The sequence below is a fragment of the Castor canadensis genome, chromosome 10 (assembly GCF_047511655.1).
Source record: "Castor canadensis chromosome 10, mCasCan1.hap1v2, whole genome shotgun sequence".
NCBI lineage: Eukaryota > Metazoa > Chordata > Mammalia > Rodentia > Castoridae > Castor > Castor canadensis.
In genome coordinates this window covers 134,985,634-135,129,812 of record NC_133395.1, presented here as the reverse complement: position 1 = coordinate 135,129,812, position 144,179 = coordinate 134,985,634, and the positions used below count along the sequence as shown (strand labels likewise).

General features: G+C 38.5%; 2 protein-coding genes and 1 long non-coding RNA gene across 6 annotated transcripts; 1 reads left to right on the top strand and 2 right to left on the bottom strand.

Moving 5' to 3' along the window:
- Positions 1-35,880: 35,880 nt before the first annotated feature.
- Positions 35,881-99,764, bottom strand: LOC141411535 (uncharacterized). 2 transcript variants are annotated; one of them, XR_012436359.1, is made up of 6 exons: positions 99,620-99,764; positions 90,279-90,424; positions 87,548-87,662; positions 65,257-65,484; positions 42,765-42,840; positions 35,881-36,009 (listed from the first exon to the last, which is right to left on the bottom strand). It is a non-coding gene; the product is annotated as an uncharacterized lncRNA (long non-coding RNA). The 2 variants fall into 2 exon arrangements; XR_012436360.1 differs by lacking the exons at positions 35,881-36,009; positions 42,765-42,840; positions 65,257-65,484 and adding an exon at positions 73,547-77,303.
- A 107-nt stretch (positions 99,765-99,871) lies between these two features.
- Crbn (cereblon) lies at positions 99,872-125,448 on the top strand. The gene is made up of 11 exons (XM_020186513.2): positions 99,872-99,963; positions 104,200-104,309; positions 104,915-105,117; positions 106,522-106,671; positions 111,004-111,163; positions 119,612-119,674; positions 120,862-120,946; positions 122,046-122,161; positions 122,742-122,806; positions 123,425-123,556; positions 124,334-125,448. The coding sequence occupies exons 1-11, from the start codon at positions 99,897-99,899 to the stop codon at positions 124,512-124,514; spliced, it is 1,332 nt and encodes a 443-aa protein (XP_020042102.1). The 5' UTR covers positions 99,872-99,896; the 3' UTR covers positions 124,515-125,448.
- Positions 122,795-140,051, bottom strand: Trnt1 (tRNA nucleotidyl transferase 1). 3 transcript variants are annotated; one of them, XM_074044278.1, is made up of 8 exons: positions 139,923-140,051; positions 138,858-139,035; positions 134,429-134,622; positions 130,594-130,732; positions 128,903-129,029; positions 127,990-128,183; positions 127,119-127,372; positions 122,795-126,950 (listed from the first exon to the last, which is right to left on the bottom strand). In XM_074044278.1, exons 2-8 carry the CDS (start codon positions 139,006-139,008, stop codon positions 126,702-126,704), a joined length of 1,308 nt encoding a protein of 435 aa, XP_073900379.1. In that variant the 5' UTR covers positions 139,009-139,035; positions 139,923-140,051; the 3' UTR covers positions 122,795-126,701. The 3 variants fall into 3 exon arrangements, with proteins under 3 accessions (XP_073900379.1, XP_073900380.1, XP_020042103.1); XM_074044279.1 differs by lacking the exon at positions 139,923-140,051 and adding an exon at positions 139,741-139,763; XM_020186514.2 differs by lacking the exon at positions 139,923-140,051 and adding an exon at positions 139,124-139,712.
- Positions 140,052-144,179: the final 4,128 nt, after the last annotated feature.

The following is a 144,179-nucleotide window of genomic DNA, read 5'->3' as shown; positions in this document are numbered from 1 at the left end:
TGTTTTGGTAAAAGATCTTTGGCAGTCTTTGTTAAAAGACTTCTGTAAAACAGTTGGTGAGAGTTGTTAGATTTTGATTTTCCAAGCTTGTTCGAATTATTCATTAGAAGAACGAATTGAAAATTGACAATGTAGTTTCAGAAGCCCAAGTTAGATAGTGCCTATAAACTGACAGTCACCATTGGCCCCAAACAAGGCAATGAAGTTCCATTTTTAGACTAGTCAGCGCCTCTACCTTCTGTGTCTTAAAACCTCAACAATGGAAAAGCTTAGCTGTTCCCTCCCTAGCCCCTGAGGTCAAAAATTGCTCTCAGTAAAATTCTAATGCCTACAGAATTGTAAATATGAAGGTTAAAGAACTTTCATATTTATTGTGCAATAAAAGATATTGTGGGTTTTGAAGGACAAGTACTTGTGAGTTGATCAAAGAAAAATCTTAGGGGATGGGGCCATTCTGAGCTTGAAGCCACCTACAGTGCTGAAGTTATCATTTATCTACTGCACACAAACTTAGCATGGCTTGAAAACAATCAAGAAAAGAACAGTATTGACTGACATGTGGAAATCATATGAAATTCAGATTTAGCATTCACAAATAAAGTTTTATTAGAACATAGCCATGCACACTCATTTATGTAGTATGAATGGCTGCTTTAGCACTACAAAGGCCCATGGAGCCTAAAATATTTACTTTCTGGCCCTTTAGGAAACAATTTGCTGAGGTCTGGGTCAATGTCTTAAAACAGTGTCCTGAGGATTCTGATGGTTCAACCGAGCTCACCTCAGAGCAGGGAATAGGAGGCACTGTGCCAAAGAGCAGGCCCCATGGAAGATATGCTGTCTTCTACCAGAATGGCTCTGTTTACCTGTTTTATACTTTCAAAATATAAGATTGGATTTATAAAAGTTTACATCCAGTGTGCCATGCAGAGAGTTCTTAAATCATAAAAGTATTTGAAATCTTTTTTCCTAGCACTTTCCTGTGCTTTCTGGGAAATAAAGATCTGCTACCATTATTTCTCCACAAAAGTAGGGGTTCCTGTGAAAGGTCAGCTGTGGGACTTGTCCAGCCCAATGTAGTTCTGGAGATTCACTTTCTTCTCATCTTCACTTCTTCCTATGTCTATTTGTTTTCCTCCTTTCTTTTCACACAACATATGCTCTTGCTTCTTCTCAAACAAAGCTTACATGTGGCTTTGCCTTGACTTAACATCCTTGTATCTTCTCTGCTATTTCACAAATTGCAACTGTTTCTCCTACGATCGATATGGTGCAAGGTTTGAGTTTTGTAGTCAGACTACTTAGACTTAAATCCTGGTGCTTCTTCTTAACTTCTCAATATTTCACTTTCTTCTTGAACGAAATGGCCATAATAGTTGTACCTACCTTATGAGTTTGTTGTGATAATTAAATATATATAAGTATGTATGAAAAAATTATATATGGAGAGTAAAAACATAATATATAGTATTAGGTAATATATAGTATTAATTGTACATATTTATATTTATTGTTAGAAAAATGCCTGACATATAGCAAACATGATATTTGTATCTGATTGATTCATTTAAATCATGGGCAGACTCCTGTTCAACCAAAAAGGTTTATTTAGGGATAGTCTTTTTTTTTTTTTTTTTTTTTGCAGTAATGGGGCTTGATCTCAGGGCCTTGTACTTGCTAGATAGGTGTTCTACCACTTGAGCCAATTTGCCAGCCTTAGGGATAATCTCTTGTCAGTTATCACTCCTGTGTCTTATCAGCAGTGACTAGGCATTTTGCTAAAGGCCCCATTCCTTTTCCCCTTCCTGCATCTACTTGCTATATATATATATATATATATATATATATATATATATATATAATTTTGCATTACCTTTCTATATATATAAGTGTCTTCCCATGTCTTGATCCTGAGTTTGGTATGTGACTCACTTTGGCCAAATTGGCAGACACAATACAGACAGAAGTTTGGCAAGTTTATACACAGTTGACTTTAACTTAGTCCCTTGCCATCACCACAGAAGGTCATGTCCAAGGTGACTGTTGATTTCCAGAGGAGGATGAAAAACATATGGAATAGAATATTCCCTGGCCAATCCTAGCCTCCACGAGCCAAACCCCAGTCAACCTACAGATCAGTGAGAACCACCATGAGTGTTCTGTATGCCATTGGTTTTGAGTGGCTTTTTTACACAGAAGAAATCATTTTAGGAAGAAAGATATTTGTTTAAACCCAATAACATATCAGCTTATTTAATTAAAAGAATATTCTTTCAAACTAGGTTACTCATAGTTCCTAACTTGAAAATTTCAATGTGTTTTCTCCTCCTATTTGTTCTCCTGATGATAACATCTTTTTTTTTTTTTTTGGTGGTACTGGGTTTGAACTCAGAAACTTTGGCTTGCTACCACTTAATCCATTCTACCAGCCCTGTTTTTTATTGAGTATTTTTGCAATAGGGTCTTGCGAACTATTTGCACAGGCTCACTTCCAACTGTGATCCTCCTGATCTCTGCCTCCTGAGAGCTAGGATTACAGGCCTGGTAACAATTTTTTAATGACTTTTTTCCTGAAAACTCCATTTCTAAAGGGCTGAAACAAGATGCTTTACTTTGACACTGCAAATTCTCTCCTGCTGTCACAGGGCACTGCAGTTGGTTTGCCTAACTGAGGAAGGTGAAACCTATTTCCTTATGTCCCGTGGGATTTCAGTTGAAGATAGGATAAAAGAAATAAGAGCAAGATAGTATACATTGGCAGTGAAGATTTTTAGCCTTTGATCCAGAATATTCATTTTCTAAATAGGTTAAGTAATTTGAGATCAGGATTCTATGTAGGACGCACTTTATCATGTCTTAATCCTGGGCTCTGTGTGTGACTTCTTTAGCCAGTGGAAAGTTAGCAAACAATGCAGAAGAGCATGGGAACAAATGCCTATTGACCATTGTCTGTGCTTACACTCTACGTCTTAAGGTTGCCCATGAATTTTATTGCCCAGGTCTTTGAAGAGACAGTTTTGAACACTAGTTAACTCCCTTGGTTAAAATCTTGATTTTACCATTTATTAGCAGTATGCTTTGGTTTACATGTGCTTTGTCCCCTAAGGTTCATGTGCTTTAAGCTTAGTCGCCAGTGTGGCAGTGTTGATTGAGGTGACAGAACTTTTAAGTGATGGATTTTAATGGAAAGTAGTTAGGTCATGAGTGCTTCACCTTCACGAGTGGATTAATGTTGGTCTCTTGGAGTGAAATACTTCTTGAAAGAGTGGATTGTCATAAAGGGAGACAACTCTATGTGATGCCTTTTCTGCACATAGCCATTTTCCTTTCCTTTCCTCTTTCATGTTGTGATGCAACCTTGGGGGCTCTTGCCTGTGTACCAGTGCTGTGCTCTTTGGATCTTCCAACCACTAGAGTCATAAGCCAAACAAACTTTTTTAATAAAGTTCCCAGCCTAAACACTAAATGAACTAAGACACCAGGAAACTTCTGGCAAGTTACTTAGTTCTCTGTCTTCTCATTAAGTTGTGATTAATATTAAATTGGTTAAATGATGTGGAGTGCTCAAAGAAGTGCTAAAACATGCTAAGAACTCTATAAATGTCTGTTGCTGTTACCCCTATTGCTACAGCTGTTGCTCCTGCTTTTGTGACAAAATCCTGTGTTTTGCTTTTTCCTCTGGGAAACCACTTTTTTTCCCTTTAGTTTAGATCATATACCAACTCTACTACCTCAGCTTTTGCCATTACCTGGCTACAGTGATAGATTGAGCTTTGAACATGTGACTCAGTCTATCCAATGAGGTGCAATCTTTAGAATTGTTTTTTGGGGTACTGGGAACTGAACCCAAAGCCTTGTGCATGGTAGACTGTAGCCTTCTGCCTCTGAGCTATATCCCCAGCCCATAATCTTTGATTTTATGGTTGTATGAAAGACACATGCTTTCACTTCCACTGAATAGCACCTCATAAGGAAGTTGGCTAAGGGAGAAGCCCATTACAAAATGCAAAGTCAAGAGGTCAACAGTAGGTCCTAATGAAAAGTTTTAAACTATAGATTAAACCCTTCTTGAAACCAGTTATTTGTGTGTGTGTGTGTGTGTGCACGTGTGTGTTTGTATGCTTAAACTAGTTCAAACTGGATTTAACAGAAAGAGAACTCGCATACCTTCTGTTTGTATGGAATGTTTTGTTGCAACTTTAGTTCCCTTTTTGAAAATTTTAATGGAGAGTCAGGCTATTTCAGATCAAACATGAATGAGAAAACATTAATTAATTTTAAAAATGGTGATCTCTTTCAATTTGAACAGCCAGGAATTGTTATCATAGAGGTTGTTAGCTTTCATTTTGTGGAGAGTTGGGGGTGTGGGAGCTTATAGTAGAAATTACCACCTTGCTCTTCTGTCCTGAGTTAGGCATTAAACCAAGTTGAATCTCGGCATTTATAGAATATAAAAAACACAAAATAAAGGGAAGCAGCTTTGGCTCCCCCTCCATGAGATTTATTCTAACATTTTGCAACTCTATGAAATAGATAATGGAAGTCCCTTTGTCACAATAACTCAATTTAAATGCATTGTCAGATTAATAGAGTCAGTTATCCACTTTGCTCAGGGACTGTAAGAGGCAAAGTTTGAAATCATCCCTTTTCGTAAACACCCAAAAGGATTAAAAAGGCTTTTTAAGCACAGAAAGTTGTGAAGCAGACAAATTTTGCCTCAAGTGAGCAAGCCCTCACTTCTTCCTGTGCATGAATTATTTGTCCTTATGCTTCCTCCTCCACTTCCCTCATTTCTATTAGCTTTTCTAGTAATGGTCCCATCTTCCTGGCACCAAGGGTATGCACATAGTTCAGACTGGCCAATCACAGTCCCTCCCTAGCACAGCCCCAGTAATTGGTCTAGGTTGTAGGCATATGAAACAAAGTGAGCCAATTGCAATCCACTGGCAGGACTTTTTTTAAGCTAAGGGGGAAGATCTTTTGCTTCTGTGGTAACAGACCTATTAGGACATGAGTCCAGCACTGCCTGAAGCTGATTGGCAATCAGCATTCGTAAACAGTACTGCTGTGACAGGGAAAACTCAAAATGTAGAGAAGCAGTCTTGGCAGCATTCAAAGCCTTGGTTCTGATAATTCCTGGAGCCAGCTCTGGTTATCCTTCCCATGATTTGTTAGGCAAGAAAATAAAAAATGCCTTCCTTTTTTTGAGAAAGAGTTTGTTGTATGAGCTTTGACAAGCAATCATCTTGGGAGACAAGCATTCCCATCCTTAATGACAAGGAAATAGATGAACAAACAAAATCAGTTACTTTTTTCAATGCTTCTTCCAGCTCCCAAGGAATGCAATCTTTAAAGGGCCCACACTTCCAAGAGCTTTACCTCCAGGATCTTAGGAAATTTTCATGATGATGATCCTAGAAAGATACCCCTTATATCTCTGGTAGGGCAAGAAAGCAGGAATTATAGCAAATTTTTCCCGGAGCCTTCTCCATATCAAACACCTACTATCCAAACTTTGTCATAGTCTAATGCAGTAAAGGAGACAATACTTCAGGTATTCTCCAGTGTCTTCCTAACAGGGGGAAAAAAAAAGCACTCAATGGAGGTCAGGAATTTAAGGATTGGGTATAATATAGCCCCAAATGAAAGGAGGAAAAAGCTATACCACTGAACAAACAGTTCTGAAGGTCACAACCTCAAGACTCAAGACTCTTAATTCAGAACAGCATAGAATGTTCCCCTTTTCCTACCCTTAGCATCTCACCAATAAGGCCTCAGTATAATAACAGTGGATAACAGCTAAAAGAGCTACAAAACACAGACTCTTATCAGAGAAGAGTACTTGGGAGAGCCCAAACTCTAGAGGGGAGACAAAAACAAGGACACTAGAGAAATTTTAAGCTTCTGGCACCTGCAACTATAGTAAACATGAAGCATAGTCCAACTCCTAGCTACATGACCATAAATCCTAAAGACCTGTTTACCTCAAATTCCATTACCTGACACATGTCCTGATTTCAATAAAAAGTTACACAGCATGCCAAAGCAAGAGCAAAGGCAATCTGAAGAAACAAAGCAATCGTTAGGAACAGGTTCAGACATAATATAGATGTACAAGTTAGCACACAGGCATTTACAATTATTCTGATTGATAGGATATGGGATCCAATGGAAAAAGTAGACAACAAAAAAAAAAAACAGATGAGAAAAGTAGTTGGAAATTCAAAGAAACAACCAAAAGAAAATGCTAGAAATAAAAGCACTTTAACAGAAATGAGGAATGGATTCAGTTGAGCTTCTCAGTGGACTAGCCACAGTCCGGGAAAGAATCTGTGAGCTTGAAGTTAGGTCAACAGAAACTTTCCCAGATGAACAGCAAAGAGAAAAAAGAAAAGCGTGTGTGTGTTGGGGGAGGGAGCGGAACTCTGGGACAATTTCAAAAGGTAATTGTCATACTTGTGAGTGGGATGCCAGGGGAAGAGAGAATGGAGAGGGAGAAATATTTGAATAATGGCTAAGAATTTCTCCAAATTAATGAAAGACACAAAACCGCAGATTCACAAAGATGAGAAAATGCCAAACAGAATAAACACCAAAACCTATACCAGGTATAAGGATAATAATTACAGCCTGGTTCTCATCAAGAATCATGCAAGAAAGAGCATGGAGTGAAACATGTAAAGTAGTGAGAGGAGAGGAAAAAAGAGAAACTCCACCAATGTAGAATTTTACATCCAGTAAAATAACTGCTTCAAAAATCAAAGTGACATAAAGACAAACAAAAACAGAGAATTTGCCACCAGCACAACTTCCTACCAGAAATATTAAAAGAAGTTTTTTACTCGTAAGGAAAAGGTTGTGCCCCAAATATGTATCTTCATAAAGAAAAGAAATGCTCCAGAAAAGGAATAAAGACAAAATAAAATCTCTCTATCTCTGAACTCAGGGTCTCAAGCTTGCAAGGCAAGTGCTCTACCACTTGAGTCACTCTTTCAACCCTTCTTTTTTTCCTTTAATTGATCAAAAATGCAACTTTTAAAAGGAAGTGATAGTAATTTAAATTAGAATTACTGTATGATTTTCTGGTTGGAACACTAAAGGAAATAAAATCAGTACCTTGTGAAGGTACCTGCACTTCCATGTTCATTGCAGCATAATTGAAAGTAGCCAAGACACAGAAACAACCTAGATAGCTATCAATAGACCAAAGTACATTATAAACTGCAGGACAGTAAGAATGCTTCACAAGAAGTATAACATATTTGCTAAGAAAAAAGTGAGATTCAATGGAGTCATAAATTGCTCAAAATTAGAGAAGATAGAAAGAGAAGAGGCAAGAGGAACAGAACAAATACAATGCATAGAAAAATGCTGGAAATTATATCAATAATAACTTTAAATGTGAACAGCCTAAATATACCAAATGAAAGCTGAAAGTTTCCAAAGTGGATTAGAAAACAAAAACAAAACAGGACCTATGTTTGTTGTCTATAAGAAATCCATTTTGACTATGAAGACTTCACTGACTTAAAAGTAAAGAGACAGAGCTATACCATGCTAACACTGATTAAAAGAAAGTTGAAATAGCTATATTGATTTCAAACAAAGCAGAGTTCAGAGCAAGGAAGATTGTTAGGGACAAGAAAGGATATCATATGAAGTTTAAGGTGTCAATTCTCCAAGACAATATAACAATCCTTATTAGGTATATAGCTAAAAAGAGTCTGTCAAGCTAAGTATGGTTGTTCACATCTATAATCTTGGCACTCAGGAGGCTGAGGCAGGAGGTTTGCAAGTTCAAGGTCAACCTAGACTACATAGTAAATCTGCCTCAAATTTTTTTTAAATGTCTGTCAAAATATGTGAGAAAAAAACTGGTAGAACTGAAAGAAGAATCTATTATTGTACAGTTGGAGACTTCAATACCTCTCTGTCAGTAATAAACAGATCAAATAAGCAGAAAATCAGTACATATAAGTATAGAATATGCCACTTAACAATAGTCAAATACACATTCTGGAGCATAAAATATACCTGAACAAACGTATACAATTCATAGAAAGCATGTTTTCAGACCACAATAGAATTAAATTAGAAATGAGTAACAGAAGCATACCTGAAAAATTCCCAAAATATCTTCTTTTTTTTTATTGTTCAAATGTCAGACTGTTTTCTTTTTTTTTTTTTTTAATTATTCATATGTGCATACAAGGCTTGGTTTATTTCTACCCCCTGCCCCCACCCCCTCCCTTACCACCCACTCCGCCCCCTCCCGCTCCCTCCCTCAATACCCAGCAGAAACTATTTTCCCTTATCTCTAATTTTGTTGTAGAGAGAGTATAAGCAATAATAGGAAGGAACAAGGGGTTTTGCTGGTTGAGATAAGGATAGCTATACAGGGCATTGACTCACATTGATTTCCTGTGCGTGGGTGTTACCTTCTAGGTTAATTCTTTTTGATCTAACCTTTTCTCTAGTTCCTGGTCCCCTTTTCCTATTGGCCTCAGTTGCTTTTAAGGTATCTGCTTTAGTTTCTCTGCATTGAGGGCAACAAATGCTAGCTAGTTTTTTAGGCGTCTTACCTATCCTCACCCCTCCCTTGTGTGCTCTCGCTTTTATCATGTGCTCATAGTCCAATCCCCTTGTTGTGTTTGCCCTTGATCTAATGTCCACATATGAGGGAGAACATACGATTTTTGGTCTTTTGAGCCAGGCTAACCTCACTCAGAATGATGTTCTCCAATTCCATCCATTTACCAGCGAATGATAACATTTCGTTCTTCTTCATGGCTGCATAAAATTCCATTGTGTATAGATACCACATTTTCTTAATCCATTCGTCAGTGCTGGGGCATCTTGGCTGTTTCCATAACTTGGCTATTGTGAATAGTGCCGCAATAAACATGGATGTGCAGGTGCCTCTGGAGTAACAGTCTTTTGGGTATATCACCAAGAGTGGTATTGCTGGATCAAATGGTAGATCGATGTCCAGCTTTTTAAGTAGCCTCCAAATTTTTTTCCAGAGTGGTTGTACTAGTCTACATTCCCACCAACAGTGTAAGAGGGTTCCTTTTTCCCCGCATCCTCGCCAACATCTGTTGTTGGTGGTGTTGCTGATGATGGCTATTCTAACAGGGGTGAGGTGGAATCTTAGTGTGGTTTTAATTTGCATTTCCTTTATTGCTAGAGATGGTGAGCATTTTTTCATGTGTTTTCTGGCCATTTGAATTTCTTCTTTTGAGAAAGTTCTGTTTAGTTCACCTGCCCATTTCTTTATTGGTTCATTAGTTTTAGGAGAATTTAGTTTTTTAAGTTCCCTGTATATTCTGGTTATCAGTCCTTTGTCTGATGTATAGTTGGCAAATATTTTCTCCCACTCTGTGGGTGTTCTCTTCAGTTTAGAGACCATTTCTTTTGATGAACAGAAGCTTTTTAGTTTTATGAGGTCCCATTTATCTATGCTATCTCTTAGTTGCTGTGCTGCTGGGGTTTCATTGAGAAAGTTCTTGCCTATACCTACTAACTCCAGAGTATTTCCTACTCTTTCTTGTATCAGTTTAAGAGTTTGGGGTCTGATATTAAGATCCTTGATCCATTTTGAGTTAATCTTGGTATAGGGTGATATACATGGATCTAGTTTCAGTTTTTTGCAGACTGCTAACCAGTTTTCCCAGCAGTTTTTGTTGAAGAGGCTGCTATTTCTCCATCATATATTTTTAGCTCCTTTGTCAAAGATAAGTTGCTTATAGTTGTGTGGCTTCATATCTGGATCCTCTATTCTGTTCCACTGGTCTTCATGTCTGTTTTTGTGCCAGTACCATGCTGTTTTTATTATTATTGCTTTGTAATATAGTTTGAAGTCAGGTATTGTGATACCTCCTGCATTGTTCTTTTGACTGAGTATTGCCTTGGCTATTCGTGGCCTCTTATGTTTCCATATAAATTTAACAGTAGATTTTTCAATCTCTTTGATGAATGTCATTGGAATTTTGATGGGAATTGCATTAAACATGTAGATTACTTTTGGGAGTATAGACATTTTTACTATGTTGATTCTACCAATCCATGAGCATGGGAGATCTCTCCACTTTCTATAGTCTTCCTCAATCTCTTTCTTCAGAAGTGTATAGTTTTCCTTGTAGAGGTCTTTCACATCTTTTGTTAGGTTTACACCTAGGTATTTGATTTTTTTTGAGGCTATTGTAAATGGAATTGTTTTCATACATTCTTTTTCCGTTTGCTCATTGTTAGTGTATAGAAATGCTAATGATTTTTCTATGTTGATTTTATATCCTGCTACCTTGCTATAGCTATTGATGATGTCTAGAAGCTTCTGAGTAGAGTTTTTTGGGTCTTTAAGGTATAGGATCATGTCATCTGCAAATAGGGATATTTTGACAGTTTCTTTACCTATTTGTATTCCTTTTATTCCTTCTTCTTGCCTAATTGCTCTGGCTAGGAATTCCAGTACTATGTTGAATAGGAGTGGAGATAGTGGGCATCCTTGTCTGGTTCCTGATTTTAGAGGGAATGGTTTTAATTTTTCTCCGTTAAGTATAATGCTGGCTGTAGGTTTGTCATATATAGCTTTTATAATGTTGAGGAACTTTCCTTCTATTCCTAGTTTTCTTAGAGTTTTTATCATGAAATGATGTTGGATCTTATCAAAGGCTTTTTCTGCATCTATTGAGATGATCAAGTGGTTTTTGTCTTTGCTTCTGTTAATGTGGTTTATTACGTTTATTGATTTTCGTATGTTGAACCACCCCTGCATCCCTGGGATGAAGCCTACCTGGTCGTGGTGAATAATCTTTTTGATGTGTTGCTGAATTCGATTTGCCATTATTTTGTTGAGGATTTTTGCATCAATGTTCATTAAGGAGATTGGCCTATAGTTCTCCTTTTTGGAGGTGTCTTTGCCTGGTTTGGGGATAAGTGTAATACTGGCTTCATAAAATGTGTTTGGCAGTTTTCCTTCCCTTTCTATTTCATGGAACAGTTTAAGGAGGGTTGGTATCAGTTCTTCTTTAAAGGTCTGATAGAATTCAGCAGAGAATCCATCAGGTCCTGGACTTTTCTTTTTGGGGAGACTCTTGATTGCTGCTTCAATTTCATTTTGTGTTATAGGTCTATTCAGGTGATTAATTTCCTCTTGGTTCAGTTTTGGATGATCATATGTATCTAGAAATCTGTCCATTTCTTTGAGATTTTCAAATTTATTTGAATATAGGTTCTCAAAGTAGTCTCTGATGATTTCCTGGACTTCCATGGTGTTTGTTGTTATCTCCCCTTTTGCATTCCTGATTCTACTAATTTGGGTTTTTTTTCTCCTCATTTTAGTCAGGTTTGCCAGGGGTCTATCGATCTTGTTTATTTTTTCAAAGAACCAACTTTTTGTTTCATTAATTCTTTGTATGGTTTTTTTGGTTTCTATTTCGTTGATTTCAGCTCTTATTTTTATTATTTCTCTCCTTCTATTTGTTTTGGGATTTGCTTGTTCTTGTTTTTCTAGGAGTTTGAGATGTATCATTAGGTCATTGATTTGGGATCTTTCAATCTTTTTAATATATGCACTCATGGCTATAAACTTTCCTCTCAAGTCTGCCTTAGCTGTGTCCCATAGGTTCTGGTAGGTTGTGTTTTCATTTTCATTGACTTCTAGAAACTTTTTAATTTCCTCTTTTATTGCATCGATGATCCATTCTTTATTAAGTAATGAGTTATTTAGTTTCCAGCTGTTTGCATGTTTTTTGTCTTTACTTTTGTTGTTGAGTTCTACTTTTACTGCATTGTGGTCAGATAGTATGCACGGTATTATTTCTATTTTCTTATATTTGCTGAGGCTTGCTTTGTGCCCTAGGATATGATCTATTTTGGAGAAGGTTCCATGGGCTGCTGAGAAGAATGTATATTGTGTAGAGGTTGGATGAAATGTTCTGTAGACATCTACTAGGTCCACTTGATCTATTGCATATTTTAGATCTTGGATTTCTTTATTGAGTTTTTGTTTGGATGACCTATCTATTGATGATAATGGAGTGTTAAAGTCTCCCACAACCACTGTGTTGGCGTTTATATATGCTTTTAGGTCTTTCAGGGTATGTTTGATGAAATTGGGTGCGTTGACATTGGGTGCGTACAGATTGATGATTATTATTTCCTTTTGGTCTATTTCCCCTTTTATTAGTATGGAATGTCCTTCTTTATCTCGTTTGATCAATGTAGGTTTGAAGTCTACTTTGTCAGAGATAAGTATTGCTACTCCTGCCTGTTTTCGGGGGCCATTGGCTTGGTAAATCTTCTTCCAGCCTTTCATCCTAAGCATATGCTTATTTCTGTCGGTGAGATGAGTCTCCTGTAAGCAACAAATTGTTGGATCTTCTTTTTTAATCCATTTTGTCAAACGGTGTCTTTTGATGGGTGAATTAAGTCCATTAACATTAAGTGTTAGTACTGATAGGTATGTGGTGATTCCTGCCATTTAGTTATCTTAGTTGTTTGAAGGTTTGATTGTGTGTACCTAACTTGATGTTACTCTCTACTGTCTTGCTTTTTCTTATCCTGTGGTTTGGTGCTGCCTGCCTTTTCATGGTTAAGTTGGGTGTCACTTTCTGTGTGCAGGATCCCTTGCAGAATCTTTTGTAATGGTGGCTTTGTGGTCACATATTGTTTTAGTTTCTGCTTATCATGGAAGACTTTTATTGCTCCATCTATTTTGAATGATAGCTTTGCTGGGTAGAGTATCCTGGGGTTGAAGTTATTTTCATTCAGTGCCCGGAAGATCTCACCCCACGCTCTTCTTGCTTTTAATGTTTCTGTTGAGAAGTCTGCTGTGATTTTGATGGGTTTACCTTTGTATGTTACTTGTTTTTTCTCTCTTGCAGCCTTCAATATTCTTTCCTTAGTTTCTGAACTTGTTGTTTTAATGATGATATGTCGTGGAGTAGTTCTATTTTGATCTGGTCTGTTTGGTGTCCTGGAGGCCTCTTGCATTTGTATGGGAATATCTTTCTCTAGATTTGGGAAATTTTCCGTTATTATTTTGTTGAATATATTACGCATTCCCTTCGCTTGCACCTCTTCTCCTTCTTCGATGCCCATGATTCTCAAGTTTGGTCTTTTGATGGAGTCAGTGAGTTCTTGCATTTTCTTTTCACAGGTCTTGAGTTGTTTAATTAGTAGTTCTTCAGTTTTTCCTTTAATTACCATTTCATCTTCAAGTTCTGAGATTCTGTCTTCTGTTTGTTCTATTCTGCTGGATTGGCCTTCCGTTTTGTTTTGCAGTTCTGTTTCATTCTTTTTTCTGAGGTTTTCCATATCCTGGCTGTTTTCTTCTTTATTGTTGTCTATTTTTGTCCTGAGTTCATTTATCCATTTATTCATTGTGTTCTCTCTTTCACTTTGGTGTTTATACAGTGCTTCTATGGTTTCCTTTATTTCTTCTTTTGCTTTTTCAAATTCTCTATTTTTATTGTCTTGGAATTTCTTGAGTGTCTCCTGTACATTTTGGTTGACCCTATCCAGTATCATCTCTATAAAATTCTCATTGAGTACTTGTAGTATGTCTTCTTTTAAATTATTCTTGTAGGCTTCATTGGGTCCTTTGGCATAGTTTATCTTCATTTTGTTGGAGTCTGGCTCTGAGTTTCTGTTCTCTTCATTCCCCTCTGGTTCCTGTACTAATTTTTTGCTGTGGGGAAACTGGTTTCCTTGTTTTTTCTGTCTTCCTGTCATTGTCCTTGGTGTTGTTACTGTCCCTGTACTGTGTGTAATTAGGTATTTTCTAGCTTGTAATAATAACAATGGTAATATTGAGAATGGAAGAGTGAGCTGAGATGGAAAGCAAGAAGTTAAAGAAAAGGGGAAAACAAATATACAGACAAGAGGGAGAAAGCAGAACAAGGTATCAGACAAGAGAGTTTCAAAGGTATAAACAGGGAGTGTTAGTGTACTAATCGACAGTAAGCTGAACAGACAATAGAGTGACAGAGAGAGGACTGAAAATCAAAGATAAAAAAAATAAAAAATAAGTATATGAAAGTAATATCTATTTATAAAAATGAATTAAAATAAAATGGAAAATAGAAAATTAAAAAAAACAAAAAAAACCCAAAAAACCAAAAAACTTCCAAGTTTATATGCAATGCAATTTCAGTCTTAATAATTTGGATGTCCGTCTCAATCTCCAGTCCTGGAGTTGGTGCCTCAGATGTTGTTCTGTAGTTGTCTCATCAAAGGGGATGCATAAAGTAGAACAAAACTACACTCACACACACACAGAAGAAAAAAAAAAAAAAGCCCCACCAAGTGTCCCCAGTTCAAATGCAATACAGTTTCAGTAAGTTTTTCGGCTTGCAGGTGTAATTCGGTTGTTCTCTCATCAAAGGTAGGGAGAAAAAGAAAAAAAAAGCGTCTGGAGGCAGTTCTGAGAGTGGTATCTGCAACTGTGGCTCGCCTGCCTGCTGCTCTCAGCCTGTAGCTGGCGGCGTTATTTATGCAGATCTCTGGGGTGAGCTAGCGCTCACCTGGTCCCACAGGCTTTGTTTGCTCAGAGTTCTCCTGTGTGGGGGAGGTGGGCCTCTGCTACAGGCTTTTCCCTTTCCAAGCACTGGGAAAGGCGACACTGCCCCGCGTTGTCAGGCCTGCGTGTTTATTTACAGTTCACGTGGGAAGTGGGTCTTCCCTCCTCTCACAAGCTTCCCCGCTCCTGGTTGCTGGGCGCGCCCCGCTCCCGCCAGAGCCTCTCCGGCCCGCCCGGCTCGTTTATTTACAGTCCCGGGAAGGATTCCCTTCCCCCAATCTTCAGAGCTCAGGGCGCCCCACCCTCTTTCCAGCGTGTCTTAACTGTTCTTATTGCTTAGTACTCAGTTTCTCTTTTTTTCCCGGGTGGAGGTCAGTCTGTCCAGGGGGCTATGCTGCTCTGGCCCAGGCTTGTCTGTGGGGGAACCGCGGTACCGCGAAGCTCACCTGGTCCGCGTCTTCCCAAGCCGTATGGGCGCCGGCCCCTGGCAGCCCCGGGGGCCTCCTCGGTTCTCCGTTTAACGTGAAGTGGAGATTCTCTGCGCCGGCTGGAGGTGTGGAGGAGTCAAAGTTATGCCTTTTCTCGGTGATTATGCCTGCAAAGTGTGTCTCCAGCGTCTCTCCAAGATTTCACTATAGGAGGGTCGCTTTCTGCTTCCTACCTCTAGCCGCCATCTTGGAATCCCCCCCAAAATATCTTAAAATTAAGCAATGCTTTTCTAAAAAACATGTAGGTTAAAGGGATGCAACTTATCATATTTATTAAATGCAGCACAGCAATGGTTAAAGGGAAATTTATAACATTAAGTGCATATATATATATATGTTAGAAAAAAAAGAAAGATCTATAATCAATAACCTAAGCTTCCACCTTATGGAACTAGAAAAAGAAGAGCAATTTATGCTTCAAATAAGCAGAAGAAAGGACATAGTAAAAAATTAGAGAGGAAATCAATATAATAAAATATAAAATTTTTCAAAAGCTGATTTTTTGAAACTTTCCTGAGATAGTTCAGATTGCATGTTGTTACTTATAACCAAAAATTTTTATTAAGCTGTTCATATTTATCTCCAGATTCCAGACTTTCTCTTTCCTACCTACTCCTTTCTGCCCTCTATAGAGGAAATTTTTCTGATAAATGGGTTCATACTAAGGCATCAATGAGGTAAGTGAATCATCTCAAGGCTACTGTGAATTTCTCTGTACTCAGGTGCTCAGTAAATATTAGTTTAAAGGATAAATGAATCACTTACATTTAAACAGGAAGCACTGAATGAATCACATTGTCTTCAGTGCTAGAAATTTGGAACTACACAGTCTATAGGGGAAGAGGTATATTACAGGTGTCCTTAGATTCAGATTATGTTCATCAGATCACCTCCTGAGACCAGGTGTCCTCCAAAGGTAGATTTCCACACTCATCTGCATGACTATCTTTACTGTTTCTCCCTATGAAATTTAATGTTATCTATGGTTAGCAAATGGTAATATACTTCCCAACTAAACCTGTTCAAGTCCAGGGTTTTATGTTTGAAAGAAATCAGGGCATGGTTAGCTTTGACCCAAATGGAGTTAGAAAAAAACTAGCTCTACCTCATAACCACAGAGAGCGCAATCATTCTGATTATCACAAGGCCCATTCAAATTCTGAAGGTTAGCTCAGAATATCCCAATGGTTGTTTTTCACTTATTCTGCTTAACGGTATGACCTTGCTCTGGGCATCATATTTTTTTTTCTGTTGTTTATTTACTTTGATATGAAAATGGTAAGTCAACTGTTCCCTTTTAGAAATAGCTTACAGTAGTTCTTTTTATAGTCAAATCAACTTAGAAAATTGGCTATCAAACCCAGGGCCAATCTGTTTTGCTTAAATAGTAATCATAGAGAATCTAGTAGTGTTAATTAGCAAAATTTGCATCAATATAAGAGGCCCAAAAATAATTTCCATGGAAATAGTTCATTTCCTTAGCTTTTTGCTCACTCTATAAGCAAATAATTTTAGTTTCTTTGACAAAGTTCTTTGAAAATTAAATTAGATATAAGAAATTATTTCCCATTATATGGACTGCTAATTGCTAAATGTGTTAGTAAGTAAATGTACATAGTTTTTAAAAACCTGAAATACTATATTGTCAAAATTACATTACAATAAAAATAAATTCACATGCTTTATTATTACACAATTTGGTAAGTATATAAAATTGCAAGAAATCCCATTTGCAGTCTGTAATAGCAGTAGCTGCCTTTTATTAGCTAACTTCTATGTGCAAGGCACTATATTAATGCTTATTTATTTAGAGTAGCTTAATTCTCGTGGCAATGCTATAAAAGATAAGTATTATTGTTTCAATTTAACAGATATGTAAATAAGTTTTGAGATATTAAGTTCCTTGCCTAATATAATAAGCTGAGATCAAATCCAGGTATGTCTTACTCCAAAAGACATACTGTTCAAAATATAATGCTTCTATAAGAACTTCGTAAAAAATGCTTCTTTTGGTTTTGTTTGTAATATGGGGTTTGGGGAGACTGGGGATTGAACCCAGGGCCTTATGCATGGTTAGGCAAGCATTCTACCACTGAGTTACATCCCAGCCCTTGAGCAAATGCTTTTTAAACACCTAATAATAAGTGTCGAGCCCCTGTGTTGATGCTGGAGGTACAGCAGTCAGTGACACAGAGATGTTGTTCCAGTGCTTCCATCCTAGTACAGATAATTTCTTTTTTTCACTAAGTAGGCAATTTAGGAGACTGTAGCAACCACAAGCTCTCAGAACTAGGGGGAGAAAGGAGAGATTTTGCTCACATTCCACCACTCTTCCCTGCTCTCTGGATGCAAGTTATTTGTAGGTGGCACAGAAATTTGGGACAGATAATATGAAAAAGGGCAAAGGAGATGAAAACTCCATTTCCATCTGGTAGCAACAAATGGGAAGACCAAGCAACTAAACTACAGCCTCTCTTTGGCTGTTCTCAGCCTGTTACCAGGGTACTATGGGTTCTGACATTAACATAGTATCTGTGAATTGACAAGTCATGCCTTTGTAGTACAGGACAGTTTGTATTATGAAACCTTAGAATGGATTTGAGGACTCTCAGTCTCTGCAAAACGGAAATGTTCTACCACCAAATTGGAATAATTGCTGGGGTTTTGCAATTTCCAGAAAATATAACTTAATGGATAAAATTTTCAGCTTTTCTTTGCCAAAATTTTTCAGCTTTTTTGCACCTGCTACTGCTTGTCTGCTAGAGAGTGCTGGCTGATAACAAATGAATAAGAACAAGTAAACGTTAATGCAAACAGCCAATCACTCTTAATTCAACAGCATGATTTTTTTATGGATGTATGTTTGTGGTTATGATTTTATATTGTGGCATAGAGAAGAGCCACATTTTCTGTTTAAAATTGTTACAGAATTAAATGTATCAATATTTCATGATGCTCTGTGAAGACTATTACTTCCAAATGTTCTATGATTATGAGCTCTTTTTAAAAGATCAGAAAGTATTGTTTTTGTGGATTATATGTGAGGTGTGGAAACCATGTCCTTTTGCATTTATACTTTGGTAACTTTGCTTGTTAACTTGTTCATTTCTGTGACCAAATACCTGAGAGGAACAACTTAAAAGAGGAAAGACTTTTTCTGGATCATGGTGGGAAAGGTGGGGCAGAGCAGAGCAGCTCACATCATAGTAGCCAGGAAGGAGAGAGGAGAGAGGGACAGAGGGAGGCAGAGGGATGGAGGGACAAGAGAGAGACAGAGAATTATTTCTGGACATAGCTTCTTGCACTACAGCATGGAGAGAAAGAAGTACCAAGCCAAGACTCAGCTATCTGATTTCTTCACACTGACCAATTACTTTCTTCCCTCCCAGAGGAAATTACACAATGGTAAGTCAAGTCATAGCTTCCAACTTGAATTTAGCCTTTAGGCTAAGTGAGGGAGGTCACTTCCTCTAAAAATACTCTGAAAAACACGACCAGTGACCCCCTAATTACTTAGTGCAGTGTGCTTGCCAGTCTTACGTTTTTTTTTTAATCTTGCTAGATCACTTTGAACTACTTCCTTTATTAAAACTGTCTCCTCCCTTCACTTCCAACACAGCATGGTCCCTAGTATTTCTCTACTTCCAGGACCACTAGTTTTGCTGCTGCCTCCTCTTCTTGCTTTTGCTTTTAAGGCACTGACATTAACTCCCATTCTCTTCTCACTTCTGCACTCCTGGTGTACTCTTGTCCAGTTCAGGAATTCACTGACCTCTCTCTGTATACTAATGGCCCAAAAGTCACATCAGCAGCTGAGATTCTGCCTTTGAGCTACAAGACAATTTCTCCATTTACCCACTAGAGATCTCTAGCTGAATGTCCCACAGGTTCCCCCAAAGTGACTATCCAAAACGGAACCTATTCAGTAGCTTACCTACCTTCTCTGGAATTCCTCTTCATCCTGCACTCTTGATGATGATGATAACAATGTTGATGGTGATATTAATGAAGATGAAAAACATAAGAAAAAGCAAATAACTGTAAAGACAGGAAGTTCTGAGTATATTAGTTGTGTTGAATCATTTTGTTCTTATATCGATTCTATGAGAGACGTACTATGCTCACCCTCATTTTACAGATAAGAAAGTGGAGGCAAGGAGAGATTGAGAAACTTATCCAAAGTTACATAGTTAGTGGTGCCAGTGTCATGATTCCAATCTAAGGATCTCAATTCCATCTTGCATACTACTTCTATTTCAAAAGATAGCACCATTACCTATCTATTCATCTGAAAATGAGTCTAGATGTTTCTCTCTTCCCCAATGTCTGATCAGCCACCTTATAGTCTTAGCAGGAAGGGTTATGAAGAAGGGAGAGATAAGTCTTTCTATTTAATTGGAGTCCTGGAACATGGTAATATATGGAAAGGATTTTAAATTCTTCAGAATTTTCAGGAACTCTTATATCCCATTCTGAGATTTCAAGTTCTATGTCTGAATATTTAAAAACTTTTATTCTGCATAAATATAACCGGTATGGGAAAAAATGACATGAGACTGGTACTTTAGTAAAGAGTGGAATTCAGAACCTGCATTTATGCAGTGTACTTTGCACCTTTCATTCCAAGGAACAAAGAGTACAGAATTGCAATATAGACAACTTTGACTTATCTTGGTCCATGCATAATGGATTCCAGGGGAACCTGTTTCAAGACAAACTCTCCTCTGAATGAAGAATGTGAATAGCACCTAGTATCCCTCATAGTTTTTAAAATTGAACACTGAGAGTGTGTCATGCATGGATTTTTGCTAAGTAAATGTTACAGATACGGAGACAGAAGGGAGTTTGAGACAGTCTTTTGGTGGGGAATATTTGATAAAGTTTTTCCCAACATTTGAAGAACAAAAGCCAATAAGACCATTCTCTCTCATGACATGAGCTATTTATTTGTTGCTGTGTGTCAGTAGCTCATACCTGTAATCCTAGCTACTTGGGAGGCAGAGATCATGAGGATCACAGTTCAAGGCTAGCCCAGGCAAATAGTTCACTAGACCCTAGATGCCATCTGGAAAACATCCAAAACAAAAAAGAATTGGTGGAGTGACTCAAGGAGTAGAGTGCTTGCCTAGTAAATATGAGACCCTGAGTTCAAACCCCAGTGCTGCCAAAAAAGAAATATTTGTTAAGTAAAGACACTGTGATAGGCACAGCAGTAGTTGCTAAAAACACAGCAGTAATGAGGTAGATATGAACCTTCTCCTCAAAGAGCTAGTTAATGAGTTAAAGCTGATTAAAAAATAATAATTTATAAAAATGACTCAGACAAATCAAATTGTTCAAATAATTATAAATTTTAAAAAAACATGAAGAAAAAAATAGGTCTGATCTAAAGCACAACTCATAGATTCTCACTAAAAGTAATCAAGGAAGACATCTTTGAGGAAGTGACACATGAACTGAGCCTGGAAGATTGATGAACTGACTCTTCTCTACATCCACTCACCTTACCTCCTACTCCAGTAAGGGGAGGAAGTGCTTGCCTGCCCTCTGTTCTTTTTCCTCCAGTGTTCATCTTCCTGACTCCATTTACCACACAGAACTCATTTTTAAGCAACAGATAAAGTCATTCCAAAACCGGTGGCCAACTTTTGTTTATCAATGGCCCTTGCCATTGCTACTGAAGAGAGAGGACTCACTTAAAAAATAGGCAAGTAATCTGAGTAGACATTTCCTAAAGAAATAAACAAATAGCCACCAAGTACATGAAAAGGTATATAACCTCATTAGCCATGAGGGAGATACACATCGAACCACAGTGAGATGACAATTGACACTCTCTAAGATGGCTGTGATCAAAGTAACAGATAATAAATACTGGCAAGAATGGGGGGAGGGGCTGAGATCTGGAAGCCTTGTATCCTTCAGGTAGAAGTAGAAACTGGCAGAGCCATTTGGAAAACTGTATAACAATTCCTCAAAAAGTTATATAACCCAGCATTTCTTTTGGGGGAAGTTGGGAGGAGTGTTTGAACTCAGGGCCTTGCTCCTACTCCACAAGCACTTCACCACTTAAGCCACACCTCCAGTCCTTGTTACCTTATGCTATTTTTCAGATAAAATCTTGATTCCCTCTCCCTGCCCCATGGCTGACCTAGGACTATGATCCTCCTGCCTATGCCTCCTGTGTAGCTGGAATTATAGCTATAAACTACCATGCCTGGCTTGTTTGTTGAGATGGTCTCACTAACATTTTTGCCCAGGCTGGCTTTGAACCTTGATCCTCCTGATCTCTGCCTCTGGAGTAGCTGGGATTACAGGTATGTGCCACCACACCAGGCCATGATTCAACATTTCCATTCCTAAGTATATACCCGAGAGTAATTATATTTATAATTAACTTTACAGATTGATGCTTATAGTAGCATCATGCCTAATAGCAAAAAAGTGGAAATAACCCAGATGTCCACCCATTAATGAATGGATAAAGAAAATGTGGTATATCCATTCAAGAGAATATTATTCTGCCATGAAAAGAAATGAAGTGCTAAGATCTAAAAAGAATGAACCTTGAAAAACATGGTGCTAAGTCAAAAAAGCCCATCACAAAAGATCATTTATTGTATGATTCTATTTATATAAAATTTCAAGATAGGAAAACCTATAAGGACCAGAAGCAAATAATTCATTTCATGTGGCCAAAGCAAGGGAATACTGGAGAACAACAGTTACAGACTCAAAGTTTCTTTTGAGAGTGTAAATCTGCTCTAAAATTGACCATAGTAATGACTGTACCACTCTGTAAATACACTAACACCATAGAATTATATATACAGTTGAATTACAAAGTATGTGAAATGTGTCTCATGAACTGTTGTTAAAAAAAATAGAAGTGAAGTGAAATGGAGACTGGAAATGGAGGGCAAGGTTCAAGGGTTGAGACAACTCTTTCTGCCTGTGTCCAGGAACTGGTTGCTATACACACACACTTGGGTCTGTTATGGTAGTGACTGGATAGCGGCATCCTTGCTTTAACTTTTTTTGGCAGCACTGGGGTTTGAACTCAGGGCCTCATGCTTGGCTAGGCAGGTGCTCTTACTGCTGAGCCACTCCACCAGCCTTTACTTTAACATTTAAATATCATTTCCACGCACATTTAGAAAAAAATGGCCTCTTGTCTGACTTTAACATGGTTTTTATCAATATCATTTTTTAAAATGCCATAAGTAATAGTCTTGTACATACTAGAAGCAGAGATCTAACATGGAGAATGACCAGAAATGGCCAAGACAGAATGAGTTATGAACATTTTTAATTGATTCCTTCAATGAAGTTGCATTTTTTACGACTGCACTCATCAGAATTCTTCATTTCAAGTGACAGAAACTCACATCAAAGCAACTGCAGCAAGAAATGGAAGGAGTGGAAGGTATTTATTTATATACCTTGGAGGACAAGGCAGATTTCAACCCTGGCTGCAGAATCTCAGTGCATGAAGGTTCTATGACTCTCCATGGCTGGGCTCTGCTTTCCTCTGACCCTCACCTATCCCCTCCTATCCCAGGGAGACTCTTTCCATGTGGTCAGAAAGATGGCCCCTGACAGGTCTGCATGTTCACATCTTATGAACCAAAAGCAAGAGCAAGCTGTTTAACTAGTTTGGTAAAGTCTGTAGATAGACTGTGATCTCACTTTGGCCATATGCTTGTCCCTGGAGGAAAAAAATACTAAAACTGATCCATGCCAGGTATAGGAGAGAGAGTGTTTTGATTGACAGTTTCACAAAGACTACATATATTATTAGAGATGTTTTTCACAGGAAAGGAGTTGAGAACAACCAGAAAGGAGTTGGGAATATATGCTGGGCAGACAAAAACACAGCTCAGTATCTGCTTTCAAACTGGGCTCTGGGGGAGAGCCAAGCAGGACCTCCCTCCGAGAAGGCTGACTAACCTGGACTCCAGTATTATCTACCTGGGACCTGCCTACTTGGATTGCCTACATGGCTCTTTGACAGTTTCCACTATGTTTCCTTCTCTGTCTTCTTTTTTCCTTCTAGAATCATTTTTCATGACAGGAGAATGACAGACATTTGATGAACTGCGAACACAAATGGGGAACATCATCCACACTGCTGTTCAAGAACAACTAAATTAGGTATCACAACACACTCCATCAAATATTTAAAATGGTGCAATCAAATGAGAGGTTTATTGTTCCAAAAGCACTAATGATGCATCTATACTTGTTGCAAATTGTTGTTTTATGCAAAGAGTTTGTAACACCAGCTGCTATGTTGTACAAATTACTCTTTTTTTTTATCATTGACCCAGGTATTTCAATTAAAGATTCATTCTACTATAAACTCCAATGGCTCGCCACCTGCCAAGTTGGCTGGCCAAGCCTTGGAAAATACATATCAGAAAAATTGCTTGAACTGGATTTCTTTTGGTTCCCCAAATGCTGTCAATCTGATTAAAGAGAGAAGTTCTTTGAATTTTCTCCAAGATCCAGATGTGCAGGAAAATGGCAAGTATTTATGTAGGTCAGACAGATCTCAATATCTACATCTTATCAGTTAAATGAAGAGGTGGTTCTTTTTTTCTAAAAAAAGCAAACTCAGTCTCTTTATCACTAACTGTAAAACAGTACTAGCCTGGTTGGTATTAGAATCAAAGAAAACAGTCACACCATAGATATGTTCTAGACAGAGTTGCATAGTAAATGTCTTCTGAGAGCCCAGTGCTTCACCCTGTGCTCACCAAGAGGCTGTCTATGATTTAGTTTAGTAAGTGAAGGGTCATTGTGAAGTGTCCAACTATCTTCAAGCCTTAGTGATTTTGGAAGAAATGAGGCAACAAGAATACTCATCTCCATCATGGAGAACCTCTTACTGATATTAGCAAAGACAACTTGAATAGTTGAGGATGCTACAAATGCAGGGATTTGCTTTCTTTCCTACCAGAGGAAGGGTGACCTCAAAGACATCCAGTAATGTGATGACCCACAAATGTACTCTAGCAGAGGAAAGCAGAGGTGCCCTGAGGCCTTTGTGACTAATTTGGAGGAAAATGGTAGGTTCACCAGGGGAGACACCATCTCATATTACCTGTGAGGCTAACCCACCAGAGTAGAAAGTGGTGCTTCCCTTGTGAAACCTCAAACCTTGACCTCTAAAGAGTCTTGGTGACAATATAATCCATCAGCTCCTAAGGGTGAGTGATTTGGACAATGTATGCACACTGTAGATGAGAACCTTCCATCTATATAGTACTATAGAGTTATATAATATTTCTATATCACAGTCTTACTTAATTCTGCAATGTCCTGCACAGCTGAGTTGCCATCTCCATTTTACAAGTAAAACTAAATCCCCTGAGATTAAAAAAAAATGAGCCAACTTAAAAACAAAACCAAGATTGGCACCATTGTTATATATTCCAAGTCATCTGTCCTTTCCATTCTTGTACAGCCATTTATCTCAGATTCTCCCTCAATGTATCCTTTCCTCCCTTGTCTAGTTTTTATCAACTCCTGCAGTTGCCCTCCATTGCCTCTTTCTTAAAGTACTGCATTGGTCACCCTGCCTCTAGTGTTTTCCCCTTCTTCCTTCCCACAATAACCATTTATCTTTCAAAAATTCAAGTCCAATTATGGCATCTCCTCCTTATAAGCCATTACTCTTACCTTTAGGGTTCAGTCTAAACTCCTTCAAGATCTAGACCTTGTGAATTTCTCTTACCTCAGCCCCTGTACCAGTCTTTACTCCAGCCATGTAGTGCCACTGTCAGTCCATCCCCATTCACTGTCACCTCCAGGGCTTTTGCATGTGTTGTCTGTTATCTCTTATTGAGATTTTCATCTTCTACCACCCACTTTCTGAAAATCCCCGCACCTTCTCTGGGCCTTGACTTTTGGTATCCACTCATCATTGACGTATTGCTTATTCTTTATCTTACTGTAGATGTCTTCCTTAATCTTCTTCAACCTTCCTCTTCTCTTATCTCATTGTACACTATTGTTATGTTTTCATAGCCCATTGAACTTGCATTTTTTTTATCAAGTAAAGCTTAGTTTCTATAACATACAAACACAAACATATTGATGACTACTATAATTTTCTTTTTGGCTCAACCAATGGACTACTGAACCTGAACAGGGCAATCATTCAATGAGCAACCTTCCACTTGGGGAGTTAGGAACCCAGGTTCCTTGCGTCTTATGGCTCTGAATTTTCAACGCATGCTTTCAAAGTCACAGCAGAGGAGAAAGAGTGGGGAAACTAGACCCATTTCTTAGTTAGTTTGACAGTGGCGTACATCATTTATATTCCATCGGTAAGAACTAGTCATGAAGACACACTGATACAAGACGTGTTGGGAAATATTCCCAGTTGTGCAGCTGCTTCCTAGCAACAATGCTACTCTATGGGAAGAGAGGATATATCCTTAGTTAACTGGACATTTCTACCACCCCTTTAAGCCTTCCCTGGTAGCTTAGAGGTAGGGGTTGTATACCAACCTCTAGCTCCCAAACTGTATTTATAAAATTATGAATTATACATATTTGTCAATGTAGACTGACTAGTAGCTTTAATATTTTGTGAGTTATGGACAGACAGTATGTCAACTAAATATAAAGTTCTATACCTTTTTTATTTCAGAAAAATGTAAATCCGTTAAATATTACTGACAATTCGATGTTAGTAAACAAGATAGATAAACTCACTACTTGTTCTCAGAGAAAATGAGGCTTTAAACCCCAATACCACCAAAAAAATGAGAGAGAGTAAGGCAAGGTCCTGAAACTAGGCAAGCCCATTTATAGAATCTGTAGGGCAATTTTCAAACTCCAAGTTAAGAACTATGATATAGGGAGTCCTACCAATTCAGTACAAATTATTTACACCTTCGGTTGGTTGCTGGTTTGTTTGTACATTTTTATATAATGTATTTTTATTTAAAATTATTTTAAGTAATACATAAAAAACATAAAAATTTTACATTGATGGGGTACCATATTGTGTTATGATTCATATATCCATTGTATAATGTTTAAATCAGGTTAAGCATCTCTGTATTCTCAAACATCACTTCATTGTGGTGAAAACATTCAAAATTCTTTCTCTTAGCCTTTTGAAATACACGGCACATTATTGGTATCCATATACACCCTACTGTGCACTACCATACCAGAACTTCCTGCTCCTATTTGACTGTAATGTAGAACCCATGCACCAACATCTCCTGATTTGGACACACTTTTGATTCCTGGGAAGTGCTACATAAAAGTGGTTACCTTGCTGTCCTGATTAGGTAGTTCCTCTTTCATGATTAGGTAGTCCCTCTTCCATGCTTCTACTGGACTCCCTACATTCCTGTATCAGTGTCCACTGTGTTTAGAAGTCGGTCTCCTAACTATCCTGATGAACCATTCCCTAGCACCTCAAAATGCCATGCATATCTTGAATGGAATGAACAGGATCAGCTGAGCATCCATACTCAACCACACATGTCTGGAGATAAATCAGAAAAATGTTTACCCTGGAGACCCAGCATGGCCCTGGAGTGACTGAGGGACAGGCATATACCAGAGTGACTAATTCCCAGTCAAGAAGGAAGGCAGCCTCCATCTGGAAAACAGATGGAATCCTCCCTGTTACTATGAAACATAATTAAATCTCAGTATCTGCCAAAACAGATAGCTGACGTTGATTTTGTAGGTTTTTTCCCTCCTTAAAGAAAAAGCCATTTGTTTATGAACTAAAACTTCATGATAAATTTTCTCCACATTGTGATTATAACACCTAATTTCCTAATTAAACATGCTAATTGTGAGTAGTTACCTCACATAACTACGAAGCACAGAAGTATAATTATGTCATAAAAAAGCATTTATGAAACTTTTGTGGGAAAGAGAGCTGGCTGAGGAGATGGCTGCTGAGTGAGAATGAGCCAGGCACTACCCAGGGACCCACTGTGTCTGATTTGCCACTGGGTAACAATTATAACTTGGCTCCAGGCTTGATTTTTCTCAATTTTTAAATCTGAAAAAAGCTCCAGTAACTGAGGGTGTGGTGACAAAGCCACTGAGTGTTAGAGAAGAAAGAGGAACCTCCTTATAGACCAAAGGGATTCTGCTCACTTCCAGTTGAGAGTGGAGCAAGCAAAAGCTTCCAGATGGGGCATCATTGCTGGAAAACTGTTCCCAGAACCCACAACTTTCCCATCATCATCCACCCACTGAAAGTGACTCTTGGAGACTCCATTTTCTGGATTTGTTATAAAACAATCATAGGCAAGGAGCAGGTCAGATATAGAAGACTTGTAGAATAGACTTACATAATAAAAGAATTATGAGGAAAAATAGGGGGTGAATTTGATTGAACTACATTATATATATGGAAATAGCGTAATAAAACACACTAAATACTGTTGAAAAGAAGGGAGAGGAGGGGAGCTGTGAAAGAGTAATAGAGGGGTGAGCTTAAGTTTGATCAAAGTACACTATATGCGCATATAGAAATACCACAATGAAAGTATTTTCTACAATTAATTTTCACTAATTTAAAAAAGATATGAGGGAAAAGGAATAAGGATAGTGATAGAAAAACCATTTTTCCCAGACTTTGGAATTTGGTGATTTGTGTAGAAAGTAGTTAGAAATACAGGTAGAATCTTTGGCGATATGTTGCTGAAAAGTATAGAGAGGGCTCTTTAATGTTTTTTTCAAGATGTGCAAGTAAAGATGGGGATTTCTGTTTTTGGTGGCAGGAGTGTGCATTGTAGAATGCAACTTTGCATAGATCTGGGACTGCATGAGGTCCATGTATAAATCTGAGCTATACCCCTGTGTACACACTGATCTTACTATATCCATTCCCACAGAGAACATCTTTTGTTTCCTGATTTTTTCTCTCCATATATAACCTACTCAACTTCAGCAAATGTATGCATACACAGAGACAAATATATAAATCTGTGTGTACAGATTTAACGTCTAGCTTCTTTTTTCCAAAACTCATCCTTATTGTCCTCATAATATAATCACAATAATTCACATCTCCATGTTCTTTAAGCCCTTAGACTTAATTATATCCCCTTCTTGTCTTTTATTCCCTCAACTCACCATCATCAAATCTATTAAGTGGGTTTTTTTCCTCATCAGTAGACTGAAGTTCAAGGGAAGTAAAAACCTAAGCTGAGGCATATAAAAGAAATGGATAGAAAGGTTGAACCTATGTCATGTGAACTGTAATGTACCATAATTACATTCCCATTATTTCCTGTAAGATACTATGCCATCTTCTCATCAAGTTGTACATTTAGAATATTATCCAGGAGCACAAAACTACCAGTTAGATTCATTTTGCCATTTCGTGTTGTATACATAATTAAAGCTATAGCCCAGGACCCATCAATTAAGTTGTACCACACAGAATGGCAGTGGAATTCATGATGGGGTGGGACAGAAACACACTGACAGTACCTTGTCAAGTTTCCACTCCTGGTCACCTCATTCATGTGAAGCAAGAGATCAGCTAAACCTGATATTTCCCCTGCAGACGGGTGTGATAGCATGGTCTCATTTATTTATGCAGGGAACTCAAAGGCATTGTGATATATTTTTCCAGCATAAAATACAGCAAAAATTTGCCCAACCTTCACCTAACCAGCAGCACCCAAGATAACAAAAATAAACAAAACCACCAGTCTATTAGGGCTTTGTTGGTGGTACACTCACCAGAAACAATTTCTTGAGAGAAAAATAGATTTATGTCTGGAAAATTCATTTCATTTTGCATGGCAGAAAGAAAGATTTTGAAATGAAGGTTATGCAGTATAGAAGAAAAAAATACTCATGATAAGACAATTCTTAGCTTATAACAGGAGATCCACAAAGATTACTTAAGTGAGTATTTTTTAAAGCAATGTCCCTGTTAGTTGACAGTGGTTTATATTTTCTCACAAACTTACATAATTCTATATGTTTCATGAAAAGGGAGGGAGGTTTTCTTTAGAGACCACAATGTAGAAAACTGTCCTGGGTTTTCATTCTTAAATTCACTTTTAAAACCTTTTTATTTTAAGGGCCTGGGGATATAGCATAGTGATAGAACACTTGCTTAGGAGTTTTAAGGTCCTGAGTCTAATCCCCAGTGCCACAAAAACAAAAAACAAGCTAAAATACTATTACTTTGAAATAATTTTATACTTAGATAAGCATCTAAAAATAGAGTTCCCAGCCAGGAGTTGGTGACTTGCACCTATAATTCTGCCTACTTGGGAGGCTGAGATCAGTAGGATCATGATTCTAGCCCAGCCTGGGCAAAAATTTTGTGAGTCCTCATCTCATTGAGTGTGGTACCTCATGCCTGTCATCCTCACCACAAGTGGGAACACTAAAATAGGAGAATCATGGTTCAGGCTGGCCTGGGCAAAAAGTGAGATCCTGTCTCCAAAATAACCAGGGCAAAAAGGGCTGGAGGTATAGCTCAAGCACATGCCTAACAAGTGCAAAGCCCTGAGTTCAAACCCCAATGCTATAAAAAAAAAAAAGAATTCCTACCTGCCCTTCACCCAGCTTCCTCTTACATTCACACACCTTATATAACCATAGAACAATGATCAAACTTGAAAAATTAACCTTCTACACTACTGTTAAGTAAAGTGCAGAATTCATTTATTCATATTTCACTAATTTTCTACTAATGTTCTTTTCATTTTCCAGAATTCAATCTAAGACCCAACTTGCATTCAGTTGTCCTATCTCTTTAACCTCCTCTAATCTGTGACAATTTCTTCTTTCCTTGTCTTCATGACTTGGACACTTTTGAAGAGCAGAGTAGTCTCCCCCTTATGTGAGAGGGGTACACTTCAAGATGTTCCATGGATGCCTGACACCACAGATAGTACTGAACCCCAGTTATACCATGTTTTGTTTTACACATACATAGCTGTGATAAAGGTTAATTTACAAATTAGGCACAGTAAGAGGTGAACAATAATACTTAATAATAAAATAATTATAGCAATATACTATCATAATAGTTATTTAAAACTCTGGGGGGGACAGGGGCCAAATAATGTATACACATGTAAGTAAATGTGAAAACGATGCAGTTTTTAAAAAAGTAAAAATCAGACCAAACCTAAAAAAAAAAAAAAATCTCGAGTTGTTGAGCAGGGGGCATGGCTCAAGAGGTAGGATGCCTGCCTGAAACGTCTGAGTTGTTTATTTATGGAATTTCTATTTAATATTTTTAGATACCAGTCTAGTCAACCATGAACAACTGAAACCACAGAAAGCTAAACCACAGATAAAGTGGGAACTACTGTAGTGGTCAGTTGTTGTATAAGTCCCTCAATTGCCAGGCATGATGGTTCACACCAGCAATCCCAGCTACTTGGGAAGCAGAGGTAGGAAGATCATGGTCCAAGGCTTCCCCTGGCAAAAGCATGAGGCCATAATGAAAAGCAAAGTGAAAGCAAATGGACTGGGGCATGGCTTAAGTGGTTAGAGCACTTGCTTAGCAAGCAGGAGGCCCTGAGTTCCATTCCCAGTATGACAAAAAGAGAAAAAAAATCCATCCTCAATTTGTATTTGTCTGATGTTTTCTAGCTCTTGAAGAGCTACATTATAGGAAAGGAGGCAACTGAGGCCAATAGGAAAAGGGGAACAGGAACTAGAAAAAAAGTTAGATCAAAAAGAATTAACCTAGAAGGTAACACCCACGCACAGGAAATCAATGTGAGTCAATGCCCTGTATAGCTATCCTTATCTCAACCAGCAAAAACCCTTGTTCCTTCCTGTTATTGCTTATACTCTCTCTACAACAAAATTAGAAATAAGGGCAAAATAGTTTCTGCTGGGTATTGGGGGGGGGAGAGGGAGGGGGCGGAGTGGGTGGTAAGGGAGGGGGTGGGGGCAGGGGGGAGAAATGAACCAAGCCTTGTATGCACATATGAATAATAAAAGAAAAAAAAAAGGAAAGGAGGCCATGAAAGCAACATGTCCTTCTTGTGTGTGTGACTAGGGGTGCGTGTTATCTACTGAAGAGGTTAAACTCGATTACTTATTTGCGGTGCTATCTGCCAGGATTCTCCACCATAAAGTCACTATTTTCCCTTGGTAGTTGCTGACTATTTGGGAAGGGTCATTTGAAATTATGCAAATAGTGTGTCTACTTAAGCTAGGGGTTTTTAGTGCCAACAATCTGTAATATGTGTTCTAATGATAATTTTCTCTTTCATTCCTTTTACGTTTGTTCATTGGAGTTCTTCTATAAAGAAGAGTTGTCACTTCTCCACTTATTTGTTTAGTTATTTGTTTCTATCAGTGTGGGCTGATGGTATTTACTGTGCTCTTTGGGTTATAATGTAGAATTATATACTATTGTTATTTATTTATTTTTGCTTGAACTGGCCTAACTTTATCATTCAGAGCCCTTTACATGCTCTCATGCTATTTCAATGTGCCCTTATGCTTTTTGCTTTATTTAGGGCTTTGAATATCTCCTTATTACCTGCTCCAGGTTCATCCTCTATTTTCTCTGCTCTGGCCCTGGAATTGGTCAATTTGCCAAAGAGCTCTTGGTTGTCACTCTTGGATAACAGTGTCTAGAAGAGCACCAAGAAAGTGCCACAAATTTGTCATTTTTAGCATTGTCCTTGCCAAGTCAGTGATTCAGCACTTCTCCCATCCAACCACCCATACCCCCTGCAAAACAAAAGCACAGGCTTCTAGCCCTAAACATCAGCAACACATTGATGTATCATCCTATTTACCAAGAGTAAGATTTTTTAAAATCACAATGATAGTGGCATGGATGATAACCAGTCAGGTTGGATGTCAGTCTTAACCCTACTTTAGGACCCTTAGCACCCCTGCTGTGATAGGCACTAACAAACCATTGCTATTAGGTCAAGAGGAGATGCTGGGACAGTGCAAGAGTAAGGGGTCCATGGAAGAGGTTCAGCACCTTGGGCCATGGTGCATGCACTCAAGACAGTCAGGGCAGCAGACACTTCCAACTGGTGGAGATGACTGAGTTTTAAGCATTGGTAGGGTCATTCATGTCCCCCGCACATATATGCACCCAGTAGCTGAATGTCAGCCTTGCTCTTGCTTCTTTATAGCACCCATCCCTGCATACTGAGTGCTAAACCTTGTTAGTGACACTAAACTTGTGTCATTTTGACCATCCCACTGAAAGCCGGGACTCTGAATCAGCTTAAATGACATTTGAATCCCATTTCTCCCACACAAACTCTGTAATCCTAATTGAGTTATTTCATCTTCCTGAGCCTCAGTTTCCTCAGAAAGGATGATGACAGCAGCCATCTCATCACAAGGGAGATACAATCCATACAGAGCTCTCAGTGTAGTGGCCAGCATGTAGCAAATGCCTGCAAACATGAGAACTATTAATGTCACTGCTGCTACTGTAGATAATCAGAAGACTTATAATAAATGTTAGCTGTTGTTTGATCTATCATTGAGATTTTTCTAACTTCCATAAAACTTGCAAACATTTACAGAATTCAATATATCCCTACAAAAGGGAGGGATTCTGGTATTTTGTCAAAGTGACGATCTAACAATGAGATGGAGAGTCCTACTTCCAGTTATTAATTATCCAGCATATTTCCCATAACTAATCAACTTTGCATGGAGTGAGAAGATAATGAAATTTTGCTCTGCTTTGTCTTTAGGAAGCAGGAACAGTAATTACATAGGAGAAATTCGATCTCTGTTGGCATGATTAGGGAGATTATTAATTAATTTTAAGGCTGTAAATACCCTGGGCATCATTTTAAGGTTTGCACCACCTGTGATTATACTCACAGAAACCTGAGAACAAAAGTAATCACAATGAGAGTTTAGTTTCATAAACTTGCTTTACACAAAAGAAAATCTAAGCCCAGCAAAATCAAGTGACTCTCCCAAGGTCACATGCCTCAGGACCTCTATCCTTTCTCTCAGTCACAAAATATCATCTTGTCAATAATTAGTATGCACTGCTTAAAGGTGAAAATTTTGTCTGAATGATTCTAGCTTTTAGCCAATGTCTGTCTGGGCTGTATCACAGACTCTAGCTGGTGGCATCCTGACAGGCAAACTAAGAAAGGCCAGAGTGATAACAATATCCATTCAGTTTCCAGCAATGTTAACTCATTTCATTGTCACCTCAGCCCTGTGGTCACCTTATTGTGTTATGAGGAAGCCTAAGCTTTGAGATCTGGATTAGGAATGACTGAGTACTTTAGGGTACTCAGGAAGACTCTATGAAAGGGTAGCATTCAAGCCAGGACATGAAGAATAAGCAGGACATTACCAATTGGACCAGAGCAAAAAAGGTCTACCCCATTGCAGGTAATAACAATACCATGAGCAAAAACAAGGGGTATCGTAAGGTGTCCAGTAACAAACTCTCTGTACTGCCTTGACTTACTATATTAAGCATTACATAGGAGCTACTCTCAAGAGCTGCCTCAAGCTCTGCTACTACTGAACCTAACTGGAGGCTACTGGAGATGCAGAAAGGACAAAGGATAGACAATAAATATGCATAAAGCTGGGGTCAGGTGTGCTGGGTGCTCGGATGGAGATGCACAACAGCCTCATTACTTCTTTTCTCTATTATGCTCTTCTTTTACTTTGCTTCTTTTCTTCTCTATTCTTTAAGGCCTTACTTCTTTACTATTCTTTAAAACCTTGCTTCTTTTCTATTCTTTAAAGACTCTTTCCTTAGACTCGCTCTGTCCCATGTTTCCTTTAATCTCTCTTAAAGTCTTGGCCCTCAGACTTGCACTGTCCCATGTTCTCTCTTAAAGTCTCAGTGCTCAGTCTTGCAGACAAACAACAGCCAGCAGCAGCAGCAGCAGCAGTGTCATTCTCACAAGCCTCCAGGGCAGTAGCCTCCACCCCTCGCAAGCAGCCAACCAATCCATCCATTCTCCAATCCATCAAAACCCAACCAAATTCCATCAGTCCTTCAATCAATTCCATTCCAATCCCCAACCCCCATGCTTCTTTAGTCCTTTATATCCGGTGGTGAACAAGGAGGTGGAACAACAGTTCTTGGGGAGGAGCATGACACTGTAACAAGAGAAACCGACATTCCTACTTCTCTGAATGTAAACAACTTAGGAAAAGCAGCTGTGCTGCATTTTGCCCTCTTCTGCAGCTAGGGCCATGCCAAACTCAGCCTGCCAATTATTTGACACAGCTGTGCTTGTGTCAAGTTCTCACAGGCTTTTCATAATCTGCTCTCCACAAGGTACCAACTGATAGAGATAGTTTTACTGGTCATGGAATTCCAAGGGCTTAATATATGGGTGATTTAATGAGCAAGGATTGTGTACATTTTTTGGTGACAACTTTAACTAATAAGCAGAAGGGGAATTTGAATTTTATCTTCTAGTGACCATAAAATGATATCATGGTACTACAATGATTAACACACTCATTAAAAAACAGTTTAGTTAAATTTAAGAAAACCTAGACACATGAAGACATAGTGTCTTCATCAGCAGCTCAGGTCCAGATAAAATGAGTCTTCTAAATTGACTTTGATGCTTTGAAATAAAATCCTTGGAGCACCAATTACAGCAGTCTTTGAAAAGCAATTATTATCAGCCTCTTGCCTTCCTCCAAGAATTCTAATTTAATTATATCTCCTGTGTTTAAAATGTAGCACTGTATTATGAGCTACAGCAGTGGAAAAAGGTGTCTATGTTCATGAAAAAAAGATGATTTTTTTAAAATATCAAAGGTAATTAGTTTTGGACATTCTGTTTTCAAGAGAGACATGGGATTATGAACTCATTAATTTCAAGTGGTCATTGCTAGAAAGTGATTTGAATCTTCAGTGTGGGGGGAATTGCGCCCCTTGATACAGTGGATGTAGGAGGAAGAGACAGAGCTTGCTGTCTTTGGCATCAACCTTCTTTGGACTGCCTGGTGCTTCCCAGGGACTTAATTCAGTCCAGCATCCTTGCTGAATCAAGTTACAGATTTGTTTTATTTATTGTGCATATTTAACAATCACATTTGGCTTCAATGCCTGCTGATGAAATGGCCATTCACACAACTGGTGAATCCCTTTTCACATTCATAAAGCTGGGGAACAAAAATGGGCGTGGGCTTCCCTAGCAGGAAGCCAAGTGTGTTGGCTTTTTATAGAAAAGGCTTTTCCCATCATCCTTTCAGTCCATTGCTTATCTGGTGACTCTAAAATTACCCCTGTCTCTAAATGTGCCATCTTCCTGGATGGTAGTGACAATTCATTGCCTTTCCTGGGTGGAAAGCGTCATTTTGATTGTACGATTATTTTCACAGACAAGGAGATCCAGACTGACAGTTGTTAAGAGGATCCCTCATGGTCACCAAGATGTTAGGCAGAACTGGGACTAGACTCAAGGTCACCTGCCTTCCAATTCCCCAGAGGCAGGGAAAATTCCATTGCAAGGGAGCTTTTGAAATCAGCAGTTGACACTGACTTGTAGAATCAGGTCAATCTCCACCTCCACACACTTTTTTTTGTTGGATTTTTTTTTTTTTTTTTGCAAGCTTGGTTAGTCACTGTGTTCAAAGGCCCCATCAACAGCATTTCAAATCCTTCCTGTGACAATTCCTTTAAGAAAAATGTTAATTGCACATTTCTGGCCTCTTCTCTTTACCTACTAGATCAAACTGTATCATACACACTAAAGTTTAAAAATATTGTTCTTCCCCAGTAACTCTGAGTCTGGGTGAAGGGGAGTAAAGAACATAGAAGCGCCATTAAGAATCTTTTTTGAATCACACAAACCTAGCACTGCTCACACAAGGAAAGAAGTGCTATCAAGCATATCCTTAAAAAGAATATCCCCAATATGAAAACCATTGCTCTAAAGAGTACCAGAAACAAACCAGATGCATGTTTGTAATCCCAGCATTGAGGAGGCGGATGCAGGTGGATCACAAGTTTAATGGCATCCCGGGCTACAGAATGACAACCTGTCTCAAGAAAACAAAACAGAAAAGATAAATCAGGTTAAATATTCTGCAAGTAGAACAAGTATGTGCTTATTTTTAGTTTCTTATGCTAAAAGATACAGATCTAATACAGTAATTACAGTGATCACAACCAAGAAAAGAGTAAATCAATATAATAAAGATAGATGAGGAGTATTAAAAACAAAATTTTACCAAAAACTGAGATAAAAGAAACTTACTATGACAGAGCACATAGCAATTTCTGGACTTCCTGACAGCCAATGCAAAAAGGGAAATGCAGGATGCTACACTGCTCTGATGATTAAAAGCTGTACAAAGATTATTCCTAAGTGTAAAATTCACAGAGATTTTAATGAGAATTTATACATCATACAAGACTGGATCTATATCCTTGTAGCATTTGAAAAAATTAAGAGCGATTGCTTGCCTGGTTATCCTAGCATGTGTCAATTTCATAGGTCAAAGCAGGTAGGATTCTGACCCCTGCATATCCCTTGATCTCATTTCATTGCACACCACAAGAAAACAAGAGAAGCAGAGACAGAAAAGGATCTTGGAGGGAAAATACAGCCTACCTAAATTTGCCTGTGTCGTGTAGATAAGAATTCTCCAAGGGAAGCAGTTGCCAGGCATAATGAATTTGGCAGTCGCCACCTCAGCCTCAACATTAATGATTCCTGTGGGGATCCAACCTGGGAAGCTTTGCATGAGGTGAACTGCAACTCACCAATGTCACAACCCTAAGGACACAGCCTTAAAGAGGCAGGCATCCAACCAATCATACCTTTTGGAAAATGCTGGGAGAATTCTACATGAAGTTAATGCTGCACCCTTTAAGTTTCCTCCTCAACTGTGTCAGCATGAGGGACTGGAGTGAGGCTCAAGTGATAGAGCACTTGCCTAGCATGCACAGACCCTGGGCTCAATCCCCAGCACTGCCAAAAAAAATGTGTCAATACAAAAACAGCTTTCATTTTAACAGTCTTCTGGAGCTGCTCTTCCATTTGACTGAAAATAGTGTGACTTATATGGTGTCAGAATATTTCTTAGAACATTTCTTGAGGCTATAAAGCAAAACTTACCTCCTGGTCAGTAACTCTACAGGGACTATAAAGATAATTTTTTTGTTAAAGAGAAAAAAGTTATTAAAAGCAAAACCACATGCCTCAGCCCACAGGTCTATCTGACATCTTTTGAATGGTAAACAGGAACTCTGAAAAAAAAAATAAGATTGTCCTCTAAAAGAAGGGGCTCTCTGAAGTCATGCAAGTACAATATTTCAGTAATGCTTTTTTGACCAAGATGATTAGGTCTTATGTAATTTCATTTTTCCATAATGAATTGCTAGGTATATTTAGATTTTGTGTTTAAGCCCTGGGACTGTCACACAAACAGATATCATCAGGCATCAATATATCATTCCCAGGGAGGAGGCAGCCTCAGAGGCAGCAGGCAATTTTGTTTGTGCTACCAAGTGTTCTGGAAAGAGAAATGTCACTCCCTCACCAAGGGGATTTCACCCTGGACCGTGATTCATAGTGCTAATTGCTCCTGTGGCTAATCCTCAGGCCAGGCTTGAAATCATCCAATTCCAGGGGGAACTCCTAGGAAATTATTCTGCTTTTGCACATTTGACACTCAAAGAATAAAAATTGTAAGTGTCCATGCCTTTTCTCTTTCTTTTTTGCTTTGTGGTGATAGGGATTGAACAGAGTCTTGTGCATGCTAGGCAAGTACTCTGGTACTGACCTACATCCCCAGTCTGTGCCTTTCCTTTCTTCATTGACCTTCAGAAAGACGTTACTCCTCTGCTATTCCATCTTAGCCAGAGAAGACTGAGGTTCAATGTCATTCTTAACTAGAAACACTGAAGATTTTCCATTAGAAATTCACAACTGAAAGCAAGTGCTGAACTCTGCCACTTCACTCAAGTTTGGACTGAACAAAGAATTGGATGATTAAATCCAAAGTGTTATCAGAACCTTTGGGGACCTGATGGAAGATGGAGTCTATGGAACACGGAAGACTGAAGCGTTATACTAGTCTGCCCCTATCACCTGCACCAGGGCCCCTGTTCATTTAGCACTTGCACTGGTACCACCCCCTAGCTTAGTGGCACGGTTCAGTTCCCACCCACAAGCTGTGACATGGTGTTGGATCATAATAGAAATATGTGCATGGGGCCAGCTTCATCAATTTCAAAGGCCAAAATAGAATGAAAACCAAGCCCTCTTATACAAAAATGATTAAGAATTTCAAGATGGTGAAGGCAGAGAATTAAACTGAATTCTGGGCATATCTCAGTGTGGGGCACTGTGTGTGGCTGTGAAGCCAGGCCTATCAATTTGCAGGTGGTCCCCAAGACTGAGAGAGTGCTGAGCAGTGTTAGCACCGTGGGACCAGTGCTTTTCTCATGACCGCATAGACTCTCGGGATGGAAGAGAGCTGGGGGTCAGCGCATCCTCACAACCAGCCCTCTTTGACTGTACTCCTTCATCATGTTCTGCCCCACGGGATTCTCATTTGTCGTCAGGGATGCAGCCTCTGTTTTAGATAGGCCTCTGTCGTCTTAGTTCTATGAGGCTTCTCTTTTGCTGGGTCAAATATCACTGCTGATTTCAACTGCTCAGTCTGTAAAATAATTTTAAGTCCCTTTGTTGGGAAATGAGTATTCACCTCTATTTCTCTTCTATTGTGCTCAGAACTGAAACCTACAAATAACCCAGGAAGGAAAGATCAGCTGATTTCCTCTCCACTGGCTAAATTAGAATTTACACCCACCCCTATTAAAATACAACTTCAATCTCATTCAGGGACTTAGTCAAAACAGAAGAAAAATCTATGTTTTGGATAAACCAATGACACTTCAATTGGAAGAAATCATTGTTGGTTCTCTGTGGAAAAGGCTGTTTCTAGTGATTTCCAAATGAGTAAGTATCTGAGGTTTTCTACCATGCCAGGTAGAACAGATGTTTACTGGATGTTTGTGAACAGTAAGCATCAAAAGCATATTATATCCAAATGTAAGATTACATTTTGGGATAAGTCTCCCAAAGCTACTCAGAACCTGTTCTCACAAATGATATGGAAGTCCAAGTCTTTTGTGTCAGGGAAGGTACCAGAACGAAGTGGTCACCAGGCCAAGTGGGAAGGGAAGGCTGAAAGCCCATCACATTACCCAGGTGTGGTTGAGTGATGGTCATCAATACAGCATTACTGAGCAAAATTACATCAGGAAGACCAAATGAAACAATCCTTTAAATAGGAAGAAATTGTTTTCAGGTGCAAACAAGCATGAAATAGAATTCTGCTAATGAGTTTCCATCACTAGCTAAATACACAATCAAATTATTTGGGCAGTGAGAAATCAATTCTTCATCATAAGTCTGAGGATGTGTATTGACCATCTTGGTATGTATCTAACCTGGTCTGTAATGAATAAATGTTTCACTTTTATCAAGAGCATGCCATCATTAGCACATAGGTAATGAAAAATCAAAACTGGGTGAAAGTTCTGAGCTAATGAAGACCCAAAATAGCTAAAAAGTTTTCTTTCAAGAATTTTCATAAATATAGGAAATATTTAAAGGCAAAAGTTAAATAAATTGTTTTCATCAAAATGCTGAGATAATTAGACATCTGTGTGTCTATAAAAATGGAATGCAAAATGGATGAAGGGCCAAATATAAAATCTTTAACTTTGAAATTGCTTGGAGAAAACAAAAAAAATGTGACTTTGGGTTAGGCAAGGATTTGTTAGGACACAAAAAAATCATAAAAAAAAAAGTGATAAAGCACTCTATCAAAACTGAAGTATTCTCTTCAAGGACACTGTTAAGAAAATGAAAACAATGGACTGGAGGTGTGGCTCAAGCAGAAAATCTCCTGCTTTGCAATCACAAAGCCCTGAGTTCAAACCCCAGTCCCACCAAAAAAAAAAAAGAAAAGAAAGAAAGAAAAATATGAAAACAAGCTGGGTGTGGTGGGTCACGCCTGTAATCCTAGCTACTTGGGAAGCTGAGATAGGGAGGATCATGGTTAGAGGCCAGCAGGGGAATGGGATTGTGGGGAGAGTTCACAAGCCTCTCATCTCAACCAATAAAAAAAGCTAGGTATGATGATATGCACCTGACATCCAGTTATGCAGGAAGCATAAACAGGAGGACTGAGGTCCAGGCTGGCCTGGGTATGAATATGAGATGCTATTTGAGAAATAACTAAGGCACAAAGGGCTGGATACATGGCTCAAGTGGCAGAGAAAGTGCAAGGTCCTGAGTTCAAACCCTAGTAGTGAAAAAAAAAAGAGAGACAGAGAGAGAAAGAAAAGAAAATGAAAACAAAAGTCATAGTTTTGGAGAATTTCTTTACAAAATGCGTATCTAATAAAGAACTGTCATAAAGAATATAAAAAGACCTCTCAAATTCTGTAAGGAAAAAAACCCAATTTTTAAAATGGGTGATAGATTGGAACAAACACTTCAAACACCAAAGAACTTACAAGATGACAAGCAAATGTACATAAAGGTGCTGAACATCTTGTCATTAGGAAAATGCAAATTAAAACCATAATGAAGTACTATCATCACACAACCATTAGAATGACTTAATTTTTTGATTGAATCTTTTATGTTCATGTCCCTCAGAGATATCCACATCATAAATATGTCATATTACATAGCAAGAGGAAAATGACATTGACAAAGGGAATAAATTTGCTAGTTATTGGACTTTAAAAAATGGAGAGTATCCTGGATTACATAAGCAGCCAGTGTAGACCAGAAGAATTATTTAAATTAGGAAGAGGGAGGTAGAAGAATCAATGTCAAAGTGATGCTGTATAAAAAAGATTCAACTGTTCACCACTGGCTTTGAAGGCAGAGAGGGCCATGGGCCAGGAAATGTAGACACTAAAGAACTGGAAAGGCAAGGAAACAGATTCTTCCCAGGAGCCCCAAGGAAGAATGTACCTGCTGACACCTTCATGTTGGACAGATGAGACCCATTTTGGCTTTCTGACCTCCAGAGCTAAAGATAATAAATTTAAGCCACTCCGATTGTGATCATTTTTATAAAACCACAGAAAACTAGCACACAGGCTTACAGGAACTCTCATTTTCTGAAATCATTGTGAAGGGGTACAGCTACTTCAGTAAACAAATGCAGCAGGGTCTAACAAAGTTAAAAACACATCCACCATACCACCTAGGTATTTGTTATTTGTGGGTCTGTTGTGAGGTTTATATAGAGAGACATAGTCCTATTCCTTTTATTATTGATGTTCTTTAAAGCAAAAACTAGAGTTTGAATTCAGAGCCTTTTGCTAGGCAGGTGCTCCACCAATTGAGCCACGCACCCCACTGTGGGTTTTTTGGTTTGTTTGTTTTGGTGCTGGTGATTGAGACCTACACATGCTAAGTACATGCTGTACCACTGAGGTACACTCCAAGCCCGCACCCCATTCCTAAATATTTGAACATACATTTTTGCAACTTTTTTTCACAACCCAATAACTACTGGAATACTACTCAGCTAAGAAGGACTGAACTACTGGTATGGAACATGGATGACTCTGAAGAGAAAGGAAGTGAAGAAGCCAGTGCAAAGTATCTGTGCTGTATCACTCCATTTGCATGATTATGGGGACAGAGAACATATCAGTAGCTGCCGGGGCTGGGGAACATGAGGAGACTGAATGCAAAGGGGCAAGGAGGAACCATTTGGAGTGATGGAACTGTATCTTGATTGGGATGGCAGTCACGTGGTTGTATGGGGAAGAGTTCAGCACAAAGGGTGAACCTTGCTGTGTATAAATTTTATTTCAGTAAGCTTGACAATTAATGGATAGACAGGTAGACACAGAGGTACACATGAATACAATTCACCACAAAGTACTGGTGAATCTGGGATGGCAATCAGAGAAAACTCCACCTATGGCTGCTGTTGTCTCACAAAAGTCACTTTTTAGAAAAAAGAATGTTAAAATTAGGCATTTGAAAGATTTATCCCATTGATTATCAAGTTACTTTTAGGTGTCCAAGTCCTTTGCACAAATGTAATAATATTAAGCAGATGTTGTGCCAGGCATTGTTGCAAGCTCTCTGAATTCCTTCTGTTGTCCCCAGGGCATCCCTATGACTACAGTAAATAACACAAATAATCACCATCATTAATATATCATTAATAATAACAATAAGTTTGCCAGTATGGAAATAGGCCTATATAAATGTACACAGCTGGAGTGGTGAAATAGATACAGTGTTCATTTGATTCTAAAGCACATTCTTGTAGTCATTACATTTCACAGTCTCTGTTCTGCAAAATCCCTGTGTGATATCCTTTTAAACAAACAGGTGGGGGACTGCTGTGGCTTTGGATGTGTGTACTTGGGGCTATTTAGTGCAGTGGGGGCCTGAATCCTGTTGGTGTTTCCTCAATATCTGCATAATTTGAACACTAATGATCTGGTCTAATGATCACAAAGGGAAGAATTAAAAACCCAGAGAGGTCCAGTGATTTGCTACAGGACATACAGCAGCAGGTGAGGCATGTGTTTTGACTCCTGGTTAAGTATTCCTTATTTAATGCCAAATATCAGTACAAAACCTCATTTTATACTTTTATTTCAAGTGTTTGCTTAACCCACCTAAGACAAAGTTCAGTAGAAAGTTATTAAATTGATTTCCTCTGTGCCACATTTTACCATTTTTAAGATAACAATCATATTTAAGGAAGAATCTGAGTGTGATGGCACATACCTGTAATCCCAGCACTCTGGAGGCAAAGGCAGAAGTCCATAGTTTTTGCGCCTAGCCTGGGTTACTTAGCAAGATCCTGTTCAAAAACAAGCACAAGAACAAACAAAATGCAGCAACAGTGACCCCCAAAGATACTGTTTGTAGAAAAATTTTGAAAATAAAAATACGTAACAACCAAAGTCATCCAAGATACTTTGTTGACTAGCTGTTGACAAAATCTGGGTTTTGACTAACTCATGCTTATCTGACTTTTTTTTTCATTTTTATTAGGATATATTTGTTGTACAGGGGGGTTCGTTTTGACAATTCCAAATACCTTACATTGTACATTGGTTAGAACCCCTCCCCTTTTACCCCCTGCCACCCCACTTAAAGCAACTGCAAGAGGTTTCATTGTTCTATTTCATATATGAAACCCACCAACCATATTTCCTTCCCTTCATCTCCTCCATTCACCCTTCCCCTCCCACACTGTACCTATTTTACACTCCTGTCTTTTGTTATTAATTCCAAAGTCTTTGCTGCATGCTTTACAACCCAAATAACACCAAGTTGGGTTTTATAAGGGATACATGCATTTACTTTGTGTTCCATGGGCAACACTTCCTTGCACTCCACACTCTTTCCCTGATGCTAACTCTTCTGTTCCCTGCACCCTCACTGTATTGGAGCCCCATGTGTATGCCATGTCCACTGAGTACCGTGCCACAGACCCAGATAGAAACAAAGACCTGACTGATCTTCCTCCAAATAAATCATGGGAAAATACAATAGCAATGATACAGCAAGGCAGTCCAATTAAGAGTCAGTACAATAAAGTGCTAAAGTATGAGGTGTGTGAATTTTACTGTATATAGTCTCACACTAGACAAGAGCAAATGCATTTCTACATTACCTCATTACAGAGAACAGGGGGAATGACTGGTGGCTTTAAATAGCTTTCAATAGAAGGTGGGTGCAATCTGGTCTCAGTTCATTAATTATGAGTCTGATTGTGTGTATATTTTGAGAGCTAGTCTGGGTCAGAATGTCCATTGAGCACTGACTGTAAGGTGGGAGTATACTCACTTCATTCATCCAATGGATTATTGACTGGCTACTATATGCTAGATAATGTACCCAATGCTTTACATCCATTGCTCACTGGCTCCTATGTATAACATTCTTGAGTGTCAATCATTGTTATTCTGATTTTTTGCCCTTTTAACTTTTTTGTTTGTTTTGGTGGTCCTGGGGGTTGAACTCAGGACCTTGCACTTGCTAGGCAGGCACTCTGCCGCTTGAGCCATGCTACCAACCCTTTTTGCTTTGGTTATTTTTAAGATAGGGTCTTGCTTTATGCTCTGGCAGTCTGGACCATGACCTTCCAGACTGACCACGTATGCTTTACAGGTAGGTGGGATAACAGGCACTTGCCACCACAACTGGTTGAAATGGGGGGGGGTCTCATGAATTTTTTTGTCCCATTTAGCCTGGTACCACTTCCTCCTGAATTCTGCCTATAAAGTAGCTAGGATTACAGGTGTGAGCTACTGCTCCCAGCCTCTTTTTAACTCTTCATTTTAATTTGTTATTCTGATTTGATATATACTAAAGAGATTAAATTGCACAAGCTCACACATCTATTAAGATCTAGTAGAATCTGAATTTAAGCAGAGAAATGTCTGATTCTGTATCACAGGCTTATTTCTGTAGATCACACTATCATTGGAGGTGATGGCAGCCTGGCACAATCAAAGTGAGCTGACCCAGAATATCTCCTTTGCCCACCCAAACTTGAACATATCTGCTCCTTAAAGACCATCTCATATGTATAGTTTAACTGGGTGAAAGCATTAGTGATTTATTAATATCCAAAAAATAGGAAAATCAGAAAGAACTTCAAGATCCAACTCCCTTATTTTGCAAACTCATTCTTTAGTCAATACGTGTTTACTGAGAATGTGTTCCATGCTGTGCAATGCTGAGGATACTAAAATCACTGTGCCATAAGGTGATTGTGCTACATTTGGAGTGGATGACAAGAATTCTGATCACTGGAGCCCTGGCTGCATGCAGGTTCCATGGTAGGGAGTTTAATGGGACCCAATGCATAGGCACTCCATGTACATTTGAGAGCTCCAGGAAGAAATGATGTTATTTTTAAGCCCTGGAAAAGATGCAAAAGAAATGGTAGATAGCAACTCAAGAGGGTTGAGGTGGGAAGTGAAGGACTTGAATGAAATATCTTCAACCAATACTGTTTGAATCTAGCTTCTCCCTCTCCCCAGTTCAATGGAGGAGGCCTTACACCTATGCATATGGAACTCCAGGCAAAAGATGTAAGAGTCGGTTCAGACTGAAAGCCAGGTTAGAAGGATAAAATACACAAGCACCTTTTGGTGAACAACTACTGTGGATTGTGCTGTTTGGCCTGCATTGGCACAGGAATTCAAACGAATAGACAAATGGGCCAGGACCTACAATTGGCTCTTTTAGATGATTCAATCCATTTATCCCCCATAAACTTCTTGTGGTAACAGAACCCACCTCCTTAACACATGAATAAGCAGTTGACCAGAGCTTTGTCAGTCAGAACCGTAGTCACAGCTATTGTCCAAATATTGTCTGAAGCAGAACCAAGTGGAGTAATTCTATGACTTTGATAAACAGATATTGGAAAAGAGACATTTTCTTACCACTGAGGATGCTAACCTGGGAAGAGGTGACTCTGGGTTGTCAATAGCTATCTTCTACGCCTGTACAGAGAGCCTCTCTGACACATGAATCCAAGCAAAGATTAGCCGACATGCAAGATAGAGTCCTGGCAGCACTGGCTTCCTCTTCCAGTACAGGAAACTCAGGTTTCTACGGTTCTTTCAATTTTGTGAGGAACTCCAGTGTCCCTCCCAGATGGATGTGAGAAGACATCTCATCTTTTTTTGTCAGCTAGTTTGTTTTACACCACGTTCACCTGAGTAATAATTGGCAATTATAATAATTATAACTGATAATTGCAGGAGCCTTGTCAAATACCAATTAAAAACACAAAAGAAGTTCAATTAGCCAGTATACATATGAAAAGTTCTGCTATCCTAATAATTAAAGAAATGGAAGTAAAACAGCAATAACATTAGGACTCTAACAGCATAAAGAGCAAAAGGCATAGTGATGGCCAGGTCTGGTTAAGGAACCAAAAATGAATTCATTCGTGCTTTTGGTGGGAGTATACTTAGAAGTCACCTGACTATATAAAAATGTAATATGTGTGTTTGCTTTAATCTAGCAATTCCTTCTTTAGCAATGCCATTAAAAATTAATAATGTATAAGCTTGCAAAGATATATGTACAAGAATGTTTATGTCAGACTTTATAAGAATAAAACATTGAAATAAACCCAAATGTCCTTATCTAGAAAGTTGAGGGTTTTTTCTTTTTTTTATAATTTATACTCTTTTTTAAAAACATTTTTTGTTAGTATATGATAGTTATACAGGGGGTTTTGTTGTGACATTTCCTTATATACACGGGTTCATTCCTTCCATTATTTTCCCTCCTACCATACCCTTCTTAAAATAACTTAAACAGTTTTCAAAGTTCTGTATCCATACATGTATAGAAAGTACCTTAACCATATTCACCCTCCTTTACCCTCCTCCTTTACCCTCCCCTTCCCACTACTGCCCTCTCCTTAACATGACTTGTTTTTATATTCCTGTGGAAAGTTGACTTTTTAAATGATGGTGTGATGACTATGGTGAATCCTTATGTGGTGACACAGGAAAATGTCTAAATATGTTTTCTATAACAAAACATGGTGTAGACTTACAAGTATAGTATGGTAAAAATAAATAAAAATATTTAAGATATATGTATTTCTATGTGTGCATGAAAGAACCTGAAGTTGAGTTGTCTCATGGGAAACCAGAAATGAAGAATATTTTATTTCTTCTGAATCCTGTAACTATTCCACAGGATTTTTCTAATAAGTAAATTTAAAAATATGTTCCAATTTTCATAAGGAATAATATAGACTGAATGCTTGTTTTCCCCAAAAGTCATACGTTGAAGCCCGAGCCTGCAATATGATGGCATTAAAAGATGAAATTTTGGGGGTGGTAAATAGGATTAGATGAGGTCATGACAATGGAGCCCTCCTGAACAGGGTTCATGTCCTTGTAGGAGCCCCATGAGAGAGTGCTTCCTCTGTCTGGCAAGAAGACAACATCTTTGAACCAGTGAGTGGGCCCTCATTAGACACACACTTTACCAGTGCTTTCCAGCATTCAGAACTGTAAAAAATAAAATTACTTTTGTAAGTTACCCAGTCTATGATAATTTGTTATGGCTGCCTGAGAGTATTAAAACAGGAGGAAGAATGTAAAAAAAGAATTAGACCTATAGCCTTGGAAATCATTGCATTGCAGAAGTGTGCCAACCTAGGCTTTGGATAAGCCTTCCTTAAGTGGGGAATGGCTACAGATTGATGGGCAAGATGTGAAAGGAACTGTCAAATTTTCATATGCTCTAAAACATTGGCACCAACATAGAGGTGGGATAGATCTCCACATCTTTTCCTACTTCTGGGCCAAGCCCACCGATACTAGAAGTAGATCCAGGGCTGGATGCATAGCTCAAGTAGTAGAGTACCTGCCTAGCAAGTACAAGCCCTGAGTTCAAACTCCAGTACAGAAGAAGGAGGAGGAGGAGAAGCAGAAGGAGGATGAGAAGGAGAAGAAGAAGGAGATGGAGAAGGAAGAAGAAGGAAGAAGAAGAAGGAGGAGCAGTAGAAGTAGTAAATCCATCTGTCTAACCAGGGACATGACTCTAACTTTGGGATTTTATGGACTGCCAGAGTTTTTAGATTGAATCATTCAAAATTGCCACCATGGACCACTTTGACGTACAGAAATAGCAAATGTATATTTCATCATAATACACTCTGTCTAGTGCAGAAATTCACTTTTTAGGCTACATATATGAGATTGCATCTTCAGCAGCTCATTAATTGAGGAGTAGGTTATGTTCACTCTGACAGTATTTATCCTCCCAAGTATGGATGATGCAAGAGGTGTGACTGCACTATTTGCACTGTGTTCTCTTTCTACTGTTATTTCAAAATCTTCAGTAGAAACTTGGTGGAGTGCACTGCACTATCCGTGGGTCTGTCTTCTCTGATCCTCTACACACCTGCTACCTTTCTTGCAGTGCTTATCTCTCACACTTACCAAAAGAAGTTCTGGGCATATCATGTTGTTTTCACTTCAAAAAACTATTAAACCCAAGAAAAAGCATAAAAATCAAAATGTGGTGTCTCTGTGAAGCCAAAGCGTACATTTTCAGGACATGGAAGCAGGCTAAATCAAAATCACTGATGCTTTTTAGGAGGCCTAAGTTATAAATTTGCAAGACAGCAAAGATAATTAAGAATAATGCTAAAAAGCAGAATCAACATACACCCTATAAAGAAGATAATAAGATTTATCAACTGGACCTATTTTAAGGCAGTTTTGAAGTTGGGACTGTTTGAAAAGCACCAAAGCATATGATTAGATGCAGTATTCAACTTCATGTGCAGGAAAAGCAATCAGCATGGAGCAATTCACTTTCCTAGGCTCTAATGCAAGGAATGAGGAGCATTTTATTAAATATAAAATTAAATTTAGATTTATGGTCACTGTTGAACCACTAAATGTAAACTGACATTATCATATCATGCTTTTTTAATTCTTTGCTTTAGATGCTTTATTAAATAAGCAAAAAGTAGACTGGAAAAAAGTTTAGTGCCAATTTCCAAATAATTTTTACATTTTCTCCTGATTATTTCAATCTATACACTTGTATTCCTTGTGCTGGCATCACAGAGAGAGCACTGCAGGTATAGAACAGTCCACTATGGTATAGAGGAGGCCCAGGAAGAAAGACCTTTTCTCATATTGAAATACTGTTTATAAATGGACCAAGTTGTTAACATTTAAAAAATATTTTCATGACTGATGATTTGAGAAGCCACAGAATTTGTGCAGAGAAAGGAGTTCTGCATGTTTGTTTCTTAAGGGGTGGTGTCTAAAGGTAAGATGCATTGAGTCACAAATGGGCAAGCAAAAGGACAGATATAAGAGTTTTTCAAGAGCAGTTGATATTCCCAAATACTGGGGTATATTATAGGACTTATCTTTTTTTTCCAAGAGATGCTTTTCACTCTTGAGTGGGATCACTCTGGTGAAGAGACTCAACTTAGAGGAGGTAAGCAGTAGAGTAGAAATGGAACCAGTGCAAGACTGAACTAATCAGGAGGGAAGGTCCAGAGTTTTACCACTTGACAGGAATAACAACAGTAGCTAAAAAGAAACTGAAATGTGATTAGATTATAGGTGAAGAACTACCTGAAGAACCAGGAGACAGTGATGTGCCTACTTAGAGAATCCACAGTTGGGGGAGTTTCCTTTCCAGAATCTTCTGCCATCCTCAGCTCAGAACTGACAGAAATCCCCAGGCAATGCATTTTCACCACTGAATCAAGGCAGGCCCACCTGCATGTCTCCGATTGAGTCATAAATCCCCAATTCCCGGATACAAATATAAAATAGTACAGGGCACCAATGCTGCTTCTCTGCCCACTTTTCAGATTTCTTGTTCCATCTGACTCTGCTGTGCTGCTTGCCTTACACCACCATGACTGCACCATCAAGGCTCTAATGCCTTCGCTCCCTAACCTGGAGGATCTACAGATCCCCTTTGTTAGTTGAAGTCATTCCCATTTCAAAGTCATCTTGTCCTTTTGCCTCTTTATAGCCTGTCAAGGAAGCTGTGAGGTCTTCCTGTGGTTCAGGAGGTAAGAAAGGAACTCCCTTTCTGGAAGTTTGGAATAAGAAGAGCACAGGGAAGAAGAACGGAGATTGGTGTTTTAGCTTGACCATCTGCTAATATAATTAGCATTAAGTAGAAAAGGAATTTCCAGTCCCTTCCCCCAGCTCCAGTTCAGGAGGCCCTGGTATACCCCAGTGATCCCCCAAGTACATATCCACAATGCAACACATGTGTCCTCCAGTGCACATATAATCCATGATACATTGGCCAAATTTTAATAATATAAATATATACTTAGCTATATGAGGGCTAGAACTATTATATTACATCAAATTCATGAATTTGTGGATTGTTTAGGATGAAATTTAGGTAAAAGCAGTGAGTTTATTAAAAGAATAATAGTCTAGGAGGTGAAGGCACATAGAAAAGTAACAAAGAGCTGCACAAAAGACTAGAGGTTAAGTCACTTCATACCAGAGGGTTTAGTAAACAGAGGTGAAACAACTGTGGTAGCTGGCCTGGATGGTTTTATCAGAAAGTTTGTGTCCAACTGGGACTTCTATTCCATATACTGCTCAAGAGACCAACATGATACCAGGTTGAAGCAACCTCTGTAATGGCTGGAGCCAGTACCAGAATCCAGATAAAGATAAACTGAAGTTGTGTTTTAAATTTTGGACCCAGGTCCCAACTCCAGTTCTCCTGGGACTCTTCTACCCAGAAGAAACTGGGTAGTTTCTTCTTTAGCCCTCAAAAGGGTTGATGACTCTCCCTACCAGAATCATGATAGTCTTGTCCCACCTTCTGGGGACAACCCCACTAATTGCTTCTAGAAAACACTACAAGGTGGGGAAAGAACTTTGTTTAGTAGCTGAAATTTGAGTTGCACCACCCACCCCCAAGGGGAATCAAGGTAATTTGGGGGTCCTAAGCAACATAGAGTCTGTGGAGGAAGGGTTCTCTTCATCAGTATCTGTAATAAAAAGTTAACATTTAGAGTGATACGTCAAGAGAGGCCTTGTGGGGTGATATATGTAAATAGTAGTGGGTAAGTACTGACAATGACACTCAGAAATTCTACCTGCTTTCTCTCAGGTTCTGCTGTGACAACTGCTTGAGGTTTGTGGTAGGTGAATAAGGAGATATTGAATAATAGAAAGTATCTATATAGTTACTGTATGCATTTCTTATGACTACTTTAACATATTAATACAGCCTTGGTGAATGACAATAATAGAATCACAGTCTCCCATAATTGTGGGTGCCAGAAGTCCAAAATCAACATGTCAGTAGGGCCACATCCCCTCTAGAGTGACTCGGTGGGTGGGGAGAGGCACGAATTCATTTCTTGCCTCTTTCAGCTTCTTCTCATTACTTTCTCTTTCAGTGTCTTTTCTTCTTCTGTGTCTCTCTGTCTTGTTCCATTCTCCTCTTCTGCCTGTGTCTTATAAGGATACTTGTGACTAGATTTAAGGCACCCATCCAGATTATCTGAGGTAACTGTCCACATCTAGATTATTGACATTCTTAATAACATTTTCAGAGATCTTTCTTTCAAACAAGGAAACGGTGGCTCACACCTGTAATCCTAGTTACTCTGCAGAGATCAGGAGGACTGAGGATTGAAGCCAGCTTGGGCAAACAGTTCTTGAGATCCTTTCATGAAAATACACAACACAAAAAAGTGTTGGCAGAATGGCTCAAAAGCTAGAGACCCTGCCTAGCAAGCATGAGGCCCTGAGTGCAAACCCCAGAACCACCAAAAAAAAAAAAAAAAGGTAACAGTCACAGATTCTGGGTTGTTAGGCTTCTATAAGAAAAGAAAGCCAAGATTATATGACAGAGAGAGGAATGGAGGGAAAGAGAGAGAGATTTAGATTGGTTAAGGAATTAGCATTGCAGTGGAGTTCAAGCAGATAGAGACCTTACAACTCAAGTCCAAAGGCAATGTGCTGACAGAATTCTTGGTTAGAGGAACTCAAGTCTTTGTTCTATGAAGACCTTCAATGGATTGAATGATGCCCACCTACAATATGGAGGGTAATCTGCTTTACTCAAAACCCACCTATTTAAATGTTAATGTTATTCAAAAAGAACCTTCACAGAAACATCTAGAATAATGCTTGATCAAATATCTGGGCAGCCAAACTGACACACAAAATTAACTATCACATTGGGCTTAGATATGGATATATTTTGGGAAGACATTATCAGCCTATTACAGTAAGTAATGAATTCTAGACACCATTCTAAGCTTTTCTATACATTACCTCATTTAATATCCAAATATTTTGGGGATAGAATTACTATTATTATCCCCACTTTACAAATGAGGACATTGAAATGGAGAAGATAAGGAATATAACTAAGTCACATAGTTGATAAGTGTTGGAGCTAGGATTTAGACCAGGCAATCTGTCTTAATCCAATTAAACTTGGAATAAAGATTTATATTTATAGTAAATCTTCATCTTTATTATCTCATGGGCCTTTAAATTACATTCAGCATTTGATATTACTGCCTAGATACATTTTTACTTGCTAATTCATAATATGAGAGTGATAACTATTGTAAGGGTGGGGTAGTCTCTCTAGTAATTTCTCCTTTCTCCTCTTCTTTCTCTTCCTCCTACTTGCAATGATTACCTTACACTTTGTTTGACTTTTTATACCTACCTCAGATTGTGAATTCTGTCTTCATTTGACATTTGATATACATTCACTTGGAACCTGTTTCAAGCCAGGCTCTGTTCTAAGTGTCAGGGGAGAGGTCTATTTCAAAGCTCTATTTCAAAAGCTCACAGTTTCCTCCTGAACCCATATGTTCCACCATTATCTTCTCCTGAGCAGATTCTGGAAATCAACTTAGAGCATCTAAGAGGAAGTGTGTCCTCTAACTTCCAGGGGTTGCTGGAAGGGGCACATGAAATACTTTTAATACACATTGATTTGGGGAGAAGATAGCCAGGGTGTTAAAGCAGATATAATCATCCAGGCTTTCCCTTATCTCAAAAGCTGGAAATGGCCAAGAAATCCAGCACAACACAACAATGAGCTAGATGCAAATAAAAGCCTGGGGAAAGCTGAAGTAGTTTTATATTGCTGTTCTCTCCCAGGCTCTCAGCAGAGCAAAGAGTGTTTCCATCCTCTTAAACCTAAGTATTTTAAAACCGAGTTTTCATGTCTATTTCCCTTTTCCTAAAGACTTCACACTGCTCTCTTAAAGGATTCAGATTTGAATAGCTAAGTATTTTTGTGTTTTCTATTATGATTAAAGTTTAACAAGAATCCTTTTTTATCACAATAGTACTTCAGTTCTTTAAGTACATTTGTACATTGCTTTGACTCATTCTCCAACAGCCGTGTTGGACAGACACAGCCGAAATGTTGGATGAAGAAGCTCAGAGTTGGAGGAATTAAGTTCCCAAAGACATGTGTGGTGAGTTAGGACTTTTCCTTTTAGTGTTTAGATGTCCGTGTGTGGAATAAGCTGAGTATGTAGCACTTGAAAATTCATAGTATTCCACTTTCTTATGGCCTGTGTGAGAAGACATCTCTGTTTTAGAAAAATAAAAATTTCTGTGGTCCCTTATATATCTTGATGATCTAAATGATTTTCAAATAATAATTTTAATTCCTCAAATAAAATAAGGTTATTTAAAATGACCTAATAAGTTACATGCAAAAATGCAAGTCCTCTATAAAATCTCAGTCCATTATATCCTACTATAATACTATGAGGAAAAGTTCATATTAGGTTGTTTTGTTGCTGTGCTTATTTTATATAGTATATCTCTGTTGGCAGATACTAAGCTCTTTGGATAAAACTGCCACAACCGGAACTGATCTCTTGGCTTATTTTTAAGTCCTAGTTGCACATATATAAAATGTGCCCATTTTGCTGGAGAAAGTGTGAATACATATCAGGTATTTGTTAGACTGAAAGAGGCGCAAAATGGATAGATGTGAAGGCAGCTCAACACTGGCATTGGGTTTATTGTGGAGAAGTGATCCTGCAGAGGAGGACCCCAGTAAGAGAGCTGGAGCCCCCAACCACTTACAGACTTGAAGTATTTATAGGAGGTGAGTGGAGAAGTCCCAGAAAGGTCATTGGGTGGGAAAATTCTCAATGGCCCTCTGGCCCTCCAGAGATCATGGCTTAAGGGTGGGTCATTTCTTATAGGCCAGATGGGGAGTTTCTAGTAAATAGCTAAAGGTGGATGTTTATTTTTTCTTTAGGGCTGAGTGGAGAGTTTCCAGTAAGTGACCTTTCAGTGAGGGGTGGAGGGTCAGGGGTGGGGGGAGGGTGTCCAGTGCTAACATGACTGCCCTTTTGTTCACCCTAACAGTATTTTACTTTTGTTTTGTTTATGCTTAAAGTTTTCTAAATCAGGTTTTACCTGAGTTTTTGGAGCATAGTTTACCATACAAAATACCCCACACGGAGGTTCCCACATAGGTATATTGTTTATACTTACATCATTCCTATGGTGTTGAACCACTGTGCCAATCAATCATAAGCTCAATGGCCTTAGACAAGTTACATAACCTCTGTAAGAATTATCTTTATTATACAGAGACAGGAAATATATAACAAAGACTACCTTATGGAATTGTTTTTCTGTTTTGGGTCTTTTGTTTATCTTATTTGTTTGTTTGTTTGCTTGTTTGCTTTTTTTTTTCAGTACTAGGGATTAAAACCAGGGTCTTGTGCATGCTAAGCAAACACTTTACCACTTGAGCCATCATGTGCTTGTTTAAAAGAATAAATGATATAATCCCTGGAAAAAAGTAGTTATGATAGCCTGAGAATAGGTAGCACTCAGTATATATTATGTATTGCTGTTATTCACAAGATAACCTCATTTACCTACAGTGGCTTAGACAGCTAGATAAAGAAGAATTGAAGAGAGGACAAGGGGAAAAAATAAGAAATCCTATGTATTACTTTCTTTCTGCTACTATAAAAATTATTATCAATTTAGTAGCTTAAAGCAATGTAAGTTTATTATCTTATAGTTATGGAGATCAGAAATTAGTTCTGTTGGTCTAATAGCAAGGTGTCTGTAGGGCTGTACCTCCCTCTGGAAGCTCTAAGGGTAAATTCATTTCCATGCTTTTCCTTCTTTCCAGAATGACTCCTTCTTCCATCTTTAAAGCTAGCAGTAAATGAATGATCAAATCTTAAATGGTATTGCCCTGATATTCCTCTTCTGTAGTCAAATATTCTTCTGCTTCCCTCATAGAAGGACTCTGTGATTACATTGATCTCATCTAGATATGCAGAACAGCTTCAGGATTGTTAATTTCATCACCTTTGCAAAGTCCCTTTTGCCATGTAAAGCAATATACTCACAGGTTATGAGTATTAGAATGAGGACAGCCTTGGTGGTGGGGCCATTATTCAGAGCACCACAGTTTATGCAAAATATATACAATAGTAACTATATATTAATGTAAGTTCATGGGCTGTATCTTTTGGAGAATTCCTACTCATAGCCTTTTAAAAAATCTTTACATTATTGCAGTAAACTTAGAAACTCCCTTTTTTCTAGTAGTCTTCTGCCAATCAGAAATAGACAATCATGGATGGGGATGTGACTCAAGTGATCAAGTACTAGCCTTCCAAGAGTGAGGCCCTGAATTCAGTTTCCAGTGTTGTAAAAAATAAAAGTAAAGACATAAAATAGCCAAACCTTATATGCTAGTGAAAGGCCTAGACATTAGGACATCCCTTCTGTACACATTCCATTGGCCAGAACTCAGTCACATGCTTGGCCCCTCCCCAACTGAAAGGAGATTGAGAAATATCAACTGATGCACAAGGTGTGTGTGGGGATGGGGAACAGTTTCATAAACTCATAGCAGTATCTGTCACATTCTCTATCTATTGTAATAATCCTGTTAGAAAGGAAGCAGAGGAGCCTTGTTGGAGGGGATAGAAGGCACTAAATGGGTATAGAGAGGCAACTAAGATAACCTTCCACTTTTTAGTTTACTGAAGACCCATAGGAAAAAGAGCAAGGCCTAGAGAAGACCTTAGCATATGACATCAATGACTTAGTGTGGCTTGGTTTGCAGAGCCTTGGATTCTGAGCCGGAACATTTCCTAGAACTCTGACTACTACACATTGTCCCAGGCTACAATATGAGACCAGTGAAGAGACCCATACTCAGTGTGGGTATACTGGGAATGTAATGTCCAGAAGGTAGCAAATTTATCCTTGCAAAAGTAAAAGGAATGATAGCAATAGTATTTAAGTGAAGGAGAATAGTTTCCCTTTTTGTTTGGCATAGCTAATTACAATTGTCTCCTGGTACCTATGTGGGATTGGTTCTAAGTTTCCCTGTGGATACCAAAGATCTATGGTATCATGGGGGCTCAAGTCCTCCATATAAAATTGAATAGTATTTGCATGTTAAACTATGCATAACCCCTGTATATTTTAAATCATCTCTAGATTACTTATACATAATACAATGTGAATTCCATGGAAATAGTTATTATGCTGTAATACTAAGGAAATGATAATAAGGAAAAAGAAAGTTCTATGAATGTTAAGTACAAACACATTTTTTTCCATCCATAGGTGGTCAGATTAATGGATACAGAACCCAGGGATACAAGGGCCAATTTTACTAGATATTGAAAGCAAAAAGAAATTAGAAGAGTGAAAATTTGCCTCAAAACACAGACTGAGTTCAATGAGCCCTTAGAGAGGCTTATAAAGTCAAGGTGAGTTTTCTAGTACATCTCTTTCTTGTCACAAAACCTCTCTCTTACTTCTAGAGGCAATAATTTTCTTCCCATTCTTTTGCAATTTGTTTTAGATAGGATTTGGGTATCAGGTTGCCTTTTCTCTGGGTTTGGAGAATAGAAAAACTAAGCTTGAATGCAAAATTGCCTCTGAGTTACTTGGAGTATCTTGGTAAAATAAAACAAATTGGTAAGGAAAGGCACAAACCAGGCAATCCTAAAGAAAATAAAAACTTCAGGCTAGGTTATGAATTTTAAGCCTTGCATAGCCTTTGCAGCATGTTGGAATTTTAAACATCTTCATTTGCCATAGTTTCAAAATAACTGTGAAAATATGTACTAGCCACAGGTCCAGTGGTAGGAGAAATTACGGTACCTTATTGAAATCACAGAGTAGGTTTAATGAAGTTTGTGCACCTAGAGGGTGTTTGTTTCTCTTTTCTAAAACATGTTTATTTGGCTTTCAAGGAGCTTTGAGATTTTAAGAGTTAGAACCTGTCTCAACCTAAGAATAAATCAGTACTGAATGAAATGATTGGTTATACAAATAAAAACCTCTTCCAGCCCCAGACCTGCAGCTTTCAGTTTGAAAGGTGCACATTTGAATTAAAAGAACCACCTATTGTCAAAGTAAGTTGAGTAGATAGGATTTCTAGCTGAGAAACTTTAGGTAAGTCATGCCCTGGAATTAAAAAAAAAAAAAAAACATAAACATCTTTTCGTGGGGTAGCACTGCACTCAGGAGGCAGAGGCAAGTTCAAGTTCATCCTCTACTGCATTGTGAATTTTTCAAAGCCAGCCTGGGATAGTTAGCAAGACTCTGTCTCTACACCCACTTCCAAAATCATTTTTATGCAAAATAGGAGATTGTGAAAGACAAATTAAATATTAGATATGAAATTAAATAGTATAGTCTTCCCTCTGTATCCACCAGCACTTAAGGGTGACTGGTACCAGGGCTTGGTTCCTGGAATACGTCCACGCAGTATAGCTAAATCCACAGACGCACAAGTCAGTGACATCGTATTTGCATATCACCATGTATATTCTCCTACGTGGCTTGGTCAGACCCAGAATAAAATCGTCTGAGTAGAGAACAAAGAAACTTACATTTATTGGGGGGCTAATTAAGATTGCAAAACAGGAAAATAAAGATTCAACAGTCTTGAAAATGCCCTAAGTTTTAGAATTGGTGGCTGTATTGTGCTTCTCTGTGGGGGTGGGGTAGGGGAGTGATTCCATAACTTGTTAGTCAGGAATTATGATTGGTGCTGTCAAAAGTTAAAATGTTTTGTAAGAAAGGATTGCGTGCAGTCTCAGTCCCAGGATGATTGAGGGGAAGGAGTCTGGCACAGAAGGTCAGCAGAAGTCAACAAGCAATGTTACAGATACACAGTTTGGCCCAGTCTAAAGGTCAGCTCCACTGAGCTGTAGTTATGTCTGAGACCTAATGTAACAGAGATGTCTCAACTCTATTTTAGGTGCCCCAAACCAATGGCACTCCATTTTGACTTTCTTCCTTGACAGGTTGTTACCTGTCTATTATTTATAGTACACATGTAAATAGTTGTTGTGTTGTATTGTTAGTGAATAATAACAAGGAAAAAGTCTGTGCATGGTGAGTACAGATTTAGTACTGCTCCACTACCTTTTCTTACCTCTATCTTTTGTATAACACAGGACGACCTCTTAAGCTGGCATTAGCATGTCTTTAACACTTCTTATGCTCTTAGTCTTTCTAGTTTTACAGAGAGCAGTCCTCAGGCTATGCTGAGATTTCTGTACCTTTCAGCTAGTATTTAAAACTGTTTTCACCAGCAGTATGCTTATATTTTAATTACCTTTCAGTTCAGACCTAGCTTCCATCCATGAATGAGAGTAGTACAAAGGTTTTCTTCTTAAATAAATTTATCCCCATTAAAAAAGGAAATAGTTTTAAAGAATATTAAGTAAAAAAAAAAGTAGTATCGTGGCTTATAAAGTATCCCAATTCTTAAAAGTTGGGGCTGGAGATACAGCTCAGTGGTAGAGCCCTTGCCTAGCATGGGTGAAATATTGGGTTGGTTCCCTAGTACCTTGAAAAAAATTCTTAAAATTAGTTCTCAGTTATGAGCAAATAATTAAACATGGTAATAGAATGACCAAAATTTGAGAATTCCTCCACTAAAATACAATTAAGGAGTTCTAATAAAAGTCACTGAAAATGGGTGAGAACTGCTCTCAAGTAACAATCTGATTCCCTCTATGAGGCCAGGTTTGTACTCCTGGGGACACTCAGCAGTGGCTTGACATAGATTGGTTGTCACAATTTTTCTGCAGCCTGGGAGCCTGGGGTTCTGCTTACTGGAAACTAGTGGAATAGCTCAGGGATGTCACTCAATATACTACAGTACAACGGAGGACACAACAAAGAATTGTCCAGTTCATCCTGTCTGAAGGCCAAGTCCCTGTCTGATAAACTTTCCACATCATTGTTGGCAATTCTTGATAGGTGATATGCCCTTTGTTTGCAATCTCCTGCTTGTTTTAAGCAAATAATTAGACTATAAAGTAACTTCTAGTTTAACTTATAATTCAGAGAGTCTCAGAGGAGAGCTTGAGTATACTTCTTCCCTGTTATTACCAAGTGACCGTTTTTAATTGTTTCAGCTTTAAAATGAACCTCATATGAGTGAGTTTGATCCATGGATTTCAATTTACCTCTTTAGGCTCTTTTATTGCAAATTTTCCTACGATTTTTACCTTTTAGCTTACTTCATCTTTCTATTTGTACTTTGCATTTTACTTTAGAAGTTCTTTCTATAATGAAAAGTAATTGGCCACATGCAATTAAACAGGTGTGATGTCAATATTCTGGTCTTGATTCTTACAAATAGAAAACACACAGCAGCTTGGTCTGAAAACTGGTCCATACCTGAAAATTTGATTTTCATTCTAATTACATGAGTTCATTTTCTGGTCGTTCTCTTTCCCAACCATAGGATTTGATCAGGCCTATGAAAAAGGGAAAATGCTGTAATTGAACACAAAGCTCTTGATGCAAGAATCTTGTAGTCAGATGGCTAACAATTAAGAGAAAAATAGATGGAAATGATTATAAGATAAATGCCTCCTACAAGAAAGATTTAAATACCAAAGATGAGGAGAGGCTCTTGGGAAAACTGATGAAGACTTCAGACACTTTTGCAGAAGTACGCTTCTTGATTATCACACTGTGATAGTCACAACCGAAATAAAAGGATATTGTATCCTCTACCATTCAAATTAGTTAGAAGAAAATTATGCTTGCCCCAAATCAATCACTGCTTGATTCATGCTGTGCACATTCTAACATTTTATGCACAGTTGCCAACTTTGTCAACTTTGGGATAAAATTTTGTAATTTTGTCTCATTTTTCTAGATTTAGCTCCAATCAAACACTTCACTACTTGCCATGAATTTTTGGCCCCCATTTTAATCTTTCTTTTGGAAGGCAGCAAACTTACAAATGATGGACTCTCAAAAATAGCCTCACAGACTCAGAGACTTTTCTCTGTTGGGTGGCACCTCTTGGGTTGAATATTTGTCGATTCTGTACTTCAACAATGCACGATCCTATAATCTTGGCTCGAAACATAGAATTTCATAAAACATATGAAAAAGAGAGAAAACTGATCTTAAATGAACACAAAGCCATTGACATAAGAATCTCATAGAGTCAGTTGGCTAACATTCAAGAGAAAAAAAAGAAAATAATTAGGATAAATCATGATCTTTTTCTAGTACAACCATCATCACCTAAATAGGACAACCATCACTTCCAGTAATACAATGTCATAAAATACTAGAGGCAAAAGAATGTTCAGAAGCTATGAAGTTTACCACCCTTTTCCAAATAAGGAAATTAAGGCACAATGAAATTGTTATCTATCCCAAGGTTGCAAACAAAACTATACAAAGCACTTCAGAAGGAGTATGGCATCACAGTATGGGTTATGATAATTAAAACTATTTCTAGACAAGAAGGTGATTCTTTTGAAGACTTTTTGATGGTGCCTCTGAATCTGAAATCATTTCTCCGTAAAAGAACAGTAACTATTTTTGCCCATACTTTTTTTGCAAACTGGGGTTTGACCTATACCTCAAGCCACTCCACCAGCCCTATTTTGTGATGACTTTTTTTGAGATAGGTGCTCATAAACTACTTGCCTGGGCTGGCCTTGAACCGCAATCCTCCTGATCTCTGCCTCCTGAGTAGCTAGAATTACAGGTGTGAGCCACCAGCTCCTGGCTTATTTTTACCCATTTATCTTCATGTTTTTAAGGAAAGCATGAAAGAACAAATTCCTTACTACCACTTCCTCTAGAGTTATCATTCTCTGCTCATACTACAAATCTGTTCCAACTCAGTATTTATTTTCATTTTCTCTTTCACTTACTATAATCTGTAGTAGATCAGTGTGTAATTAATTCAAATTACCAACATATCATTATAATAATCTTTTTAACTACCCTAAAGTAGTTCTGATTTGACAAGTTCCCACTGTCTGATATAGAAACCACATGAATTAATCTGTTTTCCTTGCGCTCTGTGGGTGATTAAAAAATATTGTGTTCTCACAGTTGTTCTCCTCTGTACTTCCACACCATTCAAAATTCCTCCCTACCTACCCCAACTTCTCAAATTGGTGATCTGTGAGTCAGAAATGGACTACCACCTGTTTTCTCTCAAAAACCTATGTACTTTTTGAAAAATTTGAATTAGTGACAACTCAAAAGTTGGATTGTTTACATATAAATTCAGGTTTCTATCTTCTCTTAGGGAAAAAAAAATAGGTAGCTCTTACAGTATTGCTTTTACATCTGTACCAGTAAACTAAAGTTTAGTAACAACTGAACACTTTTTACCAAGCACCCACTCTGTGGTTTGTCCCAGTTCCATCAAGCCCTGTTATTCCCTGAAAAGATGAAATATCAATTGCTATTTCATAAGTGTGCTAGTCTTTGTTTTGTGTGTGTGTGTGTGCTAGTCTTTATCTTACAGCAGAGTTAAGGTGAAATAATTCTTGTATCCATGTCCCTAGAGAAACTGTGAAAATGAAAAAGACAGATAAGGCTACATGTCTCAGAGAGCAGCTTCTTATGCTCATTTGACCCAAGACACCCATGGGCACTTGAGTTGACAAACCTTAACATAGACTATGTTGCCCCAACAATATTTAGTGTTTGTATTATTCAAGGTTCTCTCAAGAAGCAGAAAATAGAGAAGTAGATACACATTCATTGGGAAGTGTGGAGATTTGTTATAAATCATCAGCTCCTGTGATAATGAAGGCTAAGAACTCCCAAGATCTGCCATCTGCAAATCAGTGGTATCATTCCAATCTGACTGCACAGGCCTGAGGTCTGTAGAACTAATGGCAGAAGTTCAAGTCTGGTTTTGAATGGCCTGTACTGAGTGCAGGAGAAGGCTGATGTCCCAACTCCAGCAGTCAGGCAGAGAGGAAAGATAGGTCCTTCTTTCCTCTATTTTTTTTGTTGTTGTTCTGTTTAAGCCCCCAAATGATGATATGATGTCCACACGCATTGGGAAGGTCAACTGCTCTCCTCAGTCTACCAATTCAAATGCTAATCTCTTCCAGAAACACTCTCACAAATATACTTAGAAATAACATCTGTGTAGGCATCTCATAGATGCCTAGACAAGTTGTCACACAAAATTAACCATCACAGTGTTCTTGTGGGGGAGACAAAAATATGAATTGATACATTAATGCATAAGAAAAATGTGTTTGCTCTTCATAGACTGAAGTAATATGTTGGCAGGGATACTGCACCAATATTTGGAATTTAGCAGGCTCAGGGTCCTGGACTCAATTCCCATCCCCATCCTCCCCTACCATGCACACACATGTGCACACAGGGATTATCCTGTATATGTTCACTTTCAATTTCCTTCTCTCCTCCTTTTATGTGCTCACCATGAGCATCACGATGAACTGTCAAGAAATTCTAAACTGATTTAAGCTTAAATAGAAACATTTGCCTGTTTTATCTCGATAAGAGGAGACTAATGCTTTTTTTCCTCTTCTGAAGTAAATCTGTAGAATGTGTGAATCTGCTGATAAGAGGTCCTAATTCCCTAAAGAACATTCATTTAACATTCTACCTTCAGGGCTACCCTGAGGATCTGAAGGGTCAAGTTCCTAATCCAGGCTCTATTAAGATATTTAAAAAATAATTTTTTATTATTCATTTATTCACATGTGCATACATTGTTTAGGTCATTTCTCCACCTGCCCTCCCCCTCTGCCCCCACCCTCTGTCCCCTTCCCGCCTTGCTTCCAGGCAAGTCCTGTTCTGCCTTTATCTCTAATTTTGTTGAAGAAAAGAGACAAGCCTAATAAGGAAGACAAAGTGTTTTTGCTAGTTGAGTTGAGGATAGCTATACAGAAATATTCCTAGCATTGCTTTTGTGTACACGTGTTATGACTCATGTTGGTTCATCTCTAATTGATCTTTACCCTGGTTACTGATCCCCTTCTCAGGATAACCTCTGTCGCTTTAAGGTTTCCTCTGGAGTAGGGACATCAAACGCTGTCATGTTTTGGGTTTTCTACCTATTCCTATATCTCCCGTATGTGCTCTCCCCTTGTCATGTGATCCAAGTCCAACCACATTGCTGCATTTGCCCTAGATCTAAAGTCCGCATATAGTAGGATATTTTTAAATACAGCCAATAATCACGAGAACAACAGCCGTACCAAGGGAGTTAAAAGCACTTTCGCATGTTTGTATCTGACCTTCATCTATTAACCTCAAAGAAAGGTAATGAAACTTGTTCTCAAGAGAGATGATATTATCTACTTCAGGATAAATCTATTTAATGAATAAGTAATAAGTAAAATTTTAAAGAAAATGAAATTCCTGGGGAGTCTTAGGAAAAAATTAAACATCTCAATTTGGGAATATGTTTACCATGTAGCTATGAAAATGATAATCAGCCCACAATTTCTGAGCCAGGACATTTCTTCATTACTAAATAATGCAATAGGAACAATATAAGTCCCTACCATGGATATCTGCAATGACTGACACGGATTTTCTAGAATCTTGTTGTAACACTCTTGTCACATTATCAATGGTAAGGAAGACACAGGCAGGAGGGGTGGAATAGAAAAAAAAACAGAATGATCTTCATCTTGAATGATCTGTGATACCATGAAAGGTATAGGAGAAAGTTACCTCTGGTGAGGGAGTTTAATTTACATGTGTGCACACCTGTTTATACTCAGTTAGAACAAGGATTCAATGAAAGAGCACATTTATGTCTTACTTAAACCCTACAGGATGCCCCATCCCCATCCCCAATCATTAGTTACTCAGCAAATATGAAAATCTTCTGGAATCAAGACCCAATCATCTATTTTAAACAGATTTCCTACTGTTCCCTTCAGGACATAGTAAAACCAAGAACTTAAGGGTCTGGGATCAACTTTTACCACTAACTCCTAGTTGCGGGTTTCTGGGTAAGATTATGTAATTTATTTTAGCCTAAGTCTCTCTGTCTGTAAAAGAAAGATTACTCATCATAGACTTAAACAAAGATTAAATGGATCTTGTCTGTTAGGTGCTTAGCTCCATGCTTGACACAGTCAGAAATGTTAGCGATTATAAGGTTAATTTAGCTGCTCTCTGTTTCTTGACATTGCCCAACTTCAGGCTCTTATATCTATTAACCCCTCTTCCCAAAGGTGCTTCCTTCCCTGTCTCCTCAAGTCCAAGTCAATCTCTCATAGGTCTCTCCACAAGCTTCCCAGCTCCTCTGAAGATCCTAGTTTACCTCTCCTGCCTAGTCCTTATTTCCCTGAAGGGCAGACACGCAGAAGCTGAGCATAAGCTCCATAAAGACAGGAAGATAAGAACAGGAAGATAGGAACTAGAGAAAAGGTGAGATCAAAAAAAAAGAATTAACCTAGAAGGTAACACCCACGCACAGGAAATCAATGTGAGTCAATGCCCTGTATAGCTATCCTTATCTCAACCAGCAAAACCCTTGTTCCTTCCTATTATTGCTTATACTCTCTCTACAACAAAATTAGAAATAAGGGCAAAATAGTTTCTGCTGGGTATTGAGGGGGGGAGAGGGAGGCGGCGGAGTGGGTGGTAAGGGAGGGGGTGGGGGCAGGGGGGAGAAATGAACCAAGCCTTGTATGCACATATGAATAAAAAAAAAAGAAATGCATACAAAAGCAGCTGCCTAGAGAAGGCTGAGGAAGGAAGGACATGTGGCGTGGGAGGGAATGGGAAGCAGACTGGAGGTGTGTGCGTATGATTTTCCCTTCCACCATCATGCTGCCAGCCAATAAATGGCTCCTGTGCTCTTCAGTGGAATCTCTGCTAGAATAAAGCCACTCTGTGTAAACAGTATCCCTGTGTGGTCATCAGAGAATGTGCAGCCGGCTCTCTGTGTGAGAAAATATATAATAGACTCTCTGATGAGATTGCCACTTCACCCCCCCTTGCTATTTTTGTGAATCATTCTGATGAAATCTAAGAATATATTAAAAGTAAGACCATTGGAATTTTAGCATTAGAGGGGATGGAGGGATAATTCTTTCTGAGGCTCATGGACTCTAAAATGAGAACCTCCCCCCAACCACCACCACCACTGGCCTGCAGCCAGCCTGTCTTGGAGCCCACAGAAATAATTCTTACTGTGATTCTTGCTCATAATTCTGGCTCTTTCTTAACCTCTACTGTACAGTCACTGTGTCTGTTATCTCTAAAGAATAGATTTGGGGGGTTGCTGTCTATTTTCAGCCATCTTGTTAGAATTCAATAATCCTCTTCTAGGGGTGTCTCTGCTTGAGATTTTCATTACTTGATACATAAACCAGCTGGAGAGGTCTCCTCACAGAAGATTGAGGATGAGCATTCATTGCCAGGAACACCAAGTATCATACCTGGATTGTCCTTCCTAGAGAGCTGTAGTCGTTGTCCTTTTTCTGTTGCTCTAGCAAATTACTTAAGAATAGATAATTTACGAAAAAGCAAGGTTCATTTAGATATTGGTTCTGGAGGCAGGAAAGTTCAAGATCAAGTGGCTCTGTCCGGCAAGAGCATCATGCTGGAGCATCCAATGAAGGTGGCTTCATCTGAGGAGAATGCATGTGACAGTGATGAGCAGGTATCTGCAAGAGAGAAGTAGGGGATAGGAGCTGACCTGCTTTATAAAAGCCTTCTCTTATGATAGTTAATCCACTTCCCCTACAACTAACATAGTCTCCCAAGAAAGACCAAAGTTTACTACAGCAATACTCTACTGGCAACCAAATTTCAACTGAGTTTTGGTGGGGACAAGCCATTCCAAACTATAGCACTTGTGGTCTGGATCTCAGGTCTGATCTTACAAACCGCATAGATAGTTGCTCATGGTACATGATATCAGGGTCTTAGGAAGGGGCTATGTTCCTAAATTATCCCAGATTAGTCTCTGTCTTGTGAAGGATCATGGATGAAGGTCAGTTTCAGCATGCAAATGTCTCAGAGATTTGCTGCACAGACACATGAATATCTTTAACAGTGCTGAACTGTACACTTAAACCTAGTTAAGGTGAGCTGGTACATGATATCAGGGTCTTAGGAAGGGGCTGTGTTCCTAAATTATCCCAGATTAGTCTCTGTCTTGTGAAGGATCATGGATGAAGGTCAGTTTCAGCATGCAAATGTCTCAGAGATTTGCTGCACAGACACATGAATATCTTTAACAGTGCTGAACTGTACACTTAAACCTAGATAAGGTGAGGTGGGTGTTGTGGTACACACCTGTAATCCTAACACTCAGGAGGCTGACGCAGGAGGATTGTGAGTTCAAAGTCAGCCTGGTCTACATAGTGAGACCCTGTCTTGGAAAACCAAAGGAAAAAAAATAGTTAAATGTTATGCTTTATGTATGTTTTATATCTTAATTTTTTTAATATTTGTGTGTTGTTCAGGAGTTCACAGACCTCTTCAAAAGCCACATAGGTTCTCTTAGCTCAAAAAATAGTCATGAGAGTTTTGGAGGTTTCATGGCATATAAAGTTTGTAGATTTCAGGTTCAAAATCTTGAAAAAGGATATAGCAGGCCTCTTTCAACTCTAGCGTTTTATGGTTCACCTGGATAGATCAGAAAAAAATAGTAGAGGTATTTGCAGTGGAGAGAAGACATAACCTCTGGGCTTGGCACTCTGCAAACCTGCCCCATAGCTGTCAGCCTCTGTTTTTCATCAGCAATAAAATTTACCCAGAGATGTTTTTATCATGTCCTGCTGGAACAGATCAACATATATATATCCACCTGATATATATATATATCAGGTGGATTTATTTTCATACATTTTCAATGAGTTGACAATCTCTTCTTCTTAACTGAAATATGGCTTGGGTGATTTCATCTCATTTGCAACACAGCCCACTTTGCGCATCCAAATGAAAAATGGCTGATCCACAGGTTGGTAAATAAGGAAACGGCCATCAGCTTTGCCACATTCTCTGTAGTTAACATGAATCAGTTTTACACGATGCATCGTATATCTTAGAGCAGAGAAAAGAGCATCTTTGGAATGCAGAGACTGCAGTCTGTCTTGATGAGGACACCCACTCCTCTAAGTATTTTGGCACCTATGATGTCTGATGCTGGTTTATTTATCAGGAAAATGGAGTTCAGTCCCTTTCGTTCAAGTGTTAGTCTCAGGATATAAAGATACTCACTTGGTACTCAGTTGCACCCAATGGGGTGGTTGGAGAGGGGGACCTTAGCTTTGCTCTAATTGGTGATCATAGTTAAGATCCTCATTTCTGGATAACCACTTTCCAAATGCCCAAGGTGGGTTTTGTGGGCTACAGATGGGGCAGTTGCAAGTTATTGTTTCTCCAGGAATTAAGCAAAAAAGTCAAAGGATATGCCTAACTATAACATCTTCATGGTTGAGGATTTGCTTGTTCCCTCATTCAGTAGGCACCTATCAAGTCCCCAAAGTACATTGGGTATTATTCTGAGGTGATTTTGTTTAAAAATTCAAGAGTTGTATTTTACCTGGTAAGATAGGACATGTTGCCTAGCATACAGAGACTAGATTCTAAAAGCCAGTGTAAAAGCAGAAAATGCTAGTCAGCTTTCTTCATAGAGTCCCCCAGAAAGATTTGGGCCATATAGAGGACCAAGACTTCTTGCTCAAAAAGTCCAGCACTGCCAGTCTTTTCAAAGCTCAATATGGATCATTAGTTCTTTGACTGAGCACTGTCTGGAGTTGACTTGCTTTCAGTTTTCCTATTTTCTCAGGAAGAGAAATATGAAACTAAATTAGGTGGCCCTTAGTGCTATGTCTGTCATGGGGACTATGCTTGGTCTAGTCAAGCCATGTTCCCACCTCTGTAGTCAAAGTTCACTTTGGGAATATTTTGGTAAACTATTGGACTAAAGTTTAAAGACACATGTTTATATTAAAATATGTCATAAAGCAAGTCCATGGGGACTGACACCAGTTAAGGATCTGTAAAATCATTTGAATCTCCACCTTGGGCTCATTCTGAAGCATCAACCCATTGAACTCAATGGTATATAAAATAGTCTTCAGTACCTAAGTTTAAAATAAATTATTGATGATTCTTATCATTTTTAAAAGGTCAAGTGCAACTGGTCATTTAAGACATTGGGAATGGTTATTTCCACTGGTAAGAAAATTAAGATTGACTCACTGAAAAAAAAAAATGAAATGTGAATGGGAACTGAAGGATGGTGATGTTTAAGCATGTAGAGATCATGAGGAAGATATTCTAGTCAGAGGAAAGGACCAGAAAAGGCTTGCAGAAGGTCATATGTTCCAAGTATCCAAATAATATCACAGAACACATCTATCAGTAATGGTAGAAAACATTTGGAGCAGATAATTACAAGGCTTTAATGTCATACTTAAGGCTTTTGATTGTTTTGAGGGGGATGTGGAAAGTCCAATAAGTTTTTCAAGTGAGAGTAACTGGATAAGAGTAATGGCGCCCAAATTTTAAAAGTCTTAGAAATGGAAAGTCAGGAGATTTGAAAGCCAGTGAGGAGAGAGTTGGCCCAGAGGTATAATCTGAAGTAGTCAAGATGTAGGAGGAAAGGACAAAGAGGAGGAAAGGCTATTCTATGCAAACTGAAGTCATGATTTTAGCAGTTAGCTTATAACAGAATGAGAAGAGAATGAAGAGTCAGGCATGATTTAGATTCTGGTGTGTTTGTCTCCTCAAGATTGTTATGTCCCTGGGAGAAGGGATTCTTCGTTCTCTTCTGTATCTCACCAAGTGTCTTTGGATCAAAGTAAAAGCTGCCAAAATGCTTGTAGAACCACATCCTGTCCTCTACTGTTTTTGCTTTCTGCTCCCAGAAATCCTGCTGTCCAGAGGTGGGAAGACAATAGGTGCCTATGATAGAAAAATCCAAATCTTTCTTCTTTCTGGATCATATTATGATAGATATCTCTCCCAGATTAAGAGAAGTGGAGCAGGATATTGTTAGTGGACTAGAAAACTGGTTTGCTTTATGAGTAGCAGCTAGAACTTCTACACTCTTTATGTTTTGATGATTGCTTTTTAGTGATTTGAAAGAATCAAACAATCCAGTAATTCTAGAAACAATCCAGTAATCCAGTGTTCCTTACATTATAAGACTCCTTGGTGCTGTGGCTAGACATTTAGACTCTTTGTCTATAGATTTCCAGGGCCAGGGGATCTCTTATTTGGCATGATTGAACTATTCTAACTATTCAAAAGTTTCAGAATTAGACCAGGCACCAGTGGCTCATGGCTGCAATCCTAGCTATTGGGAGGCTGAGATAGGGAGCACTGGAGTTCAAGGCCAATGGGGCAAAAAGTTAATGAAATCCCACTTCAACTAATAGCTGGGCACAGTGGCATGCACCTGTCATCCTAAGCTATGTGGAAGGCTAAAATCAGAAGGATCATGGTTCCAGGCCAGCCTAGGCAAAAAATTTGCAAGATTACATCTCAACAGAAAAAACAAAACAAACAAAAAAACCTGGGTGTGGTGGTATGTGCCTGTTATCCCCACTAGGGTAGGAAGTGTAAAATAAGAAGATCACAGCCCAGTCAGGATGTCCTAGGCAAAAAGTGAGACCCTATCTCCAAATTAACCAGCGCAAAAGAGGGCTAGAAGCATGGCTTAAGCTGTAGAACACCTGCTTAGCAAGTGCAAAGTCCTGAGTCCTAACCTCAGTACTGCCAAAAAAAAAGAAGTTTCTGCACTATCAGCTTTCTCCTGTGTTTTCTGTGTTACAGCTGTGGAGGCCTCTTTACACATATACACCTAACTGTCCACTAGCATTTTCCTATGGTTATGTCTTTTTGAAGACCTAAGACAAATAAAATTAGTCTTCCAATAAAATTGGAAGAGTCTCATAAGACTTTATTAATATATGTCATTCCTGTGCAATAGAAACCACACCAAGTTCAAATTGAAGCCCAATTTGAAAGGGAACATTTGCACACAAAAAAATTAAGCTGGAATTTCATACCTGTAGTAGGTTTCCCCAGTCACCACAGCAATCCACACAGAAAATCGGACAGGGAGGGAGAGCATGATTTGGTGCTTCTAGATTTATAATATCGGTGATTAATTCAGCTTGTTACGATCTACAGCCCACATTTTGCTTATCATTTGAGTTGTTTGGGTTTAAAAGGAAAAATATAATATAGAAAATAACAGATATTTAAAATATTTAGTTAAAGCAGTAGAGGAGAAAATCACAAAAGCCATTTTGTAAATCTACAATTCATAAAAATCTATTTAAAATCTCTTTGCCTTGAAATGTATCCCAGTCCTTTGCAGACAATAGGGGAATGGGAGGAAAATTTTAGACAAGTATAACTTCTAGCAGCAGACATTAAACATTTAATAACATTCTGCAGTTATCACAGAGTAATGATTTGCATCTACCACCCTTATTTCTTCCCTCTAAGAAAGAAAATCATCTTCCACATCACAGCTAGTTGTTACTTTTTCCACAAACATTTTCTTTGGCAGTATGGGGTCTGAACTCAGGGGCTCCAGCTTGCCAGGCAGGCACTCTACCACTTGAGCCACTCAGCCAAGCCCTTATAAGCCTTTTCTTTTGAGGTCTCATTCATTCTCAATTCTTTCAGACAACCAGCTGGGGATACAAATATGATCAAGACCCAGTCTCTTCCTTAGAGAGTCCACACTCTCCAAATTGTCAAAGTTTTCAGCTGCCTCCCTCCATCTTCTCTATATACTCTGTGATTTATCATCATCCCTATAAAATATGGCACTTAATATCAGACTTAGTAGACTATTTCTGGAGTGCTAAGTGTAGAAGGTAATGGAACCTAATCTCCCATGAGGGTTAAAGGTCCTCTTATTTAAAAAATCTAAGAACCTTTCTCTGGAACTCAACGTATTATTAATTGACATTCCCTGGTCTAGATATCCATTATGCATTTGTACAATTTGCTTCTTTGAGCTTTAGTGAAAGACTGTAAATGCATCTCCATCAAATTTTCTCTTAATGGTCTGGATGCCTGGTTTGTGGCTTATTACTATAAAAACCCTTTTAAAGAGCTGGTCATGTAGCTCAGTGGTAGAAGGCATGGCAGGAGGCCCTGGGTTTGATCCCTACTTGCATACAATACACAAAAAAAGTCCTCCCTAAATGCTAGACTAACATCTCTAAGCAGACAGTAATCCTCTGGTCCGCCTATAGAGAACTAATGCCCTCTAAGAAATTACTTCCAGTCACCATTGAGTGTTTTAGAAAAGACAACAAGGAATGTTGAGTTTCAGCACCAAAGAGAATTCCTCCTAATCAATCTCTACCTTTGTTGGGTGGAAAAAAATTCTTCATATGAAGAATTTCAACATTCCCATTCAGACCATTTCAAAGATAGAAATCTAAATTCATCCATATAACAATGAATGGTTTGCTTAATACTCGGTACAATCAGCTCACAAGCTAACTAACTCCATGCCTGCTTGTGGGCATTTGTCATCTGGAAGGAAATAGCATTTCCATGAGCTCTTTCAAGGAATTTAGTGCTCCACATGGAGCTATATTTTTCAGGGCTCCCAAACTCACCCTTAAAGTATCATAAAAGATTAAGCTTGCATCGTTCATGGGAAGTAGATTTTTTAAAATCCTGATTTATTTCATATTTGTGCAGTAAAACATTCTGATTAGACCCATGTGTACAAGAGAGACAAAGAAGATAGAAATCATATTACAGAAAATATTTTGTGAAAAATGTTTCTTCTCCCATAGAGATGCAGTTCAACAATATGCAAATTAGGTGGTGCCATTGTGTGGTAATTATGCTTTCTTAATGTTTCCACAACAGCACTGTTCTTGCCAGATGTCAATATTTTAGCAGCATAATGGTCACTTTGGAATGGATGAGCACTGATTACATCTAGAGAGGAAGACCTTGGAAAATCAAATTCAGAAAATGCAAAGAGAATATATTTTTCCATTGCTAATTTGTCTCATAGTTATCTTAGCAAGAGAGAAAAACCGAGTATTATCTCCAGGAAAACAAATGGATGAAATGCAAATGAATTAATTAGAAACATCCTAAAATGCAAATCCCTTACATTCTAAAGCTAGATTTAAAACCACTCTCAGGACCCACAGACCCTCAGGCTGGATGGATCTCAATGAAACTATGACTCATCAAAGTATGTGCCAAAGGACAAGTGCTCTGCACAAAGTTAATATATGCTGTCTTGTAGGAAAAAATTTTCTTTTGTCAAGTAAATTTGCAAAATGCATAGATTACACAAAGTGAACCAAGTTTCATTCCTGTAGCCTATCTCACAAACATGTCATGTTTTCTCCCAAAGCCACTTGAAAGACACAGCATTCCCAAAGTATTTGAAGATGAAACTGTTTTAAAGGCAACTTTTTTCAGAGACAGTTACTCTAAGGCACACTTTCTGGGGAAATTTGGCTATACTTATCCCTAATGTGATAACAATGCTAAAACTGGAGCCCAGGAAATTGAAGAGGCTCAAATTTCAGGTCCTCTGAATCTAAGTACAGCCTTCCACTCCCCATTGCACATTCACTGCCTGCTTGTTTAGTAGACATTTGTGTGATATTGACACCCTTATAAATTGCCACTTTTTAGAAGACTCTGGAATTTTTCTATAGGGCACAACAGATCTGTAACATCTCACTTTATGCTTTTCATGTCCTAAGTAAATTTTATGGCTTAAAAAATGCTCTACTTCCAGGTACAGATGGTCTCTAACTTACGATGGTTTGGTTTAACAATTTTTTTCTGTGTGTCTCAAAGGGTGGAGTGAAAGTGATATGCATTCAGTAGACATCATAATTCAAATTTTAATTTTTGTCTCAGACTAGCAATATGCATTAGATATCCTGTGGAGAAGCTGGAAAGGGGTAGTGAGCCATAGCCACTTAGCCACGTGTTCACCAGGGGTAGACAACCACCAGCCCTCTGTAGTGCACTGTGTTGCTAAACTAAGATACTTAGTAGATGAGGTGTTTTAAATGGACTTTCAACTTGTGAGATTTTTCAGTTCACAATGAGAGCAATCCCTTCATAAATTGAGGAGCATCTGGAATTGTGTAAGTAGATACAACTCATTCAGCAGAGGTCTTAATCTCCATTGCTACCATGGCCAGGGTGGTAATTTAAAAGAAACAGATCAGCTTAGACAAGGTTTGCTTCATAGAAATCTGGGTCATTTGCTGATTTTTAGAATTGAAACTATCACTTTCAATTGTTGACAAGTAGTTCAGATTTAAAAGTAAGATAAATTGCTGCCAAACAAAATATACCTATAGGTAAAATTCAGCTTGTAGGCTACCAGTACAGTCACTGCTTGGCATTTGGGAATAAGTCTGATTCTCCCCCTTGATTCTGTGGGCCACCCTGGGAGTCCCCAGTGGGAGACTCTGGGCATCCTCCAGACTGAGTCAGATATTCAGCAGACAGAGCTTCTTATAGTTTTCACCTTCCATTATAAACAAATGATGCAAAAGAAGGAGAAAGCCAGATAGAGGTGAGGGAGTAAGATCAGTGAAGATTCTAGCTGTTTCCCACTTTATTTTTATTTCTTGTCTCTTAAATTTTGATTTATTTCTAATAGTTTTTTGGAGAACTTTTAGATTCACAGCAAAATTGAGTAGGTATTGAACATTCAGCAGGTTTTGACAAATACAGAATGTCCTGTGTCCACCGTCATACAGAGAAGTTTTACTGCCCTAAAAACCCTCTGTGCCTGCCTCTTCATCCTCCCTTCCTTCTAACACTTGACATCCATCCACCTTTTGGCTGGCTGTATACTTTTCTCTTTTACAGAATGTCATAGAATTGGAATCATACAGTCTGTTGCCTTTTCAGATTGATATCTACTATAGTTTGGATCTTGGGTTAAATTCTTGGCCCCCAGCTTGGCACTGTTGGACTCTAAGAAATGGGGTCTAGTGGAAGATCTTACATCATTGGTAGTGTGCCCTTGAAGGAAATATTGGGACACTAGTCTCTTCTTTCTTTCTTTGACTTCTGGGGATGTGGTGAACAATTTTCTTTATCATGTGCTCCTATAATGATGTGCTGCCTCACCACAAAAACAACAGGCCAACCAACCAGGTACTCAAACCTCCAAAACTGTGACAAGTTGATTATCTCAGGTATTTTGTGACAGTGATGGAAAGCTTTTTAACATAGTGCCTTTTATTTGGTAATATGCATTAAAGGTTCCTCTATGTCTTTCCCATCACTTGATAGCTTGTTCCTGTTTTAACAGAGAGTAATTCATTATCTAGATATACTACAGATTTGTTTTTCTTTCCTTTGTCTCCTCTCCTCCCTCCCTTCCTTCCTTCCTTCCTTTTCTTGAGGCTGAGTCTTATGTAGCCTTAAACTTATGATCCTCCTGCCTCAAAGCCTCCCAAGTGCCAGAATTACAGAGCTATGTCATAAAGCTTGGCTCATTTTATTTATCCACTCACCTACTAAGAAAATCTTGGTTTCTTCCAAGTTATGGAAATTATGTATATAACTACCAGAAATATCTGTTGTGCAGGCTTTTGTGTGGACATATGTTTTCATTTCATTTGGGTAAATGCCGAGAAGCACAATTGCTGTATTATATGATTGAGAATACTCTTCCAAAATGGCCTCCTACTGCGCCACAACTTTTGTCTATTTTTAATGTCTGAAGTAACTTACTGTACTCAACTTACTGCAGGAGGGTATTCCCTCACCAAGTGACTTGCTACCAGAATTTTCTACTTCAGGGGCCCGGCTCTCAGAATAACTGAGTAGGTCAGCCCTTTTTCTGTTCCTTGTGTATTTGGTTAATTTTCAGAGTTGGGTACTCCAAAACAAAGCAGCTTCTCACAGGGTCTGGCTGTAGGCACCTGGCCCTCGTGAGCAATTGCTCTACATTTTGGATGGGAGAAATCCATTTCCTTGCTACTATTCCTGGAGGATGCTGAACATCATAAATTGTTAAATTTTTCCCCTCAGGCTTTTAAAATAGCCCAACCTCTAGTCTGAAAGGTGGCAAATTGAACTGAGTAGAGGTCTGGATAAAATTAAAAGTTCTTAAAACCTGGATGGAAGCAAACTTTTCTTTTTAACTTGTGCAACTTTTTTCTTATCCAGCTGAGCTCAGTAATATGAGGGCAGAAGACAACTTTTGAGATACTTTCTCAAACCCACCACAGGCATGGATCTTGATCAGATTTCAGAATTTTCAGGGGTCACTCTGAGATAATTACAAAATCTCCTTAATACTTTCTGGTCCCAAAACAACCTCAAGGAATTTGCAATAATCAAGACTCCAAACTCTTCCATGATCTCAGAGATTTTGAGCCCCCAGCTTAGTTTTGTTGATGTCTCTAATGAGAGGTCTGTGAGTGGCTTTTAGCTTTCATAGTACTCATCAGCAGGGTTAACTCTCCATGCCTGACACCAGAGTTAAAAGGCAGGTGAAGGGGTTATAACCTTTTGAGCTGGCACCACCATGACTTTGCATCAGTACCTTCTTACACAGTGGATATTTTAAAACAGCTTCTTTAATCCCAGCACTCAGGAGGCTGAGGTAAAAGGATCATTCAGTGTGAGGCCAGCCTGGGATACAAAGCAAGACTCTTTGAACAAGACTCAAAACAACTGAACAGCAAACAAAGAAAATAAACTACTTCTTTCTCTTTGGTGCATTTTTTTTCTCTATAAGGGTGCTTTAGTGTATTTCTCAGAGATCTCTCTCTGAGGAACTTGGAAGTGCATTCTAGGGACATTTCTCTTGGTCCCATCTCAAAGGATTAGGCTCTTAGGCTTAAGGGTCAGACCACAGGAATTTGTATCATTAATTATGAATAAATTACCCAAGTACCTATTCCTCAGTTTCCCCACTTAGAAACAGGGACAATAATAAACATACAACGCAGGGCTCTGAGAAGGAACTTAATGGAACAATCAGTATAAAGTGTTTAGAATAGAGCTTGGCAAATAGCAAGCCAATAACAAATGTTGTTCTTACAGTAGCAATAGTTCAACAGTGCTTTTGAGATGCTTATTACCAAAGGCAGAAATTGAGAATCAACAAGAAGGTGAAGAATTATATATGTTACAAAGAACTGTAGTAACTACAAATAAATACATTGCAAAGTTACACGTAATGCTGTGGTAAAGTGGAAAGGCACTGGGATGGCCTTCAGGAGACCTAGGTTCTAGTCCTGACTCTTGTTCCCAATTGTTGTGTATTCTTAAAAAATATATATAGCAGAACTTCTCTTTTCTGTTCTTCAGCTCCCTCCATAAATTTCAGTTAAGAAACACAGTTTTAAGATCACCTCTTAATTTTGCTGGTTTAATACTGACCAAATCATGTAAGTTCTCTACACCTTGGTTTCTTCATCTACAAAATGGAATTAACAGCCTAGTCCACCATGGAGTTTTGGTAAGTCTCAAGTGAGAGAGAATATGAATGAACACGTCATGAACTCTAATTCATTCACTCCACTAAGTTTATTCTTGGTTTATTGTTTGACTAGCTATATGTCCCGGGTACTATGAAACTGTAGACTATTGTCACCATTAAGGAACTGTTTCTTCCAGTTCTGTGATTATCAGGATCAAGTGGTAAAGGAGGATTCTTTCCATTGTCCATGAATGATTTATATCTGGCAGCACAGAGAAGCAACTAAGGCAGCTTTGCCAGAACTTTCTGTGAAAGTGACATTCTATATCTGTAGCAATACTGTAACCACCCAAACAGTAACTATAACCAGTGCAATGGAGGAGCTCAATGTCTGATTTTATGTAATTTTAAATAATTTATATTTAAGTGGTCACACTTGGCTAGTGCCCATCATGTCACTCAGTGCAGAATTGTAAGTTGTTTAAGCAGAGGATGCTATGAAATCCAATTGAAAAGATCTATTTGCCACTTGGTAGGAGGCTATGTTTGATTGCAGATTTCTCATTTTTTTTGTTTTCCAATATTGAACCTTAGAACTTGTATAATTGTGATTTGTCTAGAAGGGAATTCCAGCTTCAATTGAAAAAAAAAAAAAGCTTGCCCACTGTCTTGTCCTGAAATGGAGTGGGGACTATCCTCAAGTGTACTTTTCTTACAGAGTATATAATTATGTGTGTTCACGAACAATGAAGAAATCAAGGATTTATCAGAAATTTTCTACTCATTGGTTCTTAAGACTGGCAGGACTTAAGAGGATTTAATGAAAACCAGTGCATTTCCCCCAAGTGCTCCATTGATGAGGATGTAATGTTGAATGATTTAGGGAACACATTCAGTGCATCGAATTCTGTAAGTTCTGTAAATCAGACACGGCTGAATGGTGTTGGGAATCAGTAGGCTTACAAATTCACACACTGAACAGAGCTTTAGCAAGTCTTGAAAGCACACATTCTCATGTCAGGCCTGGGTTTTTCCAAGTTCTTCTTGATGTTCCCATACCTATTAGAGAGATATGTTTCAGTAATAGAAGCAAATCTGTTTACTCATGCTTAAGAAGTCTGTCTATGGCTGTGCATTGTGGCTCAGGCCTATAATACTAGCCACGGAAGGTGGAGATTAAGAGTTTCACAGTTTGAGGCCAGTGCAGGCAAAAGTTCTTGAGACCCCATCTCAACCAATAGCTGGACACGATGGCATGTACCTGTCATCCCCAGCTATTCAGGGAAGCACAAATAGGAGGATGGAGGTCCAGGTTAGCATGGGCACAAAGCAAAACCCTATCTCAAAAGTAACCAATGCAAAACCAGCTGGAGGCTTGGGTCAAGTGGTAAAATACTGCTTAGCAAGCAGGAGGCCATGTGTTCAAATCCTGATACTGTCAAAAAAATTGCTTAGATTGGAAATTTGGTTTTGACCATTGACTATCTGTGTGACATTGCACAAATTCCTTAACTTCTTGGTATCTTAGTTTCTTCATCGTCTCTCTAAAGTAAGGTACCAAAGTTACAGAGGTATTGCAAGGAAATGAAGCATTCAGATAAGTACCTGGTAAAAAGTGAAGACTGGGGGATGCTAACTAGTGCCTTGTGAGTCAGACCTCTTCCCAATGAAAAGTAATAAGAATACAAGAATACAAGCACAGTTTAGTGGATGAGTGTAAATTCTGCATGTTCCATCAATTTAGAATGAAAAAAAATCTGTCAGCGGGGTCAGCATTGTGGAGGGTGGGCTTTAGAAGTTACTGAGTCTACAGATGGAGAGGTTTTACCCCATTCCAGGCTCTCAATGGAAAAAAGCTGGAAAAGGCAAGAGAACAGATTCTCCTCTCCAGCCATTTCCCCCTTCTCCAGCCCTCCCACAATCCTTGGCTCCAGGCTCCTTCATCTTTCATATCAGCTTTTCCTTGTGTTGCCACATCTCTTATACTGACCCCCTTACCTCTGTCTTATAAAGACCCTTGCAATTAGATTGGGTCCACTCAGGGAATCCTAGATAATTCCCATTTCAAGATATTTAGTTTAATTACATCTGCAATGTCGCTTTTGTCATGTAATACGCACAACACAACACACAGACACATGCACACACATACACACACACACACCTGTACCTGAGGATTCAGATGTTTGGGGCTACTGTTCTACCCCAGAGCCATCTTCAGGTAACAGCCAACATGAAGGGTGAAGAGTATGTGGACAGTCTACTTGTTTAACTCAGGGCAGAAGTTCTCAGGGAGCCACAGTTCTGGACTAGCAAGGAACTTGGTGGAAATATAAATTCTTTCCTTTTTCTTTTCCTTCCCTTCCCTTCCTTCTTTCTTTACTTTATTTATTTATTTTTTTTTCTGTTGGGGATTGAACCCAAGGCCTCACATATGCTAGGGAAGTTCTCCACCACTTGAGCTTTGTTCCAGCCCTGTTGCTTGTAGTTTGTTTTGAGACAGGGTTTCATTAAGTTTGCCCAGGCTAGCCTTGAAGAGATGATTCTCTTGTCTCTACCTCCCAAGTAGCTGGGATTACAGGTGTACCACTGTGTCTGGGGAAATGTAGATTCTTAAACTTACCTTGAGTCTTCAGAATGGGGAACTCTAGTGTTCATGGTCCTCTGGACAATACTGATGCAGGGTCAAATGTGAGAACCAGCAGCTAGGGAGGGTACAGAAGAGCAGGGACAACTCTTCCTTCACGCTCTTGGGAGCAGCTGACTTTCACTTATTCTTTGTCAAACAGAAATGTCACTAAGAGACCTATACGTTCTTTGAAGGTTAAATTACCATTTTTAATATCATTCTGTATTTCCCTTGTTTATTCCCTACATTGTTCCAAACAGAATTTAAAATATGGCTTGCAAAAAGTCAGTATGCCACCTAAACATGTGATAAATTATTCTTGATTTTGTTTTCCCTGAGCAATTTTTGAGGGGGTGACACAATTGGGAGGGGAGGGCAACGAGGGCTGAGCCCCTTCCTCCATCCAGCCTCTCCCCGCACTCTTTGCCTCTCCTACCTGCCCTTTATCACTCTCCACCCACCCCTACCAGAGCAATCCTGCACATATTAGCTAGGAATCAACAAACCTATATTGGAAAAGGCTGTGTAAAGTATGTAACCACTGAGTTACAGAATTATAAAATGTTAGAACCAGAAGAGGTCTCTGAGAGCATGTTTCAAAGGCCCTCATCTTACAGAGGACTCAGAGGCCCAAGGAGGTCATCCACAAGGTCATACAGTTAATGTGTAGAAGTCAAGACTAGCTGCCCAGATTCCAGATTGTATGCTAGTCAGGTAGACTCCAGCATGCCAAATAAAAGTCTGAGCTGTTTTCAACCCCAAATCAAGAAACCTGACTAAAACAAGATGAATCTGTCTGGCTCTCGTTTAATTATGGTTCCAAACTGTGGGGAGAATCAGTTAGCAAAATAGGAGGATTGAGTTATTCACTCTAATGCCAGGGCAGAATGAAATTGAAATTTATGTGAGGTGAGTCCAGAGCAAAAGTAGCCACTAGAAATCTTTGTAGTTCCATAGGAATGAAAGTCTGCTAAAGGCTAAGGTAAGAATTTTAGAAACTGGATCAACAGTGGTAGGTAAGGCTTATGAAACCAGTGGTTGGAGTAGGGTTGGCTCTGGAAGACTAAGAAGGAGGTAAGGTTGTGCATATTTGAAGAATGGTATGAACAATAAAGTGCTAAATTCTAAAGCTACCCAAAGGAGTTCTTCAAATTAATTTGCAGGAATGGAAATTAACAGGAAGAGTTCACAGTGGCAAAGAAAACTAGCCAAAGAAGGAAGAGCAGGGATTTCCCTTCCTTTAATCTAAAGGATGAAAATGAGGATGGTTTAAACATGGAAATGAAAACAGATGCAGGTGGGGACAGGGCAAAATGGGGAATGGGGACTCTGTGAAGAAGGAGGAACAAAAAGGTAAAGTTTGTTATGATGGTCTGACATAAAAATGTACCCAAAAGTGTGGGGCTCTTAAGCAAAGTCAAGGTAATTTCCCTGGGGATTTCTGTGTATTTTTGTTTTTGGTTATTCAATATATTTTTGTTTTCATGATAAGGAATAAGATAATTAAGGAATTTAAGTCTTTGGCGTCGTTACGTAGATCAGACCACCTAGAAGGGGCTACAAACCCACTCAACATTAGTTTTCATAAACAAGTTGTGGGGTATTTTTTCTATTTTAAAAATTCAGTTAAACACTTTAAAAAATGCTCCTCTTTTCTCATCTACTTTCACTCCTTCACTAAGTGGAGAGAGAGAAAGAAAGAGAGAAACAATTTTCAATTATCTCCCTGCCCCCAGAGTCTCTTTGTAAATATCAACCACGCCATCTTGTGGCTAATGAATCTTTATACACCTGACTTAAATTTCATTTTGAAAAATACTAACATGATTTGAATTCTGATGCTATGAATATTGACTATTCTGCAAAGTATTAATGAACTAGACTATTGTAAAATATTTATTATGAAATGAAAAGCAATTAAAATGTATTGGACACAAAACCCCTTTTTAATGTTTTATGCTAACACTGGCTTGAGAATTTGGAAGCATTTGTGTGATTACAATTGTGAAGGGTTTACTTTTACACTAAAACTATGGCAGGTTCTCCTCTACTTCAGCTTCTCTTCATTTCTTTTTGATTATTTATTACCACTTCCTGTTACTTTGTTCCTTGTCCTCTCCCAGCTTTATTTTAGAATGTAATACATTACATAAGATTAGGAATTGCCTGTGTGTTTTTCACCATTGGATCCCCTGTGCTTAGCATTGTGCCTGGCAAATGGGAGACTCAATACATAATGTATCAAATAAATTAGACTGATTAAGAATACTTCATAAAATAAGCTCTTCGATACAAAATGAGCACTTACATGAACACATATAAATTAGAAAAATCTCTGTGACTGATGTGAACTGACACTCACTCCAGGAATTCAGCGAACGTGGTCTGGATGTATATCTCTGGGACTTTTAGAAGCCGCAGTGATTAAGGTCACGCTGCTAAAAGTGCAAGTGTTAGGAGAATGCATCCATTATTCAGTAATGTGTCTTCAGTCATGAAAGGCCCTCTCATAAAGGCTGGAGTCTTTAGCAGTTAACTGGTGCCTCTCAGAATCAACAACCAACTCAGAACAGCTGGGAAAATCACATTTTGAAGTTTGCCAGATTTTTCTGGGTTTTTAAGTGACATTTAGATAACTGATTTTAAGCCCTGCCATGGGGAGTTTCATAACTTGCTAAGCTTGTGGATTTCAGTGCATGGAAGTGAAGTACTGCCTTTTAGAATATGTACTTAGTCATGTCATACCAAACATTCTTTGATGGTACTACATTTATTTGTGCTTTGAATTCTGGCAAATGCTGTGCTTCATGACACATATACTCTTGTCATGGGAAGAGTCTATTTGAGCACCAGAAGAAGTGATGGAAAGGTAGAATACTCAATTGTACATAGGTTTGAATTTGACATTGTATAGATTTTGAGTTTGGTTGACTTCATTCAATCTAGGGAGCAAGAATCAAACATCCTCACCCTAGAGACGACCTGCTGTCAGTCTATTGAAAGTGTATTTCTTTCCTAATAAACTTTGCTATCACATTACTGTTTCTCATCTTGCCAGAATTCCTCTCAGTCCAGACTCAAGAATCAAGATTAGCTGCACTGATCTAGTAACACACATTCTCTCTCTCTTTCTCTCTTTCTCCTTTCACCTCTTTGTCTTCTCTCTCTCCCCTTCTGCAGCAGCTTACTTTTCTTTCTTGCATACTTTTACTTTCTATCTTCCCCCCTCTACTCACTTTTGTTTTCTCTCTTAAACTTTTACTTTCCCTAGGCCATTTTTATTCTTTCTCTTACACATTCTCTCTCTCCCCCTCATCTCTCCTTCCCGTCCCTCCTCTCCCTTTCTCTCACACTTTTATTTCTTCAAATAATAATAATACAAATAAATAAATGCAGAATCCCAGAGTCACCTCCTTTTACCTATAGAAGAAAGGAATCTGGTAATTCTGATGTAGGTGATCCACCAAACACACTTTGGAAAACCTCCATCTACTATTCCCAGAGCTATAGGAGCAAATATTCTGGCTTACTTACCAGTGAATCCCCAGAGCTCATGACACATGGTCTGTATGTGATAAGTAACTTGTAGGTGTAGATGATGGATAGATGGATAAATAGAGTCACAGACTTAAAACAGAGACTACAGGGCAGAACTGTGAAGTTCCCATGGTCCAAAGATTCTTTGAACTAATTCTTAAAATTTCTGATCATCATATGTTGCATCCCACCCCCAATTTTGTGTGACCTTTACTTAAATACCATCTCCCTTTGGCAACACAGTATTTTTTTTCACTTGAGATTAAAAATGATTCTTTTATAAAATGGCAAATCATCTTGACATTTTGTCTACAAACCTTTTAACAAATTTCTGTTCTCATAGGAAACAATCTCCCAAGTAGAATAGAGACTTTTATCAGTTGCTTTATAAAACAAAAAACTTCTTTATAGAGACAGTCCAATCAGAGAAGCCACAGGGAGTAGTGGAGAGAGGCCTAGGCTATGTGCCAGAAGACCTGAATGTCTGGGGTAGCTTCTTCACTAACTGGCTATGCAACCTTGAACAAGACATGCACCTGACTTGGCCCTAGTTTCCTCAGTAAAGTGACAGATATATCCAGGTGGTCTCCAAGGCCCTTTGGGCTCTACATATTCTTTAGAGTTATTTTGAAGCTTTGAGATTCTCCATGCATGTGTCTTTGGATGTGAAAAAATAGACTTTCCTGAATGCCTCCATTAATTATATCATGGAAGACAGAACAATGGCTCCCCCATAGATGTCTGCATTCCAATTCCCCCGACCTGTGAATATGTTTCCTTATATAGCAAGGAGTACTGGAGAGAATCCTTGATTATATAGGTGGGCAAATCTGATTCCAAATCCTTAAAATCAGAGAACCTTTTCCCGTTGTGATCAGAGAGAGACAAAGATGTCAAGTTGGAAGAAAAGATCAGGGAGATGCAACATTGTGGGTTTTGAAGGTGGAGAAACAGTGCCATGGACCAAGGAATGTGGGCAGCCTCTACCTAGAAAAGGCAAGGAATAGGTTCTTCCTTGGAGTTTCCAAGAAGGAAAACCGATGATAGCACATCGGTTGAGACTTGAGACTTGAATTGGACTTGTGACTTCCAGAACTATAAGATAATAATTTTGTACTGTTTAAGATGACAAGTTTGTGCTAATTTTTGTGACAGCAACGGGAAGCTAATAAACATGTCCTAAGAACATGAGAAATATACAAGAGTCTGGTCTTTTGCACAGACAACTAATTAAAATTAAGCAAACCAGCACTGCCTCTAAGGGGATCCACATGTGCCAGTGAGCCTGGACTTCATCCTCATCAGGGTCTGCAATCATAGACATTTGGCACTGATGTTCAGATAATTCCATTGAGAGCTGGGGATGTAGCTCAAATGATAAGGCACTTGCCTAGCATGCATAGGCCTTGCAAAAAATTAAACCAACATAACAAGTAATTTTTTGAAAAGTATATGTATGTGTATATATACACACACATATGTACACATATTTACATGTTTGCATATGCATGAATACATAAATGTAAATGTATTTGGTCATTATATTCAGTGGGATTATTTTTTTAGCATTCCTATAAAAGCCACTGAATGTTCTAAAAACAGGCAATAACTTACAACGAATGCCACCCGAGTTAAGCTAGTTGTGGTGGATGAGTCTAGTATAAATAGTACAAGAATACTCTGAAGTAAGTAGTGTATATCATGCAGCTCTGGACCAGAAAGATAACTAGTCTGAGCTTGAGAAACTTGTTCATTGAAAGCAGCATCTACATACAAATAAAATTACAGAATAAAAAGGGACCTTGGAAATCTCCCAGGCCTCCTCCTTCATTGGACAGATGGAGACTTGGAGGGTCAAGAACTGCTCTAAACCACATTTGAAGTATTATTTCAGCTACAGAAGCTCCTATCATCAAAAGAAAATCAGGATTGGAAAGTGAACATCTGTCACAGTGTCCCAGGATTTGCACTGCATGAGTTTATCTATGTCAAAAGCCAACTGATATGTGACCTTTTGAGGGCTTACCAGCCAAACCAGAAAATTGATCAGGATTTCAGGAGGCAACAGGTAGAAGGGAAGGAAGCTGGGATATAAAAACAGACACTCATCCAAGCTACCAACTTACACTGACTAGGGGGATAAATGCCCACATCTCAAAATAAGAAGTACAACTTCTACTTTAAAGTGATCAGCAATCCACTTTGTCCTAAATTATTTGGATAATTTTGACATTACCTCTGGCTTGTTTGATTATCTAACAAACATCAATTGAGCACTATCTAGGCTGTTAGTGCTAAAAGAAAATCTTAGGGCATCTAATTTATCTCCAGAATTACACTAATGAAAACTGCTCAAGAAGATAAAGGATTTATGTAGTGGCAGAGCCAAGATTTCAGTCTCATTTTCTAATTCCCAGGCACTGGGCTCTTTCTCTTCTGCTCACTGGAATTTGGATGATGTCATTTTATGAGAATCCTCAAAGACTCATGAAATCCTCAAGATCCTCAGCCCCATGTACTGCCATTGTCTGACCTTCATGCTGAAAATGTGCCTTCTGGGGTCAGAGCTCATGTCCTCTGTTAGAGGAACAAATGGACTTGTAATCTCAACTCTTTGGTGAATTCCAGAAGGGAGTGGAATGGAAAGCACTAATTACTTGTGAGCAATATGACATATTCCTCACCCACAGAGTTTATGAAAACCAGACTTCTCACTTTCTTTTATCCACCAAGTCATATCACGTTAACAGGCTGTCAACAATTACCCAGACATTCAGCATAATGTAATTGACACTAGATAAAGATGTTCATCCAGAGCTATTGTGATGTCAAACCTAACACAGTGACAGCATCCAAACACTTCAAAGGTCAGGCCTGTGCTGGGGTAGTTTCTTAGATCTTTGATCCTGATATCTCTAATTCACTTCCTGAACAAAGCAGCATACTAAGTACCTACCCATTAAGTGCTACAGTTGTAGGAAAAATAATTTCACTGTTTATACTTAAAGGGCAAAGCGATTTCAGATTTGGGGTATCTTCACTCTCTGAAGATAACTGATATTTGTCCCTGCGCTAACTTTACACCTCATTCTACAAATGAAACGTGTAACTAAGAAGAACTGTGCTAAATGAGCACTATACATGAATTGCCCATTTGTAAAGACTGATAATTCAATAAAGTACTCTGAAACTGTAAGAAAATGTAATTTTTCTTTGGTGGTTCTGAATTACACAGTGCCTTGGAGGATATTACATTTTAGTAGGTCATAGGACCATGGAACTTTAGAATCATAGGGACATTTTTGATCATACTGTTAAGGGCTGACAAGAAGGCAAAACCTAGTTGGTGTGTTCTGGTGCATTGGCTAAGAATTCTCAGGCTACATTTAGACTCAGTGGAAAAGTGTGATGCAATTGATTAGGAAGAAATAGTGGCTAGTATAGCAGTTTTGTGGTCTGCTTAACAACTCCAGCATCTTCCATCTTAAGGGTGAGTAGCTGAAGGTCATGCAGGATTTGCCAGAGTTGCTCTGTGGTGAAGCTGGACTGGCTACTACTATTTCTATCATGGCAAGCTAGGCCTACAATTATAAAAAAAAACAAACTTCTAGGAAATGGGAAACTACATAACAGTGTTTTAGATATCGAAAAGGTTTGACAGGAAAAAATAACCATGGCAAAAAATATATTTGAATGGCCATATACTTTATCCAGGAATTTGGTGGCAATTCACTGAATAGTTTAACGGAATTTGAAGTGAATTTTGCTGTAACACACCATGTGGTTTGAACAACAATTATGTGTTTAGAACTGACTTTCATGTACTCAAAAATATGTTTGGATGTCTTCTCTATGCATAACTGTGATGGAGTTGTGAGAACCTGTTCATGTCTCTCACTCAATTTTCTTTTGATTGTCCTTTTGGTTTTGGCAGTGCAGGGAGTTGCACTCAGGGCTTGTACCTGCTACACAGGCACTCTGCCACTTGAACCACTTGAGTAGCCATTTTTTGCATTCGTTATTTTTGAGACAGGGTCTCAGTTTATGCCTAGGGAAGCCTGGACTGTAGTCCTCCTATTTGTGTTTCCCCAGGTAGCTGAGATGACAGATGTGTACCACCACATGTGTAGCTGGGATTACAGGCTTGAACTACTGTGTGCAACTAATTGGCTTTTTTTCTCTCGTATAGACGCTCTTTGTTAAATTGGACTATATTCAAAGTAAGAATTTCTCTTAACCAAAGAGACCAAAACAGAATGCATCAGTCAGGGTCAATACAAAGAACTGATAGCTAGATACAGAACTCTTAAGTGGGTAACTAAAAAGGCAAAATGAGAACGTTAAGGTATCTCAGAGACAGAATTTGTAAGAAACAACTACCACCTCCAGGACTGAAGGAACCAAGGGAAAGGCTGACTTTAAGCAACTTGGAAGCTTGGAGTAGGGGCTGGTTGAGATGAAATCCATTCCTCTGAGGAACTGGCACTGGTTAGCAGGTGCCAGGACTCTCTGTTGGTATGCAAGTCTAGTTCTCAAATGCTGGGAATACTGCATATTGGATTTGATTGCTACTATGAGAACACACTGGCCCTCTCCTGATGAAGAAGAACAACTATTGAGATACTCCCAGGAGTCAGAAAAACAGACAGGAAATTGGAGTAGCAAACAGGAAGTTGAAGGCTCTCCACCTGCTGCCTCGTAATGTCCTCTAGCACCTCCTAGTGGCCCTAATGACATGAAGTAAAATAGACAATGGATTGGAGCTAAGCATAAAGGGTTCGATTACAGGAAGGAGAATCAAACGGCAAACTAAAGAGTTGGATAGGATGTCCAGCTGACAGCGTGCTCATTTTTTAACTTGAGTGATGTTTAGCAGTTATTGATAGCTAAACCTTGAGAACATGTTTATCTCATTTCATGTCACAAGTGCCATTCAAGGTGTGCAGAATCAGGGGCTAGGGTATAGCTCAGTGGTAGAGCATATGCTTATCATGTTTGAGGCCCTGGGTTCCATTCCCACACACACACACACACACACACACACACACACACACACACACACTTGTGGAACACCATCATTCCTACTGAAAGATTTGAAAGAAGAGGAAACAAAAAACCAGAGATTTAAGTAACTTACCAGGGACATACAGCCAGGATGTGCCAGATAGAGCAGATAACATTTCAGATAAATTGAATTCATTTTTATCTTCTACTCAAATTCAAAAGTAAAGAAGATTTACTGTAAAAAAAAGCTGTAAAAGAGTATAGTAAATGAGAAATGAAATTTTACAGTGGGTCTCCTGACTTAAGGGAACTTTTACAGCAATCTATATTTTCTAGTCATATTAGCTCATAAATAGATGGATGATGGCATAAACCTCTTACTTCCTTTACCTTCTGTTTAGTCCTCATCTGCTTTTAGTTGGTCTTTCAGGAATCCTTGTCACTGTTTTGAAAAACCACAGATTCTATTGCTGCAGGTTGTGTTTTCCCACTTTTTTCCCTGCACCTCCTTCTTGTAGATGATGGTTGTCTTTGGGTGAGAAATGGTCTTTGCCTTTTCTAGTATCAAAACTTATTCCCATCCTGCTCTCAATGCAGTAACCACAGGGAAAAAAGGCTCTAGTTATTCATTGCCTGCTTGTGATTGTTTGGCTATAACTGAGTTGCCTACACGCACACTCATTTCACTTTTTCACCCTGAATGACATGCTGACCAGTAGGAGATTTGGGGAACGAGAACTCATTTATTCACTTGTGCTTGCTCTGAAGTGTAGGGTAAGCTGAAAATCTGATTTTCTTTAAAAGACAGATCAGTGTATCAGTCTTCTAGAATTAGAGGCAGATGCTGAGATTTATTGGGCTCTCTATATGTCTTCCACAGCCTCCTAATTAAAGTCTCTCAGCCACCCCCTTTTCCCTAATTCAACTGTTCCACCTTTGGGGAAAATGCTGATTTCAAAATGCAAACCTGATGGAGTGATTCATTGCTTTGGGGAAGGTGAAAATTCTTAACATTGGTCCACAAGGTACTCTTTTCCTTGCAGCCTCACCTCAGTCACTTTCATCTTCTCTCCCTGACTTCAGCTCCACTGGGTCCTTCCTGCCTGAGGGTTCTTGCATATCCTGTTCCTGCTACACCCTCCCCTCCTCTGACTGTACTCCCTCCCTCTAGTTAACACTTACTAGCGCTTCATCTATCATTCCTGAAGTAAGGTCCCTTGGACTTCCTCCTCAGACAGTCCAGCTCCTTCAATTAGAGGCTCCTAGCTACCTGGACTGTGTATAGCATTCATTATTCATGACATGACATTAATCAATGTCTGCTTTTCTCACTAGACTATAAGTTCTAGGACAGGAGGCACCATGTCTGTTTTGTTCCCCACTGACTGTCCTCAGTTCCTACCATTGTACTGATAACATGATAACCATTTTAAAAAAGATGTGATGAAAGGTTATTGAGCCTATTTTATATCCCCGTGATCATGGATGTTGGGATACAATGAACATTCCATGTAATTAGAGATATGGTCTGAATTTTTCCCTTGATTGAGGCCAATGCAAATCAATATAATAGCCTCCTGACAGTTGCTTTTTATTTATTTGTCTTTCTGGGTAGAGTGTAACTTGACTGTCACCACTAGGGTCTCAGCAGAACATGTAAAGTCATGAGGGTCAGTGTATGAACAACTATATTGAAAAGTTCTGAGTTGGAGCCTGGAGAGCTGCATGTAAAGAAGTACCCAGGTGTCCTAGACCACCTTTGGAAAACTCTGCCATGCCTGTTTACCATATTCCACCTACTCAGAAACAAACTGTCCATAGAAATCACTTCTGAATCTGAAAATATCCACACTGTGTCCTACATTAGTTGGCTTTTGCCACTGGAACAAATTTACCACAAACTCAGTGGCTTTGAATGACACACACTTATACTCATAGATTTGGAGCTTGGAATTCCAAAATTAGTCTCTGTGGATAAAATTAAGGTGTTGGCTGGGCTGCATTCCTTTGGGAGGCTTCTGGGGAGAATTTTTCCATGCCTTTCCCAGTTTCTAAAGGCTCTAGTGGTCCTTGGATCCTGGTCATCCCAGAGCTCTGAACCTCTGGTTCTGTCCCCACATGCCCTGCTCTGACTCCCACCCTTCTATTCTATTATAAAGACACTTCCAATTAGATAGAGAACACTCAGACATTTCTGGACACTTCCCCATCAAAAGATTGCTCATTTACCATACTTGCAAAGTCCTCTTTGCCATAGAAAGTAACACATTCACAGGTTCCAATGATGAGGACGTGGACATCTTGGGGAGTCCTTATTCAGCCTACAACATGCCCCAGAGTGCACCCCAACTATATTTCTTTCCAACTATTTCTAGTGAAGAAATGCACCCCAACAATAGTTCTTTCCAACTATTTCTAGGGAAGAAAAGCCCCATGTATTTGTCAAGGTTTACATCATAATTTCCCACCTCTGTCTCTTACTTCCTCTCATACCATCTGCTCTTCCTGCCCCCTGCTAATTCCCCTCATTGTCTTCAACTGTAGTGATCAAATTCTCTTGGAGACAGACTGAGTTTGTGTTCTCACTTCTGCTACTTCCATACTGTGTATCCCTAGTCATGCAGTGCTGCCTCTCTGGTTAGCCTTAAGTTGGCTTACAGATGCTTACCTTCTGTGCTGTTAGGAGGAATAAGTAAAATAATGATTTGTTTCTCTCAAGGCCTGGCAAGTAGAAAGCATTCAGTGAATGTAGTTTATTGCAGTCATTATTTTCAGTGTCATTCCCCTTCCTTCTGTCTTAACTTGTAGTCTGCAGGTCTATGCTGCTCTGAAAAAAGTTAGGTCATCACTCTAACAGCACATACCATAACTCTGTAGACAGAGGCCAGATTTTCTTTTCTGAGTTGAGTTTCAGTTGGTCCATCATTTATCACCACCAATACTGTACTATTCCCTGAGCATACAAACGTGAGTGAGGCATGGTCCCTTCCCTCACAGCCAATCTGCAGAGCTGGAGAAGTAGACAAAGAAAAACAAAATTTCAAAATGAAGTCATAAATGCTTTAGTTGCTTGGAAGAATCGGGAAAGATTTCTGGCTAAAGGGACAATTGAACTGAGTGGAGCAGGAAATACATTTGCAAGAAAAAGGGTTAAATTGTAAGCATTTAATGCTCTCTATATTCATCGACTATATCCCTGCCTGAGGCATTGGGCCAATCTCTGTCATCAGCAAGATTTATGCTCGAGCGTTTCAGAATAATAAGAGCTCCACCACTGTGTTTTTCCCAGCACAAACCTGGCAAAGAGAGAGCTTGTGGCTGTGGAGAGGGTAGAAGGGTTGGAGGGGGAGGGGATTGTGGTAGTGGTGACGAAACCTAGGATGCTCTGCTTTTCTAGTGACAGGCATGGTGTAAATTTAAAACAGCACAGTCTGTCTGCCTGATTGGAATACGTTGGCTGCCCAAGCATCTTTAGTCAGAACAAAGAGACTCCTGATCACAAAAAAATGGCCAGGTGATAAATTTCAAAAGACATCAGGCTGGGTTATAAATTGTGATTCTCTGATTGTCTATACCCTAACTCAGTACATCAGAACAAAAACCCTAACTCTACCCATCCTATACACACTTGCTTTCAAGAGCAAAAAAAGTATGTGGCAATAAAGAATTGGAGTGAGCTCAGTAGCAACAAAATCTCTGAAAAATTCACCAGTCAACCTATGAAGTGATCAAAAAAAGTGAATCTTAGCATTTTTCTCAACTGTATTAATTTATGCAGTAAAAGCAACAATTAAAAACCCAGTCCTGAGGCTGTAGAAGTAACTGAGCATCCTTCCAGAAAGCTGTGGGAATCCCTTTGTTTTATGGTTTTACATTTTCAGTAGAAGCTTTGCAACATTGCCAAAGCATTGGGTGACTGCCAGACTTCTTGAACATGAAATTAAAGTCTATGGCAAAGGCTAATAATTCCCTCATATTATTTTATGAAAACCAAGTTTTATACATCCTATTTAAAAATTTTACTAATAAACAGACCTTAGTTTCACATCAAAATGAAAGTGTGGGATCATATCTACAGTTCTCAAAAAGCCTGACAAGTCTGGGACATATTTCCAATCTGCTCAGGAAAATCTCTTGTAGCCTGTGCTGAAAAACCTGCTTTAAAGTGAAAACAACATCGACTCTGTGTCTTGGGGGGAAGCTGAAGAATGTCACATAGGACTGAAAACAGCAAGAAAAGAGTCCCATATGCATAGTAGTTCTTGTAAATATCCCCCCAGTTTCTACTGATACCTGATACAGGGGCCATGGTATTAGGCATCAGTAGACAGGTTGTTGGAATGGGATTTTTCTCTCTTTGTTTATTATTAAAACAATCTTACTGAAAGAAAAAAAGAGGAGCTCACAATCTATAGTGAGAGAAGGAATCTGGAGGTTGTCTCAGGCAGAGGTAGAATGTACACTGAGATGATAGGACAAAAGAAACAGATAGTGAATTAAAATATGAGGAGGCTTTAATTCATAAAGCTGCAGAAAAATGGAAGCTGATTGAGACACAGAAAATCATTGAGATTGAATCTTTCTTCTCAAAGGGGAAGGTGACTTTGAGACTATAGGAAGTAGGGATAATAGAACAGACTTCTTAAGACCACTGTAAAGTTCACTGAAAGAATACATGCAAAACATGTATATCGATTTTGGATCAGAGTAACTGTTTCCCAAATGTTTGCTCATTCATGAGTGGCAGACCAGAAGTAAGTCTTCTCATCTAGAGACAAGTGTGCTGCCAGGAATCCTAAACAGAGTCAAGTGCCACATAAGGACATTAGGTGGACCACGTATATAATGGTGATCCCATAAGACTGTCATGGAGAGGAGACATTCCTATCACCTAGGGATGTTGTAATGCCACAGCACGGTGCACTTGTCACATGTCTATTGTGATGCTGATGTAAAAAAGGTACACTTCCAGTCACATAAAACTATAACACATTTGATGTGTACAGTACATAATGCTTGATAATAGACACCCGTATATATATTTAGTATGCTTTTATGGCTCTTTGATAGTGAAATCCTTCCACTAATCTATAAAAAGTCACTTTTACGTAGTGATATGCAGGTCCTGCAGGTGGTATTCAGAAGGCATTGCTGTCATAGAAGATGATGGCTCCTGGTCATCCAGTGGGCCAAAAAGGTAAAGAGAGTGATAGTGATGACTGTGACCTGTGCAGGCTTACACTAACATGTGTATTTGTATTGTGTTTATTTATTTTTTTGACAGCGCTAGGGTTTGAACTCAGGGCCTTCCTAGGCAGGTGCACTTCCACATGAGTCCTGCCCCCAGCCCTCCCCTTTTTTGCTTTAGTCATTTTTGAGATAGAGTCACAAATTTATGCCCAGACCATCCTAGACAGTGACTCTCCTATTTATGCCTCCCATTTTGTAGCAGGGAGGAGGGCCAGAAAAAGAAACAGACTGGCTGTGTTCTGATAATGAGGCAGGAGGAAGGGATGGCAAAGCAGAGAGGTAAAACTTACAGAATTGAAACATGAAGAAGGTCACATAGCACTGGGAAAATGAAATAGCCAATGAAGTCACAGGCAGCTACAAGTGGGTTGAGCTTTGCTTTTTGCTTCTGTAACCTGCTTGCAAGGGTGTATAAGGTGAGGCCTCTTTGTTCTCAGGGCTCAGCCTTTGGACATGAGTCTGCTGGGTCTGTGCCGGCACAATAAAAAGTTGATTCCTTCTAAACTGCCTCCGTGTCTCATATCTCAGCTCATAATTCCCTGCAACAATGTAGCTGGGGTAACAGACATGTGCCACAATGCCCAGCTTTTTATTAGTTAAGATAATTTTTTACCCAGAATGGCCTCCAACCACGATCCTCCTAATCTCTGCCTCCCAAAAGCTGAAGTTGATAGGTATGAACCACCGTGCCCAGTTGTATCTCATTTTTTAACTTGAAGAATAAAATTTAAAAACTGAAGAAAGAATTTCAAAATAAGAAAAAACTTAACATAAGAAGAATTTTTGTGCAGCTGTGCAATGTTTGTATTTTAAGCAAAGGGTTATAGCAAAAGTCCAAGTTTTAAAAACTTAAATAGCTTATAAAATAAAAAGTTAAAATAAGCTAAGGTTAATTTACTACTGAAGAAAGAATATTTCTATAAATGTAGTGTAGTGTAATTGTGCAGTATTTGTAAGGTCCATTGTAGTGTACAGTAATATTCTGGCCTCCACAAGTGTTCATCACTAGCTGTCTAACTCACCCAGGGTAGCTTCAAGGGTTGCAAGCTCAAGTAATTACTCTCTACAGTGTACCCTTTTTTTTAATCCTTTATACTATGTTCTTACTATATTTGGGTATGTTTAGCTATACAAATTCTTAAGATCGCTGTAAAATGTGTAGTATTAGCTTAGAAACAATAGACTGTGCTATGTAGCCTGGGTGTATTATAAAAAGTGCCATCTAAGTTTGGGTAAGTACACTCTGTGATGCTTGCATAACATTGAAATCAGCTAACAATGTCTTCCTTGAATGTATTCCTGTTGTTAAGTGATATGAGACCATGTATGCATCTGTGACTGTGTTATATATTACTATACAAACATGCACACACATGAAAACCACTGGTTTAGTCCCACCTGTGGCAGACATTACTCACAGAACCAAATTCCACTGCTACAGAGTATCATACTTCCTTGTTCCATTGAAATTAGGCTGAGACCTGGGATTCACTTTGGCCAGTAAAATCTGGGTAGAGGTGATGTGTAACTCTTTCAAGCAAGGATATTTAAGAAGCAATGCTAATCTTGAAGCTTTCTTCCTCTGCCATGGAATCCAGTAATTGTAAAAGCAAATACTGATGGGGAGGTGTCACAAGATAGTGGCCACAGAGGTGATCTGTCAAGAGAAGATGGTGCCCTGGAGAGCCACTAAATCCTTAACTGACATGATTTAAGAAGAAGAAAAGCTACACTTCTCTTGCATTAAGCATTGATATTTTGTTATCATAGCAAAACCTCATATATCCTGGGTATTGTAAATCCTTTACATGAAAGACCAAGAATACAGGGCCGAGGAGGAAGAAACTGAAATGGCTGAACCAAGATTATAGCTAAAGACAAGGAGTGCCTGGAATCCAGGACTCCTGTCTCCGTTTTGTGCACGCGCCTCTATGATCCATAAGCACAGTGGAAATAGCACAGGGTGTCAGGAAAAGCTGTCAAGTGAGTCATGAAAACAATTTTGTACAGAAGTTTGAAAACCATACATTACTCATAGTTTTACTATCTTATAAAATCTTCCCCACTTTACCTGTCGAGTCAGAGATGAATGTAGTGGTGGAAAGTCTCAGTAAATTGCAACATTAAGTATTGTCACAAATAATCATTTTTCACAAATAATCCAACCTAGATAGGCTCTAGAGGGACCTGAAAATATTACCCAGCAGTGAAAGTTGCCTATAAAGGTACTTTCTCAAATCCCAAATTATCCACCCTATTACTGAAATATGAATGTGAGTCATTAATAAAATTGTCAACATTTTGAAGGGGATATGAAATATTCCTACTACCTCTGGTTTTATTCCCACTCACAGAGTGGGTTTCCCTAGCTTTCTACCCTCTAGGCCTGTATAAAGCAGACAAGATCCATCTTTCATTCCCTTGTAAGTGGATTTTACAGGATGAGATATGGAAGTATACATCTCACAGTGATGACTGCCAGACCCAACACTTGACAGTAAACAGTAGATAAGAAAATATGTAGGCCAAGCTTGGTGGTTCATTCCTATATTGCCAGCTACTAATGAGATGGAAATGAGGAAGATCACAGTTTAAGGCCAGACTGGGCTAAAAGTTAGTGAGATCCCATCTCAACCAATAAACTGGGTCTGGTGTTTCATATCTGCCATCCCAGCTACATGGGAGGCCATAGGTAGGAAGATCACTATCTGAGCCTGGCTCCAAGCAAAATAGTGAGACCCTACTCAAAAATAACTAAAGCCAAAAGGGCTGGGGCCATGGTTTGAGGGGGAGAGAGCTTGCTTAACAAGTAGGGGACCCTGAGTTCAAACCCTCATACCACCAAGAAAGAGAGAGAGAGAGAGAGATAAAATAATAAAATATAAGGTACATTAATTACATGTACCTTACTACAAGAAAAGTTACTACTTTTCTTGACATGCAGTACCCCAAAAAATTTTTAAAGATTTCTGCATTAGGACAAATTTGGGGAAGCTGTTTGTGGTCTCTAGAGAGATTTCATTCTAAAGACTTTTAAGAGCATGACATCATAGTTCAGACAATTCAAAGGAACTTCATGAAAATGGTCCTTTCTGAATGAATCACAGAACTACAAGGATTTAAAGGTACCTAACTATGGCTCTTTATTCTCAAGAGCAGTTGAATGTCAATGTGACTCTTCAATTCACACTGAGGTCCATGTGGCCCAGCACTGTGTTCCACGCACCTTTGTCACTTTCCATGTAGGATGCGCACATAATTTAAAGTCCAAACTGGCATAGTGGAGAATGGATCCAGGAGGGGGTTGAAGGAGGTGCACTAGTAATTATTTTGCTGGTGGCAGGGCTGTCCTGGGCAAATCAGGGCATGTATACAGCCACACAAGAACTTGCAAACATAGATACCAACTGGACCCAGGCAGATATCACCTTGGCTATTTGGGGTCTCTGAATACCAGGGCTGCCCATTGAATAGTTCCACACAACTATTTCCATGCATGAATCCAACCAACGATGGGCAAATATTCCTATCTTTACAAAGAAACTGAAAAAGAATATTTGTAATGTGCTTTTCAATATCTAAACATCGGCATCCAATTCAAAAACTCAAAATGCCGCACAGGCCAGTTGACATAAATTTAGCTATTGGGTCATGCGTTTTTGATCTCTGTCTCATGAAGTGGTAGAAGGAACTACTGCTCTTAAAGAGGAAAGGGCTCTTAGGATAACATACATCAGTCACTTATGTGTGCTTTGGCCTCAAAGATGAAACAACTGGCAGATTTTTGCTGTTCCTGTATCAATGACTTCATCTATTCAAAAAGTGCTAACAGAATATGCCTGAAAGTCATATTTTTGCTTTTTCTAAAACCCATGCTTTCTTTTAAAAAACTATTTTAACTATTTGGAGTTGGTTTTATCTATCAGACCAGCAGAGGTATTCATCTTTATCCCATGGAAAATGAGCAGGCATGAAACTGTCACCTCTGTTCACTAAGGGAAATCTTTTCCAGAAATTATCTTCCCCTCTCATCATTCTCCAAAGCAATCAAGCTGATGTCCTCTGTGTGTCATCAGCCAGATCTGTGCCACGTGACACCATTAACTTTAAGGCAGCACGGGGAAGGCGACTGAGCTATCCAGGACCTTGGAGGAAGCATTGACCCTAAGGGTTGGGCAGTGTTGCTGCAAACAAAACCAGAGTTCATAGTAAGGAAGAAAAGAAGAATTGTGACCGGATAGCTAGGTCATTGCCAGTGTCTGTTACAAAGGCGAAATTCTCATTCATTAGATAAACATTTTGAGTATCCATTGAACACCACAAACTGTTCTTGGGAGCCAAGATCTCCACCCCTCCTGCAGATCTTGTGTTCTTGAGGGACTAAGGATGAGACCACTCTGAAAAGTAAGCCTCACAGTATTTGAGAAGTTCATAAATATTTTGAAGGAACATTGAGCAGACAAGTTGGACAGAAAGTGGTGGGACTAGGAGCAGGGTTGCAATTTTATATTCGGTAGTCCAGGGAGAACTCCTTAAGGATGGGGCATTTGATCAGAGACCTGAAAGCTATAAGGGAGCAAGTCATGTATCAACACGGAAGAAGAACACTTCAGGCAACAGGAAAGGCAAGCGCAAAGGCCCTGAAGTGGGAAGTGGCTGCTGAATGGTTGTGGAACAACATGAAGGCCAGCATGGATGCAGGAGAGCACGACCCCACAGAGCAGTGGTGAAGTGAGGTTGGAGCAGGACCTCGTCATTACAAGAGTCACCACAAGGAAGTGCCTCACAGTGAAATGAAGAGGCAAGGAGCATTAGTGAGTAAGTGAGTCACACAATCTGACTAAAAGCACACAGATATATTCAGAATGAACTCTGTAGTGCCACAGGAGGAAATTTAGAACCACTGTGAGGCTATTGCAATAATCCAGGCAACAGATAGTGAACTGCTTAGACCAAAGAAATAACAGTCCATAATATTAAATATATATGGAGAGAAACTACAACGGGGGCAGATATGAATATTTCCAGTATGTGTGTTCCTTGTTGCTAACATTGTGTACAAGCAAAAATATCTGAAAGAGCAATGGGCTTTGGCATTCCATCTTTTCTTATCTCATACCAGCCATGCCTACGTACTATTAAAGTTAATTGTCGAGCTGTATGACAATGATCTATGGACATAGATAGTTCTTTTCCCTCTAGTTTGCAGAGCTCCTTATCAGCATTTTGTGCAAGCAAGGGGACATGTGATGCAGATGATACCTTATTTCTGGATAAAGTTGCCATATTAAAAAATGGCAAATGATCATGTTTTTCTTTTTGGCTTTAATAACCAGGGCTTAATTTGAGAAGCCTTCTTGCTCAGCTGTTTTTGTTCAGTGATCATCTGTTGTGATCCCTGTTGAAAGCTGAAGGTGTGGATGACTGGTAAATGCTGGAGAATAAAGTGAAGGAGGAAGAAGAGGGAGAACATCAATGGAGGTGAGGAAGAGGAGAGTGGAGAGTAAAAGATACATAGATGGTGGGTCCAGTGACATTGGAGTAATGTGCAGAAGGAGAGAGAGCAGGCTAAGACTTTTCCAGTCATTTCCATGGATTCACCAGGCTCACAGCTATCCTTCCTTGTCTAGCAAGTTCTTGATTGACCCAGGGTTCAGACAACAATTCTGGTGCCATCTCTGGGGAGGATCACAAGAGAGTTAGAAGCCATATGCTGGTTGTTAAATAAAACTCTGCTACAGGTGAGCATGGTTTATTGAAATTCTACAAACCGTAGAATGATCATGCTGTGCCACTGTGTGTGCATGTGTGTGTCCTTTCTCTTTCACACATCGACTTTTTCCTCATTGTTCTATGGTGCATTTCCTTTCTGTCGTTCTGGAATAGAATAATCCTTTAAAAACCAACTGGAATGATCACTTTAAGTCCATTAACTCATAATAATGCATGTAATTGTTATTAACCAAACCATAAAAGGCAATGCTGCCATTAATATTGCAGACATTATTTATGACAACCAATATGGAACACTGTTTGCTCCATTTTTATTTTGCCCATGGGTAAACTGAGGCCTGAGGATGTAAGTGACTTGACCAACAACAGAAAGTAAACTAAGAGACAGAAGGCAGAATAACGGCTGGATATGGTGTTTCCTGTCTGTAATCCAGCTATTTGGGAGGTGGAGTTAGGAGCATCACTGACCAAGACAGACCTGGGCAAAAGAGGGAGACCTTACCTAAAAAACAAAATGAAAGCAAAAGAACTGGAGTGTGGCTCAAGTTGTAAGTTAGGCAAGCCTGAGGCCCTAAATTCAATCCCCAGTTCTACCAAAACACACAAACAAACAAAAAAACCCCAAAGAATTGGCTGAAGGTTCTCTATCTTAAGGTTGTTTTCAGCTTGTGACTTTTCACTGAGGTCAATTCTCTGGAAGGCAGCTATTCTCACCACTCACCACTGATGCTTTACGAAGTCAATTTTCTGAAAAAACCATTTTTTTAGACCTCAGATTCATTAGTTTAGAGTCTCTAGAGTTTTACTTTTCTTCCTTCACCAAAAACATGATGTTGAAAAGTCTCTAAGAAAAATTTTGTTCACCCTCCAGAAAGTTTAAAATATTGCCAGTCACAATCCCACCATTATAACTAATTTATCTTTCTTTTTGCATATTTTAATCTTTTTTGGGCATATATTGGCCTGTTTTTACATAGTTGAAGTCATCATGAGTCAGAGTAATTATATTCTGACAATTTTATTTACTAAGTATAGGCCTTTTCTAATCTCTACTTCAGATTAATACACGTGAATTTTGGATCATACCTGAGAAGTACCGAAATTTTGAAAAGAAAATCAGCTATACTCCAACTCCTCTTGGAATATCTGATGAATTTTCATTTATGTATTTCTCAAGAATGGAAACGAACGCTACATAAACAGGTTTCTGCTTGCTTCTTACCCCTTTCCTTTAAGAACGAAGTGGAGACTGAAGACGGAGTCTTCTCCACATGTAAAAACGTTTTGATTACAACATTAATGGCGGGCATGCGGTCATGAAGGACTGTGCATAGCCATCTCTTAGCTCAACCCCAAGCCTGGTGGCATCCTCGCCTTGGCCAGCTGGGGCCGCGAGGGGGCGCTGTGTCCCCGGAGCACGGCGGCGGCAGCGCGTCGCAGACCTTCCCCCGGCGTCCCCGGCACCGCCCTGTCCCAGAGTCCTTTGCGGGTAAACAGACATGGCCGACGAGGGAGACCCGCAGGACGCTGCGCACAACATGGGCAACCACTTGCCGCTCCTGCCTGGTAACCTCCCGGGGCAGGACCCTAGCGACGGGTGGGGGACGAGACCTAGAGCCGGCCGGGGCACGGCGGGGCCGGGGAAGCGGGTCGGGCGCGGGCCGCACCGAGAGGCGGCGTTATGTCGGCCGCGAGCATAGCCCGAATCCCGGCTCTTCTCCCCGGCGCCGGGTCGCCCTGTGCTGTGGGCGACAGTGTTGGGGGGGCCAGCGGTGCTCGCTTCGGAGGGCGGGGACCCCCGTCGTCTCCATCCTTCCCAATGTTCTGAGCTTAGCTCCACGCAAGTGCCGTGGACCTGGGCGACGCCGGGGACCGAGTCGTGTTAGCAGCCGTTATTTTTCCTGGACGTCTATGTATCCTTTCATAGAGTGACAGCTAATGTGTGTGAAGCACGCACCTCACCCTGCAGTGAACGCTTTGCATGCATTTCTCCCTTCCCTCTTTCCATGTCACTACTCAGATCCTTATTTGCAGGCAAGAAATGTGTGGACAGATGAGTTCAGTGACTCGCCCAAGGTCACACAGTTGCAGCGTCAGGCGGCTTGGTCTTTGCAGCACCGCTGGTGCCTCTTAGCCCCTTCTCTGCAGTATGTGGTTGCTTTTCTAGGCACGTAGCAGTACGCTGACTTTGAGATACTTAAGTCTGTTTTTCTCTTCCTTCCTGAATGGTTTGTGAAAATTTAGACCTTGGCCTTATGTTGGAGTACTGTATAGAAAATGGGCGCGGAAATAATTTCAAACTCTTCATAGGATGCTGTAGACCAAAGGTGCTCTCCAAGAAGTGTTTCAGCCAAACAAATGCTTACCTGAGACGTTTCCTGTATGCCAGGCGGCATGTCAGGTGTTGTGGGGATGAAAAGAGGAGGTTCACAGCCTAGGGGAGGCTATTGATTTAAGAACCAATAAATGAATGTTCTTAGGGATCTTTTTTCCCCCCCCTGGCAATGTTTGGGATCATCCCTGGGGCATCCAGCTTGCCTATGCTTTACCACTGAGCCACACCCCAGCCTCTGTTACGGTTCTTCAGAGAGGGTTCTTCAGGGGTCAGAGAGATTGGTGAAGAGACTTGTGATGCAGATTTGTAAACATCCAAAAATGTACACTTACAGTGGGGTTGTGGAAGATAAGATTTAGGAAATAGGTTGGTTATCAGTTTTTGGGGAACATGCATTTCTTGCTATAGGAGTCGGGCTTTTCCTGTGGGTTGCCAAGAAACAGTTTCAGATTTAAGGTAGTTGCCAAGGGAAGCTGTGCTTCGAGTATTAATTTGTTCCTTGGAAGTAGCATGTATTCAAAAAGCAAAGAGACTGAGTGCATGCCCACCATATGTAGGCACCTCTTCTGTAAAAATTATCCATAGTCAGTCAGTGATTGTACTTGAAGCCAACCTAGCTGAAATGACATAAAGGAAAGTGTCTCAGCCTTCAATGGAAAGAGCTGAGCTGTTTTTTTTTTTTTTTTCAGAGACCTCAGCCCCACTGTGTATATGCCAAATCCAGTGTTTCAGGGAGAACAGTGAATAAAAGAGGGATACTGATGCTCTGTTGGCATTCACATAGTGCTCCTGCATGAGATGAGTCATCAGACTTCACCCTGGTGGCTCTGAACAGTCAGTGTGTATTGTCTCAGAGGAAAAAATACCAGAAGTGAGAGGACCCAGAGACATTGTAGATATAGTATAGAATCTTATTTGTAGAGAAAAATTGGGTTGTCCATAAATCCCTGTAATAAGAGTTGTTTTGAAGAGTAATCTTCTTTAAGTGCTAAGGCAATTGATTAATATTTGAGATGTGAAGAATCTGTCCTGGTTGAATGAAATATTAATAGATAAACAGACACGTGGGGGATGTGGGTTAAGCCATATTGTGTAGTCAGAGTTAATATGTGAATTTAAAAAATTTATTCCAGTCTTTGAGGTAATAGTTAATGTTTTAAGCTTGCTGTGGTAGAGGAGTAAGGGGGGGTGTCTTTAAACATCTAGTGAAATTCACACTTTCAGGCTGAAGGGCTGGCTTAAGCAGTAGAGCACCTGCCTTGCAGGCTCTCATCTTATAGTCTCATCAGTTTAATTTTTTCTTTATTATCTCTTGATGAAACTTCTTTGTTCTTAGGAAAAATATGTATGAAGTGTTAGATCATTGGCTGTTTGCATATTTGTTGAAATAATGTCAGTGTCTGACAATGCTTTCTATCTAAGAATTTATAAGAATACATAGAAAGTGCCAGGCAGTGTAAAACATTTGTATTTTCTGTCAGGGAAACCAGTTAGAGATGGTTTGATTTAAATAATGATTTGCACAAAGGAAAGAAATGATTGATTTGCAATGGCACTTTATATACTTTAGAAGTTTATTTGTGACTTCTAAAAATATATATGAGCTGTGAGGTCAGAAATGAGACTCATTAAGTCTTTATGGTTAGTCTAGGCCAGTGTTTTCCAACCTTGAAACTTGACATTTTGGGCTAGAGAATTCTTTGTTGTGAGGAGTGCCCTGTTCAGTGTTTTTAGCTGCATCCCTGACCATTTACTATAGATTGCTGGTAGCATTTTCCCGGTTGTAACAACCAAAATATCTTTAGACATTTCTAAATAACCCAAGGGGTAGAATCACCCTGACTGAGAATCCTAGGAGGGGAAGTTTTCCCTTAGTTGGCATGAAGGGCACCAATTTCCACTTATAGAGTAGCATCTGTATACAGAAGTGTAGCTTTTTCTGACTTTCATCCTTGTCATTGGTAGCATCAGGTTTAAAGTAGATGAGCCGAGAAAAACTCCCTAAGATATTTTCTTTAAAATATGTTTTAAACTTCATGCCAACTTTATTTTTAAATTTAAACTTACAAAGCAAAATTTGTATGAAAGTGATTGCAAACATTTCATTTTAAAATAGAGGATAGTGACAGCCAGGGAAGTGGTGTCCTGGAAAAATGCTATGAAATTCTTTCTGCCAGGTTTTAATGATAGTTTTCTTAAGTTTTAATTAACAGATCTTTAAAGAGTTGGAAAGCACCTCAGAGATTGGCTTGTTCCAGCTTATTCCTTCAGATGAGGAAGCTAATGTTTAATCAGGTAGAATATGTTGTTTAAGGTGTCAAAATTAGCTATTTGCAAGGGAGAAGAGAAATTTTCCTATACAGGAGAATTTCACACAATTTATCTAGATTTTTTTCTTTTTCCTTGCAAGGTTGTGGAGCATAACACTTTACTTTTTTTTTTTTTTTTTTTGTGGTACTGGAGTTTGAACTCCAGGCCTCATATTTACTAGACAAATGTTTTACTACTTGAGCCATTCTGTCAGTCTTGTTTTTGTGCTAGGTATTTTCAAGATAGGGTCTTGGGAAACATTTGCCCATGGCTGGCTTTGAACTACAGTCGTCCTGATCTCTGCCTCCTGAATAGTTAGGATTATAGGCGTGAGCCACTGGTGTTTGGCCACACTTCACCTCTTAAATGTAGGCTACACCTAGTGATTTGCTTTAAAGAGCGCGATGAGAAAGAAGGAAAAAAAGTAACTTTGTGGTGGAGAAACCTGACAAATATTAACCACAGCCAGGTGATGAAGGTTTACATCAGCAATGATAAGTCAGTTTGATAGTATGTGCCCTTGATGTGTTGTGATGAAATGGTATTTCTGTCCTCCTCCCCAAAACACATGACCTCAGTCTAATAGTGAGAATTGAATCAAACATTCTAATTGAGGGATACTGAACAAAATACCTGAGACCTCAAAATAGTCAATGCCATCAAAAGCATGGAAAACTAAACAAACACTCCTGTCCAGAGGAAGCTAAAGAGCCATGGCAGCTAAACATAATGTGGTGTCCTGGAGGGGATCTTGTAACAGATAAAGGCAATTAGGTAAAACAAAGAAGATCTAAATAAAATGTGGAATTTAATTAGTAGTAATATGCTGATATTGATTCCTTAGTTATAACAAATGTACCATACTAATATAAAATGTGAACTATAAGGAAAAATGGAAGTATGGCATACAAAAACACTATACAGTCTTTCCAGCATTTCTGTAAATCTTAAACTATTCTAAAATAAAAAAAAAAAAAGAAGAAAAAGATCTCTAGTGTAGACTCCAGCCCTCTGGCTACCTCTTCACAGTGCTGTAGAGAGTACCAAATGTGTCCAGAGAACCGCTTTTCTTAAGAAGGAATGATGCATTTGAAGGGGAACATAGATTTGATGTTTTTACTGCATCTCATTTAAAAAATAATATTGTACTTCTGCAGAGAATGAAGAAGAAGATGAAATTGAAATGGAAGTTGAAGACCAGGATAGCAAAGAAGCCAAAAAACCAAACATCATAAATTTTGACACCAGTCTGCCAACCTCACATACAGTATGTAATTTAGTAACCAATCTAATATAGTAGATATACATTTAACTACAGATAAAAGTTGCTAAAAATCAAGTGACTGATTTTAGCATTACTGCACATTATACCACACTTGAAATTGTAGATGAGGACCTGGGTTGTTTTCCAGTAGATAAACAAATAGCCTTAATTTTTTTTTAGCAGCTTAATATTATATCTCAATTTAATTCTTTGAGTTGTCACCCTTCTTCAGTTTTCCTAGTAATGGAGCTACTATGTTTGTATTTTCTGTACTTCTAGGATCTGAATCCTGTTTTACATATCAATATTTGATTCTTGTCATTAGTGACATTTGCACATAGAGATATTTCTTATCTAGGTCAAAATAAAACTTCTTGAACTGCAGAATTTTTCTTTAGTTTGTGTGTATGTGAAAGGTTTTTCATAAAAGATTGGAAATTCTACTTCTAACGATAAAAATTCTATTAAAAATAGTTTTTCATGTAGAATGTTTATCAAGTTTATTATGTAAATGAATATTTGTACTCTGTTTACATTTCTTTTAATCTGATTTCTGTTATGTTTGTATTCCGTGTCTGCCATGACATTTTCTGTGCTTTATTGAATAGTATCTGGGCTCAGATATGGAGGAGTATCATGGCAGGACTCTGCATGATGATGACAGCTGTCAGGTGATTCCAGTGCTGCCACAAGTGATGATGATCCTGATTCCTGGGCAGACTTTACCTCTACGGCTTTTTAGCCCTCCAGATGTCAGTATGGTGCGGAATTTAATTCAGAAAGACAGAACTTTTGCAGTTCTTGCATACAGGTAAAAAACTAGGTAAATGTATTTAACACAATCCCTCTTGTGTGTAGTCATGGCCGAGGTCAATGTTGAAGACAAAATAGACTAATTTTATATGTATAGGAGATGTGGCATAAGAATGTAAAGAATCCTGTTGAGTAAAAGCTTAAACGTACAAATTGCAGTATCTTTTTTTATTACCATCTAAGTCATTTATCATCACATAAATTAGCTTTCTGATTCTTCATTTTTTTCTCCCCCTGTAGTATTGGGGTTTGAACTCAGGACCTCATGCTTGCTAGGCAAGTTCTCTACCACTTCCACTAGACTGCTTGAGCCATAACCCAGCACAGTTTTCTGATTCTTGAAAAATTTTTATTCAATTATATTTAATGAGAAACATTTATGGAATCTATTTTCCAAAACTGTCTTTATCTAAAAGAAATAAGGCTTTTATATTTTAACATAAAGGGTTACTTTTCCAAAAGAAAGTTTCTTCTTTCTCTCTCTCAAAATTCATAAGTTGGACCAGTACAAACCAGTGGCAAATTGAAGCTAAACTTCAAGTAGCCTGTGGCAAATGGAAGAAATCTGTATCAGAGGCAGGAAGTACAGTGGTGCTGATAAGCAGCGCAACAAAGTGAAAGAGCACTGATCACAAGTACACACCTATAATCCCAGCTACTCAGGAGGTGGAGGCAGGAGGATTTCGAGTTCATGTCAGCCCAGACAAAGTCAACCAGACCCTATCTCAAAAAGAAAATATAAACAAAGGGGCTGGGGGTGTGGTTCCAGTGGTAGGGTGCTTGCCTAGCATGTACAAGGTCCAGGATTCAATCTTCAGTACTGCCAAATTGTTTAGTTTTGGAAATGAGAGTTTATTTATTTATTTGGTGGTACTGGGGTTTCAACTCAGGACCTTGTGCTAGACAAGTGCTGTATAACTTGAGGCACACCTCCAGCCCTTTTTGCTTAAGTTGATTTTCACATGGGTTTTGTGCTTTTTGCTTGGGCTGGTCTTGGACTGAGATCCTTCAGAGTAGCTAGGACAATAAGTGTGCGCCACCACGAGTGGCTTGGTTGTTGAAAATGGGATCTTGCTTTTTTCCTGGCCTGGACTTGAATCTTGATACTCCTTATCTCTGCCTCCTGAGTAGCTGGTGTTACAGGCCTGAGCCACCATGCCTAGCTGGGAAATGATAGTTTTAAACCCTCTAGTCCTGTATCATTTCTATTCTTTCCCTAAATTGCTCTAATTGTACATACTGAAGACTCCTTGAAAATGCCCCATGTGATTTTAAAATAAAATTATACCAGATTTGCAGTGAGGATTGATTGCTATAAAGTGTTTATGTATTGATTTTGCCAACATTGTGAATTGAAAATTAAATGTTCAAAACGCTTTCCTTTTAAACTTTACTTTGGAAGTAATATACAGGAAAGGGAAGCACAGTTTGGAACAACAGCAGAGATATATGCGTATCGAGAAGAACAAGAATTTGGAATTGAAATAGTAAAAGTGAAAGCAATTGGAAGACAGAGGTTCAAAGTCCTTGAGCTAAGAACACAGTCAGATGGGTAAGAAATACCATATGTCTTAAACTTTTGTGAGCATCTTACAGTGAAATAGCTTTTTTGGTTTTTTCTATTTTCTTCATATTTTGTAAGTTTTAACTTAGTTCTCTTTCCCTTCTAAGGTATAGGCCAGTGGTTTCCAACCTTGAAGTGCATCAGAATCACCTGGGAAGTTTTTAAAACTGTAGAAGCTTGAGTTTCAACCCATCTCCCATCCCCAGAGGGTGATTTAGCCTGGGGTGAGAGCACAGCATCTTGTTTAAATGATTTCCAGGTGATTCTCATATCCCTCCAGACTTGAGAACAGTAATATAAATCCAAATGGAAGTGTCATTTGGGGTATGGCTTCTTTGGAATAGTTGAATTCTGTATAGAGCATGAGAAGTTAGGGAAGCCAGAGACTTGTGAGCGCTAGGTGTGCTCACCAGAACAGGAATGGGGCTGGCAGCACTCACGCTGGTTCTCTCTCTACTGTTCCATCTGAGCTGTACCAAACTTTTAGTAACCATCTGCAATGTTACTAAATGTCTCTCTGTGTCTTATAAAGTTTGGAAATTCCTTGAGAACACTGCTTTAGCAATTACTCATTAGTTCATGTGGTTAGAGTTTTTCAAAAGATCAAGGAATATCACTTTTGTTGTTACCAAATCCAATTCACCTTAATTCAGCCTCTCAAGAAAAGGAAAAAAGCAAATGCATCAAAGCATTTGTCTTTATCATTGTATGTCATCTCTTAAGAGAGTGGTTCTCATCTCTGGTACATAGGAATCACCTGTGAAGTTTTACAGCTAGCAATTCCTGGGTCTCACTCCACTCTCTCTGATCTGTGGCAAGTGGTGAAAACCTCAACAGACCTCTGTGTTTCACATGTCATCTTCTGAGCACAGGAATGTTTGGGGTTTTGTGTGCTTAAGATTTAAAAAGAGTGAGGTGCGTGAGTGCAGGAAATCTTTTGCTTTGTTCACAGTGAATTCAGATTATTGCATTTATGAAACTACATACAGGTGGGTTGAGCAGCCTTGTGGACCAGAGATTTCATAGGGGAATGTGTGATGGAGTTGCCAGTCCTCCAGGAAGTGTTTAGTTCTCTTCTGGTACCTCCCCAGAATATTCACTGTGCAAACTATTGTAGCCCTTAAATGGTTATATGCTTATCATCCTCAATAGATGAACTACTGGCAAACAAGGACTGAGACTTAATTATAATTTACATTTAGGACCACAGATGTTACATGAAGGACTAGAATGATGATCTCCTGAGAGTTCTGCATTATGATAATTAGCCAGTTGTTTTGTTACTGTGGATTTTGCTAATTCAGTTACTTTCTATCCAGATGCTTACACTATTTGATTAATTTTAAATATTATTTTCCAGAAACTATGAAAAGAAATTGAATTAGGACAGTGTAGTTATCAGATTTTGTTGACTTCATTATTTGATTGTGTAAAAACTCTTTTGAGCACAAGATGGCAGTAGATTGCTAAGTATGAAAACAGATGAAATAATATGGTTTGACTGTAGTGAAGATTAGCTTCATCCTGATAGACTTGGAAAGGGCACGTTCTCTCTAGTAATTCACAGACCTATTAAGGACTCTCAAAAAGATGTTTCTGTCTCTAAGTGAAAAAGCTTCTGTGGAGTGAGATTCCTGTGGCTGTTTTCCAGTATCCCCCACCCCTCTCACATACTCTGCCATCATGTAACCACCTTCACTAAAAGTGGTGAAATAAAAGAAACTGTGAAGAAAATCTAGAACCTTCTCTTTTTCCAAGTAAGGAAGGCAAGTGCTACAGAGGTTTAGTGACTTTCCTAAAGTCATTTAAATAGTAAGTGCACCTTGTTGACTGGTTGATTGTAGGTCCTGACTTCAAAACTAGTGTTCTATCCATTATACCACAATTTCTCCATAACACACTGGAAACTCAAGTCGGTTTACTTTTCTCCTGTGTAGTATATCATAAGATCCATTGGTCTTTTACCTAAATGATGCTTCATCTGTAAAAGGTATGCTGCTACTTTACCCGTGTTAAGAATCCTTTATTTCTTTGGCATTTTCTGAATACATGGACTTTCATAGCAACGTAGAAGGGTATCATTGAATCGGTGTAGGATTCTTCAGAAATTGTTATTTCTTAGAGAAAAAGGAGAGGATTAACATGACATAACAAGAGAAGACCTCTTATCTATCATTATTGAGACTAGTAATTGTTAGTCAAAAAGTTAGATATACATGCAGTAAACATTTTATTTTAACTGAAAGTGTCTAGGTGTGAAAGCACAGACATATGCACAGAAGTGGGTTTGCAGGTTAGAAACAGCTGTGGTTGTGCACTGTCCATCTACAGTCTGTACTTCTAGTTTTTGTTTTTTTAAGAGATTCTAAAGCTAGCAAGGCAGTTTGAGTGCAGAACTCTTCCAGATTTGTACATTTCCCCCTAATATTAGAGTTGTCTGTATCTTATTTGAAAGTAGCTTTTTGTTTTAATGTTTATTGAGGCAATTTTACTTTTGTTCTCATATTTCACTTGTTTTTATAACATATGAATTATTTTGCTATAATCATAATACAACTGCCTTGGGAAGAAATATAACTAGCTTAGGTTAAACACACCGTCAACTTCTGGGTAAAGAACCAGGCCTGTGTCTGTGCAGGAGCCTTCAAATCAGGAAGGGCATCACTGAACACCACAAGGCAGTTCAGACAGCTGGTATTGCAGGTGAAGTGCTGATGTGATCTATAAGTCACTGGTTCTGTAACATTAATGCTTTTATCATAATAGTAAGGTATAATTCTTAATTCAATTACTAATAATCTTAAGAATCAGATTCCTAAAAACTTCCATAGAATAGTACATGCTTTTACTTTACATATCTAATTACAAAGTTACTTGTGTTCATGAATAAAATGAATAAACATGAGATTTTGGCTTTTTTGTTTGTTTTTGAGCTCAGGCCCTTGCGCTTGCTAGGTAAGTCCTCAACCACTTGAGCCACATCTCCAGCCCTTTTTCCTTTAGGGTTCCTCTGCCCCCAGATAGGGTCTGTCTTTTTGCCCACAGCCTGCCTTGGATCTGATCCCCCTATGTCTGCGGCCTTCTAGATAGCTGGGATGACAGGCTCGCACCACCACACCTGGCTTCTTGGTTGAGATGGGGTCTTGCTAACGTTTTGCCCATACTGGCCTCCATCTTCAGTCCTCCAGTATCGTCTCCCAAGTAGTTGGGATTACAGGCATAAGCCACCACAGCCAGCTAGATCTTTTTTTTCAAATGAGCTCTATTAATAAAAGGACATTTGACCATAGTTGGAACATTGTAATTTTTTTAAAACATTTCACAGTGATGTACACATAAATTTTCTGAATATTTTCATGAACATGCCCGTTAGTAAAGTCTGATAAGTAATACCTAGCTATTTTGAGAGACACTTTGGTGTTTTCATTTAATAAACAGAAATATCATAATGTTAATTCGTAATTTTTTGTGCATCAAGACAGTGATTATTATGAAAGACCATTTTAGGAAGCTTAAACATAATGAAGCAGAGAACTGTATTTGACTTTGTCAATCAAAAAGTGTTTTGTTCCATCATTTTAATGTAGTTATATACTCTTTGCCTCAGAAGCTACACTCAAAGACATATAATGTCTCAGGAAAATAGCTCATAGGTACAATCTTTCTGTTTGCATTAATTCATGATGTTTGCAATTATGATAGTCTCAAGTAGCATTTTGAAAATGATAACTTTATTTTGAGAGCTTAAATCATTTTTTGATCCTTTGCATATTCACATCAAGTGTTTGAGAATGAGCAAAGGAATGCACATAGAAGTAAATGCTACATCTAACCAATCCTCTAGTCTTAATTTCAACTTTCCTTTGTGGTTTTCTCTTCCTTTTTCTACCTGCTCCTTAGGTAAGATGATTAATGTCAAAGAGTGGACATAAGAGTTAGGTGGCATAGGGATGGGGGAGTTAGGAGGACTGGGGTGTCTCAAAATGTTTTAGAAATTAGTTTAGAAGTGCTAAGGTAAGCAGTGTCAGGTTGTATGCTGATTTTTAAAAACAAATTTTGTATCAATTATGACCATGTATCTGAAAAGTAAAGCTTTGCCTTTCTATTCCACAGTAAGACCAAAAATCTATACCTTAGGTTATCTTTGGTATGATTTATAACATGAAGCTATTTTCTGAAAATTTATTCTACATTAGCATCAGCATTTGGTGAATGTTTCAAAAAACTTATAAAATTTTAGTATTTAAAATTATCCTCAATGTTATAGTTTGAGTTAGTTTATCTTAAAAAAATGAACACCATGATTTTTCTTTGTTTTAGAATCCAACAAGCTAAAGTGCAAATTCTTCCTGAATGTGTGTTGCCTTCAACCATGTCTGCAGTTCAGTTAGAATCTCTCAATAAGTGCCAGATATTTCCTTCAAAACCTGGTTCATGGGATGACCAGTATTCTTGTAAATGGTGGCAGAAATACCAGAAGGTGAGAAACTCATTTTTTATGCACCTTTTAAAAATCAGAACAGATTGGTTTTTTCCTGTATTAAGAGTCACAAACAGCTCTTAAGATTCATTCCCCAGACACCTTCCATGGCAGAACTCTAGCTGCATTTGACCATAGCTGGAGCTTCTAAAAATTTCACAGGCAGCTATTTAAGAAAAATAGTTTGCAGTAATAGTAAATGTAAAGAGCAAATAGTAAACATTAATAGTAATATAATGTTAATAGTAAGGCATTCTTGATATTATGCTTACCAGTCATGCATGAATTAATAGCTTCTGATATTTAATTCCATAGCAATCTCTAATTAAGCTATGATCATAGATATCTAAGTCATAAACATACATTACCTTAAAGAAGGCAGAGGAAGCCAGGCCTGGTGGCACACGCTTGTTTGAGGCCAGTCCAGGCAAAGTTAGCATTAGTGAGCTGGGCACTGGTGGCCTACACCTGTAATCCTAGCTACCTGGAGGCAGAAATCAGGATCAAAGTTCAAAGCCAGCTGAGGCAAATAGTTGAGCCTATCTTAAAAATACCCAACACAAAAAAGGACTGGTAGAATGGCTTAAGTGGTAGAGTACCCACCTGGCAAATGTGTGAGGCTCTGTGTTCAAACCCCAGTATCACCCAAAAAAAAAAAAAAAATTCAGCATTAGTGAGACTATTTCAGAACCAAAAATACAAATAAAGAAACAAAAGAAGGGCCCAGGGGCCTGGCTTCAGGGGTAGACTGCATGTGAGAGGCCCTGGGTTCAGTCCTTAATATTGTCAAAAATAAAAGGAAAGGACTCTTTTAGGATAACAGAATAGTAGTAGAAATATAGAATATTATACTCCTTCCTGGCTTCTGAGTGAAAAGCCTTTTTGTTTGTTTTTCATAAACACATTATTGACCTCACAAAAATTGACTTGAGACTAGGTACTCTGTAAAAGTATTTCTTGTTTGGAGCTGGGGATATAGCTCAGAGGTAGAGCTCTTGACTAGCAGGAATAGGCCCCAGGTTCAATCACCAGCACTGCAGACAAAAAAAAAAGTATTGATTGTGTGGGCATTAGTTCTTATTAATCCTTTTGGCTAAATCATTCTTCCTCTTTAGAGGGGAAAATGATGAAGCCTGTTCCTATTCATTTGTAAGATGCATAGCTTTAAGTGTAAAATAATTATAATTTATTATTTTTGCCTAAAGGAAAAGTGTACTTTCATTTAGAATGAACTGGCTTTTTAAAACATATCTTTTAAAAAATATGTAAAGCAGTTTCTATTTTAACCATAAAAAGCCTTTGTTAATCGTCTCTTGTTTTTTGTGGAGTCAAAATAGTGAAGGGTTTAAAATAAGATCCTTATTTGGTCTAAATTAGCACACATTATTCATGAAGGGGTCTCCTACCATAGTCAGTTCCAGTGTTCTTTTAGTAGAATTCCTCCAGTTCTCAGAGAACTTTGTGCAGAGTAGGTACTTGATGGGTATCAGGCTCATAACTGTCTGTGTGTCTGTAGACTTCTTAGTCTTGCTATTCTGTATTTCAGTTGAATAGTCATACATGGTACATTATATTTTAATGAGTATTTTAAAGAAGATTCTAATAAAAGTACAGTTAGACTGCTTAAAGACTTCCAGACAACATTGAAAGTGTAAGTTGTGAATGTTCAGCAATGTTGTTACTCTTTAAGTTACAAGTACTTTGGTATTATCTTTGCAATGCTTCCTTTGTCTAAACTAATACAGATACCTTAAATGTGCTCTTACCCTTATTTCTTTGACCATTTGCTCCCATAGTAATGTTAAACATAATTGTTGAAATAAGTCCATCAAGGACAGCTCCATCAGTATGTGGCCTCCAAGGAGTGGTTTTGGAATTTAAGTCCTTTAGTGCCACTGGTGAAGTGATTATATGGCAAGCCAACTCCATCAAGGCACTCTTTCCATGTTGTGTCAGCACTTACAGCTATTTCAGTCACTGAATACCTTACTCAGCAGATACCAGTGTTTGTTTATAGAATAGTTCTTCCATACAAGGATGGCTTGCTAAATTTTCTTAGCTACTTAAAATTTCTAAATTAACTCTTCTTTGCAAAGTTCTAAACATAGGGTGAGAATGATTGCAGTTTATACCTGACAACACACTGGGGACAACTAAATCTCTGTCCCTAAAAATCTTACTATCCTAACTGGTTAAGTTGAACATTTATATTAATTGCTGACTAAATTCTTCTAATTTTATAGTAAAAGTGCCTCAGCATGTTTACATTTAATTCAGAATTTTGCCCTTTGGAAGTGGGTTGTCATTGGCTGAAAGAGAGCAAGGAAAGATGACTTGCAAAGACCAAGGAAGCACCTACTTGTTTGGGACTCGATCATCTGACTCTTCCCTGTTGTCTTATTTCTCCAATCATACTGGACTTGTACTCATCAGGCCTCACTTGTTTTCATTAGAATAAATGCTGAGGGTTAAACAAGGGCTAAGGAATGAGAGAGGCACAAAAATTTTAGGAGATACAAATGCCATTTTCCTATATAATTTTCAGATTGTTGAAAGGGTTCCCTTGTTTAAATGTACAGGGTCTTATAGGTTCTGAAATTTAGGATGTAGATCACTAGGTCAAGAAATTGTAAGCTGATCTGTTTTGGAACCAGGTGACCTACAATCTGCTCTACTTTAGAGAGATCACTTAGAGCCATTCCCTGTGTGATATTAAATAGGACCTAACTCGGAAAAGTGCTGGCAGATACGATTGGTGGGAACTTCACTTGTAATGGTTTGTATGTTGCGCTTGTAGCTGGACACTGGCTTACTGTGGAGCTGAATTATGTTACAGTGCTTGTCTTTAGACAGAGCTAGGGGTCAGTTTTTACCACACTCTTCATAGAATTTACTCACATCTGACTTGTATGTCCTAGTACAAAATGTCTGAGTGTTCTGTCTTTTATGTGTGAGAGGTCATTAAGATGGCCAAGGTTGGGAGAGGCCTACGTGAGTCTAAGCTAACTCAAGCTAATCAGGTTGCCAGTTTTCTATCAGAAAAGACAAAGGATCTAGAAGAGTGTAGTCTTCTGACATGTATTCAGTTAACCTTGAAAATGTCTGCATATACTTTATGTTTGCTATTGAAAGCTAAATATCCCAGGCTACATGAAACTAAATTATTTAGATATCTATAAGTGTTTTGTATAATCTTCCATTCCAACAAAGGGGTGTTAAAGAAGCTGCAACAGGTCTATAATGATTAAGTAATTAGTCCAGTGTAATTAGGAAACACTTAAAGCCCAGTTCAAACTAGAGACCTTCCTTACTCTGGGATTCAAGCTTTGAAACTGATGTTTCTTTCTTTTCCCATCACAGTGCCTTTTGCTGTTCACTGAGTTTACAGTAGAGGGATCCTCTGAAATGAGGAAGATGTCTAACTTATTTCAAATATGACTTAATGTGGGTTTCTTTTTTTTCTTGTTATTTTGTTTTGTCAGTTTTGGGGTTTGAACTCAGCCTTGCACTCTACCACTTGAGCCACACCCCCAGCCCAGACTTACATGTTTCTAAGTTCATTTTGTGCTTGCCTAGATAATCTGCATGCTCATGTAGAAAAGACCGTATTAATTAGAAAAGAATTAGAAATTAAAGCATTTCTCTCCTTCAGCTTTATAGGCAGCAAAAAAAAAAAAGGACTGTGAAATATAAAAAAATCAAATCAGATGTGGAATGTAGACATTAGAAAGTATTTGGTGCTCCTCCTTATATCCTTTTATTTATCACATACAGCAAGGAGGAGCTGAGTATTAATTACAAAGGTAGGGCTGTCAAGCATCTCACAAGTTAGTTTGAACCATGTAGTTGATGATGGAGCTATTTTTTCTTCTGTTTTATGCAAAAGGGCACACACTATCCTGTCCTCCTCTTTCCTGACAGTGTGTCCTACAAAGGTTACTCTTTTGCTTCAGTTTGTACAGTTCACCTTCATTCCAGTGTGATGTGATCTGCACTAAGCACAGATTTCCTGTTAAACAGGCAAACATATATGATAATTTTTGAAGAGCAGGGTTGTTGGGTTATAGGGTAGTTTTGACATTTTTTTAGAGCCCTTTACTGGGGTTTGCAACAGCTGGTACTCTCATTATTATTTAACCATGGCTTCACAGGTACATAAAACTTGCTTTTTACTGATCTCTCAAGTTAAACACTGTGCCTTATTGGAGGTTTAATGTAAATTTCTCTGAATGATAATGAAGTGTAACATTGTGTTTAAGAAAATTTTACATTTACTTTTTTGTTGTTTTCTTTCTGCGGTGCTGTGGATGGATCCTAGGGCCTTGTACATGCTAGGGAAGTGCTCTACTACTAAGCTACATCCCAGCCCTTTTATTTTCTTTTTCTTTGAGACAGGGTATTGCTGTGAATCCCAGGCTGGCCTCAAACTTGGGACTGCCCTGCTTTAGCCTCCTGAGTGCTGGGATTATAGGCATGTGCCACCATGACTTTCTTCTGTAAAGCTTCTTTCTATAAAGTCTCTATTCCCATTCTTAGCCCCTTCTATTCTCTTGACATGTTGATTTCTAGTTCTTTGTAAGCTTCATAATCTTTGATATTAGTGAGTCCCACTTTCCCTGGTTTGTCATTTGTCTCTTAACTTTGTTTTGTTGTGCTGTTATTTATACAGAAGTTATTTTTTTTAATGTAGTTGAATTGTTTTATATGTCTCTATGTTCCAAATCATAACTGAAAATGACTTTCCCATGCAAAAGAATACCATGTTTTTTCTCTTACGTGTAAAAATCTCGTGTAAAATGTGTGATCTGCATTATTTACCCTAGTACGACTTCTACGTTTGTCCAGATTGTTCCTCATTCCCATAATCATTTTCTGAAAAGTCCATAGTGTCACTCCCAGTGACTTTGGGTGCCACCCTTGTCATAGACCGGATTAATGTTTTTTTATTTTACTTCTGCTCTATTGGTCATCCTATTTATCATAGTATTATAGCTGCTGACAAATTTATAGTTTGTCAAATTTGTGCAAATAAAAATATGATTATTAAATCCCCTATCTGGTATTCTTTAGCCAGTTTTTCATGGCATTTTTGCGGTGTTTAGTCAGGTGCTTCCTTAGACAAACTAGTAATTTCCTTCAGTATATGTCTTATGTATGAATGCATGTATTTGTATATCTGCCATTAGCTTATGAGTGTTGGGAGTACTGAAGAGTTTATTTTATTGCATTTCTCATTACCAAAAAGGAATTTGGTAAATGAAAGGAGAAAAAAGCTTCTGACTTCTGATTTATTTGGATAAATTACTTTTATCATTTACACTGTTGATTATAATAGGGATTGAAATAATAAACGGACATCTTTGGTTACTATGTAAAGGGTATCAATTATATTTAGTTGCTATTTACATTTAGCTTTTTGCATTATCCTTCCAATTTCATTGTACTTCAAAGACCCATTTGGTTGGAATTCCACATTCTGCATTGTTGGAAGGCAAAGCTAAAGCATAAGTCTGAGGCTTAAAAATGGGAAAATGTGATGGATTATCTCTAGGCAACAGAGATTCATTTTAAAGGTCTTTATCTCTGCTCTCACTAGTAAATCCTGTCCCCAGAATGAAAATTACAGTTCAGTGGAGAATTAGTCATTGGTCACTTTTAAGTGCCTAAACTTTTTGTCTTGTACTAAAACTTTCTTGAGGTATAACCCTTTTATGAAATATAGTATTGATATTCTAAAAATGCCTATAAATTGTTAGAACTTATCAGTATTACTCAGATATAAGACGAGAGCCTCTCTCACTATGTCAGAAAACTAAATGGGACTCATAAATTTGAGGATATTAAAGACTTAAGTTTGGGCAGTTGCTTTGTAAAAACTAATCTTTTCTGGTATACTTCTCTTCAGTTTGTATGATTAACTATATAAAGTACTCCATAAATATTGAGAGAACATTAGGCTTATTTAGTTGATTTGTAAATAGAACTTTTAGAAACAGTTGGGATATACATACAAAGATTTATTTAAATGTGAATAATGATTTTGGCTCTATTTATGTTGATATGGGTGCCAAATAAAATTAAATTTTTGTACTGTACTTTTTATGCTATAGACGTGATCATTTTAATGTGTATATTTATATAAAATGTGTGTATATAGCTATATATATAATACACACGAATCTATCTGTGTGTGTATGTATATATATACACATACATACACACACAGATAGAAATACATATGTATATATGTATATGTATATATTTGCAGTACCGGGGTTTGAACTAAGGGCCTTGTGCTTGCTAGGCAGGTGCTCTCTCACTTGAGCCACATCCTCAGCTCTTTTTGGTTTAGTTATTTTTTAAAATAGGATCTTGTATTTAAACCTGGGCTGGCTTGGACCTTGATCCTCCTACTTACACTTCCTGCAAAGTGGGACGACAAGTGTGTACCACTGTGGAGAACTTTTACTGGTTTAGATGGGGTCTTGTGAACTTTTGCCCAGGCTGACCTCAAACCACAATCTTTCCAAATCTCTACTTCCTGAGTAGTTAGGATTACAGGTATGAACCATTGCACCTGGCCACAAAGTGTATTTTAGTAATTGAATTGGACATGTGTCAGCCATCTGAATTGAAACTTTCTAATGGATTCTTGTCATTTTGTAATTCAAAGAATATGTAACTTTAGTGAGCCTATCCTAAAGTGTCATACTGACAGGGCTGCGATTTTAGTCTTTTGTTTTAAATGGCATATCCCAAACACGTAACAATAATGCCTGATAACATTAGGTGATCAAAGTATGTTGAGTGAATGATAGCTAGAGTCATTAACTCCCTGCATGCAAATCCTAGCTACTCTCCACTTACTATATATCTGTGTGACTTGTGGACAAGGTATACCATCTGTCTGTGCCTCTCTTAGCTTTAAGATGGTGATGGTACTACTCATAGCCATGTAGTAGTCTTGAAAGACCTGGGAAGTTCTTAATGGTTACCACTGCTTTACTGAATATTCAGTTGTCTGCTGCCTTACTGGTAGCATTCTTTAAAATTCTTGGCATTAGATATTTGGTCTTAAAAGTGAAGGACAGCTTACTTGAGAGTACTATTAAGGTCTTATGGTCTTATGGTCTGACTTCTAGGGTTAAATCACTACCTGAACATGGAATAGGCCATTCCAGTCCCTCTTTGGTTAGTCTTAAATATAAGGTGGCTTTTAGTAAGCTAGTGTTTTTTCTTATGAAAGGATTGGATTGAGATGTAGCCTATGGGTGTTTCAGAGTAAGTCTGTCCTTTGCCATGTAGCAATTCCTAAAATACTTGAAAAGAAGTATCATGTCACCTTGAGAGACACCTGTAAACACTTCAACTTAACACATTGTCTTTGACAATGAAAGTCTCCATTTCTGATGATCACAGAAGGGAACACATTGTTACTCAGGTACTCTTGATTTTCAGTCATGTGTCACATCCTGAGTTTGTGGTTAATCAGTGGCTACATACTGGGTAATGTTCCCCTAAGATGATAATGGAGCTGAAAAATTCCTATCACCTAGTGACTCAGTGGTTTCATAACATCAAAGCTTTCATTATGTCATAGCACAATTCATTACTAGTCTGTCTTTTAAGTTTTTAATAAAAAAGAAAAAAATTAAAGTCTGTAGAGGAAGGAAAATATTTTTGTATAGTAGTATGATGTGTGTTTTAAGTTAAGCTACAAAGGAATCAAAAAGTTTAAAACATTAAATTTAATCAAAGGAAAAAGTAAGCTAAGGTTAATTTATTATCAAAGGCATTTCTAAAAATAAATTTAGTGTAGCTTAAGTATTCAGTGCTTTATAAAGTCTGCGGTATTGGACAGTACTGTCCTCAACCTTCACATTCACTCCCCTCTTACTCACTGACTCACTCTGAACAACCTTCTGTCCTACACAGTCCTTCTGTGAGTACACCACGTTTTATTCCTTTATATCTTATTTTTATTATGCCATTTCTATTTAATGTACTTAACATTACAGTTGCCTGCAGTTCTCAGTACAGTAATATGCTACACAGGCTTGCAGTCTGGGGAGCAGTAGGCTCAATACCATGTAGCTTAGGTGTTTAGTTACGCCATCCAGATCTGCATAAGTACAGTCTGTCGTGCACACTATTGACGTTGCCTTAACAACCCATTTCTCAGAATGTATCCTCGATATTAAGAGACAGACATATGACTGTATTTGTAATTTTTCAGTAGGAATGAGATTCTGGCTCCAGTAGGTATTTGAAATTTATAAAAAATATGATTGTCAAATAATAATGGTCTGTTATGAAATTATATGCAAAATGTTTTATCTATGTAAAATTAGAAAATGGGTTGGTAGACTAAAGTCATTTCTCAACTGTTGCTTTTAGAATCTTTTCCTTGAGGTTGTTTTTTGGTTAAGTGACTTTTTTTTGTTTCAGAGAAAGTTTCATTGTGCAAATCTGACCTCATGGCCTCGCTGGCTGTATTCATTATATGATGCTGTGAGTAACTTACCTTAAACTTATATGTGGTAAGCCATGTCATAAGTAAGGGTCATTAAAACACAGACTTTTGTGTTCTTTTATTTTTAGAAGTATTTCCTTTTATTACATTTAAAGTAAAATGAGGCAGGAATCAAAGGTGCTACTGTATATTCTTTGCCTCCTATAAAATCTTACTGAAATTTTAGTTTTACAGTTTCTAGTGACTTATAACTTAAGGGCAAGATATCAGAAGACTTTCTTAGGGTTTGTTAAACATCTGAAAATCTGTTGGGGCAGGTGGTAAACACATACAGAAAGCTAAAGAATTCTTATGTAACATTCTTATACGTTTTAGGTTTATTTTTTTTCTCTAAACAAGTCTATTATTTTTCCCTGTCATTAGTCTACCAATTGGTACATCCACAAGGGCTTTTGTTCCTCAAAGTTGTAATAGCAGACTTTGCCACATTTTATCAGAGTCACTAGGAGACAGGCCATCAAAACAGTTTAGTCTTCACTTTGAACACAGACTGGGTTCAAAGCTCAATTTCTATCAGTAACTGCTTTGGGAAAAATTACTTCTCCAAATACATGTAAGTGGGGATGATAGTAGCTATCACAGTTGGCAGACATTAAACAAGTATTATTTCCCTTTGTGAATCACTTTGCCAACAAATCTGAAGCCCTGGGAAAACTAAACAAGTAGTTTCAGTACTTATGACCTACATATCACTGATGGAAAATATAGCTGATCTCTGCCCTTCAGCAGCTTTTGAACCATTACAGACAGATCCACTATGTGAGAGTATTTTTTTGTAGTTTCCCGGGAAAAGACAGTAAGTACTTTTATATAGTAAGTAGATGCCAAGTAAAATATGTAGATAGCAAATGCTGGTACAATATATACAGGCCACAATCTTTTGTACTGAGCCAAAAAAGGCTTCAAGAAAGTGAAAAGAGGGACCATTTTCAAGCAGGAGTCTAGAATGGAGCTCTAGTAGTGCTGGACAAAGGAGCTGGGGCTTGATCATTTCAGCATAAGAAAACAAGACACTGGAATTGGGGACTCATAGGTTTGAGATTTTACCATATACTGATGAAATAAATTTCTACCATTGTATTAGTGTTATTAAAACCTTATAAAGCTTACAGCAGGATTTAGTAAGTCTGTGAACTTTATTATGGTTACTTTTATTTTAAATCAGGAAACCTTAATGGATAGAATTAAGAAACAGCTACGTGAATGGGATGAAAATCTCAAAGATGATTCTCTTCCTTCAAATCCAATAGGTATGAAATGTTGCTGAAAGAAATTTAAGAAGCCTTGTATTTAGGGCCAGTCTTCAAAATTTTTAGTGATTAATATTCGAATTCTGAAAAGCACGTGATTTCTTTTGCTTTTAGTAGTTGAAGTATTTTTAAGCTGAGTTCTGGTGGCTCACACTTGTAATTCTAGCTATTTGGGAGGCTGAGATCAGGAGAATCATAGTTCTAGGCCAGCCTAGGCAGGGAATTTACAAGACCCTATCTCAACAAGGAGCTCGGCACAGTGGTGCATGCCTGTCATCCCAAGCTATGAAGGAGGCTGACATTGGGAGGACTATAGTTCCAGGCCAGCCTGTGCAAAAAAAAAAAAAAATTTGTGAGACCCTTTCTTCAGCAATAGCTAAGCGTAGGTGGCTGATGCCTATGAAAGGGGCTGAGATTGGAAAAATTGTAATTCTAGACCTGGTTTTTAAAAAAAGTTTTTAAGAACCCTATCTCAATGGAAAAAAGCTTGGTGTAGTGGTTGGTGTGCACCTGTAATTCTAGTGATGATGGGAAGCTTCAAGTAGGAGGTTGGGTCCAGGACAACCTCAGCAAAAAACCATATCCTAATCCAAAATAAACAGAGCAAAAAGGGCTGGAAGTGTGGCTCAAGTGGTAGAGTGTCTGCATAGCAAGCATGTAAAGCCCTGAGTTCAAATCCTAGTCCCACCAAAAAAAAAAAGTACATATATGTACATATAATTTTTAAATTATAACAAATTCTCTTATTTTGTGACTACTCTTTAGACAAATTTTCCATTAAGAATTCAAATTGCAATAAGTGCATCTCATCTAAAAGTACTTCCTGAGTACACTTTTCTCCTTGTTCTTTACAAGTGACCCTACTTCCAGAACTTAAATTATTTACACATAATCTCTAAAATTCATTTATAAGACAGTTTTATTATTTGTCTAGTATCTTGGTAAATAAATGACTTCTAATATGGGTTTGAGTCCATGGTTTAATTTAAAGGAAGACAAAAGCGGGTGTGTTTTGGAATTATTTTTAATTATGTAAAATATATGCTTTGGGAACTCTGTAGAGAAAGGAACCTGAGAATCCCACTGTGTTTCTTTAAAGATTTTTCTTACAGAGTAGCTGCTTGTCTTCCTATTGATGATGTATTAAGAATTCAGCTACTTAAAATTGGTAGTGCTATTCAACGACTTCGCTGTGAATTAGACATTATGAATAAAGTAAGTAAAATTAGTATGTTTGTCATTTCCTTGTTTAGTCAGACTAGAAAATTAGGATGCAGTGTTGGGACTAAGAGAGGTATCACTAGAGTCCAGTAATGTAGTCATGTAATTAGAGAAACACTTTTTTTACCTGTCATGTGTTTACATTAAGAATATATTAAAGTATAGGTTGAGCATTCTTAATCCACAGATTTTGGGCCATTTCCAATTTGGAGATTAGGAAAGTATACACATAAATATTACAAAATCTATAAAACCTCTTGTTCCAAGTTTGGTTAAAGGACAGTTGACCTATGAAACTTAAGCATTTCACTTGGGATCATACATAAAGAAACTCAGTGTTTTGCATTTCTCATATATGAATAACTTTATCAGACCTTGAGAAAATTATGAAATATTTGTTGGAATTTATCATGTGTTTTTATCCTAGAAGGTCATTTAGATCAGTGCCTGGGAAAAAAGTATGATATAAATTCAAAGGGAGAACTGCCTTAGAGAAGTTTCTTGATGATGCATGGTTAACTACATTACAGTGTAACCGTATGTCCCAGTAATAATTTTGTCTTAAAATTTTTAGTGTACTTCCCTTTGCTGTAAACAATGTCAAGAAACAGAAATAACAACGAAAAATGAAATATTCAGGTAACATCTTTATTATACATTTAATATAAATACATTCATAATCAAGTTTGAATTTCCGTGTATTTCCCTCCACTGTTTAAAAATTACACTCAGTAAATATAGGGAATAAACTCAGTTTAGGGGAAGGCCGCCATATTCCAAATAGAAGAAGGGGTACATAAGGGATTGTTCATAGCTAATGAGCATGAACTATCCTTTTTTTCCCTCAATTTTTAATAAAAATTTACCCTATCAGAGTATGTTCTTAGTGAACTTTACCATGAATGCCTCAGGCATTATTTCAGTCAGTGATCTGTTTTCTCCAAGTAGAGCATGCTTCTGAACACATACTGGTGCTGTTGGTTTAGGAATTACTTTTTGAAAAATTCATCACTATTATAAATCAGGAAGGTAAGGAACATATTGTCTGCAACACAATCAACTGCCCAAGGATGACCAAATAGGAAGTTTTCACTAAACTTAAAGAGTTTTAGGGTCATCATAGAAAATATTTAAACAAAACAGGAATGGTGCCAACCTCCTGAATCTCATGCTAATACTAAAGTCTAAAGTTTTGGTGTATAAAATTTTAAGATTAGAAACTAGCTTGTATCTTATTCTCCAAATTTCTTGTTTTAGTTTATCCTTATGTGGGCCAATGGCAGCTTACGTGAATCCCCATGGATACGTGCATGAGACGCTTACCGTATACAAAGCATGCAACTTGAATCTAATAGGCCGGCCTTCTACAGAGCACAGCTGGTTTCCTGGGTAATATGATGGTGATAGATGCTTTTTTTGTTGTTTCACCTTAACTAGACAGAAAAATCCAGAGTTCTAAGCAGGGCTGCTAGAATTGTAATAAGAAACAGGAATGGCATGACTAATTTAAATGTTTTTAAACATATCTCATTCCCTGGATAGGCAAAAATGCCTATTGTACTTTTTAAATTTTTTTCATATTATTAAATACAGGGAGAAAGAAGGTTGACAACTGCTGTGGTGTTTAAATCACTGTACAATACATCCAAAATTACTTTTTGCTGACAATTCATTCTAAAAATAAGCTGTTTGAGGACCCACTAAGACTATTCGTGGGTCATATTTGGCTCTAATATTAAACCAGATGTTTCTTAAGCAGGGATAGACTAGTAAGAATGTAGAAAGCACTGAATTCTGGTTTTCATCTAGTCTGTGATCCTTGCTAACTTGCTAGATTCCCTCTGTTTTGTCACCTTCAGGAGCCATATTAATCATTTGTTTTGAATTCTGGGTCAGGCTTTTTGCTTTGAAAGAAGACACACAGTGAGTAGGGATTAGTGATTGTCACCTCGTTTGGCATGGACTAAGAGTAGAGTTGTTAATGGAAGTAGTACATGTGGAATCCTACGCCTGCATAGTTTGGTTTATTGACTTTAACTATAGTGCCCTGATTTGTTCTTAATTCTTCAAATTTTGCCCAAGAACTTTCTGCATAATAGATTTATGTGATAGGCTTAGGGTACAGAAATGTTTTTCCTTAACTGCTATCTTCCCCTCATTTTATAGGTATGCCTGGACTGTTGCTCAGTGTAAGATTTGTGCAAGCCATATTGGATGGAAATTTACAGCCACCAAAAAAGACATGTCACCGCAAAAGTTTTGGGGTTTAACTCGATCTGCCCTGTTGCCCACAATACCAGACACGGAAGATGAATTAAGCCCCGACAAAGTAATACTTTGTCTGTAAGTGGACAGAGGGAAAGGTATATAACAAATGAGTATTCTCAAATCAGATCTCAAATTATTGCCTGTGATGGATATACACGTAAGTAACAGTTTCTTAGTTAAGGTGTATTTGAAAATTACACTTTCAGAGAAGATGAAAAGCAGTCTAGAATACAAGCTTGGTGTCAGGACAGCAAAGCATCACTAAAAGTGAAAATGTTTGCTGCATAAAACATTTTAATTAATCATCTGATCGATCCTGTGTATGGGACAGCATATTGGCACAGTGCTGTAAATGAAAGCTGGGGTGCCAAGTCTCTTCTTCAAAGAGGCAAAGCAGTGTACATTATTTTAAAAGGACTCTATTCTTTTCAACTTTAACTTCTCTCAGATATTGATTTGTAAATTCTGAAAATATTAAATATGCAGTTTGAGCTCAAAAATAATTTTCCTTTCCTTTATGTTTCTTATTGAAAAATAGTGTGTATTTGCACTATTTAGTTGAACCTAAACTATTGTGGAACAGAAGTGACAAAGCACATCCCTCGAATACAAGCCAGAGATGATTCTGTATGTTGTGATCAGTTTTATTCAGTGTAAATAAAGAAGAACTTAAAGCAGGATGACCCAAACTAATAAACATGTTCTTTGCTTAATGTAAAAGACATTCAGAAGAGAGTAATGTAGATAAAAGAAATAATTTGTAAGATAAAATTCTAGAAAGACTGCTGTCTGACCTATACCTCTTTGCTGACATATTCAAAGGTTTAGTGGATCCTTTTACATTTGTGTAATTAACTGGTTTTATGATATTCCTTCACTACTTTACATAATTCATGCTAATCAGGTAAAATGTTTAATCAAAGTATATTGAGGCCAGGAACAGACTGTTGACCTTCATTTATAAACTTTATGTGAGTAAATGAAAATAAACTCCACTTGCCCTGCAAAACTTATTTTTAACGCACAATAGTATTTTTACCTCTGCTCTCCAAAGGGTGCAAATCTCAGCGTATATTATTTGCTAATTTTTTTCTGATACGTAAAAATATGCATGACACTATTTAAAGGGGTTTTATATATGGCAAAGCCATGTATAGCTAAATGTGCACATTTATGGTCCAGACATTCTAGTACTACTTAAATATTTCAGTGTATTTTGTAAAACGTTTAGTTACTGACCTGGGTGCAGTTGTTTGAGGCTCCCCTTTCTTGCAACACAGCCCCTGTTAAACTGTTTATCACACTTCCTCTTAGTTGGGCTTTAACAGAAGTATTGTTGTTTGCCCATAGAGAACCAAAATGTTACAAATGGCTACACACAAAGGACAATCAATGATAAAACGTCAGAATATAGTAGCTAAAGCAAACGTACTTTGTGCTATACATCTATTTACCTCATGAAAGGATTAAGGGAACATATAACATAAACCAGATCCTTTTTAATTAATTAAAAAAACCCACTTCCTTTAAAATACTAGCACTTGATATATAAACACATTTACCTTCCAAAAATCAAAGGAAATATTACTAAATATCACTAAAATAATAGGCTCCAAGACTAACACTCAAGTTAATCCCATAAGAACTTTTCCAGGGTTTTCATTGATAGATAAAGGAGTCATTATGGCACACAATAACTTCATGGTAAAACACAGACTGCTAGGACGAATCCTCTATGAATAAATGCCACCCTGGATATAATTTTAGATAGCTGATAAATTTTCAAAATAAATATTTTTTTAGAGACATAATATTGGTAAATCAGGTAACAGCACTGTACAAAGTAATCCAATTATTTCCACTGCACACATTTTTTTTCAAGACAGGTTTTTTTTTTTTATTGTTTTTGAGACTTTTTCTGGGCTGGCTTCAAACTCGAGATCTTCCTGTAGCAGGAATTATAGGTGTATGCCACCAAGCACAGCAAGACTGTTACTTTTTAAGATCAATTACGCAAAAACAGCTTTTATTTTGAAATCTAAACAGATAATGATAGAAACCAAGTACAACCTATTCCAAAAGAATAAGATTCCATGACATACATCAAATTAAGAGGCAGTAGACTCTAGTTTACTGACTATAATTTCACAAAATAAGATAATTTTTCCAAAGAGGCATTCTCTAAACTGTTTCTTAAATTTCATGAAGAGGGACAGAAAACCAGTCTCACCAAAATTTTTCCACTTTTTAGTACCCAGCTATCATTTTAGGTCTTCTTTATATAACTTAGAAGTTCATCTTTTTCCATTTGATAACCACTTTTTTTCCACTGTTCACGCAACTGCTGTAACAGAGCTCCAATTTCCTTCCCAGAAGAAATGCCCACTTTCCTGATGTCATGTCCACTCACAGGAAAGGGGGGGATGGACCACTGCTGCATCTCCTTGAGGAGACTGTGCTCACCTTGGTACTTCAGCAGCTCACATACACGGCCAGTGGCATCAGGTTCCCTAGACTAAGTGCCAAAGAAACATTTAAAAACACTTGTATTTATCCTGAAGTTTAAATGATAAATCCTCACTAAGAAAATTTTCATTCCAAATCCACAGAATATTGTGTTTCAGCAAATTAGTTCTACAATTACCAAAAAATGACTTTATAACCAAGTCTAATATATACTTACATCTATAATGAAATCTTGATATGGTTTCAATGGTTCTGAACTATCTGTTGCTTTAATTAAGTCCTTCCTATTTTTAACTATAAATAAGCCAAGGTTTTTCTCTTCTTTTGAAATCTTCAACCTCAAATCCAATTTTGTGACGTCATCCTGCACTTTGAATAATGAGGCCAAGAGAGTCATTGGCTTTGGTGAACAACCTTCAACGTTTTTACAGATTTTGTTAAATTCTTCTAAACTTGAATTAGTAGGTAAACCTGTGGGCACAAAATCATTTTCACCTGATTTTAATGGCAAAAAAAGAATTCAATCATATCCTAAAACCACCATTGTCTTAGTATTAAAACCTGCGAAGTCTCTCTCAAGACTTAGGGAAAGCCTTAACATGTTTCCATTAACAAGCTGTATCAGGAGTTCAGAGAAAGTAGCCATCACTCCTGACTTCCCACTAATAAATTAATATCCACGCTCCACTCAATAATTTTGTTTTGGTCTAGATATTAGAGTTCCCTGAAGTGTGAAAAACCATATTATCTCACTATTCTTAGTATCAATTATAACATTAACCCATTTCTGTGTATAAGGCATTCTTTTAACAGTGGTTTCCATGTATGAACTCACTCCCTTTAGTCTTATGAGATAGGTACTGTTATTTTTCTAACCCCTGTTCTGATCAGAAACTAACCAAAGTCACAAAGGTGGTAACTGGCACAGTGTCAGCAAAGCCAAATCTTGGAGCTGTTCCCAGAGTTTACCTTGGGATTCCATTTATTCACTTAGAATTCATCAGCTATGTGAGTCAAGACATTTTTTCCTTATGAATTATAAACTGTCTCATTACCAAAAATTTACATATTTCATAACTTGTTCTCACCTATATGAGGAGCCACATCAAGATCATAGATCAGGTGAATTAAATGATTTACATGGTTACCAATAAGAATTTTTTTCAGTTCCACCCAAATCCTCTCTCCTGATATTCCAGCCAAGCCTTTTGCATTTTCCGCAATTGCTTTCAGAGTCTCAGGATCATGGTCACCAGGTTTATCTACAATTCTGCCATAAAACCTGCAAGACAAAATCCTCACAATTTATGACTTCTGTATTGCCATATCACCAGAAAAGTCTGTTTTTCACTTTCATTTTTTTTCAGAAGAGAAAAACCCAAGATTAATTACAATGTAGGTAACCTTAAAATCAGCAAGAACTAGAACCCCAGTGACTCAAGTTCACTTCAAGCTTTGACTAAGAATCACTGCTACTCATAAAACCATCCAGGCATTTCACACTTAACAGTCTAAGTTCTAAATATGTATACTTTTTTCACTAGTCATTTAGTAGCATTTTCTGTCTGCCAGTGTCATTTTGTGATGAGGCAACATATTTCCATAGCACCTAAAGCTCTAAGCCTTATGAAGGCAAACACTTTCAGTTGTTAATTACTGTGATCAAGCTCTTGACACAGTGCTTGGCCTGTGATAAGCACTCAAGTCACAGGATCAATGAAGGAAAATACTACTTAACAAAAAGAAAGGTGGACATCTTTAAAGTGATTTAAAGATTTCTAATGGAAAAGATCATATACAGTGTAGTAAGTATGCATATTTTGGGATGAAAATACCATATGAAGTATGTAAGTCATGGGGTGCTACCTCACCATTGGAGACAGACATTTGAGATATCACCATTTTGTACACATACCTGCTCCATATTGCACATGTAGTATTGTGCTCTGGTGGCATAAAAAACTTTAATTTTTTGGTTTCAAAGTTTGTAAAGTTTTTTACCTGAAATATCTTAAAATTCGAAGATAATCTTCTTGTATTCTCTGGTTTGCATGCCCAACAAATCTAACTTTCTTATTTTTTAAATCTGCGAAACCATTAAAGTAATCAAATAGAGTGCCATCAAAACCTATTCATTAGAAAAGAGGGGAGAAAAATCATTATTAACAAGAATCTGACAAAACCTACTACAAACAGTAAAAATGCAGCAAGGTTAAATGCTACAAAATTAGCTAGGTGCCCATGGCTCATGCCTGTAATCCTTGCTACTCAGGAGGCAGAGATCAGGGGGATTGCAGTTCTTAGCCAGCCTGAGGAAAACAGTTCACGAGACCCTATTTCAAAAAATCCTTCACAAAAATAGGGCTGGTGGAGTGGTTCAAGGTGAAGGTCCTGGATTCAAGCCCCAGTACCACAAAAAAAGTACAAAATTAAAATATAGATAGTAATAATATTAGTATACATTACTACCAAATGGGAGAAAGAATAAAGGAAGAATAAAGGGCTGCCTTTAGAAGTAAAAAGATAATGCCTCCAAGAATAAAGTAAAAAAGCAACGTGTCAGACCTATATGAGGGGTGAAGCGAACAGGCACCAGACAAGATACTAACCCAAGTTAGTGCAAGAAAATAAACAATACCCAAAATAATCTGGAAAACATAACAAAAGTAGAAGAATCCATAGGGAAGTATTTTATAATCCTGAAATTAGACCTTTTAACTTGACAAAGCAAAACAGAATCATAATACCAGAAATAATAACTATACAAAAGATCAAATAAGCCTGTTGGCAAAAGCTACTACCACACAGAAAGTTGTAAAGTGACATTCTAAGAAAATTTATGTAAGTCATTATTAATAGAGACAAATGGCTATTTCTATAATATGTAAAAACTCTTACAGAAAACAGGCTAAAAGATGGGAATATATGTCTCTAACAATGAAGTCTCCACCCCGCCCCCCGCAACTGGTGGGAGAGGGGTTTGAACTCAGGGCTTCATGCTTGCTAAGTGGGTGCTTTGCCACTTGAGCCACAGCTCCAGCCTTTTTTGCTTGGGTCATTTTGGAGATAGCATTTCATTTTATGCCCCAGCTGGCCTGGACCATCATCCTCCTATTTTAGGTTTTCCACTGTTGCTGGGATGACAGGCGCACGCCGCCCGGCTCAGCTTTTCTGTTATGAGATGGGGTCTCAAACTTTTTTGCCCAGGATTGCCTGTGTCTAGGCTCAACAATAACAAAGATGCTGAAGTCACTGACCACTGACTGCCAGGGAACTGGGAGAGAAGAAACAGTGGACATGTGTGCATGAAAGATAACAAGAGAAAGAGTGCCATGGAGTGTGTGCAATGCATGTGTGCACACATTTCCTTGCACTGTTTAGATGCAGACAATAAATTAAAAAACAGAAGTGTAAATATGTCAGGCACTGTTCTAAACATTTACAGTCTTTAACTCTCTTGATCTTCACAACAGCCCTACAAAGGAAACCAGCATTAACACATCCATGTTATGGATGGTGAGAGTGATGCAGTGAGAATCTGAACCCAGGGAGTTTGGCTCCAGCAACATGATAGATTGTCTTCTAGAAGACATTAATGCCACTTAAGTTGGAGAACATTTCCAGAATGAGGATTTCACTTGAAGGCATTCTAACAGACTGAATTAGAACACTGTCTTATCTCCATATATTACCTAAAAACATAGAATTTATTGTGAGATCTCTGCGTTCAGCATCTTTCTGCCAATCAGTTGTGAATTCTACCTCAGCATGTCTTCCGTCAGTGGTGACATCAATCCGTAGTGTAGTAATTTCAAAATTTTCATCATGAAGCTGCAATTAAATACAAGTTGGTTTTTTTCTTTTAACAATGCTTAGTATCACTGATAGAAAATTTCATCAAGACATGGTACTATAATTAGTTGTAGCTTATGTCTTTTTAAACTCAACTAGAATACATATCTGACACTGAAAAAAATTCAAAGACAGACCTAAAGAATGAGTTATTGTCTTAAAAATACCTACCGTGATTGAGTTTGATACAAAAACAGGGCAACTCTGACAAGTGGTGTGGCAGAAAGGAGGAGCCCTCAAAAAAAAAAATTCTCGTCATTCAATTTCACAGCAAACTATTCTCTTACAGTTTTTTGACAGCTCTAGTTTGCAAAGAGCTGAATATTAATATATCCCATTGAGCAAAAAAGTGAAGGGAAGTAATACCTTTACAGTTCCTTTACTGGTACTCCCCAATGAAGCTACAGTGCTCCATGTATCTTGGGAAGAGAAACTGTCTTCAGCTGGGAAAGCTGAGTACCTTCATAACAGAGTGACATGAGCTCAGCCCTGAAAATTAAGTAGGACCTTAATGTGGGGACAAGCACATTTCAAATAAAAGGAAGATCAAAGGAACAGTGGAGAAAGAAGAGTAAATGTTAAAGGAAAAGTGTATGTGACAAACAGCACATCAGCAGTAGTCAAGAAGAAGTTTGGAATCTTCATTAGGAAATAAAAACCATGAATGAGCACATGCTGTACTGATACTCTCCCTATAAAATTCTGTAACTCGGGTATTTGAAACACATTTATCCATGAAAGGAAAGAGCCTGAGATAGGGAAAGCTACTTGAAACTTATTACAAGAAATGATTAGACCTTCAATCCAGAATTCCGCCCCCCCCCCACAACCCAGCAGAAAAATAGAGATTAACTCTCTTAGAAAGGGGTGGACCAAAAATAATCAGAACTGAGCTGGGTGTGGTGAGGGTGCCTCAAACCTGTAATCCTAGCTACTCAGGAGGCAGATGCAGGAAGGATCTTGGCTCCAGGAAAGCCTGGCAGAAAAGTTGTGAGACTCCATCTCAATCAATGGCTGGGTGCAATAGTGCATGCCTGTTATCCCAGCTAGGAGGGCAAACATAAACAGGAAGATTGTGGTCTAGGCCAACCCAAGCATAAAGCAAGAACATATCAAAAATAACCAAGCAAAAAGTGCTGACTGTGGACTCAAGTGGTAGAGAGTCTACCTAGCAAGCACGAGGCCCTGAGTTCAACCAAACCCCAGTACCACAAAAATACAATCAGACTTGTGTGCCAGACACTGATGATCATGAGAAGGAAACATCACAATGAAAATAGTAAGTTTAAATCAAGGTTTATACTTTTTCCCCCTTCAACTTGGTTTTCAAAACAACCATGCTTATAACACTAGGAGGACACCTCTCTGATTTCTCCTAATGAAAACTCCTACACTGGGAGTCCCACTACTAAATAGCTAATATTTCCCATGCAGAACTACAACACAGTCATCATGTTATTTTGCTAAAAATATATGATAGCCAAAGAATACTGACCTTTAAAGAAAGCCAATATGAAAGATAGAAAATGTTCAAAGGAAACAAAGATTTTGACAAACAACTACAACTGATAACCTAAGGAAAATCAAAGAAGTTATTACAGGAACAGGAAGCTGTAAAAGAAATAGTCATATACCCACAGTCACACTTCAGTCAACAATGGACAGCATATATGACAATGATACCATAGATTGTAATGAAGCTGAATAATCTCCTTCACCTAGTGACACTAGCCATCATAAACATCATGGTGCATTGCATTACTCATGTTTGTGTCGATGCTGGTGTAAACAAACCTACTATGCTGCAAGTAGTATAAATATATACAAAGCACTTATGTATATAGTATATACTAATGACTATACTTATAGTGCATTTTAGTGACTGTATAGTACACATTTAATGACAATTGCACAGAATTTGTACAATTACATATAGTTCATATTAAATGACTTACTAGTAGTTTATGTATTTAACACTATACCTTTTATGGTTATTTTAGAATGTACACCTTTTGCTTATATAAAATATGTTAGCTGTAAACTGGCTTCAGGCAGGTCCTTTAGGAGGTATTACAAAGGAAGGCATACTTATCTAAGATGACAGCTCCATTCATTGTCAGTGCCCAAGAACTTCCAGTGGGCCAAGTTGTGGAAGAAGAAGACAGTGATACTTATAATCCTGATCCATAAGTATTATATTAGGCTTAGGCAAGTGTGTAAGTGTGTGTATGTGTGTGTCTTGTTAACAAAAAGATTATAAAAGAAAAAAAACAGGAAAACACTTGTAGAATAAAGACGTGAAGAATTTTTTTGGTACTGTATAATGTGGTCTAAGCTACGTATTATTATGAAAAAGTCAAGAAGTTTTTAATGAAAATTGCCTGGCAACAAATTTCTCAGATCATATCCCTGTGAACTGATATATCACACTGTATACTAAGAAACACCTCTTGAAAATTTAAAAGCCACAGAAGTTGCAAATAGAAATAAGTTGGGAGATCAAGATGGAAAGAAAAATAAGACATGCAGACAGAAGAATAAAAGCCCAATGATAAAACTAGAATATCAGCCCTGTCCCAGCACCCAAATAACAGAAGTTTCCAAAGAAAAGACATTTAACAAAGGGGATGAAATTATGAAAGAAACACAAATGTCCCATTAAGTACCCTACACAATGAATTAAAAATAAATCAAAATCAAGACACACCACCTTCAAATTAAAAATACTAGTGCTAGAAAGATCAAAAAGGCTTCCAAAAGAAAAAAAAAAAGCTAAGTTTCAAACAAAGGAGATAACCAAATGGAACTGGATTTCTTAAAGGCAGTCTTAAAGCTAGCAAAGCCTTTAAATTTCTGAATGAAAATTACTCCCAGTCTAGAATTCTGCAGCCAACAAAATTATCAAACCAGTGTGGGGGTAAAATAAGAGTATCTCATACATGTAAGACTCCCTTAGGTTTCCGACTACTAATAAGAGGACATAAACCAAGAAAAAAGGCCAAGGAAAGTGCTACAGAATCAGAATTGGGGTGGGAAGATGTATCAGGTGAAATGTCTCAAAGAAAAAAAAAAAAACTGTTAATGTGTTTAACTATTTTGAGAGAACTTTACAGAGTACATGAAAAAATGAGTGGTACATGAAAAGCTACATAAAATAAAAATGCTATTAACTGCAAAAACAAAACAACCATGCAACACAAGAAATATAATCATAACATACTCCACAATGCAGCTGTAAACAATATAAAGTCATAAATGTAAGTTCTGAGTATTGATTTAACCAAAAATTATAACAAACATATTGGAAAGATAGGGAAGGAAGAATCAGTTGTACTTGCTATTGAGAAAGGGTGTGGTGAGAAAGCTAAATCATCTTTCCATGTAGGAAGTCAGTGGATAACATCTTAAAACCAGGAAATTAAACCCCAAAACTACAGCATACAAAAGCCCCCTCCCCCCCCAACACATATCCCGAAATTGTGGAGATAAGAGGTAAGTATCAAACTTAGTCAAAGGCTGCAATGCAGGAGAATGGAAGATTTAGGGTGAGGGAAGAAAACACTGCCATTTTAATTAGGCTTTGTTTTTGTTACTTACTTTTTCAACTACAAAAAAAATTAAGTTTTAAGTAATTACAAAAATGCGAATGCAATTAACTGTCAGACTTCTACTTACCCTGGCAGTAATTGTCCCATGCTTTTCTCCTTTGTTGTTGATCATCCGAATGCCGGCTGCCTGAAACATCTCCTTCATCTGAGTAGGGGTGGCAGTGGTAGCAAAATCCACATCTTGAGGCTTCACCCCATTTAATAAATCCCTCACTGCTCCTCCTGCTATTCTTAACTCATGGTTCTCTTTCACGAATAATTCTGAGGTGACAGAAAGAACATTTTTATAACAATGTGTTTCAAAAGAAGTATGAGGTTTTGCCATCTATTAGGGACAGTAGATATCATTTAACCGATCCTTTTTATATGAAAATAAGAACAAGGCCGAAACACATGAAATGGCTTTACTGCGGTAGAATGCCTCCAAGAACTGCGGGTGAAGAACTTTCAGAATTTTCCTTTTGATGATTTAGAAGATAATTCGGAATTCCACAATGCCTTAAGGTCATCAATAAAAATATGAATTATTACCAAAGAGTAAAGAAAACAATTCTGCTTTTTTTTTTTTTTTTACAGTTTATGTGTTATTTATGGGCATACTTTAGAAATGGCAAGTGTTCTCATACTTCTCTTTTGTAAGTAGGTAAGAAGCAGTATGTTCCTGCATGAAACTATCACGTGTCTATGATAAATGTTACGGCCAAGAATGCTCCAGAAATACCCTGCATATACTGTTTGAAACCAGCTTGTACCTGTACTTGAGGTAGAAACATATGAACACTGGAACTACTATAAACACCTACAATTTGTAGGTGAGGACATGGCCAGGTCCACTACAACTACGCCAATATGGACAAGTGACACCATACCAAACCTAATGAGACTGACATCCACAACTGGCCTGATATGACTAGCTAAACCTTGATATCACTATAAGCTGGCCTGCCACCCACAACTAGGTCCTGGTGTTCTGTAGAACATAAACGATTTCACAGAATATTAGTATCAGACATTCTTTGATCACAACAGATCAAGACACTTGTGTAATCATGTCTGAACACAGCCAAAATATGAACACTGTCCAAGACACACCCTGTGATAGTTCCTATGAGTGGCTGCTCCTTACTTACCGCCAACTTTAATCTATCAATATATTCTCATCATCTAGGTAAGAAGATGGCTGAAAGCATCTAATCCACTGCAAATAATCCACTTCCTTAAACCCTCTCTAAAACAAACTAATATAATAAGCTCAAATATCACAAGTCCTTTCTAAAACCCTCTTACTGGGAGACCCCAGGTTCTCCATGGGCAGCATCCTCCCTCACTTGCAAGGAGGAGCAATCCGATTTGGTGTATCCCTGGGGGTTTTTGGCTGAATTGACAGAACCCATCAAACTTGTTGCATCCTAATCACAACTCTACCCCACTTCTGTTCTTTGTCATCCCCACACTCCTCTCCTACCCATTCTTACCAAATCTTTCAGGCCCACCCTGAAGACTCCTGATATGACTTGCTTAACATTACAAATGCTTCCTCTCTTTACCTTCTTAACTAAATCTGAACTCTCCCACAAGTTACAATTTCCACAAGCCCTTTCCAAAGGAAGAGCTCATATTAACTCCGTATTTCCAATCAAGTCTTACTAGCCATATATCTCTGCTAAGGGTTTTTTTACATTTTTACAAATGTAAAAATCATGTATGCTAGTCACATTTCCTAAAATCTCACAATTAAGGATTTAAAAGTTTTTAATACAATTGAGGAAAGGCATACAAAGGCATATTTATCATCTGTGTGGAACAATACTTGCAAAAATGGTAAGACATGACTTTGACCTGAAACAGGAGGAACTATCAAGCTAAACTCTTACTCCTCAATTGTTGATATTTTCAATCTTATAGGAAACACGGATATATTCAACAATCCAAAAGACACTGCAAGCTGCATACTCACTCAGTGAAAGTCAAACCTAATGCAACCAAATCTAATTGTAAGTTTAAGTCAAAGACTTCAGAAATGCAAAATCTCATCATTCTAAAGTGTCAGTTTGCTCCAGCTACCACATCTGATGGTAATTCTTGTTAATTATTCTTGATAGTACTCCCATAGACCATACATGAATGTGTCAGAAAACTTTCATAATTACTGTGCATCTTTTTAGTTTTCATAAACTTCTCTTCCCTTTACAATTTTGATTTTTGAGTGCTGAGACTAGAATGAGGTGTTAGGGATGGTGAGTGAGAGATGCAAGTAGGAAGACCACTACACAGCATGATTATTACTACTGCAAATCAGATGATCTGCACCAAGAGTGTCCAAACCTCAATAGCATTCCGTTGTTGCTGCTGTCCCAAATGCCAAAATGATCACTTTGACATCAAATTCCATGGAATGCTGTCACTGACCAGTGATTACGGACACAGCCAAAGGACCAATGAAGTCCTGTCTACTACAATAACCACATAACTCAGGCAAAAGTGAAGTATATACAGAATTTTACTCTCATCTCTAAAACAGGGAAATAACCTTTTCTGCCACTAGAACTACGGTTGTACTAAAGCTGAAGAAAAATGAAATATATGAAATAGCCTGGCAAATTATGACAATAATGACTATAATACACTCTAGACCCCCTAGTTTTGGCAACTGTAAACTAATTTTATTCATGGCAAAACAGACACTAAGATTTGAGAACCATGTTATAGCCACAAAGGCTTTGTATATTTTTGTGCATTTTGTTTTCAATACAAGGCATTATTTTTACCATGGCATCCAAACAAAGTAGAAAATATGTTACTTGATTTTTTCGTTGTTGATGGATGCACTCAAAGAGTCTACTCTTGCCATTTCTACTGTAGCCTCAAAAAGTCACATTTCATGTCCATATTCCATTTTTCAGTGTTTCCAGGGCAGGATCCTAGAAATACCCACTAGCTCTATCCTACACAATTTAGGTTCTTACTTCCTTAGGACTTCATTCTCCAGGTGAAGAAAAGCAGCTCTGAAACTCAGGTTTAGAAATGCAGAACGATCAGCGATAGGCTTTCAAGAGTTAATTACCTTTCTCCAAGAGAGCTCTTACAGCAGAGAACAGGGAAGACTGGGGATTGGGAAGGGCACAGAAAGAAAGAAAAGGTTCAATCAGACCCAAATTGTAGCTTTTAGATCTGTGCTGTTCAAACAGCAGCTGCTAACCACTGTGGTTATCAGGCACTTGAAATGAGGGGAGTCTGAACCAAGACATGCTATACTGTTAAATCCTTGCCAGATTTGGAGGCGTACGAGAATATAAAATATCTCAGTAATCCAGTGATAGTATCTTAGTTATAGTGGATTGAACATGATGTGAAATAACATTATTGAAAGTAATTGCAGCCACTTTCTTTTACCTTTTCAACGTGCTTAACAGAAAAATTCATATTACATATGGACATATATTTTTTTATTGGACAGTGAGTTTCTGGCATTTTCCTACTCTGATTAAACCATGGTAAAACTATCAGCATAAAAAAATAAAAAGTTGCATCTAATTCTCTACTTCAATTCCACCTACAGAACCCAAAAGAATCAAGGGATCTGAATGGAGGATGGATAGAGGAGCTATTTGCTTTAAAATTGTTATTCTTACGTTATTCCCAAGGTTATTTTCCTGTTTTTGAAATTAGGTAGTGGCTTTTTAGGTACATATTGTTCAGAAGTAATCTGTAGAGTTTTTATAAAAAACAGGTGCCTATCCTTCCCAGAGTCTAGTTTAGTAGGCTATGGAGAGAAGCCCAGCATCTGTGTATTTTAAAAACCCCAAGTGAATCAAAGGGACAGTGAGGGCTGCAAAGCACCCCGTAGGTCATTTTTATATATACAGAACTAATGTATTCCCCAAAGCACCCTGAAATACCCACAGGTCTTGAAATGCACATCAGTAGCTGACATCCAGGACCAATACTGACAAAATGTGGTAACAGTAAGTACAAGCTTCAATCAGGAACTTAGCTAAAGCCATTTCCTGTGACCCTCTCAGGTAAGTTTTGCCTGTGCACAAATGGAGGTAACTCCTATTTGCTTCTGCCTTCAGTTTTCTCAGAAAGCAATTATTTTCTTTCTCAGAAAGGAAATCAGATTCGGTGTTTACAAAATGGGCTCTGACATCAGACTGCACAAGCTTCAACCCTAGCTCTTCCAGTTACTAGTTATGGAAATGGGCAACGCACTTCATATCCTAAACATGTTTCCTCCACTATATGCTACAAGAAAGCACACTTGCTCATGTTAGTCCAGCTAATCCCACCAAGGGTGGCAAGTGCAGTACTTCACACAGCCTACAGAAAAGTCATGTTTTTTACTGCAGCAACTTCTTGCTTCTTCCAGTGACTTGGCTATAGATGGGGATTACTCACAAAAGCCTTTCTTTCATCACCCCAACAACAAAAATATCTGCATGTTGGTTAAAAAATGTTAATCCTGTGCTTCTCTGTGTACAAAGCAAGACTCTCACCTGTCAGACTCTTCAACCCTTCTGTGAAAAGCGACTGGAATTCTGGGGACTGCAACTTCATTGTAAACAGGTATCGCTTCAGAAGGCACAGTCTACTCCAACTACAGCTCAGTACCCGCCTGTGCCAAGGGCTTGACAGGTGCCTCAACATCTGGAGGGAAAGTCACCAACCACACATCTACAGGGAAAGCAGGCACGCAGGCCAATTAAACTTAAAGGTGAAGGAAAATAAACGCTCTTTCAATAAGCAACCGCGAGAAATTCACCTGTCCAGATGAGAAACTGAACACGTGGCTGAAGGCCCACCAAACCTAAGCTTGCAGCTGCCCAGGTCTGCACTCCTGATGCACTGCTATGCCCACACCACATTGCACTGTTGCCGATCCTTTCCCGAGAAGGGGTCTTCAGGTTCATCGCGAGGAGCACAGGGTCCCCGAAAGGGAACTTAGACGTGCAGGAACAGCTGGTCTCCTCCAGAACACGTCAGTCCCATGTGGCTATCACCCTACGTGCCCACCTGCACCTGACTCGGGGGTATTTCCTCTCACAGGAGAAAAGCTATCCTGCCATGACTTTGCTGCCTGCATTTTTCTCATCTTTTCCCTCGTCCTTCCCAGAAGGTCCTCTCAAAAGACCCCAAGGTGAGTGACTGGGACGATCTGCCCCGTCCTGGGAGAGCAGGTGTGGCATCTCCCACAAGGGGGCGGGTTCCCCTCACTCTGGCCACGTGGGCAGTGAAGTCCGACTGTCCTTCCCTTCCACTTCCACCTCAACCCAAGAAATCGCTGGGGATCCTGAACCCAAAAGGACAGGTCCCGTCCCCACAAAAGCTTAGCGAGAAAAACCCTTGGAGACAAAGCGCGAGGAGGGGAAAGCGCAGTACAAAGGCCGATGAATCAGCGTCCGCGGTCAGTGGGACGTGGCGGGGACACGACCTCCACCCTGAGCGTTTTCAGCCCGCACCTCGCTGCCGCCTCTCCCCGGCCTCGCTCGGCCAGTGCGGGAGTGGGGCGAGGAGGGGAGAGGAGGGACTGCAGACCCCTCCCGCCGCGAACGCCCGCTTACCGGCCCGGCGCCTCGCGGTGACGCGCACTTCCGGAACAGCGAGCGTGGTGACGTCACTGACGCCCGAAGGTCGGCAGCGAATGAGGAGTCGCAGCAAGACGTGGGCGGAACCCAGCCTGGCTCTCCTGCTCCAACACCTCCTTAGGATGCAGCAGGACGCCCAGCTTGGTTCCGCCGGCGCTGCGTGCTTGCCGGGCAGGTTCTGCTCCCTGGGCTCCAAAAACTCCTCAGAATTCGAGACACGGCTTCAAACGTAGGCAGGGCGTTGAAAACACGCGCAGTCTAAACCTCAGCGCCCCGGTCCCTTGAAATCGTTGGGCGTATTTTTCCTACCGGCTTTGCATGACCTTTGGCTTCTCGGCTACAAAGTGAAGATCTGGGATTTGATTCGGTCCTTGGCGTTTCCAAGCGCAGAGATGGACAGAGCGGCAAAGGCATGGGAAACAGCCGCTAAGTCGTTGAAATGAAAGAACATGCCTTCTTTTAAATATAACTTTAAGTTACTTCACTTTCCTAAAATTTTCCACATGCATGGTAGCTCTGTGGCTTCCTATTATTACTGCAGATACTGTTTTTAGAAGCACAGGAACAACTGTCAGAGACGAAGCGTGGACTGAATCCAACACCTGAAAAGAGCAAGGAGGGCCCCAGGCTCCCCTCAGTCTCCCTCTGCCTTCGCGCTACACAGCCAATTTGACAACGTGGGTGATACGGCAAATTCTATTTTTAAAAAGGCAACTTGGCACTCTAATAGGATAAGGATTTTAAATCTAAACAACCCTTTGTTTTACAAAAAATGTATTTTGTTCAACAAAATTCCCACAAAGATAATAACAGGACCAAATGCTTTCAGTGGCCGAGTAACACATATTTTGCACAAAATTTGTTCAGAAAAATAGAAGAGGAAACATCTTTCATCTTAAGGCCAGCATAATCCTAACAGTAAACATGAAATAAGTACTACAAAATAATTAATCTACAGGCTTGTATCAACGTAGAAACAAAAAAAAAATTAGCAAACTGAATCCTGCAATACCTAGAGAGAATTCACCCATATCAATTTGAGTTTATCCCAAATGCAAGGAATGTCAGGCTGATTTAATGTTCAAAAACCAAGCAACGTGGTTCTCTGTGTTGTCACCAGATTTGGGTCCTCTGTCTGAAGGCTAGAAGCTTCTTGGTCTCCTCACAGAAAGAATTCAAGGATAAGGGTGGACACACAGGAGTCAAGCAGGAGCAGGCATAAGACAAAGCTGAGTGAAAGCTCCCTCCGTTGGGAGGGTGGTCAGGCTCAAGAAGGAGCAACTTCCTTGAGGGTCCCAAACTTTCAGATACCTCTTGGAATGTGCAGATATGGAGGTGGTCATTCCTAGAAAACTGAGTCATGTGTCATTGACTCCTGGAGACTGAGTTATGCCTTATTAATTCTTCATTGTTGGCCTTGAATGGTTACATTGGGGTTGTCATTTTCTGCAGGCTGTAGGAACTTCAGGTCAGCAAGCACCTACTATAGGTCATGAGTTTGTCTATTAACATCAGCAGATCGTGATGCATTTTTTAATCAGCCTCCAAGTCATCATTCTCAATCATCAGGTTTCCTATCTCCTGTATCAACATTAACAGTCTACAAAAGAAAAAGTGGCCAGGCTTGGTGTCACATGCCTGTAACCCTAGCACTTGGGAGGTAGAGGCAGGAGAATCATAAACCAGTCTAGGCTACACAGCAAGACCCTGTCTCAAAATACCAAAAAAAAAAAAGAAAAACCATGTGACCACCCAAATAGATGCAAAAGAGTACTTAAAATTCTATACCATTCGTTATAAAAAAAAAACTGTTGAAAGTTTAGACGGTATGTTCTTAATATGGTAAAAGGCACCTGTGAAAAAGCTATAGCCGATATCAGACTTAAATGGTAAAAATGTAGTCATTTTTTCCCAATATCAGGAACAAAGCAAGATGCCCCGCCTCATCACTATTTTCCACATGTGGCTGTAGGCTCATCACCACTAATACAAAGCAAAAGAGAAGAAGGAGTATAATGAAGAAGAATGTAAAACTGCCTCTTCATATGACATGATTTACACAAAAATCACAGGAAACAGCGAAGGAACTTCTACAACTAATACGTAGATTTAGAAGGACTGAGGATGCAAGGTTAACATAAAAATCCTGTTTTACATACCTGCAGCAAAAAAGTACAATGCAAATCTACATGACTTATACATCAATAGGCTATGTAGGAATTAGTGTACCAAGAGAAGCTGTGTGGTTGGCAAATGAGTGACTGTAAAGATATTCAAGATTATTCATTACTAAGGTAATACAAATTAAAAGCACAATGAGACACCATTACAAACCTTTAGAATGTTTAAAATAGAAAAACCTAGCAATATCAAGTGCTGATGAGATTATGGAGTGAGTGGATTACTCATACACTGTTGATGGGAGTACAACTGGTACAGCTACGGGGAAAACAGTCTAGTGGTTTCACACACACTTATCTTATGAGCCAGCAACTCCACTCTAAGGTATTTAACCTGATACAAATGAAAACTTATATTCACTCTAAAAAGTGTACTTGAATGATAGAGTAGCTTTATTCATAATCATCTCAAACTGGAAATAAACCAAATTTCCTCCGCCATATGCATAGATAAGCAAACCTGGGGAGGGGGCTCCCTAAAGAGAAAGAGCAAACTACTGATACATGTAACACGTCTAACTCACAAGTCAAGAAAGCTAGATTCAAGAGGCTATAAATAATGATTCCATTAATATGACATCTGAAAAAAGACAAAGGTATAGAAACAGAAAACAGATCATTTGTTGCCAGGGGCTAGAGATGGGAGAACAAGTTCAGTACAAAGGTGATGATTATACAACTATGTGTTTGGCAAAACACACACACTAAGAAAAGGTAAATTTCTCATATGTAAATCTTACTTCCAAAAACCTAACCCACAAATTATATTTTATATACTAGCTGTTAGACTGAAAAAGCACAGAAAGACAAGGAGAAGGCTCAACATCAGCATAGGTTTATTCAGGAGAAGAAACCTGCACAGGGGTCTCCAATAGACTCTAGAGCCCACTGCCACTTATAGACTGGAGAATTTATAGGACAGGAAGGACCTGGTAAAAGGTGGGGGAATTTTCCCTCTGGCTTGTCCGTTGTCCGTTGCTAGGGGTAGTCAAGGAACTGAATTTTGTGTTCTTGTACAGGTGCTGGGAAATAGGACGTTTCAGTCACAGACCGATGACAAGAATAGGACACTGTTAGAGTAGTCAAGGCACAGGTGCTGGGAAACAAATTTCCTCTGAGAGGGGAGGGCATCTCTATAGGTGCCAAACAACTCTAGGGTCAAACAGAGTTTAAGATAGCATGAGTGATGTCAAGTTAAGGCCTAACACTAGCAAAAAAAAAAAAAAAAAAAAAAGAGAACATGCAATTAAAAAAATACATTTTAAAAAGCTCTCAAGACAAGCCTGTTCAATCAATGCAATTATTAAAGTACTTATATATGAAAGTAATGAGGAACTTTGAGGCCATTAAATTAAGGGGAGTTGGGAAAGAACTCTACACACAAAATGCTCAGTTGATCCTTCAGGGTATTGTAAAGATGACCAAGCAACCAAAAGTCTTCTCTCCTCTACATAAGATTATTTCTATTATATCTTAATATAATCCAATTTTAAGAAAACCAAAACTTCACTTGCAAAAGAACTGACATTTAATAAAGAAATGCCATAGGAAGTATGTTCTTGGGGTATGTACTTTAAATTCCAAAGGAATTATCATAGAGAGTCAGGTGAGTTCTTACCATTCTGTAGAAACAACATAGTCATAAAGATTCTTAAGTTAGAAGACAACATAATAAGATCTTCAGGAGAGTGAGTTAGAAACAGTTTAGAAACATGTATCAGTACTTGTTTGGTGTACCAAACTTAAGTCTTAGTGCTTCTTTGGATGTGCTTTGCTGTTTGCTAAAGATTTTCTCAGAAAGTTCCATCTTCCTTCAGCACAGGCCACCTCATACCATGCTCTCTATGCATCTAGTTGCCAAATGTGGCTCTCCAGTGTTTGGACTATTAGTTCATCCAATTTCTGCATACAGTAGTGCCTGTATTGTGGCAGTGACTATAACACCACTTTCTTTCATCCATCTGTCCATCCATCCAGGCTTCCACCCAGCCATGTCTTTTTAGTGTTTCCAATGTGCCAATGTCATGAATAACATAGTAATAACAAGGCTATG

Excerpts from the sequence above, each read along its gene's own strand:
- Trnt1 (XM_074044278.1), bottom strand. The coding sequence starts at position 139,008 with ATGTTGAGGCACCTGTCAAGCCCTTGGCACAGGCGGGTACTGAGCTGT. Across the intron at positions 134,623-138,857 it reads AGGGTTGAAGAGTCTGACAG|AATTATTCGTGAAAGAGAAC; the intron begins GTGAGAGTCTTG and ends CTGTCACCTCAG. Across the intron at positions 128,184-128,902 it reads CGAATTTTAAGATATTTCAG|GTTTTATGGCAGAATTGTAG; the intron begins GTAAAAAACTTT and ends TTTGTCTTGCAG.
- Crbn (XM_020186513.2), top strand. The coding sequence starts at position 99,897 with ATGGCCGACGAGGGAGACCCGCAGGACGCTGCGCACAACATGGGCAAC. Across the intron at positions 122,162-122,741 it reads AATTAGACATTATGAATAAA|TGTACTTCCCTTTGCTGTAA; the intron begins GTAAGTAAAATT and ends TAAAATTTTTAG. Across the intron at positions 123,557-124,333 it reads GAGCACAGCTGGTTTCCTGG|GTATGCCTGGACTGTTGCTC; the intron begins GTAATATGATGG and ends CTCATTTTATAG.